The sequence below is a fragment of the Miscanthus floridulus genome, unplaced genomic scaffold (assembly GCF_019320115.1).
Source record: "Miscanthus floridulus cultivar M001 unplaced genomic scaffold, ASM1932011v1 fs_516_2_3, whole genome shotgun sequence".
Taxonomy (NCBI): Eukaryota; Viridiplantae; Streptophyta; class Magnoliopsida; order Poales; family Poaceae; genus Miscanthus; species Miscanthus floridulus.
This window is the reverse complement of record NW_027096864.1, coordinates 1-120,000: the sequence shown is the minus strand read 5'-3', so window position 1 is coordinate 120,000 and position 120,000 is coordinate 1. Positions and strand designations below refer to the sequence as shown.

General features: G+C 46.5%; 10 protein-coding genes and 3 pseudogenes across 12 annotated transcripts; 5 read left to right on the top strand and 8 right to left on the bottom strand.

Annotated features, from left to right (window-relative positions):
* Nucleotides 1–2,462: 2,462 nt before the first annotated feature.
* LOC136532044 (uncharacterized) lies at nt 2,463–6,579 on the top strand (annotated as a pseudogene).
* Nucleotides 6,580–8,501: 1,922 nt separating this feature from the next.
* Nucleotides 8,502–10,561, bottom strand: LOC136532056 (probable aquaporin TIP3-2; annotated as a pseudogene).
* Nucleotides 10,562–17,843: 7,282 nt separating this feature from the next.
* Nucleotides 17,844–38,977, bottom strand: LOC136532043 (protein NRT1/ PTR FAMILY 4.6-like; annotated as a pseudogene).
* Nucleotides 38,978–45,815: 6,838 nt separating this feature from the next.
* LOC136532047 (uncharacterized) lies at nt 45,816–49,569 on the bottom strand. The gene is made up of 6 exons (XM_066524673.1): nt 48,948–49,569; nt 48,207–48,305; nt 47,694–47,871; nt 46,816–46,913; nt 46,461–46,522; nt 45,816–46,318 (listed from the first exon to the last, which is right to left on the bottom strand). Exons 1-6 carry the CDS (start codon nt 49,401–49,403, stop codon nt 46,204–46,206), a joined length of 1,008 nt encoding a protein of 335 aa, XP_066380770.1. The 5' UTR covers nt 49,404–49,569; the 3' UTR covers nt 45,816–46,203.
* Nucleotides 49,570–52,558: 2,989 nt separating this feature from the next.
* Nucleotides 52,559–60,900, bottom strand: LOC136532053 (mitochondrial intermembrane space import and assembly protein 40 homolog). The gene is made up of 4 exons (XM_066524682.1): nt 60,761–60,900; nt 59,980–60,014; nt 59,738–59,863; nt 52,559–53,092 (listed from the first exon to the last, which is right to left on the bottom strand). Exons 1-4 carry the CDS (start codon nt 60,882–60,884, stop codon nt 52,922–52,924), a joined length of 456 nt encoding a protein of 151 aa, XP_066380779.1. The 5' UTR covers nt 60,885–60,900; the 3' UTR covers nt 52,559–52,921.
* Nucleotides 60,901–61,136: 236 nt separating this feature from the next.
* On the top strand, nt 61,137–63,884 carry LOC136532049 (uncharacterized). Its single transcript, XM_066524676.1, has 6 exons — nt 61,137–61,410; nt 61,510–61,588; nt 62,154–62,249; nt 62,657–63,173; nt 63,279–63,414; nt 63,550–63,884. Exons 1-6 carry the CDS (start codon nt 61,141–61,143, stop codon nt 63,736–63,738), a joined length of 1,287 nt encoding a protein of 428 aa, XP_066380773.1. The 5' UTR covers nt 61,137–61,140; the 3' UTR covers nt 63,739–63,884.
* A 198-nt stretch (nt 63,885–64,082) lies between these two features.
* Nucleotides 64,083–68,491, bottom strand: LOC136532050 (uncharacterized). Of its 2 annotated transcripts, XM_066524678.1 has the most exons (12): nt 68,195–68,491; nt 67,485–67,619; nt 66,914–67,192; nt 66,702–66,773; nt 66,540–66,598; nt 66,310–66,445; nt 66,038–66,134; nt 65,877–65,943; nt 65,064–65,252; nt 64,752–64,906; nt 64,519–64,620; nt 64,083–64,424 (listed from the first exon to the last, which is right to left on the bottom strand). In XM_066524678.1, exons 3-12 carry the CDS (start codon nt 67,164–67,166, stop codon nt 64,313–64,315), a joined length of 1,242 nt encoding a protein of 413 aa, XP_066380775.1. In that variant the 5' UTR covers nt 67,167–67,192; nt 67,485–67,619; nt 68,195–68,491; the 3' UTR covers nt 64,083–64,312. The 2 variants fall into 2 exon arrangements, with proteins under 2 accessions (XP_066380775.1, XP_066380774.1); XM_066524677.1 differs by lacking the exon at nt 67,485–67,619 and having other exon boundaries at nt 68,195–68,490.
* A 12,469-nt stretch (nt 68,492–80,960) lies between these two features.
* LOC136532046 (uncharacterized) lies at nt 80,961–84,714 on the bottom strand. Its single transcript, XM_066524672.1, has 6 exons — nt 84,093–84,714; nt 83,352–83,450; nt 82,839–83,016; nt 81,961–82,058; nt 81,606–81,667; nt 80,961–81,463 (listed from the first exon to the last, which is right to left on the bottom strand). Exons 1-6 carry the CDS (start codon nt 84,546–84,548, stop codon nt 81,349–81,351), a joined length of 1,008 nt encoding a protein of 335 aa, XP_066380769.1. The 5' UTR covers nt 84,549–84,714; the 3' UTR covers nt 80,961–81,348.
* A 2,992-nt stretch (nt 84,715–87,706) lies between these two features.
* On the bottom strand, nt 87,707–96,045 carry LOC136532052 (mitochondrial intermembrane space import and assembly protein 40 homolog). Its single transcript, XM_066524681.1, has 4 exons — nt 95,906–96,045; nt 95,125–95,159; nt 94,883–95,008; nt 87,707–88,237 (listed from the first exon to the last, which is right to left on the bottom strand). Exons 1-4 carry the CDS (start codon nt 96,027–96,029, stop codon nt 88,067–88,069), a joined length of 456 nt encoding a protein of 151 aa, XP_066380778.1. The 5' UTR covers nt 96,030–96,045; the 3' UTR covers nt 87,707–88,066.
* A 240-nt stretch (nt 96,046–96,285) lies between these two features.
* Nucleotides 96,286–99,029, top strand: LOC136532048 (uncharacterized). Its single transcript, XM_066524675.1, has 6 exons — nt 96,286–96,555; nt 96,655–96,733; nt 97,299–97,394; nt 97,802–98,318; nt 98,424–98,559; nt 98,695–99,029. The coding sequence occupies exons 1-6, from the start codon at nt 96,286–96,288 to the stop codon at nt 98,881–98,883; spliced, it is 1,287 nt and encodes a 428-aa protein (XP_066380772.1). The 3' UTR covers nt 98,884–99,029.
* A 194-nt stretch (nt 99,030–99,223) lies between these two features.
* Nucleotides 99,224–103,636, bottom strand: LOC136532051 (uncharacterized). 2 transcript variants are annotated; one of them, XM_066524680.1, is made up of 12 exons: nt 103,340–103,636; nt 102,630–102,764; nt 102,059–102,337; nt 101,847–101,918; nt 101,685–101,743; nt 101,455–101,590; nt 101,183–101,279; nt 101,022–101,088; nt 100,209–100,397; nt 99,897–100,051; nt 99,664–99,765; nt 99,224–99,569 (listed from the first exon to the last, which is right to left on the bottom strand). In XM_066524680.1, the coding sequence occupies exons 3-12, from the start codon at nt 102,309–102,311 to the stop codon at nt 99,458–99,460; spliced, it is 1,242 nt and encodes a 413-aa protein (XP_066380777.1). In that variant the 5' UTR covers nt 102,312–102,337; nt 102,630–102,764; nt 103,340–103,636; the 3' UTR covers nt 99,224–99,457. The 2 variants fall into 2 exon arrangements, with proteins under 2 accessions (XP_066380777.1, XP_066380776.1); XM_066524679.1 differs by lacking the exon at nt 102,630–102,764 and having other exon boundaries at nt 103,340–103,635.
* A 7,022-nt stretch (nt 103,637–110,658) lies between these two features.
* LOC136532055 (uncharacterized) lies at nt 110,659–111,982 on the top strand. Its single transcript, XM_066524683.1, has 3 exons — nt 110,659–110,684; nt 110,834–111,736; nt 111,967–111,982. The coding sequence occupies exons 1-3, from the start codon at nt 110,659–110,661 to the stop codon at nt 111,980–111,982; spliced, it is 945 nt and encodes a 314-aa protein (XP_066380780.1).
* Nucleotides 111,983–118,170: 6,188 nt separating this feature from the next.
* LOC136532042 (uncharacterized) lies at nt 118,171–118,878 on the top strand. The gene has a single exon (XM_066524671.1). The coding sequence runs from the start codon at nt 118,323–118,325 to the stop codon at nt 118,566–118,568; it is 246 nt and encodes an 81-aa protein (XP_066380768.1). The 5' UTR covers nt 118,171–118,322; the 3' UTR covers nt 118,569–118,878.
* Nucleotides 118,879–120,000: the final 1,122 nt, after the last annotated feature.

Below are 120,000 nucleotides of genomic sequence, written 5' to 3'. Positions count from 1 at the left end.
GTCCATCTGCCAAGCCCCCCGAACGAGAGGCCGCTTCGGATGGGCGGGCTCTGGCGCCTGTCCTCCTCGACCGAGCACCTGCGGACGCAATGTGTTCCGCTGCTGGACCGTGCGCCGTCGGCTGTGGGCTGAGCCGGCACTCCTCTGCCTCTTCCCGACCGATTTTTTTTTTCTTAAAAAATGTTCACGGATTTCAAAACATATAGACCCTGGGTTCAGCGCCGTAGCAATTAACGTCCAGGTTTCATGAAGTTATTTTTTCCGAATATTGGTCAAATTAGATGAGGATAATAGTATATGATGGGATTCTTAGATTTGTGTTTGCTCGTCGTAAGACAAAGAGCTAGTAATAGATTATTTACCCGTTAGTACTTAGCCCTTTGTAGATATATGTCTAGCTCTCCTCTTTTTTATTTTTTTTTTAATTTAAAAATGCATTTCTATCTCTGCTCTCACCGCTGCATGTTTCAGTTTCTAGCCCATCAGCCGCCTGCGCCTGCGGATGCAGTGCGGATAGCAACATCTACAGTTCATGAAGCTTCCTAGTTCCTTCGCTACTTCTATTCAGGGATGAAAACGGATCGGATACGGACGGATATCACCGATATTACATTTGTTTCATATTTCTGTCCGGATTCGGATTCGAATACGGATAGTGTTAACTATGTCGGATAGGATACGATTGGATATCGACATCATAAATATGCGATTTGAGTATTTGGATACGGATACGGTATCAGATGTTGGATATCCGGACTCGGATACGCACAGATCTCAACCCCTCTAAACAGATTCGGTTTTGAATACGGTCGGAAAATATCCGTACCGTTTTCATCCCTACTTCTATTGACGCATCTCTCTATCCTCGAGTTACTTGAATCAATAGAAGATAGCAGATTAGCGTTTCTACTATATACTACATAATAGTTCAGAATACCATTTGTGGTACTCCCTCTTGTATTATATTATATTCAAGCATTTTAAAAACGCATCAAAATACAAGGTATTTTAGGGATAGAAGAATAGTTTGTACTAAATAGTTGCATAAATAGTAGATTACTTGCCATTTATCAACTAATTCTATTAGTCACGCTGATGATAGTGTTTGATCAGTAAATATAGTATCGGTACATACGTCTTTTATATTATTTATTAATAATACATTTAAAAATCTCTAGATATATTATTAAATAGGACCCAGCGAGTAACTAATAAGAATAAAATAATGACTTAGTATATTTAGTGAGGAATAAACCACGTAGATACATCAGAAAGCTAAGGGGTTGGTATATGTGCTCAAACAGTTTTAGAAAACAACTGAGAAAACCAAGCCATGGCTCTCAAAAAGAAAAGGAAACAAAAGGAAAAGCAAGCCATGCGCGGCGATCAGGCGGCGTATCCGTACAAGCACTCTCCTTGATCAGGCGGCGTATCCGTACAAGCACTCTCCTTGATCAGGCGGCGTATCAGGCCCTGTTTGGCAGGGCTTCTTCATCGGCTTCAGGAGCCGTTTTCTATTAAACGGGATAAAGTAAAATAGGTTTATTTGTGAAGCCCCTAAAAACATGCTCTCACAATAATTTGGGGTGAGATGGAGAAAAAAAAGTGACTTCTCCCGGCTCCTCCTTCAGGCCCCTAAAAACATGCTCTCACAGGGAAGCCATTTTACCAAACGATTTACCAAAACCGCTTCAGCTCCACCGGTGGAACTGTTCGCGGAGCTAAAGAAAAAAAAAAAAGCTTCACTAGTGAAGGACGCCTTACTTTCGGTTCTGTTCACGTATCACGGACACAAGACACGCAAGTCACGCGAATAACAAAGCACGTACTCATCCAGTGTCGTGGTCCTTAGCCATGTCATATTTTTTTCTTGGTTAAAAAGAAAAAAGAGAAGATCATGGCTTATAGCCTTAAGCTCTTAGCTCCAGTGGAGCGTTTGGAGCTACTGCACGTATATGTCGACAAAGACAGTGGTCACGCCTCCTCGTTGCAGAAAATGATAAAATGCAAAAACTAAATTTGGAAGAAAGAAATGCCAAAAAAAAAATCCACTTCAGCAATATCTCCAAGGCTCCAACTGACATGGCCAAAGCCACTGAAACCAATGGGTAAAGGGCATAAAGTTAGCAGGTAATTAAGATCTAGCACATCCTTGGAGTGGGCAGATATAGCACTATTCGCTTGGAAAACATTGGTGGCATTCACAAAAATGCTCCTTCGCCCCTGAAAAAAAAAAGCTGAGCCCACATCTCCGTTCGGCGCAGCTTTAGCCCCTCCACTCCCCTCTGAACTGAAGCCTGAAGCCTGCAGATGCAAAAGCTGGACCAGAGGCACTGTAGCTGGGCGATTTCGGGCACAGAGAGAGAGAGAGAGAGAGAGGGGGAGAGAGGGGCACCGGAGCTCCGGTGCGAGTGCTAGCACCCGTGAGGAAGTTAATCAGCCTGTTCGTTTGTTGGTTTTAGCCAGCCCAAACTAGTCAGCCAACAGTGTTTTTCTCTCACAATAAACCAGCACCAGTCAGCCCAAACCAGCCCAGAAACCAACCAGCGAACAGGTCGAATGTTGCTGCTGTTGACGGGGTGGCGGGGACCCACTCCAATCTGAGGACTTTTCTTGACAGTGTTACGCCGGTGGTAAAGGCGCACACGGTCCCTATGGCGTCCTACCTTCCATTGGTAAGCACATCTTGAACTAGCTTCTAAAATTTTGCTTCGGCGAATCTATCATCTTCACATCTTGTGAGATTGTGGTTTTGCTGGATTTCAGATTCCCTTTCCTCTACTTTCCGTGATTCGGTCCGGATATATTGCCTCTTTCGTTTGATCTTGGCTATGCCGTGCAAGGACTGTGGATAAAATTAGATTTTTGTGCCTATGGACTTGTAAGGGCGCAAACTATTCCCCATGGCGAGACTATGTGCTCTTATTTATGCTATATGCTAGTTTTTGTTTATGTTATCTCGTGGGCTTGCCAGTGTCGTCTCTGATTTGTATCTAAAGTTTAGGTTCAAAATGTTTTAGGCGCAAAGTATATTTACAGGGTGGTTACTATCCGTTATGCCGTTATGAGGGTATCATGTTGTGGACCATTTGCAAATGGTTAGTTGTGCAATAATTCGAATTAACGGTTATGATTAGAACCCTAGTTTTTGTAAATCCTAAGAATTTTCTTCCAGATTTAGTGTTTTTGTTTTATTTTTCTAGCTAAAATATATTTTCCCCTTCTCACAAAAAAAATTCCTCATGCCAAAACTAACCCTTAGACCATACTATAGGTAGATCCCAACACAAAGGAGCTAATACCTCACAACCTCTTTTGTTCAATAGGGGAATAAAAGTGATAGTAAGTAATAATCATAATCTCTCCTAGATTGACTATACAGTACAATTCAATTTTTCAAACCACTACTTCCCACCTACCCCTCCCCCCCCCCCCCCTCCAAAAAAAAAGAACCACCCACCTAACAAATAAAAAAATATGTTTCTTGCTTACATAATTAATAGAAACTTCTAAAATAAGGATTGGCTAGAATTGATTCACCCTCCACCCCACCCCAACAACACACACATTCTCAAATTATTATCACGGGCAAAAAAATCCATTAGCAAGGACATTTGCTTACCTTTGTGTTCACATACTCTCATGTACAACGATTCACTAGAGCTACGAAAATCCAATGATTTTCCTTTTTTATGAGGGACGGGATATGATGCATCTTTTTTTTTATCTAAACACATGATAGCTAAACAAATCGAACTCTTATTTGTAATTGCAGTCAAATGGCTATTATGAAAAGATTGCAGATGGAGTCAAAGCTTTCTACCTTGGAGATCTTTGGAATAGGTTCTATGAGTGGAGCGTCTGTGGTGTTGGTACTTCAATGTGCATCGCTCCGGGTGAGACAGTGGTCCAATACTTCGTGCCATATCTTTCGGCAATTCAATTGTACACCAACATGACAAATGTTCCTACTTCACAAAGGTGCGCGCGAGTATACATGTACTAGTATCTGCATAAAACTTTTGTACATAATTGAAAAAAGAAAATATTAAAGTACCGATGTTGCTTACATGATCATTTATGGCATAATGGTTGCATCATGTTATATGATGGAAGATTCAATCAGGATAACCAGTATGGTGCATTAAACTGGATGGACAATCATGGATATCAAGCACCATCAAACATGTCCATTAGTGGAGTTGAAAGCAAGAGGAAGTTGTTCTTCAAGTATTTTGAACCTGACTCCCCTTACAAAAGGATACCTTTCGTAGACAAGGTATACGGTCCCATTATTATCTTTGAATCTAACTTCTAACATTTATGTTTTCCAAAATTTACACACTATGATATGAACTCCACTTAAGATACCTTGTCTGGTGTCCTAAATAAGTTGAATCAGGTTCTAAATACTTGAAGGATACCCTCTTGCAGCATATGTAGCTCCAACAGCTTTATATCTAGCAACTTCTACCACATGTTTTAAACTTTTCTACATGCACAACTCCCCCTGCATATATTAGATAGGAAGAGAAATTTATTAGCATACATAATTTACTGAATTTAAGATATTTCTATTTATCTACCGCAAGATTTGTTTTCCCAAATAAGGAAGAATAAGTCTACATATCTCTAGCAATGATGTTGGTGCCTTTGATTTGGTGGTGTAAAGACAACAAAGAGTGATGGGGGGAAATGAAATTCTAAATCAAGGCGGACATCAATGAAAATTACGTCGCAAGCTTGGATCAATGTAAGTGTATAGACAATTAAGGCTAGAAAGGACTAAAATTTAGATCAAGGTTCAACACCATCGATAACAATATAGCTATCTTGGGTCCAAGAGAGCGCAGAGGAAGCAAAGGCGCTGCATAACAAAGAGTTTGGATCAAGATGGGGACACAACAAAAGGGATATGATGTTTCTAGCTTTGATCTGGTGGAGCATAGAGAAATTAAAGGATTGTAGAAAAATAAGATATTGGATCTAGATGGGCTTGGACTAGTGGTGAAGGTTCCAAGGGAGGAGCTGGCCGGTGGGGGTTCGATCCTCCGTCCTGCACCTAGCCTCCTGTGAAGGCCGCACCAAGTGGTGCTTTTCAAAAAAAGATTGTTGATTCTAGAGGTGGAAGACTCGCCATAGCAAGTGAAGAAGACAATGGTCATCGTGGGATACGGCGATGAGTGACACCATCATCTATCTCTTGGATGGCCATAGGTGTAGCAGATGGTGGTCGATAGATCAATCCTTCCTGTATTGGGGAATTTTGGGTAGATAACATGTGGGTAGGGTGGTGGCGGAAGAGTGGGTAGGGTTAAGGTAGAGACAACGGAAGGGGAGGGCCGTATATATAGAGAACAATGCAAGGATGAGCCTGTTTGATCTTGATCCTACGGTCACTAGATGCACCTTTTTTAAGAGGAAAAGTCATTAGGTTGATGGGGGTGTTTGGTATAGATGGGCTGGCCCATAACTGCAGCTGCTTGGGTTGTAAAGGGTGGGGCCACAGTTACTGCTGAGTGAATGCTATGGTAGCGGTCATAGTGATTGCTACAACAATCACAAGTGAACATGCCCGCTGTCTCTTTAGCAAAGCCACATGCGGAACTCTAAAGTATTAGGTGGAGTTAGACTTAAATGTGAATTTTTCTAGTGGTCCATGAAATTCCCTATTTTTATGATCTTCTTATTTTTATTTCTTATCTTGTGTTTAGGTGTATGATCTATACTATGGTTGTCCTTCCCTATCATCTTTGAGCAGTGCAGATCTCTCACCATCAAGTTGGATGTCGGTTTTTTGGTAACTTTGCATAATCGCTTACTTTCCATCTTGAAATAGAAATATTTTATACATATATAGAATTCACTTAAAGTAAATAATGGCCATGATTTTACTTTCTTCTATTGTCCTCTAGGTATCCAACAAGTCGTGTCCCTGTGAAGAATCAAAAAGATCTAGATACTTGCTTTTTGACCTACCATACCCTTTCAACATACAAAGGTATGCAACACTTAGAAAAGGTAGTAATAAGGAATATTTATTTCCTTTCTTTCTATGGATTTTTTATTAAAAAAATCAGTGGTTGATTATGTGTTTTTATTTTTATAATCACAAGCATTTTCCTCCTTTATTGTCAATCTATTCAGACCTAAAGTTCCTCCACCACGTGTTTTGTTTCCATTACCTTTTCTGTAAAGCAACATATATACTATCTATACATTTCCATTCCAACAATAATATGTCATATAGCAGTAAAAACTTGTTTTGCAATGTTATGTGGAAGATGAAATGTATAATATTTTTGTTTTAGTAAACATTTTTTGGACAAAGCATGACATTGTCACACATTCTTGTAGATATTGTTGCTTTAGATAGTGTGCAAGCCTTCAATCATATGGCACTTGCCCCGTTTGGCCTTGCAACATACAAGTTAGATGCCGAAGTGTGGGCTAGTCCAAACTCTGGTGACCAAGAACATATTTCCTCTCTCTTTTGATGTGGCATAGTCATGGCTGAAGGAGCACAACATCAACCACCATGACTTCAACTACTTTTCCCAAAGATACTCCTCCAAATGAATAACATGAACAAGACTGATCAACAAGTTCATAATCATTGATGACTAAGTGTGTTATGTGTTGTTTTTAACACCTCTTTGCATGCCATGAAGAATTGTAGTAGTTGTTTCCATTTTTCTTTTATTAATGCTTACTGGTGATGGTTGTACTGTGTATCATTGGAGCTTAATCATTGAGATATCATACTTGATACATTCTTATGTAACTCTTCAAAGTTCTAGATGAATTTATTGTTATCTAGTTGTACTTATGGATCTAGGCACTATGCACACAAATGCCTTACTTTCACTCAATATAATTTGCATCAAAACATAATGTCAATTTAGTTTAGACTGAGCAATGACTTAGAATATTTGTCAAGCCACACATTGCCCAGCATAATAACACTCGGGGAAACCAAAATATATTACAAAACTTGAATGAAAATTGGATCCCTACTACACTTATTTGTAAACAATGATGTCCATGTTCACATATTCTCCATTATTGATGCTTTGTTATAAAAAAATATTTTTTTTCATGTGAAACTACTCTCTTTCCTCATGTAAGCTATCATTCCTTTTCTCTTTGGCATAATAATATGGACTCCCAAATGTATGGACAACAATAAAATAAACCATGGATCTAAATACATCACTTAAACAAATACAAAATTATTCTTCACTATATTAGCAACATTCATTTCCGATAGTCTGGAACTTCACGTTGTGGTAGACCCTATGGTACACAATATGCAATACCTATTTCCATGCATAGATCAAGTTGAACACATTTTTATTTGATAGAAATGGTATAATTATTGATAAATTAGATAGCTAATTATATTAACTATTGAATTGTAATCAACACAAAGTTGGCATGACTTCATATCATTTGTTGTGACCCAACTATGGAGAATTCCTAAAGATGTGGCCAACAATCAATTAGTTGAAATGGGCATATGTTTGTATTGCTTTATTTGTGGTGCGGTTGGTAGCATTATCTTAAATATATAGTCAACAACAAATTTAGAACACCAAAATAATTTGCCTAAAAATCATGTGAAACTACCCTTTTGACTAGCGTAACAATAAATTTAGAATGCATAAATGATTTGCCCATGAATCATGCAAAACTACTCTTTTGACTAGTACGAGTTATCATTCCTCTTGATGGTAGTAATAAAAACTTCCCAAACATATGTCCAACAATGATCTGGAAAACTTTAAATGCATACCAATAAAAAGCTAAGCAATATGGGTCCTCACTAGATTAGCATTCACATCAATTCAGTGTATATTTGAAATAAGTAATAATATTTTGTGATGTTGCATTCTTTTAGATGAAAAATATTTATCATAGCCTTCCAATTATAAAGCACATTCATATTTTAGTTTTGAATGGGACCCAACACAAAGTTTTTGTGTTGTTGCAGAAAAAAAATACTGATAATATCCTCCCAATTGTTTTATTTGATTTGGATATGATCTAACTGGAATACATAAGGACACATATGGCTTGGAATGAAAACCATTTACGAGAGCCAAACAACTCTATGTGATCTAAACAACACTTAGATCACTGGTATATTTTTTTTCTATTGTAGTGTCGACTTTGTCTTTTACATGAACTAAATATATGCTATATGCTTTATTTATTGTATTACAAACGAAAAAAAAATGTCTGACAAAAAAATTAAAGTCCATAGCGTCATGTTCAGGCAAGGATCATCAAAACTACAGGTCTGGAGCTGTGCTTGGCGAAAGTCCTGTCTGGACTCTGGAGCTGTGCTTGGCTCAGTTCCATGTAAAACCTTTTTTTTTCTTTGCTGCTCGCGTACGTACTCCGAGCCTCTAAAGCAGATGCCAAGCCCGGTCCTAGACATACACATACAGATACAGTGAATATACAAACGATAGGAGTACACAGTACATCTCATCACATCAGTAGTCCTCAGAGGCCACTGGCATCCGAGGAGGTGCAGCCCTAGTTATTTGGACCGGATTGGATCAGCGGTCGGACCGGTAAAAGACCGAATCAGAGAGTACACCGACTCAGTTCACTTAAAAGACCGTTCATGCAATCAGACCGCTAAAAACCAGTTGAATCGGACGGTTTTTTAAGGAACCGGTGAACTGGTCGGTTCTGTCCGGACCATCCCGGTCTACAGCTCTGGTCTCGTAGCGCGCGCGCTGTTGTCTCCTGCTGCCCGTGTGCATATCAGCCGCTGCGCCTGCGCCTGTGAACGTTTGGAGGACGTGTGTGGGCTGTGAACGTTTGGAGAGTGACGTGTGCATGTGTACATTGCCTGCCACGCTTCATGCACTTCTTGACTTTGGACGCATTTTTAATTTCCAAAAAAATTGAGCTCTCTTAGTTAAATAAATAATATATCCATCTTGATTATTTTGATGAGCTCTTCCTAATAGTACACTCTATTTCAACATTTGAGATTATTTTGATAACCGTGAGTATTTAAATTACTATTTAAGTCTTTTTGGAACTAATTCGTAAGTTCTCTATATATTATCTTTTCATGCATATTTTTTATATATAATTGTAGCTAGATTAGCTAGAAAATGGTTAAATAATTGTGTTCTTTATTAGATTATTTGTATATATGATCAACTATATGTTGCTAATTATCAGTTATATTTCATTATATTACACCGGTTTGAAGTATTTGTAGGCGGTTCAATTCATCCGGTCCAAAAATATCGAACCAGCGGCTCAACCGGTTCTTAACGGTTGGATCAATGAACCAGTGAACCGACGGTCTCACCGATTCGATTTCCGGTCCGGTCCTAATAACTATAGGTGCAGCTGCCGGGGGCGCCTCAGGCTCCTGCTCAACCATGACAAACTCGTACAACGCGCCAGCCAGCCCGGCGCCGATCAGTGGCCCGACCCAGTAGACCCAGTGGTGGCGCCAGCTCCAGCCGACGAGCGCGGGCCCGAACGCCCGCGCCGGGTTCATCGCCGCGCCGTCGAACCGGCCGCCGGCGAGGATGTTCGCGCCCAGGACGAAGCCGATGGCGAGGGGCGCGATCGCGATCATCGTCGCGATGCCCCGGCTCCGGTGGTCCACCTTGGTGGCGTACATGAGCCCGAACGTCATGACGGCCTCGAGCAGGAGCGCGTGCCGCTCGTGGATGCCGCGGACGAGCCCGATGCCCACGGGACGCTGCAGGACAAAGGCATGGCACACATGCATGCAAAGAGTGAGACGTACGTGGCGGGCATGATGCGTACGCGGCGGCAATAGCAAACACGCAAGATGAAAAAGACAACGGATAGTGTGACCTCAATATTGACGTGCTGTTCTGGTGTTTCGGCGTTTGGCACTGTCTATCGGTAAGCCTAGCAACCGCTTAAAATATTTTATGACATATTTTTACCAAATTTGAAGGATATTTAATCAAACGTAAAACAGTAGAATTTGACATGGGCACATCACATGGCCAAAGCGAATTACCGTGCCTCCGGAGACGAGCGTGAGCAGCAACGACGCGACCATGGCGCCGAGCAGCTGCGCGAGCCAGTAGACCGCGGCACGCCCGAAGGAGATGCGTCGGCCCACGAGCAGGCCCAACGTGACCGCCGGGTTGACGTGCCCACCCGACGCGTTGCTCGCGACCGCCACCGCGGACACCAGCGCCAGCGCGTGGGCGATGGCCACCGCGAGCAGGCCGCCCGGCGTCGCCGTGTCCTTGTACAGCTTCCCTGCAAATCAGACGAAGGAAAAAAAAATCTTCAAACATCGCCGGTCAGAACAGCACCGAATACGCTGCGTGCGTGCGTGCATGTAAGTCCTAAAAGTTGCTGTTTGTTTGCATGTGTGATCAGGTTCGCGTACAGAGGCCGTAGACGGAGCCTTCAGCGGCGAACACGAACATGGCCGTGGCGACGAACTCCGCCACCGCCGCGCGGCGGTGGCGTCCGGCAGGAGCGGCCCCGTCCCGGCGGTGTCGGCACGGCGCGCCGGGTGGCGACCTGGCAGCATGGTCGACGCTCGACGATGCTGCCTGCCTTTTGCCGGAAGCTCCGAATCTGATTTCTGCAGTGACGCTCGACGATGCTGCCTGCCTTTTGCCGGAAGCTCCGAATCTGATTTCTGCAGTGTTGAGTGTTTGAGTGTCACTCTGCTTTCCGGTGCCGGAAATGTTAGCTGGGGAGCTCTTTGGAGTTCGAGACGCAGCCCCGGAGGGGACAGGTGGACAGGGGCAAGGGACACGTGGGAGGAGACATCACGTCTGGCTGTTTTGGCGATCCACGGTAGTACGGTACGGTGCTGACTGCTGACTGCTGATAATTTTTTTTTATTTGTAACACCTTTTTAAACTAATTTTAAATCTAACATTGTGTTTTTTCTAACACTTTTGACCACGTCTATTGTCATAGCGTGGCGAAACGCATGTGTCGCGCCATGCATGGTGGCGCGGCAGGAGGATGACGTTGTGACGACCGGGGTTGCTGACCGGTGACGTGGCAGGGTCTGCCGCGCCACCTATCTTGACGCGACAGTGACGCGCCACGGCCCATGGCGCGGCAGTACCTGGACGCGGACAAAAGATCAGCTGCTGTCGGTGAGGATCGGCGGAGACGTGACTATGGACCCCGGTGCTCTAGTCCGACATGAGATCGCGCAGTAAGGTCGACTACTGTACGCCTAACCAGGATGTCTTCTTCGGCGATTTCGTGGCGGCGATGACCAAGCTCGGGAGGATCGGGGTCAAGACGCCGACCACCGGCGTCGAGATACGCCGGGACTACTGGTTCCTGAACTATTTGCTACTTAATCTCGCCGGCAGTGCTACCGCGACGCATTGAAACGAATATAAAGCAAATAAATAAAGTCCGTGCGCAAGTTGACAATCTGCAACATAACATTTTCATTGGTTTGACATAAGTTCGACATAACATAACCAACTAAGCCTACAAGTTTCGGACGTCAATATTCGTTCGACCTAACAAACTAAGATCCAGGAGTGTAAGGATGCCCCGGACGTCTCTGTCTCTTCGGATTTGTTGGCAACACATTGGGAGTATAGCCAACGTCGGTGTGGCCGCGTTGTCGGTGCGTACGGCTAGTACCCTGTAAGTATATGATATGCACGATTACCAATAATCTTTACGATCGTTAGTTCATGGAGCCTATGTATTTAAATAAACTACCTTTGTTAGTACATGTGAGGCTCCTTGGGTATCAAGCGGGGCACCACCTAGCTGGGACATGCCGATCTCGTCCTATGGCCAATCGTCCCACTGGTCGTGTTGTCTGCGGAAGCCCGGGGGGTCATCGTCGTCGTCGGTTGCAGGGTCCTTCCCAGTGCTATGATGTGGTGGTGTACGAAATGCGGAAGTGGCACCAGTCACCGGCTAAGAAGAGCCGGCTGGTGTCCTCAAAGAAGCTGAAGACGTGCCACCCGACCGCGCCGGGAGTGGCGGTTCAACCCAAGGAGTGTCCATGCAGCTCAGCTTCTGAGCTAGCTTCCTGTAGCTCTTCTTCACCTTCTGCATAAATAGACGTTAAAGTTAGTGTATTTCCCAAACTCATATACATTAAAGAAACATTTTCAGAACGAACAAGTACTTACCGGTAAACCAGAATTAAGGGGCCTCCCAATGGACCATCGTTCCCAACACCAAACCTGAAGTAGGTAGGAGCAACCTCCAAGGTTCGTATACCCTGAGGTGCGACGACAGGCAACACATAGCTGTCGATACGTCCATGCCCGGACTGCGCTGCCCCAGCTGTACGCCGCTATGTTCTCCCACGGCTGGCGTAGTATGTCAAGGAAGATCTAGCTGATGGTGTTGCCCGAGGCGTCTGGGAAGAGGAAAGCACCAAGGAAGTGCCAGAGCCACACTCTAGCGAACCTGTCAATCTGAGCCTCTTCAGCATGTGGGTCCAAGTAATCAAAGCGCTCTGTGATCCAGGACGTCGAAACACTAGAACTTTTTCTAAAATTCACCAAAGAAAATGAGACCCGATGGCTACAGGAAAGCAATGCAAGTATTAAATAGGCTTGAATTGCTCACTTATTTTTCTTTGAAACCTCGCCGTCCGATGGAAGAAAGCCAGTAAACTAAGCCACCAGCTCCCTCTAGTGATCGTTGTCAACTATACCCGTCACTGGAAGTCCTCCCAACCGAAGCCTAAAGATAGCATTCATGTCCTGCATGGTCAAGGTCATCTCGCCGTAAGGTAGGTGGAACGTGTGGGTCTCAGGTCTCCACCTATTATAAGAATAGAACGACTGTTAGTTGACTTAAATTTGTTATAAGAATATTTACATACAAAGAAGGCACTCGGACCTGTCTGCATCTACAGTAAGTAGTGTTGGGTCAAGGAGCGGAAGACCGTAGTTGATAATATGGACAAGCTTGAGGAAGCCGGCACGCCGTATATATGGCGTGTAACGCTCGTCCCACTGGTGCGCCCTGGTGTGCATGTGGGGCCTCAAAGGAGGTAAGGCCACCTCTGCATCGGTGTCACTCAAGATGTGTGCTCGGTGCTAGTCGTCGTACTCCACCTCAAGAATGGGATACAACAGGTGCTGCGTGGGAGGGGCCATCATGTTACAAATTGATAAACAAAGGGTTAGAGTATTCAAATTAACAATATTCAAATTAATATTATGTAGCATTGCAAAATTTGAACTACTTGTTATGCAATACGAACACAATATGAAAGCATATGTATATATTCAAAGTAACATTAACAGACATATTAAACAACTTTACTAGGAAAATAAGCATTTGACGAGACTTCATCAAGTCATCCAAATCGACGTATCACGCACTACTAAGTACCGACACTTGAAAACTAGTATCTATACCCAAAATCCCTAGCTAAATAACTAACTATAAACTAAATAATAAATACCTAATCAATCCATAAACCCAAAATCCTAACTAACAGTAACCTAAACCCTAACTACCTAATCAAACCTTAACTATACTACAACACACAACCTCAAACCTAAAAACTACCTACCTAAACAAACAAATTCACTAACCTAACTATCCTAAATCACTAACCCTAACTATCCTAAATCACTAACTATATTAAATCACTAACTATCCTAAATCACTAACTATCCTAAATCAATAACAATCATAAAACCCTAACTATCCTAAATTACTAACCTAACTATCCTAAATCACTAACTATCCTAAATCAATAACAATCATAATAACATGAAATCGAGAGGGAGGTACCTTGATATGAGCGGGCGGCCGTGACGCGCCGGCGGCCAGCGTGGGCGCTGCGCGGCGGGAGTGGGCGGGCGACCATCCAGGCGCTGGCGGCGGGGCATTGCGCGGCGGCGGGCGGGTGGGCTAGCATGCGTGTGGGCGGGCGGACTCGCTCGCGATATTTATCTGGTCCTACCGCGCAATGCTCCATGGTGCGTCATTGCCGCGCCAAGATCGGTGGCGCGACAGATCCTGCCACGTCACTGGTCAGCAGCCCCGGTCGTCGCCACGCATCCTCCTACCGCGCCTCCATGCATGGCGCGGCACAGGCGTTTCTCCGCGCTATGGTAATAGGCGCGGCCAAAAGTGTTAGTTTTGGGGAAAAAAACAGTGTTAGATTTAAAATTAGTTTACAAAAAGTGTTAAAAATAAAAAAAAATCATTGCTGACAAGCTCCCAGATCATCGAGCGACTCGCTCTCCTAGGCCCAGAAAGAGCTACAGGCCCACATGAAATTAGGTCCAAGTCCAAACAACCCTGCTGAAAGGGGGGAAAATCATTTTTGCAGCTATCATTATATAGTTTCTCCTCGAACTATAAAATATATTAGTATAGAAAAGGCAAACCTTTGATGGAAACCAAAGCGGAGATTAGAGATTTGCCAACATATGTGTGTCAATTGCATGAGTATTACATAGCTGACGCCAAAGCGGGTGTTGGAGTTTTGAAGTTATTGTCCCCATCCGATGCGTTTTTAATAAAGAACAAGAGAAGTCCTATGTTGAATATGAGGCCTCATTTTAGCTCTCCAAGAGACGGGACCTCGATACTCAAATATTGATGGTGGACTTTGTTATTTGAACATATCTCATTCTTATGCAGGTTGAAAGCACGCGTTTGCATAGAGAAAGGCCTGCATCATATAGTCTTCTCGAACCTTCTGCAAGTAAAAGAGAAATATGCAGAGGCGATGAGAGCTATGACGTGAAAGATCTGACTGACCGATTGACCATAATCTTCACTGAATTCAAACATAATAAATTGAACATACTTCTAGCCTACAACTGTGAATATGTGTTCTCGGCCCATATTCATTATAAGTTGGACTTTGTGATTGCAGTTTCCATTTCATCCTCATAGACATTAAACTTGTAGAATCATGTATCGAGGTGTGGGGCTCAAAGAAAAAGTCACTTTTTCAGATCAAGCACTTGCTTACGGTGCTAAATAAGTAAGTGAACCCAGTAACATATTTTTTTAATCACAAAGCACATTCTAATGTCACCGTCTTTCACACTTTATAATGTCACATAATGTCAAGGAAATATGGGAGGGTTGAACACGTTCAACCTATTCAAGGTTGATCATATGTCAATGGAAACCCTAGAACAGTCGATGGCCAACAACAAATGCGGGTTGTACGTGATGTCGGTAAAGCATGTGTACCTCGGTGGGTCCACAAGTGAAGAAAGTAAAATGGTGTGTATGCTTCATATTTCATATATATCGACTAATTCAACAAAACACTACTATTGAGTCTAACACTTTGCATTTCGATATCATCTTGCTTCAATGATAGCGCACCGAAAGCTAGTAGACTTCGAGATCATAGGATTCCAAGACGAGCTAGCATCCTTCATCCTGGAGGCGGTGTTGAGTAAAAATGGACCTTTCTCCATTGCAAATGCCAAGAAGTACAATGAAGGTACAAGCTATTATAATATATACATTATCATTGTAACATATAAATTACCGTAACATTTGTAATATAAATCTTGATGGATTTGTGATGTATGTGAGTCTAGTATATATTACTGCAAACACAAGGTTGATATGTGCCCTTGTGGTTCGGATTTATGATGAGTGATTATCAACGAGCGTAGCGCTTTGGGTTAAGTTTGTGGACTAACCGTGGCGTGAGTTGTCTTGCACAACATGTCTCTTAGCTTGTGATGCGCATGTTTGGAGCTCGGAGGCGATGGTCGATGCTGAGGTGAAGGTCAAGTAGGGTTGTGCCGTGCTGATGGACTAGGAGCGGTGAAGGACAGACGTGAGGCTTGGACCGAGGGACCAGGAGGTCAGGTGACTAGCTGCGGTGGCTGACATCTAGGGACATCAACAAGCGCAAGTGTACATGGAGGAGCGACCGTATTGACCGAGTCAAGCCGATGGTCGAGCAAGTCGAGCAGAGGCTCTAGAAGACTTGGTGGCCGGGTGGTTGAGGATGGAGGTGACACGTGTCGGGTTGCAGGGGACGCGTATGGAGTACGCTACTCGTGAGCGGTTTGGTGGGTTGAGCCTCAAAACCACCGGGTGGACGGTTTTGCGAGTTTGTCCTCAAACCCCGAGCGAAGGTTTTGAGGAGGAATGAGGCGGCACATGGCAAAATCAGAGGTTGCGTTAAGGCGAAGTAAATCTATGCAGGAAGCATGGTCGTTCGATCGACAAAAATTGAGTTGGACCATAGTGCCCTCAAGCTAGGTGGTTCACTCTAAAATATCCAGGGGAAATGGGGAATGTGTAATAGGCCCATAAATAAGAGATGGTTGCCCCCAAACCATCTCACCTCTTGCCATTTCATTTCTTCTCCTTAGGTTTCCCCCTCCCCTAAGAGGTCCACAGATAAACTAGCTACTTTGTGTAATTGATCTAGTGACGTGAGTGGGAATAGAGGCCCCATCCTCCTCTTGTCCTCCGAGATTCAGATCATGAGTTGTGTTCTTTGTGTTCTTCATGTTCTTGTTTTCCTCCCTTTCATTCTTAGCTCGTGTAAGGGACCGTGACGCCTAAGAGGAGGGTGAATTAGGCAACTTAAAAATCTACTCTAAACTATGGCCTCTAATTCCACCATAGCAAAACCTATGCAAGAAAGTAATCTATCTAAATATGCAACTATGGTTTTGCTAAGTGTATTGCTATATCTACCACAAAAGAGTTATACAACCTAGGTTCCAATCCTATTGACTAGCCTATCAACTAAGCTAGGAAGGTAAAGTACACACCAAGGTAGCAATATAAACGCGAAAGGTAAAGATGAGGTAGAGATGCAAACTCCCATCAATGACTCTGGCATTTTTATTGAGGTATCGATAAGCGCTCAAGCTTCCCACTAGTCCTCATTGGAGCCCCACACAAGGAATCCCTCGCAAGGGCCAAGCTCCTGGTCGAGTAACTCCGAGGATAGCCCCAGGCCTTCCCCACACGTAAGTGGGTCTCCGGTGTGTCTTTCGACAAGCCTCTCCCGGACCGCCCCCCGCCGTCTTTACTATCAAGCTTTCGGCTGAACCACTGTGGGCCTTGTTCCCTTTGGTACATGGTGGCGGCCACACACAAAACGTGGTTGGTATGGTCTCGTAAGACTACAAGCCCCTTCGAGTACAAACACGGTGTGCGCAAACACCTTGGGCTTAGAGATGTGCAAACCTCACTAGCAACTAGACCTAAGCCTATAGCAAACGCATATGAGCATGGTCTAACTAACCTAAGCACTTCGCAAAAGCACCTATGCTAATCACCAAGTGATCTTTAAGCTCTATGCATGTGGAGAGCATAAATAAGGTGTAGCAACACCCTCCTATCTTCCCTTAGCTCTCTCACACTTCAAATGGCCAGTTGGAGTCATATATAGGCCACAACTGGAGATATAGCCGTTGGGGCTGAGCTCCATGTTTCTACGTGGGCACTGGCCATGGTAGTGCCAGGCACTAGACACAGCAGTGCCAGCCATGTCAGCTAGCTCTTAGTCACTGACAACTGACCGTTGGGGTACTGTTCACCGGGGCGGTGCACCGCCACCCTAAGGGCGGTGACCAGGGCGGTGCCCGAGTCCCCCTTCGTTGCTCTCTGGAATTTTAGGGCGGTGGCACTGCCATCCCTTGTCTGGTGCACCGCCACCCCATGGCAGTGATTAGGGCGGTACACACAGCTCTGTTCGATGCCCCCTCTTCTTCCAGCTATAGCAGCCCTCCTCTGGTGGCACCGCCACCCCTAGGGCGGTGCCCACTCAGCCACCATCCGCTTTTGTTTCTTCGTGTGGCTTAGTTTGGGCTTTGAAATCTTCATGTCTTGGACTCCTTGCTTCACTTCTAGACCATGTTCACCAGCCTCACCAGCAGCGTGCCCAGTAGCGAGGCCATCTTGGCCTAGCACCAGAAGAACGCCACGACGATGGACTTCATGCCGTCGGGCGCCTTGGCAGTGAAGAAGAAGAACTCAAGCAGCCAACGAAGGCGGTGGTGTCCTCCCCGCCGACCAGGAAGAACTGCGGCGCCAGCCAAAAGAGGGAGATGTGGCCGCTGGCCGCCACCATGTCCTTCCTCTTCCTCTCGACGATCGCCATGACGGCCGGGGCGATGGACGCGGCCAGGAAGCCCATGGCGACGCACTGTAGCTGCGTGATGCCTCACGTGTAGCCCATGCGCCATGCAGCAGTGGCACGAGGAGCTGGTCGTAGGCCACCAGCATCAGTGTCTGGAAGATGGAGGGGATGATGAAGAGCATCGCGGGGTAGACGTGCACCTTCCCCAGCTTTGTGTTCGTCGTCGCGCCCTGCTGGACGGTGAACGCGATTAGCAGAGAGCTCGATATGTGGGCCACCTGAAAGCATCTAGGCCCCTAGTTGGATTTCGATGATTAATGTCAATACAAGATTACTATGACTAACGTGTGTTTTGCAGAGACAATTAAGTTAGGTCATGGTAATGGAGATCGATTGGGCAATCGAGGTTGTCATGCCCCTACGATGGAAATCGTTTCGGTTTTCAAAGGTTGGATGACAAGGTTAAGGATAACTAGTTCTAAGTGTCAATTGGAGTTGGAGAGACACTTAGAGTAGTTTAGGACTTTGTTTTTTCCTTTGGCCGTACTATGAAGGGGGGTATGAACGGGTAGCTTGACCTAGTTAAGTCTAGTGAGTTAGGTGTGGTGCACACTTGTTAAAACTAGCTCTAGGTAGCTCCTATGAATGCCTAAGATCTTTTGGAGCAAACTTCATTCACATATGTTCGGAAGTTGGAAGTGAATGGAGGGTCAAACACTGACCGGACGCTGGCTCCGGTGCAACCGGACGCTGGCCGCAGGGTCCGGTCAGTTCATTTGACCAAGGGGATCAAGTCTGGTGTGATCGGACACTGGGAGGTCATGTGACCGGACGCTGAGGGCCAGCGTCCGGTCGACTCCAGTAAGGGTCCAGACTTGGAAAAGAGTGACCGGACGTGTCCGGTCAGTGTGACCGGACCCTGTGTATCCAGCGTCCGGTCGTTTACAGTAAGCATCCAAGAGCGACCGGACACGTCCGGTCGGTACTGACCGGACCCTGACAGCGTTCGGTCATCACTTGAAAACTGGTTCGTGGGTTGAACTGACCGGAGCGTCCGGTCATCACGACCGGAGCGTCCGGTATCCCGCAGAAGCTCATAACGGTTCGTTTTTCAGGCTGGCTTATAAATAGAAGCTCCACTCATGAGTAGAGTATCTTTTGCTCATTCCAACAGCTGAGAAACATGTTTGTGAGTGCCAAGAAGAGCAAGGTCCTAGTGAGGTGTTAGTGATTTGAGAATCCAAGAGAGTAGCCTCACTAGCAAATCAAGAGTAGCAAAGTGTGCATCCATCTTCTCATTAGGCTTCGCGTGGTCAAGTGAGAGTTCGTGCTTGTTACTCTTGGTGATCGCCATCACCTAGACGGTTTGGTGGTGATTGGGAGTTTGGTGTTCACCCGGCGGAGCTTGTGGGTGACCCAACTCAAGTTGTGAGCGGTTTTGGGTGATTCGCCGCAAGGGAGTGTCGAAGAATCAACCCGTAGAGAGCACTTGATCCTTGCGCGGATCAAGGGGGAGCTACACCCTTGCGCGGGTGCTCCAACGAGGACTAGTGGGGAGTGGCGACTCTCCGATACCTCGGCAAAACATCGCCGCGTTCCTTTCTCTCTCTATTTACTTTGAGCACTTACTTTGAGCATTTACCTTGAGCAATTCAATACTTATTTTTACTTCCATAAGAATTGCTTGCTAGAGTAAGTTTGGAACTTAGGTTGAGAGGTTGTTGTGCATTAGTTTGATATAAACACTTTTCTAGGCATAAGGGGTTAATTGGGCTATCCGTAGGATTTGATTATTGCAAGAAAATTTAGAATTAGCCCAATTCACCCCCCCCCCCCTCTTGGGCATCTTGATCCTTTCAATTGGTATCAGAGCCACATGCTCACGTTTTTAAGCTTAATCGCTTAGAGCAAGATGTCTCACGGGGATGGTCCTCCTCCTATCTTTGAGGGAGATGATTTTCCATATTGGAAAATCCGCATGGAGGCTTACTTAGAAGCTCTAGATGTTGGAATTCTTAGAGCCGCCTCTCAAGTGTTCCCGGCACCTAGGAATGCCGCACAACTTCAAGACGATGAAGTGAATTATGAAAAATGGAATGCAAAGGCTCGCAACACCATCTTTAGAGGCCTTTGCAAAGATGTGTTTAATCGTGTAAGGAACCACAAAGACACCCATGCACTATGGTCGGACGTTTGTGCACTCCATGAGGGAACCAAGAGTGAGCATGAGGAACGCTATCATCTTGTGATTAAAAAGCTAAATTCTTTTGAGATGTTTCCCAAAGAAAGTGCTAATGAGATGTATTCTCGATTAAATGTTCTTGTAGAGGAAGTCAATGGGCTTGGACTCACTCAAATGTCACCATCCGACGTTGTGAGAAAAATCTTGAGTGTCCTCCTCATTGACAAATATGGGCACATTATGACCGTGCTACATCAAGGTGATCTTTCCGCCGCTACACCGACACAAATCTTGGGAAAGATCAATGCTCATGAGATGTACATGCACATCACACCACAAGATGGCTCATCCTCTACAAAGAAGAAAGAGAAAGACTTAGCATTCAAAGCTAGTCAAGACAAGGGCAAAGCAAGACTTGAGTATGAGAGCTCAAGTGATGAAGATGATGAAGAAAGCCTTGCCCTCATGGTGAAAAAGACCACCAAGATGCTAAAAAGGCTAAACAAGAGTGGCATCAAGTTTGATGGCAAAAAGAAGAAGTTCTTCACTAGCTCAAGAAGAAAGCCAATCTCCGAGATGGATTGCTACAATTGTGGCAAACTTGGTCATCTAGCTCATCAATACACAAAGCCCAAGAAAGACAAGTTCAAGAACAAGGGCAAGAAAGATGATTCAAGTGATGAAGATGAAAAGAAGAAGAACAAGCCATACAAGAAGAGAGATGGCAAAAAGAGGGAGTTCTATAAGAAGAAGAAGAGTGGCAAGGCCTATATTGTCGGTGATTGGCTCACGGACATTGATTCATCAAGTGGATCATCCGATGATGATAGTGACGATGAAAAGGTGGCCGCCATTGCTATTGATCTTGCATCTTCACCACCACCATCGCCATCATCCTCTACACACCTATGCCTTATGGCCAAAGGTGAACGCAAGGTAACTAAGAGTGATGATAGTAGTGATGATGAACATGGTAGTGATAATAGTGATAGCGATGATGATGACTCACCTACTTATGATGATCTTGTCAAAATACTAAGAAAATATACTAAGATCATTAGAAAGAGTAGAGCTACAAATGAAAAGCTTGATGCTAAAAATGATTCACTCTTAGCTAAGTGTGATACATTAGAAAAGGCTAATGATGAGCTCAAGGAAACAAATGATTCTATATCATCCAAACTCAAGGAGCTCAAATCTTCTAAGAAAGAGCTTAAAGATAAAAATGATAAACTTGAGTGGGTACACAATGAGCTTATCACTAGTCACAATAAGCTAAAAGATGAATATGCAACTCTAAAGATCAATTATGATACCCTTATTATTGCATAAGAATTCTTACCAAATGAGCCACATGATGCTACTAACCATGTTGTTAAGATTGATATAGCTACCTCATGTGATGATTTAATTGATGAAAGCATTGAGCATGGATCTAGTAGCAAGGGCAAGCAAGTGGTTGAATGCAATGACTATAATGAGTATGTCAAGCTCAAGAGTAACAATGAGAAGCTCATGAAAGATCTTGAAGAGATGAAAAGTCACAACACCATTGTGCTAGAAACTCTTGATCATGACAAAGAGGTGATCCTTGAGAATGAGAAGTTAAAAGAAGAAATCAAGAAACTCAAGGAGGAGAAGAACAATGATATTCTCAAGGAAGAGAACAAGAAGCTCAAGATGGAGAAAGAGCATCTCAAGGTGGGATTGAGCAAGTTTGCTAGAGGCAAGCATCTCCAAAGTGAGCTACTCATGAATACCATCATAAAGATGGATAGAAGTGGCATTGGATATATGGCAAGTGTAGAGAACAAGAAGGCTCAAGCTCAACACCAACAATCAAAGCCACAGCCAAAGCCAAAGAGATGTTTTGAATGTGGACAAGAAGGCCATTTTGCTCATGAGTGTCAAACTCCACCACCACAACCCTTGCCCAAGCATGCTAGACCCTTTGCTTTCAATGCTCACTACATGCTTAGAAAAGATTCGAGTGGAAAGATGAAAGTCATGTTCTTAGGTCCCCCCAACAAGAGTAGGCCTAAGAAAATTTGGGTGGCTAAGTCACTTGTTGAGAAGGTGAAGGGCCCTCAACAAGCTTGGATCCCTAAAGCTTGAATCTCTTGTGTGTAGGTGAACTACAAGACCGGTGGAAGTCATTGGGTTATTGATAGTGGTTGCACTCAACATATGATCGGTGATCCTCGTATGTTCACCTCACTAGATGAAGAGGTAGATGGACAAGAGAAAATAACATTTGGAGATAATTCAAAGGGCAAGGTCAAAGGATTGGGCAAAGTGGCAATATCAAATGATCATTCCATCTCAAATGTGCTCTATGTTGCTTCATTGAGTTTCAACTTGCTATCCGTTGGTCAATTGTGTGATCTTGGCTTCCAATGCTTGTTCACCGAGAAGGAGGTGGTTGTATCTAAGGTAGATGACAATCAAGTGATATTCAATGGATTTAGATACAACAACTTATATCTAGTTGACTTCACCTCCGAAGATGCAAACTTGAAGACTTGCCTATTCACCAAAACAACACTTGGGTGGCTATGGCATAGAAGGCTTGCTCATGTTGGGATGAGCTCACTCAAGAAGCTTATGAAGAATGATTTGGTGAGAGGGTTGAAGGATGTGAAGTTTGAGAAGGACAAGCTTTGTAGTGCATGTCAAGCCGGCAAGCAAGTTGCAAACACTCATCCAACCAAAGCTTTCATATCAACCACAAGAGTGCTAGAGCTCCTACACATGGATTTATTCGGACCAACAACATACAAGAGTTTGGGAGGAAATCTCTATTGTCTTGTGATTGTGGATGACTATTCAAGATATACATGGGTGTTCTTCCTTCATGATAAATCCGAAGTTGCATCTTGTTTCAAGAAGTTTGCCAAGAGAGCACAAAATGAATTTGAAATGAAGCTCAAGAAGATAAGGAGTGACAATGGCAAAGAGTTTGACAACACAAACATAGAAGCTTATTGTGATGAAGTTGGAATCAAACATGAAGTCTCCGCAACCTATACTCCTCAACAAAATAGTGTAGTTGAGAGGAAGAACCGGACTTTGATCACTCTTGCAAGGACAATGCTAGATGAGTACAACACCCCCAAAGCTCTATGGGCGGAAGCAATCAACACCGCATGTTATGCATCCAACCGCCTATTTCTTCAAAAGTTCCTTGTCAAGACACCATATGAGTTGCTCAATGGGAAGAAGCCGGACGTCTCCTTCTTTAGGGTGTTTGGTTGCAAGTGCTACATCTACAAGAAGCGGCAACACTTAGGGAAGTTTCAAAGGCGTTGTGATATAGGTTTTCTTGTTGGTTACTCATCGAAGTCCAAAGCATATAGAGTATTTAATCATGCCACCGGCTTGGTTGAAGAAACATATGATGTAGAATTTGATGAATCTAACAGCTCCCAAGGAGCCCATGAGAATCTTGATGATGTAGGTGATGAACCATTGAGGGAGGCTATAAAGAATATTCTGGTGGGAGACATCAAGCCAAAAGATGAGGAAGATGATGTACAAGTCATTAACCAACCCTCTTCATCAAATGTACCACAAGATGGTGATAAAGTTGGGAGAGTAGAAAATGAAGATACTCACATCTCCCATGAGCAAATGGTGGTACAAGCACAAGATGTTGATGCTCCACAACCTCCTCCTCAAGTGGTCAATAGAAGAAATACACCTCTCCTACAAGATCATCCACAAGATCTCATCATAGGGAGTCCAACAAAGGGGGTGATGACTAGATCTCAAAAACTTACCTCATTTATTGCTCATCACTCTTTTGTCTCTTGCTATGAGCCTACCAAGGTAGAAGAAGCTCTAAAAGATCCGGATTGGATAAATGCCATGCATGAAGAGTTGAACAACTTTACTCGCAATGAAGTATGGAATCTTGAAGAGCGACCAAAAGGTGCAAGAGTGATTGGAACAAAGTGGGTGTTCCGCAACAAGCAAGATGATCAAGGTGTTGTTGTGAGGAACAAGGCAAGACTAGTGGCAAAGGGGTTCTCTCAAGTTGAAGGTTTAGATTTTGGAGAAACCTTTGCACCGGTTGCAAGATTAGAAGCCATCCGTATCCTTCTTGCATATGCATCACATCATGAAATGAAACTATATCAAATGGATGTGAAAAGTGCATTCTTAAATGGCTTTATTAATGAACTAGTCTATGTTGATCAACCTCCCGGGTTTGAAGACTCTAGATATCCTAATCATGTTTATAGGTTGTCCAAGGCACTATATGGGCTTAAGCAAGCCCCAAGATCTTGGTATGAGCGCCTTCGGGATTTCCTTATTGAGAAGGGCTTCACCATTGGGAAGGTCGACACCACACTATTCACCAAGAAGCTTGATGGGCATATCTTCATTTGTCAAGTATATGTTGATGATATTATGTTTGGATCATCAAATGAAGACTCATGCAAAGAATTTGGTGAATTGATGTCTAAGGAGTTCGAGATGTCAATGATTGGTGAGCTTACATTCTTTCTTGGTTTTCAAGTCAAGCAAATGAAAGAAGGCATCTTCATCTCTTAAGAGAAATACACAAAAGACCTTCTCAAGAGATTCAAGATGGATGAATGTAAGCCAATCAAGACCCCAATGCCTACCAATGGACATCTCGACCTAGATGAGGGAGGTAACTCGGTTGATCAAACTCTCTACCGTTCTATGATTGGTAGCTTGTTATATTTAACCGCATCTAGGCCCGACATCATGTTTAGTGTGTGTATGTGTGCTAGGTTTCAAGCTAGTCCTAAGGAAACACATTTAATTGCCGTAAAAAGAATCCTTAGGTATCTTAAGCACACTCCAAGCATTGGCCTTTGGTATCCCAAAGGAGCTTTATTTGAATTAATTGGCTATTCCGATTCGGATTACGCCGGATGCAAAGTTGATAGAAAGAGCACATCCGGAGGGTGCCATTTGCTTGGTAGATCACTTGTGTCTTGGTCCTCCAAGAAACAAAATAGTGTGGCCTTGTCCACCGCCGAAGCGGAATACATTGCCGCGGGTGCTTGTTGTGCACAAATATTATACATGAAACAAACTTTACTAGACTATGGAGTAGTTCTAGAGAAAGTACCTCTTTTGTGTGACAATGAAAGTGCGATAAAACTTGCAAATAATCTGGTTCAACACTCTCGCACCAAGCATATAGATATCCACCATCACTTTCTAAGAGATCATGTAGCTAAAAATGATATATCACTAGAAGGTTTAAGATCCGAAGATCAATTAGCGGATATCTTCACTAAACCGCTAGATGAAGCTATATTTTGTAGATTGCGGAACGAGCTCAATGTACTTGATTTTAGTAACTTCACAAAAATTTGAGCTTGTGTTGTCCCTTGCATTCTTTGTAATATACAACATGTTTAATTTGTGGAAATGCATATAGGGCTTGTCTAACATGGTTAAGATAACCGCCAAAAAGCATGTGAAGAAGCTTAACCTTGGATCAAACTTGACAAGCAACTAGATTTACTTACAACCATTACATATGCATGAATGTTGTTTTGTCATTTTGTTCCATTTGCCCTCTTGTTGCCTATTTTCTTAAAAAGAATTATAGCCTAAGGCAAAATACTTTGAAAAATATGAGGGTTTGAGAGAGGTCACTCACATCAGTCCCAATTGGTGTTTATTTGGATCTTATTTAAGTTGGGACTTGATTGGGAACAGGTAGCGCGAAGGAAGTTTGAAGATTTGCTGGAAAAGGTGCACCGGACTCTGCACCGGACGCTGCTGTTCAGCGTCCGGTCAGTTCACAGGAGGTGAACTGCTGTTGAAGGAGTGACCGGACGCTGCGTCTGTACGTCCGGTCAGAAAGGGTTTAGCGTCCGGTCGATTGGAGGAAGATCAAATTGTACTAACCGGACCCTGCCTGCGTCCGGTCATGGACCACCAGACGCGTCCGGTCCCGATTCCAGAGGATTTGGACCTCTCTGGAATCGACCGGACGCTGGGTGGTAGCGTCCGGTCGCTACCACCGGAGCGTCCGGTCAGTGGATCTCGCACGTCTTAAGGACTCTTTTCCCGTTTCCTTTTCTGTCGTGTTTTGGGGGTTATTTATCCGAATCTTCTCTTCTTCCTTGACCTAAGCTCGAGCCGCCACCGTGCCCTAGCCCAAGCCACCAAGCCGCGCCGCCGCTACCTCGCCGAGCCGCCGCACGGTTGCGCCACTGCCTCCTCGCGCCCGCACCTCCGTGCCCCTGCCCAGCCGCGCCGTAGCCTCCCCGTGCCCTGCAGCCGAGCCTCGCGCCACGGCCTAGCGCGCCACCAAGCCTCGCGGCTCGTCCCATGCGCCACCACGCCTGCTCAGCTCCTCGCCGGCCTCCTCGCGCCCAAGCTCGTCGTTCCATCGGTGCCAAGGCTGAAAATCTTCGCCAAGTGCTCTTGCCCTATCCTCCCATTGTTTGGTAAGGCGAGTTTTGCGTTTCAATCTTGATCTCCAATTGTGATCTAGATCAATTCTAAATGCACTGATTCCCCATTGCATTCAGGGCATTTGACCTAACCCTAGCCCAGTTTCGAGGATCCCCCACGTGATATCTTATCTCTTCTTGGATCGCTGTTCGTCAGGTAGAAAGCCACTCGATTCAATTTCGCATCTACATTGCTTTCTCTATTAGGATTTCGCATCTATTAGATATATGGTATTTATTTGTATATCCATCTATTCTATCGTGCAGCGAGTCGGTTCCGTTGTGTTTCAATTGGCAGTTGGCAGTCAACTCGGAGCCAAGCTTGCGAGTAAGGATCGAGGCCAAGCCTCGAAAGTGGCAGTTTGACAGTTGATCTCCATCAGCGGTAGTTCACCATCTTGTCAGCTCAGATAGCTCGCACCAAGAATGTTGGTGGTGGCCCAGGTGATGATGATCGGAGGCCCCCGCCTCGTCAGCCAGCCGGATCTAAAGGCAAGTCAACCAAGCAAGTAACATCCAAGAAGCGGAAGTACCCCGATGCAGAGACAGCTAGAGCAGCAGCTGTTGCAGAGGCCGTAGAGCGTGCCGAGAGAGGTGGCACCCGCAGCGGAGTTGTCATTGTAGATCAGCCAGTCTCACCTGCAGTCAGAGCTGCGATTGAGGAGGTTGAGCGTCGTCATGGTAGTCCAGCTGGGACTGCCACGCTTGCAGGACGACGGGTTGCCATTGAGGAGGGTCCGTTAGCACAGCAGCAGCCTCCACCAGCAGAGCCTCAGCCAGCCCAGGAGACTCAGGAGAGTCAGGAGACCGAGCCGGCACCTCAGCTACACCGCTCGAGTCGTACCAGTGCTGCAGTTCCACCGAGGCCAGCTACACAGCGCAGGGGTTCACGCCCTTCGCCCAGACCACAGGGTCCGCCTCTAGTGGTTCACCTTGACTTGAGGGCCGCTACAGCCAGGCAGGTTCAGCAGCTGCGGTTTGTTGAGTTTGAGGTTTGGTTTCCTCCGAGGAGGGATGAGAGAGCAGCTGAGGGGTTCTACACGCCACTGCAGGAGGATTTCTACAATGCATATCTAAACAGTGGGGCAGTGTTCAGATCACAGAGGGTCTGTCCGATAGAGTCCATTGTGGCAGCAGCCGGAGAGGGCATTCGGCAATACTTGTCATATTTGCCAGGACTGTCAGATCTGATTGGACGGACAGGGATATATGTACCTTCTTGGGTTCATCAGTTTTATGCCTCGCTCTACATCGATCCTCATCACAGATTCATTCACTTTGCCTTCAACGGCAAAGACTATAGAGTGACGAGTAGCATGGCCAGAGAGATACTGAGACTATAGGAGCAACCTGTAAGGATGCATGAGGTTTGCTATGGACATCAGGAGCCTCCCAGGCGTCCTCATGGAGGGTTGGTGCCCCCTACAGACTTAGTGCGCCATTGCTTCAAGGAGCCGTTTGGTGAGGGGTCGAGCAGGAACCCCAGTGACTTGACTCCTACAGCGAGGATACTAGAGGCCATCATCAGGAGGACATTGCTTCCTAGGTTGGGATACAGGGAGGGCCTGACTCGCTTACAGCTCTGGCTTCTCAATGCCATTATGTAGATGACAGTGTTTGACATCTGGGACCTCCTTCTTTCAGAGATGGAGGATACTATAGCTAAGGGATTCAAGGATCGCAGGCAGCTTCCCTATGCTCACTGGATCACGTTTCTCATCCGTAGAGTTGTGATTGATAAGCCCCCTGGCATGATGGATGAGTATACAGGTGCCACTATGGAATTCCCAGCTTACAACCTGTCATAGAGGATCAGACACGCCACTCCTCCGGCACCCAGACAGCCTAGCCGTCGTCTCGACGTGCCAGAGTCCGCAGCTCAGCAGGACGAGATCATCAGAGGGATTGCAGCCACTGAGGAGGCGGAGCTAGAGGCACAGCAGGAGGTGAGTGAGTACAGTGATAGCTCCGACGACGACTACCAGCCTATACCTCAGATGCCTCCATGTAGACACGATGCAGAGGTAGGTAGCTCCAGCTCTGCTCCACCTGCTCCACAGACAGACCCCGCTCTCATTGCTATTCTTGAGCGGATGCAGCAGGATCAGACACGACAGGCACAGGAGATAGCTACAAACTTCGCACAGTTTTAGGCTCGTCAGGACGAGTTTCAGCGGCAGCAGCAGCTCCTTCAGCACCAGCAGTTACTTATACAGCAGCAGCTCATGGGATTCATGCAGCATGTAGTGACAGCCATTGGGATCCCACTGCCATAGACTTTGCCCCAGCTTGCACAGCCTCCTACCACTTCGACGACTCCAGCAGTACAGCCCATCGGGCTTCAGAGTCAGGGACTGCCTCCAGCTCAGTTTCCGTCACCTCCTATACAGGTGTCCCAGTGGTTAGCTTCACCTAGTGTAGCCCCGTAGTTCACTCCTTATCACATGGGTTTCTCACCAGAGCAGACGTCCTCACTATTCATGCCTGAGTCGTCAGTCTCCAGGAGTCTTGGAGCGTCATTCAGTGAGTTGACCGGCATGCCTACTCCACCTCACATGCATACTGCCGGTCCATCTACAGCAGCTCCAGCTATCATGACTACTCAGAGGCTCCCCTCGTCTGTCGCCTCGTCAGATCCTACGACAGACATACTTGCAGCTTCACAGGCAGCACCAGCTCAGACCCAGACCGCTTCAGCGACACTTCCTGCTTTAGAGGGTCAGTCAGTTCAGAGCTCAGGGTCAGATGATGATGGCGCCCAGTTCCATCTTGCTCCACGTACTTCAGCGCCCGACTCGTCCGCTGCAGCCCCGCCGACCGACCCTTAGGTTTTGGTGTTTGACGCCAAAGGGGGAGAGGGTTTGAGTATGTAGACTTAGGGGGAGCGAGTTTTAGGGGGAGCTAGTTATCTCTTATTATATACATTTGGAGTTTTATTTGTGTGATACACTATTACTTATGCATTCGTGTGTTTACTTTCATGCATACTATTATATATATGTGATAGTGCTATCTATGTGATTGTGATATTTGACATGTGTGATTTCTACTTTGCATTTTCTATATGTCATATCACTTGTGGAATGCTTATTTGCTTTTGCTTCCGCGTTTATACTTCAAAGCAAATGAGCCTTGTTATTAGTACTCATGCTTAATTCATACTCTTTGAGTACATTGTGTTGGCTTGGGTCATATAAGTGTGACTAACTCTTTTGTTCTTATTGACAAAAGCTTATATGAATCAAGCCCGTCAAAAACCTCACTCCATAACATACTCGAGGTGGTATTGTCATCAATCACCAAAAAGGGAGAGATTGAAAGCATCTAGGCCCCTAGTTGGATTTCGGTGATTAATGTCAATACAAGATTACTATGACTAATGTGTGTTTTGCAGAGACAATTAAGTTAGGTCATGGTAATGGAGATCGATTGGGCAATCGAGGTTGTCATGCCCCTACGATGGAAATTGTTTCGGTTTTCAAAGGTTGGACGACAAGGTTAAGGATAACTAGTTCTAAGTGTCAATTGGAGTTGGAGAGACACTTAGAGTAGTTTAGGACTTTGTTTTTTCCTTTGGCCGTACTATGAAGGGGGGTATGAACGGGTAGCTTGACCTAGTTAAGTCTAGTGAGTTAGGTGTGGTGCACACTTGTTAAAACTAGCTCTAGGTAGCTCCTATGAATGCCTAAGATCTTTTGGAGCAAACTTCATTCACATATGTTCGGAAGTTGGAAGTGAATGAAGGGTCAAACACTGACCGGACGCTGGCTCCGGTGCGACCGAACGCTGGCCGCAGGGTCCGGTTAGTTCATTTGACCAAGGGGATCAAGTCTGGTGTGACCGGACGCTGGGAGGTCATGTGACCGGACGCTGAGGGCCAGCGTCCGGTCGACTCCAGTAAGGGTCCAGACTTGGAAAAGAGTGACCGGACGCGTCCGGTCAGTGTGACCGGACCCTGTGTATCCAGCGTCCGGTCGTTTACAGTAAGCATCCAAGAGCGACCAAACGCGTCCGGTCGGTACTGACCGGACCCTGACAACGTCCGGTCATCACTTGAAAACTGGTTCGCGGGTTGAACTGACCGGAGCGTCCGGTCATCACGACCGGAGCGTCCGGTCATCCCGCAGAAGCTCATAACGGTTCGTTTTTCAGGCTGGCTTATAAATAGAAGCTCCACTCATGAGTGGAGTATCTTTTGCTCATTCCAATAGCTGAGAAACACGTTTATGAGTGCCAAGAAGAGCAAGGTCCTAGTGAGGTGTTAGTGATTTGTGAATCCAAGAGAGTAGCCTCACTAGCAAATCAAGAGTAGCAAAGTGTGCATCCATCTTCTCATTAGGCTTCGCGTGGTCAAGTGAGAGTTCGTGCTTGTTACTCTTGGTGATCGCCATCACCTAGATGGTTTGGTGGTGATTGGGAGTTTGGTGTTCACCTGGCGGAGCTTGTGGGTGACCCAACTCAAGTTGTGAGCGGTTTTGGGTGATTCGCCGCGATGGAGTGTCGAAGAATCAACCCGTAGAGAGCACTTGATCCTTGCGCAGATCAAGGGGGAGCTACACCCTTGCGCGGGTGCTCCAACGAGGACTAGTGGGGAGTGGCGACTCTCCGATACCTCGGCAAAACATCGCCGCGTTCCTTTCTCTCTCTATTTACTTTGAGCACTTACTTTGAGCATTTACCTTGAGCAATTCAATACTTGTTTTTACTTCCATAAGAATTGCTTGCTAGAGTAAGTTTGGAACTTAGGTTGAGAGGTTGTTGTGCATTAGTTTGATATAAACACTTTTCTAGGCACAAGGGGTTAATTAGGCTATCCGTAGGATTTGATTATTGCAAGAAAATTTAGAATTAGCCCAATTCACCCCCCCTCTTGGGCATCTTGATCCTTTCACCACCGTTGAGCTGAAGACTGTTGGAACTGAGCTCCAGCGAGGAGACTCGGCGACGACACGGCACCGGTAGGTGGTGACCGCGGCGACTAGAACCCTAACCGCGAACGAGAGCGAGACGAAGCGAGAGCACACGAGAGAGATGGCGATATTCACTACAACTGGCGCAGCTTGTGTTCGATGCATTGTTAAGTCTTTAGCCGGCCCCGATCCGCTTCCCCCGCCACTACGCATAGCTACACGGTGCACCGTTATTTTCAGACACCCGTGTGACATTCACGGCGCACGCACCATGGCGGGAGCTAGGCCTAAGTCACGGTCATGGCCCAAGGTGGGCAGTCTCCACCTTAGCCGCAATTCTACGCATTACAAAACATGTTTACAATTTAATGGAAAACATCTACCAATGCAACTACATGCTGATACAATACTTGACAAGATTACAAGATGAAATCTGCAACAAATCACCCCTTAATCTTGTCAAACCCTGACGACTCCTAGCTGCCTCCTCATCTCTACAAACCTGATCCTTCCAAGTGGTTTTGTCAGTATGTCGGCCAACTGTTCATCAGTACTGACATGCTTTACTTCCACGGCACCTTCAGAGACACATTCTCTGATATAGTGGTACCGAGTGTCAATATGCTTGGTTCTTTCATGGTACACCGGATTTTTGCTTAACTCTTGAGCAGACTTGCTATCAATGAACAGCTTGAACTTCTTCACTTCTAAATGAATTAGATCAGCTAATAATCTGCTCAACCACACTCCCTGACAAGTTCTTGTTGCAGCAGCAATGTATTCGGATTCACAGGATGACAGTGACACCACCCTTTGCTTTTTGTGAACTCCAAGTGACAAGATTTCCATCAAGGAAGAACACCACACCAGTAGTGCTCTTTCTTTTCTCTAAATCTCTTGCATGATCACTGTCAGTGAAGCCAACTAGCCCTGAACATGCCCCTTTGACAAACTTGCAGCCAAGCCCAGTGGTGCCTGCAACATATCTGATAATTCGTTTGATGGCTCCCCAATGTTCTGCATTTGGTGTCTCCATAAACCTACTAACCATCCCAACAGAGAAAGCAAGGTCCGGTCTTGAATTCACCAAGTATCTGAGACTGCCAACAATGCTTCTATATTTGGTTGCATTTGCCACTAGCTTAGGCTTGCCAGGCAACAGCTTGATATGCTATTCCATAGGTGTGTCAACTGGGTTACAACCCTTCATACCAGCCATTTCAACAATTTTCTCAGCATATGCACTCTGACATATTGTAATTTCACCTGGTTTTTGTTGCACTTCCATACCAAGGTAATAACTTAGCAGGCCTAAGTCACTCATGTTGAAGCCTTTCTTCATCTGCTGCTTGAATGTAGCAATTGCATTGCTATCTAGCCCACAGATGATCAAATCATCTACATAAACACCCACAAGCAAAAGTGACCTGCCTGAACCCCTCCTGTAGACAACATTTTCTTCAACACTTCTTTTGAAGCCCAACTTATATAGTTCTTGATCAAGTCTAGCATTCTAGGCCCTTGGAGCCTGCTTGACGCCATACAAAGCTTTTCTTAGTCTGAGAACTTTGCCCTGTGATTTTGGATCAGAGAACCAAGGTGGTTGTTGCACATAAACTTCCTCATGAAGATCTCCATTCAAGAAGGCAGATTTTACATCCATGTGATGTACTTGCCACTCCCCTTAAGCTGCTAGAGCTAGTAACAGTCTCACTGTCTCCAGTCTTGCCATAGGAGCAAACACTTCATCATAATTCACCCCCTGAATTTGGGCATAGTCCTTTGCCACCAACCTTGCCTTGTGTTTCACAATGTTGCCAGCAGGATCTCTCTTGACCTTAAACACCCATTTCAGGCCTATAGCTTTATGATCTTTTGGTAGTTCTGTCATCACCCATGTTTTGTTCTGGATGATGGACTGCATTTCAGCCTCCATTGCTTCTTTCCAGCACCTTTCTTCTAGAGCTTGCTCAATATTAGTTGGTTCATCTGCTGCTAACATACACACAACACTATACTCAAAATCATGGATTATATCAGTTGAATCAAGCAGGTCTGCCATTGTTCTGAATCTAACATGTCCTTCTTCTGAATTTGCAGAATTTTGGTTTGGTGGTGTTGCCCACCCATGACCTTGAACTTGAGCTGGTTCTGGTGTGTTAGGAGAGTTTGGTGCCGCTTCAAGAGGATCCACAACACCATATTGACTAGCTGGATCATGCCCTGCTCCATCTACAGCAGGAATCTCAAGATCCCCGGCCATTCCAGCTATTGTCAGATTTTCGTCAAAAGTTTCATAGTGAACAACAAAACTATCTGACTATTGATCTATGCTGCCACCTGCATTGGTCCAATCCCATGGCTGATTCTCAACAAACACAACATCCCTACTCACTACCAATCTGTTAGTAGTAGGATCATAGAATATGTAGCCTTTGGTTCCTGACTCATAGCCAATAAAGATCATTTTCTTTGATCTGTCAGAAAGTTTGTTCAGATGTGGACCAACCAGTTTCACATTAGCAGTACAACCAAAAGTTTTCAAATGACTCACACTGGGTTTTCTTCCATGCCAAGCCTCAAATGGAGTCTTGCTGTCTAAGCTCTTTGTAGGGGCTCTATTCAGCAAATAAATAGCAGTGTTCACTGCCTCACCCCAAAATTCAGATGGGACCTGCATTGCCTTTAACAAGCACCTGGCCATTTCAACTACTATTTGGTTCCTTCTTTCAACCACCCCATTCTGTTGGGGAGAGTAAGGAGTAGTAGTATAATGTTTGATCCCACCCTCATTGTAGAAAATTGAGAACAAGTTTGACACAAATTCACCTCCTCTGTCTGTTCTCAGTGCTTTTAACTTGCCATCACACTCCATCTCAGCTCTGAGTTTGATTTTCTTAAAACACTCAAGAGCTTGATCCTTTGTCTTAAGCATCTCCACCCACATATACCTATTGTAATCATCAACCACAAGCAGGAAATAGGATGCACCCCCCTAGTGTTTTAGGAGTTATATGCCCACAAAGATCTGCATGTACAAGTTCTAGCCCCTTTTCTACCCTATAACTTGACATTTGTGGAAATGGTTTTCTATGCTGTTTACCAAGGACACATCCATCATAGATTTTCTCTACCCTTTTCACAACAGGCATTCCCTCTACTAAATTCTTTGCACTGAGATCATTCAAAGCTTTAAAGTTCAAATGCCCAAATCTAGCATGACAACGCCATGATAAATCTTCTGAATGTGCAAGAAAGCAAACTGGTGGTGCCGATCCATATTTTGCAAGGTACAATATATTTGCAGTTCTAGGTGCAGAGATTAACAGTGTGCCCACTTGATCAAACACACATAACTTTCCATCCCCCAGAGTCACTTTAAAACCCTTTTCTTCTAACTGACCAAGGCTTACTATGTTGCTTCTTAATTTTGGAATATAGTAAACATCAGTCAATACCTTGTGACCATTCATACGGTCTTTCATCACCATGGAGCTAATGCCCTCGATCTCGACGCATGAGCCATCTCCAAACCGCACCGTTCCACGTACCCCTTCGTCGAGCTGTGATAGTGCTGACCTGGTGCTGGTCATGTGATTACTGGCACCAGTGTCCAACACCCACACGCCCTCTAGAACGTCGACTAGGATCACCTTCTCGGTCATGTGCACGGTTTGGGTCGACCTATGCACTACGTCAACGTCGCACTCCGCCAGCAGGAGCGCGCCGTGTTCCGCGCCGCCGATGGCCACATTGGCCTCCGGCTGCTTGGGCTCCTTCTTTTTCTCCTTCTTTGGGCGTTTGCAGTCCTCTACCCAATGTCCATAGATGTTGCAGTTCCGGCAATGCCCCTTTCTCCTTGGGGTCCCCTCGGACGTCAATCCCATCGGCGCGGAGTTGTCCCTTTCAGAGCGTGCCGGCGCCTTAGCCTTCCAGTGGCGTGTATTGGAGCCGCCTGCCCCAAAACTTTTGCCACCAGAGTTGCCACCGCCGCTCTCCTTTGGACCGGCTTGGAAGCGGTGCTTGTGCTTCTCCAGCCACTCCTCTTCTGCCAACAGCAATTGCCCCGCCTTATCGGTGATTTGCTCGACCTTGTCTTCGAAGCGCTCCTCAGCTGCACGTAGGTGCCCGATCAGTTCTTCCACCGTGAGCTTCTTGAGATCATGGATCATCTCGATCGAAACAACCACGCTATTGAAACAAGGCGGCACCATGCGCAGGAACTTCTTGACTACCCGGGCGTCCTCCACCGTTTCCCCGTATGACTTGAGGTTGGCGACGAGGTTGGTGATGCGCATGCCGAAGTCGTCGATCATCTCCCCATCCTTGAACTGGATGTTCTCGAACTCCTTCATGAGCTTCTAGGCATTGACGTCCTTCACCCGATCCGCACCTATGCGCATCGTTCGCACCACTTCCCACGCCTCCTTCACGGTTTTGCGGCTTTCGAGGGTTTGCACATCTCCTTTGGCACTGAGCGCAAGAGCGCGCTCATCGCCTGGCGATCTTGGGAGCGCTTAGGGTTTACCCCTGGATCAATCACCTCCCAAATCTTTAGAGCCTCATAATTACACTGCATCAACATTGCCCACTCTTGATAATTCGAGCGGGTCAACATCGGCCATAGCAGCGAGCTCTCCTTGACGCATGATCCACCGCTCGTGTGGCCGTCCCCCATCTTCTTCTCCGGCGATCTTCTTGGAATCACGAATTTCTTCCGCGGCGGTTCTCTAGGTGGGCTCACGGACCCACCGTAGAACATCAACCGGCTCTGATACCAGAATGTTGGAACCAAGCTCCGGCGAGGAGACTCGACGACGGCACGGCACCGGCAGGTGGTGACCGCGGCGACTAGAACCCTAACCGCGAATGCGAGAGAGAGAGAGAGAGACGAAGCGAGAGCACACGAGAGAGATGGCGATATTCACTGCAACTGGCGCAACTTGTGTTCGATGCATTGTTAAGTCTTTAACTGGCCCTGATCCGCTTCCCCCGCCACGACGCGCAGCTACACGGTGCGCCGTTATTTTCGGACACCCGTGTGACATGCACTGCGCACGCACCATGGCGGGAGCTGGGCCTAAGTCACGGTCACGGCCCAAGGTGGGCAGTCTCCACCTTAGCCGCGATTCTACGTGTTACAAAACATGTTTACAACTGAATGAAAACATCTACCAATGCAACTACATGCCGATACAATACTTGACGAGATTACAAGATGAAATCTGCAACAAAGACGAGAGGCAGCATGCGTAGAACGATCTTGGTCTCCTCTACTTTTGCCGCGCTGCAGACCGACCAAGGCCTCGTTTAGATGCTGAAAAAATTTCAATCCGATGAATAGTACCACTTTCGTCTTATTTGACAAATATTGTCCAATCGTGGACCAACTAGGCTCAAAAGAATCATCTCGTGATTTCCAACTAAACTGTGTAATTAGTTATTTTTTTACCTACATTTAATACTCCATGCAAGCGGCTAAAAATTGATGTGATGGAGAGAGAGTGAAAAAACTTGGAATTTTGGTGGCATCTAAACAAGGCGCAAGGTCCATCTCCTCCTCCGGTGTTGGTCTTCACACGATGAGAATCAAGAGGGCGCTCAGGCCAAATCCAATGTCCCATCCTTTGGTGTCCTCGAGCCACACGACGAGGATCAGGCCGGCGACGGACCCGATGGACAGGCAGAAGGTGAACCAGTTGAAGAAGCTCGACTGCTGCCGAGCCTCCGAGGGGTTGTCGCCGTCGAACTGATCGGAGCCCAGGGCAGGTATGCAGGCGCGCATGACGCCTTCTCCGAGCGCGATGGTGTACAGGGCTATGTACAGCAGCGCGGACCTCCAGCCGTCGACCTGCCTGCAGCTGCTTGTTGCGTCCGCTGCTTCGGATGAGTTGCAGGGTGCCGGGTTGAGCCAAGGGAAGTGGGATTGCATAGTGAGCAATCCGTAGCCCTTCGTTCAGAAAATGCATGCATGGATGGAATGGATGTTTATTAGTTAACATCAGAACAGGAATAACGTCATTAATCTCGAAGACTGGAACCAATTGGCGAGAAAGGACGCCTAATCGTTGCTGCTAATAATAGACTTACACCTTAAATATACATATTGTTTCCACCAATACTGTTAAACATAGTAGTAAAAAATAAATAAAAGATGCTGGAAAATACCAAAATCACTAGTGGCACAGAGAGTAGCATAGTTCTGGCGCAGGTGATGTACACATGGCACCGATAGAGTTGGTTAATGTGGTTGAAGCATCAGATACTCCCATATGCATTACTTGACGCAGATACGTCGTCATATTCTGAAGGTTTGGCACGTGCACCAAGAAATTCACTACGATGAGAACTGTACAAAACGAAAACAAAACGCAGGCACAATCATGAATAATATGTATACATTATTTATTATTAGTAATACGCTGAGCATAATCGATCAGACACACACACAAAAACAAAAATCATACTAACTATACTGTGTTGATCGACTCCATTTAATTTGACAAAGTAACGCCGGAGTCCCAGTCAATCAAACTTACAATAAAGATCTCGGACTCCACCATGAACCTTTGTGATGGGTTTCCCCACTCCTAAATAACAGACTTTAGAACGATGTTCTAATTTAGCATTAGCATCGGCATTTTTTTTTTGTCCTCGGGACTAGAGATGCCTTTAGTCTTGGTTGGTGTCTTCAACCAGGACTAAAGGTTCCTGCCCAACGGCTACTGCGCTCGGCACAGTGGCAGAGGACCTTTAGTCCCGGTTGGAGACACCAACCGAAATTAAAGATGGACTTTTACTCCTGGTTGGAGCCACCAACCGGGACTAAAAGTCGACCTTTAGTCCCGGTTGGTAATACTAACCTAGACTAAAGGTAGACCCTTTAGTCTCGGTTGGTAACACCGACCCGGACTAAAGCCCCCTCCAGTCCACCAAGCCCTCGCACGCCATGGCGCTAGCTAGCTATACTGTATTACTGTGTACACGCCTTTTTTCTGCTACTCCGGGCTCACGCTCTATCCGGCCAAAACACCTACAGGATTTATATAGAAGATGCAAAACCAAAACAGATATGGGGCCTCACATGTGCCACGGAAACTGGGCGCATTAGAATTTGCCTACAGTACGTAGCACGGAGAACGGCAGTGGCGGAGCTCACCCCAAAATTTTAGGTGGGCAGAACATACCTGATTCGACACCGTGTTTGCCCCACTTCCTTGCTTGGCGGATGGCGGTCGCCGCAGCAAGCGCACGCACCGAGCGAGACTGGAATCCACGCCGCTGGCGCCGCTCCTGCTCTCCACCGTTTGTTCCCACCTCCTCCATAGTCGCAGCCCACAGATCCACTATATAGAGGGGGGGGGGGGGGGGGGGGGGGGGGGGGAAGAGATGCGGCTGCGAAGGTGTGTGGTGTGCGGCGGACTGAATGCTCTCACTCTCAGTGGAGGGCAGGGCAGCGGACCGGCTTGCACGCTGACTGTCAGTGTTTGGTGCTCATCCGTCGTCATCGCTCGTCTGTGTGACTGCGGAGAGAGAGTGAGGGGGCACGATGGAATTGCGACCACAGAATGAGCCCTTGTTTAGATTGCCTCAAAGTTTCAAATTTTTTCAATCTCTCTTCATTATATCAATTTTTGATGTATGTATAGAGCATTAAATACAGGTAAAAAAAGTAACTAATTGCATAGTTTGGTTGTAAATCACGAGACGAATTTTTTGAGCCTAGTTAGTCCATGATCGGACAAAGTTTGTCAAAAACAAACGAAACGTGCTACAGTGTCTAGTTTGCAAAAATTTACAATCTAAACCAGGCCTTAGTTCCCAACTTTAGCACTATGAAAAAAAAAAGATTCTCCGTCGAATCAAACTTGCGGTATATGCATGAAATATTAGACGAAATTAAAAATTAATTGCACAGTTTGGTTGTACTTTGCGAGACGAACATTTTGAGCATAATTAGTCAACGATTGGACAATTATTACCAAATACAAACGAAATGCTACAGTAGGGCATCTGGCACTATGCAAACTTTGCACATCCAAATCCCGGCCAACTAAACGCACCCTGAGATAGGGGCGAAGATGACGTATCGTCATTCCGCATTGGCCGACATGGTGGCAGTGCCGCGGGGCCACCGCCGTCGTGAATAGCTGCCGCAGGTACGCTCGAGAGATGAGAGGAGATCAGAGGTGATTTTTTTTATTTTTAACACTTTTTAAACTAATTTTAAATCTAATATTGTTTTTTTTCTCTCCAAAACTAACGCTTTTGGTTGCGCCTATTTCTCTGGCGTGGCGAAACAACTGTGCCGCGTCATGCAGGGTGGTAACGTGGCGACGACCGGGACACTGACCGGTAACATGGCAAGTTCTCCCGCGCCATCGATCTTGACGAGGCAGTGCCGCGCCATCCCTCACGGCGCGGCAGTCCCAGGTAAATATCACCCGCGAGCCGCCCTCCCTCTGTCTGCCTACCCGCCGCCGCGCCACGAACGTCGGCGAGCCACCCTCTGGCCGCCTGCCGCGCCCTCCGGCCACGCACATAGGTATTTGTAAAATTCAGCTAGCTTTTGTAAAATTCATATAGATATTTATTGGGGATATCAACAATCTCGTGTGCAATAAATTATACGTGTATGTTTCATTAAATTTCTTTTGTAAAATATATTCATCACCTTTCATTTTAGAGTTGACAAAGAAGCTTCTAGTATATATATTATTATCGTGGGGCTATAGGTTATTTTTCTATATTATCTGTATCTATTTTTATTTTAAAGTTAGCAAAGAAGCTTTTAGTATACTCAGCGGCACGAAACTATGGTTTTGTTTTCCTAAATTGTCCATAGATACGTTCACCCGTCGATAGATACATTCATCTGTTTTTCGTATAGCAGTTAGTAACGGGACCTCTAGCATACTCATTAGTGCGGTGCTGTGAATAGCTTCCCGTATTATCCATATTCGTTTTCATTCTAAAGTTCGCAAAGAAGCTTTTAGCGTACTCGCTAGCGCAAAGCCGTGGCTTTAATTTGTCTTTTTCAAGTTGGGCGTAAATGCTTAAATATGGGGAGCGAGTGGGGAAAGGTCGTCGCTTCTGGTAGATGGAAACGGGCTATCATGAGAGGAAAGAAAGAAAAGCTATATAGCAAATACAGTTATGGCATCTCCCTAATTATAGATTGTGTAAATTATATACTCTAAATCAACAGTGCAATGAAAAAGAAAGAAAAGCTATATAGCAAATACAGTTATGGCATCTTCTAGTTGTCGTATGTCTGAACAGCTATACATAGAAGTTGCTTATTTTTCTAGTGAAGTTGTTTAATATGTCTATTAATGTTACTTTGAATATATACATGTGCTTTCATATTGTGTTTATATTGTATAACAAGTAGTTCAAATTTTACAATGCTACATAATGTTAATTTGAATATTATTAATTTTAATACTCTAACCATTTGTTTACCAATTTGTAACAGAATGGCCCCTCCCACAGCAGCACCAGTTATACTCCTCTTCTTGAGGTGGAGTACGACGACCCGCACCGAGCACACTTCTTGACTGACACTGACGCAGAGGTGCCCTTACCTTCTTTGAGGCCCCGCACGCACACTAGAGCGCACCAGTGGGACGAGCGTTACGCATCAGTACATACGGTGTGCCGGCTTCCTCGAGCTTGTCCGTATTATCAACTACGGTCTTCCACCCCTTAACCCAGCACTACTTACTGCAGCGGTAGACATGTGTGACTGTCTTCATTGTACGTAAACATTCTTATAACAAATTTGAGGTAACTAACAGTCGTTCTATTCTTATAACAGGTAGAGGCCTGAGATCCACACGTTCCACCTACCTTTGCGGCGAGATGACCTTGACCATGCAGGACGTGAAGTCTATCTTTGGCCTTCGGTTGGAGGGACTTCAGTGACAGGCTATAGTTGACAACAATAACTAGAGGGAGCTGGTAGCTCAGTTCACTAGCTTTCTTCCACCGGACGATGAGGTTTCCAAGAAAAATATGTGAGCAATTCAAGCCTATTTAATACTTGCATTGATTTCCTATAGCCATCGGGTCTCATTTTTTTGGTGAATTTCAGAAAAAGTTCCGGTATTTCATCGTCGTGGATCACAGAGCTGCGTTGATTACTTGGATCCATAGGCTGATGAGGCTCAAATCGATAGGCTCGCTAGAGTGTGGCTCTGGCACTTCCTTGGTGCTTTTCTATTCCTAGACGCCTCGAGCAACACCATCAGCTAGATCTTTCTTGACATACTACGCCAGCCGTGGGATAATATAGCAGCGTACAGCTAGGACATCGTAGTCCTGGCATAGACGTATCGATGGCTACCCCTTGCCTGCCGTCACACCTTAGGGTATGCGAACCTTGGGGTTGCTCCTACCTACTCCAGATTTGGTGTTAGGCACGATGACTCTTTGGAGGCCCCTTGTTACTGGTTTCCCTGTAAGTACTTTGGTTCACTATATTCTTCAAGGCAGTTACATATGATGAAATTATTAATGGCTAATTCATTATCGTGTTCAATACAGCATTGGAACGGGTAGGATACACTCCCTACAGCTCTGTATATCTGGACGCAAGCAGAGTTAGTTAGAGGAAATACGAGGCGCAAGTACAGGGAGTACACGGACTATCTCGACATCCTGACACAGCACCAGGTTACGCTCTCTTTACTATCATACATGTGTCTTGTTCGATGTACACTATATCACAACCTAACTCAATTACAAAATATTCAGGTGCATTGGTGTTCTTGAGATGCTCCGGAGCTCTAGGACTATCTGAGTCCTGTCACTAGGGATGAGTCAGACGAGTATCGCTGCAACGTCCCTCTTATTTTCTTTCACGCGGTCGAGATTCACTTGCCCATCAGGGTTTGCAGGCAGTTTGAAAGAATGACAGACTACCCACCATCGCTTTACTCCACCAACCAAGAATTGCACGAGTGCGTTATCGATTAATAACAAAGCTACAATTCAGATGTGTGTATGGTACAACTAACAATTGTTTTGTTGCAGATATAACCGCAGGAAAGAGGTATAAGACCAAGGATTGGCGCATGACATACAACGCGTACATCTAGTTGTGGCAGACCAGGGATCGGTAGCCGGTCGATGCGGGTCCCCCACACGACCAGTACACCTTCGATGAGTACTTGCGGTGGCTTCACTAGGTCTACGAGGACACATATCAAGCCCCGTACACTTAGGAGGACGATTGATGAGGATGACGAGGGAGATGTGATCGAAGATGTGTATGACGTTGCCACTAGGGACGACACACAACTACAGAGAGCCCCACTTCAAAGATACGTGGTAAGATACTCGAATGGTATAATTTGTTATCCATTTGGTATTAAGTACGTGTACTAAAACTGTCCAACCAGTGTTTCTGTACCCAGGCGACACAATTATCAAGGCTATCCAAAGAAGCAGTGTTTCGGCTTCACGAGTCTAGAGGGCAGGGGCCAGGCGTTCTCGAGACTTTTATGGAGGTAAACATAAACTTGTACGTTCTGAAAATGTTTCTTTAGTGTATATGCGTTTGGGAAATGCACTAACTTTAACGTCTATTTATGCAGAAGGTGAAGCGGAGCTGTAGGAAGCTAGCTCAGAAGTTGAGCTGCATGGACACTCCTTGGGTGGAACCCGATTACCCGGCACGGTCGGGTGGCACGTCTTCTGGCTCTTTGAGGACATCAGCCGGCTCTTCTCAGCCGGTGACAGGTGCCGCTTCCGCTGTGCATACACCATCATATTATAGCGTTGGGAAGGACCCTACAAACTGAGGACGACGATGATGACGACGACGACAACCCCCCGGGCTTCCGCATACAGCACCACCAGTGGGACCCTTGGCAGCAGGACAAGATCGGCATATCTCAGCTAGGTGGTGCCCCGCTTGGTACCTAAGGAGCCTCACAGGTAGTAACAAAGGTAGTTTCTTTAAATACATATGCTCTATGAACTAACGATCATAAAGATTATAAGTAATCGTGCATATCATATACTTGCAGGGTACGAGCCATACGCACCGGCAACGCGACCACACCGACGTTGGCTACACTCCTAATGTATTGCCTACAAATCCAAAGAGACAGAGGCGTCCAAGGGATCCTTACACTCCTGGGACTTAGTTGGTTATGTCGAACTTATGTCGAACGAATATTGTCGTCCGAAACTTGCAGACTTAGTTGGTTATGTCGAACTTATGTCGAACCAATGAAAATGTTGTGTGGCAACTTATCAACTTGCGCACGAACTCCATTTATTTGCTTCATATTTGTTTCAATGCGTCGCGGCACTTGTAGTTGTTCAGCTCCCGTTCAATTTGTAATTGAGGCTGGTCAGGTCGGCTTTTGTCTGCGTCCAGGTCCCTGCCGCGCCAGTGGGCCTTGGCGCGTCAGTGTCGCGCCGTGGGCTATGGCGCGTTAGTGCCGCACCAAGATCGGTGGTGCGGCAGACCCTGCCACGTCACCGGTCAGCGCCCCGGTCGTCGCCACGTCATCCCTCTCGCCGCGCCACCATGCATGTCGCGGCACAGGCGTTTCGCCGTGCCAGGGAAATAGGCGCGGACAAAAGTGTTAGTTTTGGGGAAAACAGTGTTAGATTTAAAATTAGTTTATAAAAAGTGTTAAAAATAAAATAAAAATTCTCAGAGGCAGGCATGGCATGATATATCTGAGGATCCAAACCGCATCGGGTGGGAGTAGGGCTAGGGCCTGGCCCATACGGGATCTAGATGAAAATTAATAATTAATTAATTAAGTGGAGCGTGCTCTAAGATTTGTATTATTTTCTATAAGAAGCGCACGGGAGCAGTTCTGATAGATCCTTCAGACTTTCAAAACCGTTAACTCCATGCTCCGGTTAGAAGTGACTAACAAGATGATTTTGTCATTTTTAATTAAAAAATCCTAGTATACATTTAATAAGGTTGTTAGACAACAAAAGATATCTCTAAACTTATAAATGTTCAAGAAAAATCCTATAGATTGATTGGGACACGAGAACCTAAATTAAGTATATAGTAATCCTGAAGTCATATCTAGAAGCTTCTAGAAATTAGAGTTAGCTCTAGTTAAGTATCCAAGAAATTATTGGAAATTACTAAAACATTCTAATCAATATTCAAACGTGTTTTGAAAACCCCCACATAACAAAAATATGAGATAGAACCAACATGGATACAACATACATTAATGTTGAATGCATTCATTGTAGTTGTATCTCATTTGTTTTACTGTGGAAAGATTTTAAAACATAGTTAGACATTGGTTAGAATGTTTTTCAATTTTTTTTTCTAATTTTTACGAATATTTTCTTATTTTTTAGATTCTAAAACTAATTTCTTCAAGATTTTAGTTATATTTTCATGAGCTATCTATTTGATTTGGATCTATCGAGTCCCAATCTATTTCTAGATTTTTTTTTCCCCAGAATTTTAAGCATAGAGATTTTTTTGTGGTTTAAAAAACTTATCAGGCATTTTTTAAATTTTAAAAATGACAAAACAACCTTAAAACCACTTGTAGCTAAAATAAAAAAATAGTTTAAACAATTTTAAGAATCGAAGGAACCAGTTTGTCTAGTTTTAGAGTTTGAAGAGAAAATTTAGACTACGAAATGCACTCAAGTTCAGAGCATCTCAAGTGACAGCTTAATTATTATAGGAGGTAGGATACGACTTTTGAATTATAGGAGGTAGGATAGGACTTTTGGTGATGCACGGGCTTATTTGGATCACAGCCTCGCAGCTCACAGGCAACTCGGAGCATCTCCAATAGTTCCAAAAACAATTGGTATATCAATAAGTTTTTGAAGTGACTAAAAAAAAGCTAAAAGCATTTTTGTTGGTTCCTCCAACAGGTTTCAAAAACTTACTCTTACAATATAGAAGTCAATTTTACATCAGAAATCCCTATCGATTTTTATATTTTCCTACTCTTTATTCTTTCTCACCTCCTTCAAACTCTAGATTGGCCGATACAGATTGGACAATCAATACGTGCACATATAGTTCTACACAATTGGGTAGATTTTCCCAACAGGTCTGGAAACCGGACGGACTCAAACAGGCCCTATGAGCATAGTGAAACAAGAATCGTTTTAACCATAACATCAGCAAACGACAACACGGTGGCTATACATACCTTGGAATGCCACGACCCACGAGCACAAATGATGAATCTTCATCCTTTAATTAGTAGAGAATTTCACACAAACGTATTTTGTATAAGTACATCGTTAAATGAATCATGAAAAAACAGAGTAGACATAAATATTATTCCCGCATTCTATAAACTCACTGCTGCCCATGCGCTTTTCTACTATAATAATATTCTCGTTTACTCAAGTTATGGGCAGGTCTGACACTGCCAGACGTTACTGGCCTAATCGAGAGACAATTTACAAAATCTCTAGACTCCAGCTGAAGTATCCTGTGCTCATAGGTTTAACCCTACTTCAACAGCTGAAAAACTAAACGAAAAGATTGGAGAAACTCACTTCAAGCTAAAATTGCAACACTATCAGATAAGATGTTTAGCATTATTCCATCACCATAACTCAAGACGATGATGAGGGACCTTGTTCTATGTCTAGATCGTCAACCATCTTCTGTATAGATTCGATATCACCTGTTGCTGAGAGGGTGTGAATCCGCAGGCTGTCTGCATCCTCACTGCTCACAAGAAAACAGAAAACAATGACAACACGGGGCAAAAATCTTCATGATAAAATGGACAGGACAAAAAAAACAGTTGAGGTTCAAAGAAAACAAGGATTCCCGAAACGAACAGGCTGATAGTAGAATATAGACATACTCTGTAACTCCAAAGATTTCTTTGACTACAAGTGAGCTGTCCTGTGAATGGAACTCCGGAAGCTGGATAGAGATTCACAAACAATTTCCGTTAAGATCTGATTCATAATGGTAACTTTTATCCAGGCTAATCAGTAACAAACCATAGAATAAGACGACCTAACCCAATCAGAATAAGATGGTTCATCAAACCAAGCACTCATTAATGACTTCCACAGAAGTGAACCATCAAACCTTTTCTGTTTTTGGCTACAGTCCAAGCAGTTCATTTAAAAGTACAGGATCAAGATCTGGGCTTAAGGTCAACAGATCTGTAATCACAAAATCAGTAATAAAATGGAGGATAAACAGCTTACTTCTGATAAGTATAGGATTTTTCCAAAAAGTGCTTGTACAGCAAGCTTCCGCTTAAAACCTTGTTCTGTAAAACCAGATAGGTCCATAACTACTGGCCCTGCAATATTTTAAATACAAATATATCTGAAGTAAGTGCGAGATTAAATTCAAAATAATAGGAAAGAAATAAAACTACAATTTAGAGGCCACCACTTGTCTCACATCACAATTACTGTATGGTACATCCCATAACAGAGAGTGGGTCTGACGGGGACCGGTTGGCAGAGGATAGGAAATAATTACAAATTTGTATAGAAATAACATGCATCAGAGGTGTCTTATGGTCACCCCCAACAACCATGCACTTTCTATTGATTCTTTGGATACGCTTTGCAGGACTTGAAATCAGAACATTGCATCCGATAATGACAAATGTTATCAATTTTCCATCAATGCATAACGAAGAATGTTAGTTGATAATAATATGGAGAACAGCTATGCACATATTCTAACAACAAAATGAGGGTCCAATCTAAAAATTTGTTGACTAAATGGAATGGAAGATGAAAAATGGTTGGCATTACAAAGTTTCACAAAGAAGGTTCCACATGAAGGCCCACAAGCTTCAGCTGAAGGGGAGCAAGAAAAATAACATTTCACTTTCTGCCCTCGGTAGTACGTGGTTTACACTCCATGCCTTTCATCTGACTTTTCCTTCTATCTATCTGGACAGACTTTGAACAAAGGGAATAGTAGAACTTGAAATTATTTATTCAAAGGCTTGACTTTGATACAAGTAGCATAAATAGTTGATTTGCAAAAGTAAGCAGCCAGAGCCTGAGATTCTGGAAATATCTTGTGCTCACTCTAGTATTTGAATAAGCAACACTAGTTATACCTTTTTCCCGGACAATTCGTCTTGAAATTTCATTTAAAATTTCAGCAACTTCCGCATCTTCCAGCATTGATGCCTTCCTAAGATGTATGAGATCCATGACCACATCAGGATTGAACTGTTTTTCATTCAATGTGTAACGGATGTACTTCCTTACTACATCATCCATATCAAATCCTGTCTGAACACACATAAAGTATTTATGAATCTGTTATTTGCAATGGAAAGAATTTCCAGTAGCAAGACAATTCAGTGTAATGAAACACCAGTTTGCAAGGAACATTATTGTTCTGGCCTATGCAGCACGATTTTTAATAGGTTTCGGCACCACTTAGCAATATCATCAACTCGCTAACTCTACTGATAGCTAGTAAAATTTTGATTTGAGCAGAACCAACACTAGAGTAAATAAGCAAGTATATCCAACCTGCCATTAGTTCAATATCATTTCCCTAAATCAGTTTCTCGAATAAAAAAAATAAAAAAATAAAATCAATGGATGAATAGGCAACACACCTTTTGCATTAGGTCCTGAAGAGCAGGATAATCTATTGCCTCCCTGCCCTTCTGAAACAGATCATCTAGTGACTTCAACAAGAATATATTCTTACCCACCTGCAGAGGAAGACTTCTTTATTATTACAACAAAACCTAGGCACCAAATAGTTCTAGATTGCAATCCGTTTGCGAAAAAAATGGCATGCAAAGTTAATTTTTTTTGGCAAACTTAGGATAACATCAAGCTTGCAATCCATTTTTGAAAAACATCAGGCTTGCAATCAACAAAAAAACCAAGCTCAAATTTGCTTTAGCACCTCTACATGTTAAAAAAGGTATTTAGTTGATGATCTATAGAGGAGCAAATTTATAAAATGTTGTAAAACTGAAATTGCAGGCTATTTTAGTTTAATTTAAGAAAGGCTGTAAAATGGTTTATTTAGCATGATTCCAAGATGCTATACAGTAATGCAGTATACACAGATAGATAAATTTGCAAACACAAATTAGCTACTGAAGGAAGGGGTGTAATTTATCATTTATCATTTCCCATCGCCCTGACAAAGCAAACCCCTCTAAACAGCAAATCCAGTGGAGTTAGACCCTGCAAACGTATGTTCCAAAATATATCTAGTAATTCGCAGGGCTAATACAGTTACGACGGGAAACTACAATGTATTCAAATACCGCAGAACGCGAATACGCGATGAGATTCCGCTCATGGAACCACAGCAAATTTTTCATGATGCCAACATTTACCCTTCGCTTCTTCTTAGTGCGCGGGGAGGTGAACCTGCGCACGGTGCGGACGATCGCGAGAACAAAGGAGACCCCGACGTAGGCGAGCGGAACCGCGAGAAGCCACGGAACAGGGCTAGAGCCGACGCGGGGCCCCGGGATGGCCTGTGTGACGGTGCCGGTGAACTCCACGAGGTCCAGCGCCTTGTCCTGGATCCACGGCATCTCCTCCTCGACCTCCTCCACCTCTTCCTCCACGTCCCGCTTCGGGACCGCGCTGGGATTCGCGGGCTGATGCGAGGCAGCGGCAGCAGGGGCCCGGCTGCCGGCGCGCTTGGCGCGGACGACGAGAAGCGACGCCGGTCGTCGGGGCGCTGTACGGGCGGGGGTGGTTAGGCTGAACGGGCAGCGACGGAGGCGAACGCCACCGCTGGCCATCGGGGCGGCGAGCGGATGGAAGAAAGAGGTGGTCGCCATGGAGGTGGCGCTGGGATTAGGGCTTATCGTGGTACGCGGTTCAGGTGGAAGAAGTTCACCGGAACGGGAAAGGTTCAGAGGAAGAGGACGACTGAACGAGCAGGGAATATGGGCCAAGCGGCCCAGTAAGGAACAGCTGTTTTTTTTAACAGTCTGCCATGCTAGGAAAAAAATCTATGTAACCCCTGACTGTTCAGGCGAACTACTTCACCTCAAACTATAAAATCGAATTTTCTACTCCCTGAGCTTTTCAAAACCAGTCAAATAACCCCCGAACGGTTTTGAACGGTGATTTTGTCTTTTTTTTTATTATTATTTTCACTGAATCTTTGAAAAATCATAGTAAATCACAGAAAAATCATAAAATAGAAATTTTAATTTTGTTAGACTCCACATGAGTAGATCTACACAGTAAACATATAATATAATATTCTTTAGTACAGAGTTTTTGTTATAACTTCAGATTTATGCTTTTCTGTAATTAAATTGAATAATTCATAGTTGTAGCTTCTATGGTCCAATTGTGGTGAAATTTTATGGTGAACTAATTATTATATGCTTGAATTATAATAAAAGTTTCATACTTATTGGATCATGTATAACTTAACTATAGATAAAGCATAGATTTAACAGGCATAAACTTAAATAAATCTATAACTAAGTTATACATGATCCAATGAGTATGAAATTTTTACTACAGTTCAAGCATACAATAATTAGCCCACCATAAAAAAAATCACTATAATTGAACCATAGAAGCTGCAGCTATGAATTATTCTAACTAATTATAGAAAACATAGATCTAAAGATACAACAAAAATTTTGTACTAAAACATATCATATTATATGTTCACTGTGTAGATCTACTCATATAGAGTCCAACAAAATTGAATTTTCTATTTTATGATTTTTCTATAATTTACTATGATTTTTCAAATATTCAGCGGAAATAAATAAAAAAGAAAAGGACAAAACTACTGTCACTGTAGCAAAGCAACCGTCCAAAACCGCTTAGGGGGTTATTTGACCGATTTTGAAAAGTTCAGGGGGTAGAAAATTTGGTTTTATAGTTTTGGGAGATGAAGTAGTCCACCCTGAATAGTTGGGGGTTATGTAGACTTTTTCGCTGTGCTATGCCGCTATACCCTTTCCATTTGAAAGGAAAAAAAAGAAAGACATAAAAACATATCAAAGAGTCTTTTAAATTTATACTCCTAAAATGTTATTTAAATTATTATTTAAATAATTTATCTTTGTATCCTCCAACAACTTTTCTTTACTTTGCGTGCTCTAGAGAGCTATCCTCGCTCTTTATCTTTGGCTAGCAAGAAATACAAAATAGAGGATGCATATATTTGGAGTTTCAATTAAAGAGGCTGTGAAAGGATATTTTTTCATGAATTCTCTATTCCTGTAAATTAGAAAAGATATAAAGAGTCTTTTGAAAATGCTCTAACAGCTTGTAATGTCTACATATGTGATTGGTTGTTTGCATTAGACTTTATATAGTGCAATCTAAATTAGCATAAACATATGTAATGTCGTGATGTTTAATTGTTCTACACAAATAAAATGTCTCATTGTCCTGCCTAGCTAGAAAAGTTCATATGAAAAAAAATAAAATTCATGTGCATATGCATTAGAGGACAAAATTTCTATGATTTTGTCTTATAGTATATATACACATGAAATGTGTTATTTTCATATGAATTTTTAGAAAATAATTTTGTATCTCAACTTTTGATATAATGCACATCTATAGATGTGCCTCATTAAAAAAAAAACTTATAAGTATGTGGTTTAATGAGATTTTCATGATTGCACCGAATGAGGGGTTTACACCCAAAATTTATCCTTTTGTACGATTTTGTTTGGTTGCTTGTATTATGTTGAATGTAATCACCGCCATGCGCTAGCATAGATGAAGTGGGAAGGTGAGGAGTATGCTTGTATTATGTTGAATGTAATCACCGCCATGCGCTAGCATAGATGAAGTGGGAAGGTGAGGAGTACGCATCTACGTTATCTAATATGACCAAATCTAGTGTACTGGCTAATGTTATATTGCTTTGAGTACAATACAAACCTACATGCCTCTGGGGGCAACCAAACACAAATAAAACTGTGTTGTACAAGTCTGAATACATGCTAATGCAACAAATCAACCACTCCAATCAGGCCCTATATAAATCTGCATATCGACTCCTTAACGAAGAAACCATTGATACTGCAGTAAAGCACATAAATACAGCAACAGCCAGCAACTAGAAACACAATGTTCACAACTGCATTAGGGCTTGTTTGATTCCCAATTGGATTATAGTAATCTGAATTATGGATATGATTGTATGATTTGGAGTATGGACTATAAGAATCTAGACCATTAGATACCTGGATTATAGAGGTGGATTACTATTATGACCTTTTTAGTAGGTCTCTGGCTCCTTCTAAAAGGGATCCAGCTCTGGTGGAGAAGCTTTCCTGGTGAGGTTAGAGCCCTATTGAAAAATATTTGGCAAAAAATGGTTCCAGTGGCAATGCTATAATAATTTGTATTAGGTTTACGAGTAGCCAGGAGAAGCCACTGTTTTTTCTCTCTCTAGCTCCTCTATAAAAAAAAAAACTGCTCCGTCTCCTCTAGGCTCCTTGCAAGGAACTATTTTTTTAGATGCCCATTTGGCAAGGCTCCTTTTTTTAGAACATTTGACAGGGCTCCTTACGAGGAGCCGAAGCCCTACATTGAAGCACAAATGCATAATCTCCAAAAACCAAGTTTGAGATAGATTATAGGATATATTGCAATAATTTGATGATTTGAATATTATAATCCAATCCGTAATTTGAGTTACTTTATCTGATTATTACTATAATCAAGTTAGAATCCAAACACCCCCTAATACAAGCTTAACACATGACCTACCATCACGGAAATTGTTTCGTTCAGAAATCTACTATTGCATATACTACAAACCCCTTTAGATCCACTGTGATTATAATAATAAGCTAAATTAAACTAGTCATGATCTAAACAGGCTAGATTGTGAGGTGGATTATATTACAACTAATACACTATATAACAATAATCCTATTATCCCCCTTGAACCTACTTTTTGGTAATTATGTGTATTTATCACTTGAACCAAGAATAATCCACCACAATAATCTAGGAATCCAAACACTAATTATTATAATTCATAATCTAGATTATGATAATCCTATGTATATTTCATATTATTATAATAATACAGCGGTGATCAAACTTGCCCTGTATGGCTGTATCTAGGAATCCAATTACATGTTCGTCCGTTCTCGATTGATACTTGAAATGACGTGTGCATTCTCAAAAAGTGAATACCGTGAGGCATTTCTACCACACAAAATATGGGTATTTCGGCCAATCAATTTATGATGCCTCCTTGCTCTCTGGAATCAATCTACTACTGGCGAACTTATACTTGAATAAGGTGCGTCTGCAGACTGGATGAATATCACTCCGTATCAGTTAATACCAAGCAATCTCAAACCTTAGGCTTGGATTCTCTGGACCATGATGGAGCTCTGACTTTCAGGTTGGACTTTTCTGCCTCCTCATCATTCTCCTCTTCCTCTAGAATCTCCTTAGAGAATGCCTCTGGATTTGCTTTGATGCAGTCCTGCAGTGCGATGAAGGGTTTCACGCAATCTGATCCCTGGAAAGGCACAGACAGCAAAATTTGGTGCTAGTTAATTCATCTATACAAGAAAAAGACATGGATCAAAAAGTTAATTGTGGTATATGGTCCAACAATAAGTTGTGCATGATACTGAATTTTATGAAGGATCTAAAGTTTTGTGAGACAAGGTGGCAACATGCAAACAGCCAGAAATTTTGAAGGAAAAAAAAAACTAAGCTCAGTCAAGTTAGCACTTCAATATTTTAAAAGTTTTCCAGATATGAAGAACAAACATACACATGAAATTTAGTGATGTAAAAGTACATAGATATCCACAAGACAACAAGTGCTTTTGACCAATAGAATTACCTTGCAATGGCTTACATTAGCATTGCTGTCTTGTCTAAGTTAAATTGGCAATGATACCATTAGTTTTATATCTATTGAATCATAAGGAAGTCCACGTAGGACAAAGAATTTTCTTAAGCTCGATCAGGTGATCTAGCAACACCTTTCCAGTTTATGGCCATCTAGCAATACCTCGAATTTCTTAAGCTCGATTAGGTCATCTAGCAACACCTTTCCAGTTTATGGCCAACAAATTTCATATTGGAACAGCTCCAGACTCCACCTCGGATCTGGATTTCCTACACTAAAATCAAGAAAGTCGAGACTCTTTTTTACCTAGAATGCAAAGAAACCAGCTCAACCAAACAACTAATAAGGTGTAATCCACAGGCCACAGCTCCACATCCAAATATGAATTTCTCAGAACTGGAGCCGTGCCATACGGGGCCACACATGCTACGATCCTGAGTTGAGTTTGGTAAATAACATCATGCCACAATTATTAATATGCATAATGCTAGAGTTGTGATTTCATCAGACTAACCCTAGAAGGAGGGTAGCAATGTATATTGGTCATACATGGGCCTCATGGGCCTAATCCACATACTCTCATACTCCAACACCCCCCCGCAGTCTGAACTACCGGCGCAGCGGAGTTACAGACTGGTCATGAAAAGAAGCACACACGATCACACGATCCCCCCCCACAGACGCAACTAGCCACCAATGATGTTGAGGCTGGAGCGAAACTCGGTGAAGGTCGATGACGGGAGGCCCTTGGTGAAGATGTCGGCAAACTGGGAGGTGGTCGGGACGTGGAGGACCCGAACATCGCCGATAGCAACCCGATCACGGACAAAGTGTAGGTCGATCTCCACATGCTTGGTCCGTTGGTGCTGCACAGGGTTGGTGGAGAGGTACACCGCACTGACGTTGTCGCAGTAGACCAGCGTGCTCCGGGAGAGAGGGCTGTGGAGCTCGGCAAGGAGCTGTCGGAGCCAGGAGGCCTCAGCCACGCCGTTAGCGACAGCTCGGTATTCCGCCTCGGCACTGGATCGGGAGACCACCGGTTGGCGCTTGGACGACCAGGACACCAGGTTGCCGCCCAGAAAGACAGCGTAGCCTGAGGTAGAGCGCCGAGTGTCCGGACACCCGGCCCAGTCGGCGTCAGTGTAGACAACGAGCTCGGTGGAGGAAGACCGCTGAAGGAGTAAGCCGTGGTTGACAGTGCCGCGGAGGTAGCGGAGGAGGCGCTTGAGCGCAGTGAGGTGAGGCTCTCGGGGATCATGCATGTGAAGGCATATCTGCTGTACGGCATAGGTGATGTCTGGCCTGGTGAAGGTGAGGTACTGAAGGGCACCTGCAAGACTCCGGTAAGCAGTGGGGTCTGCCACGGCGGTTCCCACGGCCTCTGACAGCTTGCCCTGTGTGTCAACTGGAGTAGAGCAGGGCTTGCAGTTAGTCATCCCAGCACGCTCCAGGATATCAAGAGTGTACTGCCGCTGGTGAAGGAGAAGGCCGGTGGGGCGAGGCTCAACAGTGACCCCGAGGAAGTGGTGGAGCACACCAAGATCCTTCATAGCAAACTCCTGGTGAAGAGAGGCGATGACACGGCTGAGTAAGGACGGACTGGAGGCTGTGAGGACAATATCATCAACGTAGAGCAGCAGATAGGCAGTCTCAGCTCCATGGTGATAGATAAACAGGGACGTATCTGACTTGGCCTCCACAAACCCCAGTGTCAGCAAGAAAGCAGCAAACCGAGAATACCACGCCCGGGGGGCCTGCTTGAGCCCGTAGAGAGACTTGTTGAGCCGGCAGACCATGTCCGGACGAGAAGAGTCAACAAACCCCGCTGGCTGGCTGCAGTAGACCGTCTCGGTGAGAGTCCCGTGGAGAAAGGCATTTTTGACGTCCAGCTGATGCACGGGCCAAGAGCGACTGAGAGCCAGTGAGAGCACTGTGCGTACAGTGGCCGGCTTCACCACGGGGCTGAAAGTCTCATCATAATCGACTCCAGGGCGCTGAGTGAAACCCCGGAGAACCCAGCGAGCCTTGTACCTCTCAAGGGAACCATCAGCCCGCCGCTTGTGCGTCCAGATCCACTTCCCGGTGACAACGTTGGATCCGGGTGGACGGGGCACCAGATCCCATGTCTGGTTGGCGAGGAGAGCCGCATACTCCTCTTCCATCGCGCGGCGCCAATGAGGGTCCGACAAGGCGTCGCGAACGGAAGAGGGTACAGGAGAGATCTGCGAGGCGTCGGGCATCGTCGCGAGAGCCCGGGGCCGCAGGGTTCCAGCCGCGTGTCGCGTCACCATAGGGTGAACATGCCGCGGGTGTCGGTGAAGGAGTTGCGGGTGGTACACCGGTGACACGACACGGGCAGCCTGAGGCGGCGGCGGCGGTGTAGGGGTCGCCGGCGGAGAAGGGGCCACCGGTGGTGTAGGCGTCACCAGTGGAGAAGGGGACCCCGGTGATGCCGGAGGCAGCGGTGCCGCCGGCACACGGCGCCGGTAGACGTGCACCGGCTGGGCGAAACGCGCAGGAGGTGCGACAGGCGGCGTCTCCGTACCCGCTGCGGACGTAGGGGCAGGAGCAGCTCCGGAGGGCGACGCCTCCGGACCCGGGCAGGGCGCAGGGCCAGGGGCGTCACTGGTGGGTGGCGAGCGGGGGCACGGGCCCGGCGAGGGGCACGGGGAAGCAGTACCTGCAGGAGACAGCGGTAAAAGTGGCTGGACCACCGTGTCAGTGGGAAACAAATAGAAGGGGTCCGGATCGGGGGTGGGAGATGGGGTGGTGGTGGTGGAGAAGGGAAAGACAGACTCATCAAACACCACATGGCGAGAGATGATGACCCGACGGGAGGTGAGGTCAAAGCACCGGTACCCCTTGTGATCCGGGGAGTACCCAAGGAAGACACACAGAGCGGAACGGGGAGCCAGCTTGTGGGGAGCGGTGGCAGTGGTGTTAGGGTAACACGCACACCCGAAGACACGAAGGTGGTCATACCGAGGAGGGGTACCGAAGAGAGCGTGGTGCGGTGTGGGAGCCGGGCAGGCAGCGGAAGGAAGGCGGTTAAGGAGATAGGTGGAGGTGTGCAGACTCTCTGCCCAGAAGCGAGCAGGAAGCGACGCCTGGAGCAGAAGGGTGCGCATGGTGTCGTTCGTGGTGCGAATCATGCGCTCGGCCTTGCCGTTCTGGGAGGAGGTATACGGGCAAGACATGCGCAGCTGGACACCGTGAGAGAGGAAGAAGGCACGGGAGGTGCCGTTATCGAACTCACGGCCATTGTCACACTGGACGGCCTTGATGGTGAGGCCGAACTGAGTAGACACCCAGGCGAAAAAGTGGAGAAGAGTGGGGAAAGTATCCGACTTCGCACGCAAAGGGAAAGTCCACGAATAATGCGAGAAATCGTCAACCACCACAAGATAGTATTTATACCCAGAAATGCTGATGACAGGAGATGTCCATAGGTCGCAGTGTACAAGATCAAACACATGCGTAGCATGTGAAGAAGAAGAACAAAAGGGGAGACGAACATGACGGCCCAGCTGGCACGCATGACACAAGTGCTCATCGTGAGCCCGAGTACAACCAATGTCGGAACTGCGACTAAGCTGCGTCAGAGCATCACGTCCAGGATGGCCAAGCCGACGGTGCCAAGTGGTGGAAGGAGTGGCGGCGAAGGCAGCTGACAAAGTGGACGGCGACGAGGAGGAAGCAGACGCCGGAAACCGAAGGGTGTAAAGGGGTCCCGCGCTGTCACATCGGAGAAGAGGACGCCGGGAAGCCAAATCCTTCACAGTAAGACCAGAAGAGTCAAATTCAACAGAACAAGAATTGTCAGCTGTAAAACGACGAATAGAAAGAAGGTTGTGAACCATAGAGGGTGCAACAAGAATGTCAGGAAGACGAAAGGAACCATGAGTGCCGGCGGCACCCACGGACGTAACTGGAATACACGAACCATTCGCGACCATGATGGACGAAGGATGAGAGGAAGAAGGAGGGTGAAAAGAAGAGAGTATACCAGGGTCTGGAGTAGTGTGGTAAGTGGCACCCGAATCGGCAATCCAGTCGGTACCAGCAGGCGGTGTCAGGGCCATGGTGCTGAAGGATCTGGCCAAGGCCGCCGGGTTCCAACCGACAGGCCCGGGCAAGATGTCGGGAGGTGGCACCCACGAAGATGCGCCGGGAAGTGGAGCCCACGCAGACGGGGAGTGAAACCCTGGAGGAGCTCCAGTGAGCAAGGCTGCTGGTGGGCGAGGCTCTCCGCCTGGAGCCGGGAAGGGCCACATGTAGATGCGCCCCGACCACGGGTTGTGGAAGGAGGGCCAGGGTGCACCCCGTGGGGTCGCGGGCGTAGGGGCTCCGGAGGGCGACTGCACCGGTGTGTGGTGGCTTCCGCGGCCCCCACGTCCCCCTCCGCGGCGACGGCGGCCGCCACGCCCCCCCCCCACCCCCGCCCGGCCCGGGAGGAGGAGAACCAAGAAGCGACGACGGCGGTGGAGCGAGGGAACGCGCCGGAGGAGTAGCGGCCAGGGCAGTCGAGGAAGACGAGGACCCTGGCGTGGAGGTGGACCCTGGCTGGACGCCCTGAGTGAGCTCCTCCATGACAAGGTCGTCACGGACCTGCAGGAAGGAGGGAAAGGGCCTCTGCCGGGTGATCCACGTCCGGAGGTGGGCGTAGCGGTCACTGAGCCCGCGGAGGACATTGAGGACCAGGATGCGGTCCTCCACGGGCCAGCCAAGGTCGCCGAGGGAGTCCGCCATGCTCTTCATGCGCCGGCAGAAGTCGCCAACGGAGAGGTCACCCTGGACGAAGGTGCGGAAGCTCGCATCGAGACGTAGGGCCCGGGCTTCGGCATTGCCCAGAAACTGGCCCTCGAGCGCAAGCCAGGCCCGGCGAGCGTCAGCAGAGTTGCGGACGAGGTCGTGGAGGTCCAGGGAGATCGTCCCGATGATCCAGGAGAGGACGACACTGTCCAGGCGCAGCCACGATGAGGTCTGGACTGCGACCGAGGCGTCGACTAGGACGTGGTCGTCGAGGGCGTAGCGGCGGAGGGTGAGGAGAACCAGGTCCCTCCAGCGGGCGTAAGAGGGCGTGTGTGGTGGCTTCCGCGGCCCCCACGTCCCCCTCCGCGGCGACGGCGGCCGCCACGCCCCCCCCCACCCCCGCCCGGACCGGGACGAGGAGTCGGATGTTCTGGACACCCCCGGCCTGGTAGTGGAGCTGAGCGACGTGCGGGTCGGCCGGGTCGTGCCAGATGACCGTGGTGTGAGACGCGCGGTGACCCGTCGAGCCTGAGGAGGTGGCCGCGGTGTCGTAGGATGTAGGGAGGACGAGGAGCTGCTCCGCCTCAGCGATCTGGCGGGCCAGGCATCAGCCGCGTCACGCTCTCGCTCCAAAGCGAGGGCAGTGGCCGCCCGCAACCCGGGCCTGGCTGTCAAGCAAGCAGCCAGCCCGTTGCAGCCACGAGAGCAGCGGCGAGAGCGGAGCTGGCCCCTGCCGTCTGGAGAAGGGGCAGAGGGCGGCAGAGGAGGAGGAGCGGGGAAGAAGAAAAGGCTCCAGGTTCTCCTCCCCCCTCGCCCCCAAGCGGCAGGTGCGGGGCTGCCTGCGCCCAGCCCCTGCAGCATGCGTCGGCGCAGCGGCCAGGCTGTCCAAGCCCCGCCCTCGCGTCAGTGTGCCATCGGCCAGGCTGCTGCGTGCCCGCGGCCGCGGCGTCAGGGCCGCCTGCTCCCTCTGGTTTCCCGCAGCGCGGGCCGCCTGCTTCCCTCGCGCCGCATCGGCTGGGCCCGCCTGCGGCACCCGGCACCCGCAGCAGCGGGCCCCCGCCTGCGCCGCAGCGGCGGCGGGGCCACCCAGCGCCCGCGCCCCGCGGCCGCGCCGGCACCCGCGCCCGCGCCCGCAGCGACAGCGGCGGCGGCCGGGCCTTCCGCGTCCGCGGGAAGGAGGCCTGCGCCCGCGCGCTGGGCCCAGGACGGGTAGGGAAGGGAGGGGAAAGCCTGGGAGTAGGTTGGGGAGGGAGGGGGAGGACGGCCAGCCATGGCGGCGGCAAGAAATCGGCCGGCGGCGCCTGGCGGCTGGGTGGGAAAGGGGAGGAGGAAAGCCTAGCTCTATACCATGCTAGAGTTGTGATTTCATCAGACTAACCCTAGAAGGAGGGTAGCAATGTATATTGGTCATACATGGGCCTCATGGGCCTAATCCACATACTCTCATACTCCAACACATAAACATGTAACATAACTTGCATTAAGCACATATAAGTTGAAATCAAGTTAATTGCTTGCAGAAAAGTAAAAAGAAAAAGAAAGAAATGCAACCTTCTCTTCTTCTGTGCTCCTGAGAAAGCAGGAAAATGCATCGACGAATTGACCTCCACAAGGACCATTTTTCAAATCAGCAACACATGGACAGTCCAGAGCTTTCTGTACCTTCACATCGATTGACTGTACAAGCAAAATGTTATTTGACTGACCGTGGCAGTTGGAGTACCAAGATGTAGTGAAGCAAATAGGTGACTGAAGTATAAACATCTATCTAGAAGAAAAGGAAAGGGTTTTACCTCCTCAGTGTCATCCTCATCAAACGACATGGCCTCTGCACATTTTATAAAATGCAAAATTAGAACAGTCAAAACACACGACTAAGAAAGCGCCCAAATAAAGAAACTTATGTTACAAGCTGCATGGAGAACTTGAGATTGCAGCAAAATTTTGCGCTGACCTACTGTTTTGCCCCTGAACTATGACCCTAGGACCCTTGAGCCAATAGATTAGCCCCTGAACTAGGTTAGGTACGGTTGCTAAGTTTACTTAGAAAGCAGCATCGATTGGCTTGTCAAACCTCTTGAGCCTTGGTGAATGGTGATGGGCAAAGTATAAGCAGTAGCTTTTTAAAGACACATGTGCTCGATTGGTCGTGCTAGTCATTCTGGACAGACATTGATCTACTACCAGACTAACCTAAGGTTCACTTTCTCTCCATAAGTACGGACCATGCCCCTGCTTATTTAACATAGAACATCACTGAGACGAAATTAACAGAAAAAATTATCGCAATTTCAGCAACAGACTACCGTATCGGTAAGAGCCTAAGATATCGAGGTCAGTACAAGTTCTGCGTCATCAATGTCAGATGAGCGATCTCATCGGCCTACTTTCGCATCTGAATCTTATTTATGGTTACTAGCTACAAACAAAATCTTCAAATCCGAATATAGCCAGCTCAAGAGGTTCACCCTTCAACCAATGCCAAGCAACGGGAAGACCCAGCGCAACTGCAGCTCAACTAGTTCGGAGTAAAGTGGAGCACACCACACTTCGGGGCTTCACATGTACACATACCTGCAGCAAGCGCCTCAAGGGAGGATGGAGGCGGGGCAGGAGACGGCGGCGACGGCGACGGCTCCACGGCGGGTGGAGAAGGGTCCTCCGCCGGAGGAGTGGCCTGGCTCTCGACCTGGCCCATGGAGAGAGGCAGAGCGGGAGCGGGAGAAGGCGGCGGCCACCCTCGTCTCTTCCGGTAATGGTAGGGAGAGGCGAGAACGACAGGGCGGCGGAGTTGGCTGGAACCTGGAATTGCAGCGCTGGTCTAGTCGAGGCAGCGACCATCGGCGGAAGGAAACTTCGACCCGAGTTCGACTAGTGCCGGCGCGTCCCAGCCGTCCGATCGCGGGAAGGCCAGGATCTTCACTGGGCCACGGAACTCTGTGGGCCGGACGCCAATGCCCGCGGTGGGCAGGTTTCTGTTAATGGGCCCCCAGATTCCCCCGCGGCTTCTCTCTTACCGTCTTCCCCCAAATTCCTCGCTCGCCGTTTTTCGCCATTTTTGGGGGAGAGGGTGTGTTCCAGCCTTGCAGGCCGCCGAGATGGTGGGAGGCGGCAAGCCGCTGGGGGACAGCGTGTTCGCGGGCCACGCGGCCGCCGGTGCGGCGGCGATCAGCGCCTCTGCCGTCGCCGTGCACCCCCTCGACACGGTCAAGACACTCCTCCAGGCGAGCGCACTCACACACCTCTCCTCCCTTGTGTTGCTGTACTGTTGCTTTCTCAAGGTCTGATTTTGGGATCTGCGCGGTGTTTTCTTGCCTCTGCAGCTGGGAGCGGCGGGGCAGAAGCAGAAGATGGGGCTCCGGCAGGTGGTGGACCGGCTCATGGCCGCTTCCGGCCCAGCAGGTTTGGTTGGTTGCTCAGTTGATAGATATCTTTGATATTGGGTGTTGGGACTGAGTATTGCGGTTGGAGTATTTGTGATTCACCCTGATTTGCATTGCTACTGAGATGTGTGAACTGTTGGAGTTGGCAGAGCTGACGGTATTTAGTTGCCATGCTGTGCTAGGCCAGAATTGTCTGATAATTTAATTGTTGATTGTTGACTGTTGAGCCTACCTGAGAAACCTACCAATTCTAAATAAAGAATTTGCAAACTTAGTTATGCTGTGTGTGTGTGTTTTGAAATTACAAATCCGCAATTGTTAATACTTCTGGAATCCTGATGTTTATTAGGTCAGCGGTGTAGTTGTCCTTAAGTTTACAGTCTACAGATGTACAATTCTCCATGTTTCTTTAGGTGCCTGTTCCATTAAAAACTTTCTTGAGGGAAAGATGCAGTATTAGGAAAGCCATATGAATCCTGATTTTTGTATAACATTTTCTAGTTCATGTTTAGTGGCTTTGGATCTAGTTATGTGTTACTTCACATATGAAATTACCATATTCTAAATCATTGTATGTCTTCTAGGTTTTTACAGTGGCATCGGATGGTCCATAATGGGTAAACTTCCTGGGTTGGGAGCACGTTTTGGGACCTATGAACTTTTAACAGCCTTCTATAAAGGTAAAGACATGTTTTCCCACAATTACATAGTTTAGGACTACTTGCCCTATGCCACTTTGTTATCAGTATTTGCATTGCATGTCTAATTCTTATCTCTGAAGTTGTGTCACGATGTCTTTTATTTTTTTTACGGAGGAAAACCCTGCCTTTATAGAAAGCAAACGTTGTCTTTTATTTTGCTTCATTACTACAAAAAGCAGTTCATTTTGAATGGCATTCGTTTCCTGATAGTTCAATTTACCTTCTGATGATTTGATCTGCCTATGGTAACATAAGTTTGTTCTTGGATGGAATACAATTTCTAGTATTATTGGCGACAGTTAACCAATTTAATTTTCCTCCGTGTAACTCATGGTGAAATATATGGCAAATGACCGCTGTCTTGACTCTTGTATGTGTCTTGGAAGATGGAAGGGAGGACAACTATGTCTATTATTCTGAGGCTATGTTGGCTGGCATAGCTGCTGGTGCTGTAGAGGCTGTTTTCTGCACACCATTTGAACTTTTCAAACTTCGAAACCAAGTTAGTTCTGTGATTCCTTCAAAAGCTATGGGCCCTGCAAATGTTGCTCAAGAATCATTTCCACTGCTTTCCAAACTGTTGCCTGGTTATGTTCCTGATCTAAGGGTGTGGAACAACACAGTGAGCCTTTTATCTGATCTTTCTCCCAAGCATCCTGACATGTTGGGTGCTCTGAAACAGCACCCATGGATGCTTACTGGCTCTGGGAAACCCCCATTACCGTCTGATGTGCACCTACCTTCTAGAGTGATATTGCTTGAAGGATGGGGTGCTCTTTGGAGAGGGCTCAGATCAGGGATAGCTCGAGACTGTGTATTTGGTGGTATGTTCTTTTCTACTTGGCAATTCCTACACACAGCATTGCTCACCTGGAAGGCAGTAAATATGAGCCCTGAACCTAGGTATGGAATGATGCAAGCGAATTTGATTTGAAATAATGATAGGGACAGTGTGGTAACATTATGAAGTAACATTTTAGTTTAACCTAATCTTTTGCCACTTTTCAGGAATCTAGAAGAAGCAGGCCCTGTACCCCCTTTTGCCTCTAGTGTTGCTGCAGGCTTCGCAGGGGCGGTAGCGGCTGCTGCTTCACATACATTTGATACTGCCAAAAGTCGTTCAGAATGTACTGTGGTGCCTAAGGTTTGGCCTGTCTGTACTTTAACTAGTTTATCCTCCTTTTGCTTGCGATATATATATTTTTTGCCTTCAAACTTAAAATTCATTTTTTTTGTTGCTATATGTGATACACCTTTTTCTGTTCTTTCTTTTTGACAGTATATCGCAATGGAGAGGAAGTTTCTTAAGTGGAAAGCACCAGGAACGTGGATAGAGAGGAAGACAGGAATAGCCCCAGCTGATAGGAATGTCTTGTTCCGTGGCATTGGCCTACGAATGGCCCGTAGTGGAATTGCATCGTTTGTGTTAGTTGGGTCGTACTATCTAGCTGTGAATCACCTCTCGTAGTTGATCAAGAGAGATCATATGGAGGGGTTTTTCTGTTTTTGCATTCGAAATTCAGAACTAAAATTTTATGACTGTATATGCATGCATTGAATGGTTGGAAGGGATAACTTTTTGGCCACACTGATCCACTGATTATTTGAATATCCTATTCATCTGATATAAACTGCTCAGCTGAAACTGATTGTTCCAGGGTATGTTTTAAGGTGCCTATGTAAATGTTTTATGACTAAAAAAATTGAAGGCTGCCACTTTCGATCAGAGGCTGGTTCCAGTTCCAAATGGAATGCTGAAAACCCGTTGTTGACAAAATGCAAGCATCAGGAATCAGGATCGACAATGATGAATGAACCCTTTGACATGGCATTTCCCTTGTCAGAAGAAGAATCGGCTGTACAAAGCTCTTCAGATTATCTTCAGTCCTTGCTTAATTTTGTTGACATGTAATTTTGTTTGAAAATATTTTGTACACTTCATTCATTACCATGTTCAACTTTGACATGGCAGATCTTGGTCCTTCCTTTCTATCCAGAGCCATTTTTTTTTGCCAGAAGCAACAATTCTGCCGCATATACACTTAATGGCCTGTGTCTTCTTTGTTCCAAAGTGGATCTAGTGGAGGAAGATCATAGTCTTCAGGTGTTAGCGCCAATGCAAAATCTGGTAACGGGGGTGGAGCTCCAATGACCCTACAAGTTTCCCCAAAAATACTTGCACATCAGTTCATGAGGTTCACGATTCCAGTATGTTTGTTGTGAGCACTTTTTTTCTGAAGGTTCTTACTTTTCTTGAGTATACAGGTCCTGGTTGATTCGGACCTTGCTGGAAGCATCTCTTGGGATCTTGTCAAACAGATATTTTTCTGTTCCGAATGGATTGGGACTCCTGCAAAGTTACAGGTATGGAATTCAGTCTCCCTCACTATTGTTACAACTCACAGCAACAGATGTTCCTCAAGCAGATTATTAAGCACCAATAATATGTGGTGAATAGTTAAGTATGAGGGGAAATTTTGCCTTGATGTTGGAGGAGTTGCATGGAAGGCTTCCGAAACCCTTTTGCTTTCTTTCAGAAATTCCTCTGAAGCTTGGAGTGCAGCTACTGCCATTCCATGGGATTTCTCGGTATTTCCCTCGTCAAGAATCAAACCGTGGAAATAGTATGCTGCAGCCTGAGATAAACATGTAAAATAATAGATTTCATACAGTAGAAATGCTTCAAAGATTACACATTAGAGAAATGTATCATCTGAAGAAAATTTAGCCTGTTTGATTTAGACAAGAATTTGCAGCTTAAAAAGAATGATAGTAGTAGCATAGACTATACACCTTTGCTTCAACATATTTCCACTTTACAAATAGCCGGTGCTTTTTCCCCCATCCATCAGAGATAGGAAGCTCTGGAATGCTCTCTTGAACTTGTTGCCAATATTTGACCATCTCACAGGCCAAGCGCCGTTTTACTGCTAAAGTAGCCTTTGGACTATCAATAGCCAAACCAAGCTGCATGTCAACCCCCTACAAGAAGAAGAATACCAATGTTCAGAACAAAAGTGAAATATCTAATATCAAATGTACAACAACAACAACAACAACAACAAAGCCTTTAAGTCCCAAACAAGTTGGGGTAGGCTAGAGTTGAAACCCAGCAAAAGCAATCAAGGTTCAAGCACGTGAATAACTGTTTTCCAAGCACTCCTATCTAAGGCTAAGTCTTTGGGTATATTTCATCCTTTAAAGTCTCCTTTTATTGCCTCTACCCAAGTCAACTTCGGTCTTCCTCTGCCTCTCTTCACAAAAGCACAGGTAATAGGACTAATGTAACAGATATGACAAAGTGTTGATAGAATGCTGATAGTAGGTTTCTTATGCTTTTCAAAGCAAAATTGCGACACAAGTAGTACAAAATTGTGCTGTTCAAAATTGAAACCTACCTGTGTTGCTTCAGCAGTAATAGGTAATATATATTGTTCAAAATTATCACCCTTCTCTTTCTATGAGTTACATGCTAGCATAATATCTTCTGTGTTCTCTTAGGGAAAAAAATCATCAAATCAAATGAACTGTTGATTTAAATTATGCCACCATTTGAGAAGTTATGAAAATTAGATAATCCAACTTGCAGAGTTGAGAAGACAGTACCTGACCCAAGGCTTGCAGGCTTAGAGCTTTGAGATTTCCTTCAGCCAGGTCTACTGGAAGTTGTCTCCTGTAATTTACATGTCAAAGGGGAATGTTTCAGTATGTCTTCAATTTTGAATTGAAGCCTAGGAATGCTAGGAAGTTTCTCAGGAGTACAGAACCTTAGTTCCAGCGGCATCTTCGGAAGTACATGCCGAATTGCGCAGTCTAGGTACCCAGCTGCCTTCAAGAAGACATCAACAGTGGCCCGTCTACTCTCTGTAGCACATTGGAAATATGTCGCCTGATCAGCACATGAGCGCTATAGAGTATAGACAGAAGTACTTCAATGCACAACAAATCATTAGCATATTTCAATGCAGGAAACTTGGAACAGCAGTCTCCCAAGGCGACAACACTTTGGATTTACAGTTAGCACTAGCAGTTGCAGTACCTTCAGAAACTCTTGGGGCATAACCATCGCCATATGACCTGGGGAGAAGCAGGGTGTTGGCCTGCAGCAAGCAGACCATGGCCATCAAATGCAGCACGGACAGCACCTCGTACCAGGCATCTGAAATGGCCGTCTCCTGAGATTGAAAAAGAGAGAGCTGAATTTACATAGCTGGTTTGGAGTAACAAAACAGCGGCAAGTTCACGAAATTCAGGACTGGGCATACATACCTCGGCATTATCCTCTTGGTTACTCCAGGTGAACTGCACTTTGTGCCTCAAGACGCTACCTGCACGTTTTGCAGACTGGGCGAATCAGAATTTCAGAACAAAAAAAATCGTGAACCAAAACAAAAACAACCAAACCACCACGTTATTGCAGCTGTTCCTCACCTTCTTTTACTAGTCCTAGCAGAACTGGCAAGTAGTCTTCAAGGGCCTGTAGAAGATTGGCTGTACTGGACCCTGCACAGACAGAAGCAAACCGGCAGGCCAGGTCAGCAGTGAAGCCTTCAGCATGCAGACAAAACTAGGTACCAAACTACCAATCCAGGCGCTGTACCAGCCCCTCTCCCCTAGTAGTCTAGTCTTTCTACTCTACACACCGTGCCGTGCCCCCGTCCTCCGCCTGGGCCTGAGCGCCGCCGCCGATTCTTGCATTGCCATCTCGACGACTCGCGACCTGAGAGCCGACAGCCGGTCCACGACGCTCCTGGCCACGCAGCCGCCGAGCTCCTGGGCGAAGTCGACGGTCCTCGGCACCCGGAGCCCCGGCAGGAAGACGACCACGTCGCCGACGCTCCCCGGCCGTCTCCGGGGCGCCCCGGCGTCCTTCTGGCTCGACGCCCCGCACCCCATGCCTGTACAGCGGCCTGCTTAGTTATCTGCAAGCATGACGAATTCACTACGACATCAGAGACATAAAAAGGCTACGAAGAAGAAGAAGAAGAAGAAGAAGAAGAAAGAAATTCACTGCACACGAAGAATTCACGGCAGAACAAAAGAGGGTTTGGGAATTCTTTTCTTTTTTGTCAGCATACAATGGATTTCGAGAGAGAAATGTTCCGGCAAAAAGGACAGCACGAGAGAGAGACTGTAACTTGTAGGCAAGCACAACCAATCAGAGAGAACGCCAATCGAACAAGAACCGAAAGAAATCAATAAAAGCCCTCTCACCTTTGCGCCCGCCCGCTCCCTTTCCGGGATTCTTGAGACCACAAGCCACCGCCCGCCCCCCGGAATCGAAGGCCTCCACCACCAGCAGCAGAGACCGCCACTAACCCCACTATCCCTGCTCCCCGTCTCTGCAGTCTGCACGCGGACGCGCACGACACAGAGCACGACGAACACAACAGGTGAGCGAAACGGAGCGAGGCAACAACTGGTCTTATCCTTTAAACGTTGGCAGTGGGGGACCAATAATCAACATCGGGAACCGTAGTGCAACTTGGCGTAATGTACGGCGAAGCGGCATACTTTTCGCCCAGAAAAGGCGTTATTTTTTGGTGGATCGGGGGCAAGTTGTGCCGTCGGAAAAACTAAAGAAAATTGCCTGGTGCTAGTGCTAGTGCTAGCAGCAGCAGTAGGCGAGCAATGCATCACCGGCTGGGGATGCCTCCACCGCCGTATATTGAAATGTTCAAGGACATTGAATTGAAAAAAGCTGTTTCAAAGATGGTGGAATCGAACCGAAAAATCCGGAGGAAAACGACGAGCCACCTAATGCCTCGACGACGTCGTACGGTGAAAACGTCACGCCCGCCTGCTAGCTGCTCCTTTTCTTGCTGCCGAGCGCATGCAGATGCAGATGCAGATGCAGGTACGGTTCTAGCTAGAACGCGAGGAGATAAAGCAACGGGGGTTGGGGAGAGGAGGAGGAACTCAACTGTTCGAGTGTGTGGATGCAGACGGGCGAAGAAGGCTATGCAATTTCTTCCTCCTGGTCGGCTGGTCCTGGTGATGAGCTGGACTGCTGGAGGCGGAGGCGGCGGCCTTGAGAGGGAGAGAAGAAGAAGAAGAGGCCTACAGGGTTGAGATAACCTGTGTCTATTTAAAGGAACAAAAAGTTCAGTGGCTCAGCGCCGATGCAGCAACGTCCAGACCCAGCGCAATCTGGCGGCCCTATCAATTATGAAGCGCACAGCTGGTCAGCGGCACGGAAACCCCCGCGCGGAAAAGATCTCGTGCCGAGTCATGGGCTGCGGCTATAGCGTCCTACGCGTACTTGTGCCTGCGGCCTGCGTGCGAGACGACGGCCTTAGTTTTAAAAAGTTTTTCAAAAAAGCACTACAGTAATCATCACATCGAATCTTACGATACGTGCATATAGAGCATTAAATGTAGACGAAAAAAACGAATTGCACAGTTTGGTTGGAAATCGCGAGACGAACGTTTTGAGCCTAATTAGTCCATGATTGAATACTAATTACTAAATAAAAACAAAAATGCTACGGTAGCCAAATTCTCAAATTTCACCCAACTGAACACAGCTGAAACCTGTGATCTCCCTCCCGGCCTGCATATCACGTGAACCACCAAGGCGTTACGCCGTTATTTGTCCTTGCACTCAAATAATGTATCGAGACACCTGTATGGCTATCTGATTGTACATGTTGAAACTCGCGCCCCAAAGGGACGCAAGAAAGTCTTGACCGGAGTGTAAGGCAGGCGGACAGGACATTTCTTCTACGTCTTCTTTGGACGACCTTGGTTGGCTCTGAGAATTGCGGATCGGAGCAGCTAAATTCGCTCCAAAAATCCCCTTTGCATTGGGGACGGAGGGAGGGATTCGTTATATATATGCGTTTAATTTGTTTGGTATCGAGAAGCGATGATGACGTGCTCTAACCTGTGTGGTTTTTCAAGTTTGATTTGAACGAACATAGATAACGACTGCATAGCTAGGGAGCACTGTATGTATTTTTTTAGTACGTGTTGCAGGCCTACCCGATCGACGTCACGACACAACTAACTCCAGCGCTGGATCACGGCATGACATAAACACACACTTGTTTAACCCCTCCGGATCAGATTAAATAAGCGCGGCTAGCTGCCACCCACCTCATTTTTTTCGCGACCGGGACTTCACCCGTTTTGCCACCCACCTCATCATAGTATTAGTATAGTTAGGTCCAGATCGCTACGCCTTTGGAGCTAGCGTTTCGTGGTCTTACTAAATATCAAAGCATAATAAGGGCCCTGATGGATCGAGCTACTGATCGAGCCTCAGATTACAGTAATTAACAGCGAGTGGGCTCTTATCCCCTTCAGTCCTGAGCTGCTAATGCACGCTGCCATCAGTACATTTTTTTTAAGCTCGGACAACTTGTTAGTTGCCAGTTTTCTGTCCGGAGATTCTTGAGGCCAAACGGTATGGTTTCAGCGAATCTCTCCACACACGCGGTGCTGATGTGCTCGCGATCCCGTGCGTATCTGCGGGCAGATGCTGCTGTGCTTAGTACACACTGGTTTGTGACCAAGCAAGATGTGTGTCATAGATAGATGCTTTTTTGTTGCAATGTGGAAAGAGCATTAGGAATCTGAACGACTGAACATGGGCCTTCGATCTGCCGCTCAATTCATAATAATTGTCGTCCGCGCGCGGTTTGACATCAACATGTGTGTCATTTTCGTGCCGAAAGGGGAAAGGCGCCGGTGCCGCTTGACTTGAGTGCTCAGGCAGCCTTCCCCCGCCCCGGCCCGTTTCTGGATAAGCATCGCCTGCACGCACCCTTAGCTTCAAAACAAAGTTTAGGCTACGGGCCGGGATCTCGACGAGAGTAAGCACGTAGTACATGACCAACAAAGGGAGCAAGGCAAGGCTGTACGCACATTTCTCACAAGGTGTTGGACACGTACATTAGCTTGCTGTGCATGTCACCCTGTATTGTTGCGCAGGCATAACATACATACATACATACCAGAAATGGTTAAGGCCCGGTAAAGCTTTATCTGCTCTGTGCATTACGCTGAAGTTTTGGCTGAGATTGAGAGGCCAGTGAGCAGTGCTAGCAACATACGTAACAATGTCGCCTACAAAAGCACTACAGCATCTAGCTACGGCCAACAGATCGACCTCAATCCTCAAGTCGCTTGCCAAAAACCCACGCTAAAAGCGCCCAGAGAAAAAGAAAACAAAAGAGGACAGATCCGCGCGTGGTGCAAGAGCTCTTTTTCATGGTTTTTTCGCTGGAGATGGATGCAAGATCGACAAAAAGGCGAACAAAGATTGTGGTTGGTGCATGGTGCATCGCATCCTTTCCTCTTGCGGTTAGTCGCTTCATCAGCTCCGGAGTACTTTTTTCCGCTCGCTCTGTTCGTCGAGCGTCAGCACGGCACCATAGTCCATAGCTTCCAAAAAGCAACAGCGCGGGCCTAGAATTTCCACTGCCCAATAATTGCGACCCAACAGTGCTTCAGGTATGAACAGCTGCATTGCAATTGCCTCCGCGAGAGGCTTGCCTGCTCACGAACTGCAGTCGACAGGTGGCGTGATCCCAGCGATGGAGTTTCCGGCGGTGCCCGGTGGTGTGCGCTTTCGTGTCATGTGAGACGCCTCATAAACAATGCGGAGCAGTGCGCGGTTCTGGCCGGACAAGTGTCGCCGACGGAACGGCGGGGCCGCCGGGGCCGTATGTTGACTTGCAAGCTACACCCATGGCCCCAAGTGGCGAGCGGTGATAGGGCCACCGCACCGGCCGCGAAATATCTCGGCGCAGATGTGGATGCCAGGACGGCCACGCCAGCTGCTTGTACAGTAGGGGTAGCTGCTCGTCAAAGAGTAACGTGATCGTCGTGGTCACTGGTAGGTCGGTCTGTTTAATTCGGGGTCCTTGTCCTTCTCTGGATCAGCTCTCGTTTTCAGCAGTAAACCGAGTTTGAGAACTCCTAAACGAACTGGAGTACCTCATCGATCGATCGGTCTTCGTGGCAGCAGCTCAGCCTCCCCGGCCGGCCACCCTGGGAAACAATGAAGGTTGAAGAGACGACGACGAACCGAGACTTGCCGTGATGTTGAGCATGGCAAACGAGCATCGTGCAATCTTTCGATCTCGGCAAAACCTCACTCGATGGCCGATACCGGCAGTACATTCAATCCAACCAATGACGACGGGCGTCGTCGAGTGCCACAAGTTTGTCCAAGGACCAATGGAATTTCACTGTCGTAATGCCGCGCCCAGGTATCACTATCACGCACGGCATCTCGTGAAGATTCTAGAAATTTCAGTGAGAACAACGTGGAGGTCAAATAAGCGGTCAAAACACGTGTTTAGTTAGGTGAATTTGGAAATTTGGGTTACTGTAGCATTTTCGTTTTTATTTGGCAATTAGTGTTCAATCATGGACTAATTAGGCTCAAAACGTTCGTCTTGTAATTTCCAACCAAACTGTGCAATTAGTTTTTTTTTTCATCTACATTTAATGCTCCATACACGTATCGCAAGATTCGATGTGATGAGTACTGTAGCATTTTTTAGGAATTTGGAATAGCAACTGAACACGCGCAAAGCTTCCAAGACGGCCGCCGCCGGAGGAACCACAGCGCGCCGCGTAGCAGGGCTAGCTACCTTCCTCCCTACGCCAGCAGTGAGCAGTCAAAAACCCAAACCGAGCTTTCGGTCGGATGGAGGACCATGCTGAGGGCGGCAGAGAGTGCCAGCAGAGCTGAGAGCCCCGCCGGATCTGTAAAAATATCAGCAAAAAGCCACGGTTTGTCCGCTAGCCCAGGTTGGTCCCGACGCAGAGACGCGGTACTACGTGTGAGAGCGGCGCGGCTCGCCGTCGTTCCCTCGGCGGCAGGGCAGCGCCGTGGCTGGCCAGCGGGTCGTTACCGCCCAAAAGCAGGGCGCCCGCCCGCCCGCCGTAGCTGTCGTGGCGCCGGGTTTGCCGGCGCGCCAAGGGCCACGTAGCCGCGCGGCGGTCTGGGGGCGCCGCGACGTGGCATCGCGCATTCATTGCAAGCGCGCGTGCGGGCCGGTGCCGCCGTGGCGGGACGCCGTCCGTCCGTCCGCAAGCGCGCTCGTGCGCCCTAGGGCGGCTGCCATGCCATGGACCGCTCCGTCCTTCTCCCATCGGCAGTACATGCCGCCGACCTGTGGCCGCGACGTGCGAGAAGTGCTGGCGCGCGCGTGCCCGAGGCGTGTGTGCACTGGCCGAACAGATGGCGTGATGGAATTTGGCGCGCCGCCGTGGACCTGATGTATCGCCGTTCGCTGGGTTTATAAGTCGTACTTTTTCAGCCAACGAACATTATTTTTTTTCTCACAACAAATTAGCCAACAATATTTTTAGCCATGGTTTATCAAGCAAGTGAACTGGGCATATGTCTAGCCCAGGCTGTGCGGCGTTGGTGGAACGATTTTTTTTCCCAACAGGTAGGAGTGCATCCGTAAGACACTTCACCACCGCCGTGTGGGCGTGGCTAGGGTTTTGAGAAAGACTGGCCAGGATGCACGGCGGGTATGATAGGATGAGCGGGCTCGGGCTGTGCATCCTAACACCACGCTGGCCGCCTCGCGCTGGCCTGCTGGCCGGTGTGAAAGCTTCGACAACGAGGTGACGCCGCCCGCTGCTGGCCTCAACCTCAAGGAGATGGCAGCGTCCTTGAGGCGTCTTCGTCCTGCGCAAGGGGTGCCACGGACACATGACATGAGAGTTACGGCTTGGCTGCATGCTGTTGGAAAATTACTGACGGTCTAAAATATTTCCTGTTACAAATCGATATTTGACAGTGTGACGTAATTAAACTGTTTATATATTGCGAAAGGTGTGACGTAATTTTTATGTCATATACATGGTAGGCAAGCTAGGATTTTTTGTTTCTTGTATCCTTGATGAAAGAGTAGGCAAGCTAGGTGAGAGCCGTATATTTAAATTTGCATGCACTTGGGGCATGCTCTTCGTTCAAGGGGCTAGTTTGCAAACAATCTGTTTTCTCTATCGAAAACAAGAAGAATTTAATTAGTAACAATCTGTTAATACTTAGGTAAATACATCATTGCTTGGTTTTCTTTATATAGTTCTCTTTCATATACTATTAGAGCATCTCTTTCATATGTTGCAACTCCCAAAAAGATATTGGGAGGAAAAATAAGGTCATCTCCAAGAGTTTTTAATAATCCACTCCTAAAATATAGAATATAATTTTACATCATGAATCATATACTATTTCTAAATTATCGTAACCACTTATATATATTCACCATGTTCGCTTGTTGGTTTCAGCCAGACTTATTCAACCAGCCAACAGTGTTTTCCTCTCACAACAAACCAGCACCAGCCAGCCCAAACCAGCCTAGAAACCAAGCAGCGAACACGCCGATTATTTCTCTCTCGTACATTTGCATCAGAAACATTTTCCTACTCCTTATTCTTTCACAAAACCTTCCACCGCACCGATACGCACGGGAAAGCAAGCAGTATCCGCGCGACCTCGATTACGCGTAAAGTTACGCGCGACGGGAGAGGATTTCCCAAGTGCGTAAATTTCAGGAGTAATGATTAGGAGTTGTTGGAGAGGAGTTTTTTCCAATCTTGTTAAAAACCAAGATTGAGAAAGGAAATAGAATACTCTTGGAGATGTTCTTAGCAAACATACCTTCGGACTTGTATCATCGTGATCGCGAGTTGTTCTAGAGTCTGAGTCACATACAAGACCCAAAGGCACAAGGGCACTTTGAAAAGTTGAAAAAAACAAAGGTAAGAATCGTTTTGCCCTTTGATATTAGGTATAGATTAGGAGAAATGTGAGAATAGAGGTGGGTGGAAAGGAAAAAAATGTTTTTGACAATCTATTAGTTAATATTACTAGGTTGCAACTAATGAGATTTAGGGTTAGTTTGGTTCCTTTATTAGCTTTGCCTCACCTTGTCGGGCGAGGCTAGCCTTGTAGGGTGGGAAAGCCAAATCGGCTAGCTTCAGATAGCAAGAAAAAATCTTACCAGGACAAAAAAAATGAGAACGTTTGCCAAACATTCAAACCTAAAACCACATTTGATTTTCCTTGCCTGGCAAGGTGAGATACGATTTGGCTAGAATCCAAACGTACCGTCAGACCCTTGATCGTTAGGTGAACTTGTCACAGTCATTTTCCCCTTGGAAAAAAAGAAGATGAGACGGCGCAACTGTGTGGATGAAGAAATTTTGAAATAAATTGAGGAAACAATTACCGATTTAGATATGTTCGACTTGAAGGGCATGGATACAAAAAGTAGTTTGACAGATATTGAACTCGACCCTCCATACTGAACTATGGCGCATATGAAAAGTCGTTTCTTGGGCTCTTCCTCGTGTATTATCGTCAGTGGGCATTTGTCAGCTGTGAGCCGCCCTTTTGTTAGCCTGTCCATCGTTGTCGCTCGTGATGTAGCCCTGTTGATTCTTGGTTCTTGAGGAGGAGCAATACAGCCACCGAGAAGGACACAGGAATTAGACGGAGGCAATTCGGAAGGACGCTCTCCTTTCAGTTTCAGGGATCCAGTGTTGTGCCCCACGGATCCAACCGATAGACGCCGGGACCAAGACCCCTCTTGGGCCGTGCGAACGGGAGCCTTGCGCATCCAGGTCATTCAAAATAGTTAAGCAGGCCCAATTTGGACCAAACCTTTTGGGCTTCCAGCAAAGCTTATCTGCTATTCGCGGATCGATTCTAATGCAGCCAAGCCCACAAACTGTCAGGTTTGCAGGTGACAGGGTGTTTTTTTTCTCTCCAAAACTAACGCTTTTGGTTGCGCCTATTTCTCTGGCGTGGCGAAACAACTGTGCCGCGTCATGCAGGGTGGTAACGTGGCGACGACCGGGACACTGACCGGTAACATGGCAAGTTCTCCCGCGCCATCGATCTTGACGAGGCAGTGCCGCGCCATCCCTCACGGCGCGGCAGTCCCAGGTAAATATCACCCGCGAGCCGCCCTCCCTCTGTCTGCCTACCCGCCGCCGCGCCACGAACGTCGGCGAGCCACCCTCTGGCCGCCTGCCGCGCCCTCCGGCCACGCACATAGGTATTTGTAAAATTCAGCTAGCTTTTGTAAAATTCATATAGATATTTATTGGGGATATCAACAATCTCGTGTGCAATAAATTATACGTGTATGTTTCATTAAATTTCTTTTGTAAAATATATTCATCACCTTTCATTTTAGAGTTGACAAAGAAGCTTCTAGTATATATATTATTATCGTGGGGCTATAGGTTATTTTTCTATATTATCTGTATCTATTTTTATTTTAAAGTTAGCAAAGAAGCTTTTAGTATACTCAGCGGCACGAAACTATGGTTTTGTTTTCCTAAATTGTCCATAGATACGTTCACCCGTCGATAGATACATTCATCTGTTTTTCGTATAGCAGTTAGTAACGGGACCTCTAGCATACTCATTAGTGCGGTGCTGTGAATAGCTTCCCGTATTATCCATATTCGTTTTCATTCTAAAGTTCGCAAAGAAGCTTTTAGCGTACTCGCTAGCGCAAAGCCGTGGCTTTAATTTGTCTTTTTCAAGTTGGGCGTAAATGCTTAAATATGGGGAGCGAGTGGGGAAAGGTCGTCGCTTCTGGTAGATGGAAACGGGCTATCATGAGAGGAAAGAAAGAAAAGCTATATAGCAAATACAGTTATGGCATCTCCCTAATTATAGATTGTGTAAATTATATACTCTAAATCAACAGTGCAATGAAAAAGAAAGAAAAGCTATATAGCAAATACAGTTATGGCATCTTCTAGTTGTCGTATGTCTGAACAGCTATACATAGAAGTTGCTTATTTTTCTAGTGAAGTTGTTTAATATGTCTATTAATGTTACTTTGAATATATACATGTGCTTTCATATTGTGTTTATATTGTATAACAAGTAGTTCAAATTTTACAATGCTACATAATGTTAATTTGAATATTATTAATTTTAATACTCTAACCATTTGTTTACCAATTTGTAACAGAATGGCCCCTCCCACAGCAGCACCAGTTATACTCCTCTTCTTGAGGTGGAGTACGACGACCCGCACCGAGCACACTTCTTGACTGACACTGACGCAGAGGTGCCCTTACCTTCTTTGAGGCCCCGCACGCACACTAGAGCGCACCAGTGGGACGAGCGTTACGCATCAGTACATACGGTGTGCCGGCTTCCTCGAGCTTGTCCGTATTATCAACTACGGTCTTCCACCCCTTAACCCAGCACTACTTACTGCAGCGGTAGACATGTGTGACTGTCTTCATTGTACGTAAACATTCTTATAACAAATTTGAGGTAACTAACAGTCGTTCTATTCTTATAACAGGTAGAGGCCTGAGATCCACACGTTCCACCTACCTTTGCGGCGAGATGACCTTGACCATGCAGGACGTGAAGTCTATCTTTGGCCTTCGGTTGGAGGGACTTCAGTGACAGGCTATAGTTGACAACAATAACTAGAGGGAGCTGGTAGCTCAGTTCACTAGCTTTCTTCCACCGGACGATGAGGTTTCCAAGAAAAATATGTGAGCAATTCAAGCCTATTTAATACTTGCATTGATTTCCTATAGCCATCGGGTCTCATTTTTTTGGTGAATTTCAGAAAAAGTTCCGGTATTTCATCGTCGTGGATCACAGAGCTGCGTTGATTACTTGGATCCATAGGCTGATGAGGCTCAAATCGATAGGCTCGCTAGAGTGTGGCTCTGGCACTTCCTTGGTGCTTTTCTATTCCTAGACGCCTCGAGCAACACCATCAGCTAGATCTTTCTTGACATACTACGCCAGCCGTGGGATAATATAGCAGCGTACAGCTAGGACATCGTAGTCCTGGCATAGACGTATCGATGGCTACCCCTTGCCTGCCGTCACACCTTAGGGTATGCGAACCTTGGGGTTGCTCCTACCTACTCCAGATTTGGTGTTAGGCACGATGACTCTTTGGAGGCCCCTTGTTACTGGTTTCCCTGTAAGTACTTTGGTTCACTATATTCTTCAAGGCAGTTACATATGATGAAATTATTAATGGCTAATTCATTATCGTGTTCAATACAGCATTGGAACGGGTAGGATACACTCCCTACAGCTCTGTATATCTGGACGCAAGCAGAGTTAGTTAGAGGAAATACGAGGCGCAAGTACAGGGAGTACACGGACTATCTCGACATCCTGACACAGCACCAGGTTACGCTCTCTTTACTATCATACATGTGTCTTGTTCGATGTACACTATATCACAACCTAACTCAATTACAAAATATTCAGGTGCATTGGTGTTCTTGAGATGCTCCGGAGCTCTAGGACTATCTGAGTCCTGTCACTAGGGATGAGTCAGACGAGTATCGCTGCAACGTCCCTCTTATTTTCTTTCACGCGGTCGAGATTCACTTGCCCATCAGGGTTTGCAGGCAGTTTGAAAGAATGACAGACTACCCACCATCGCTTTACTCCACCAACCAAGAATTGCACGAGTGCGTTATCGATTAATAACAAAGCTACAATTCAGATGTGTGTATGGTACAACTAACAATTGTTTTGTTGCAGATATAACCGCAGGAAAGAGGTATAAGACCAAGGATTGGCGCATGACATACAACGCGTACATCTAGTTGTGGCAGACCAGGGATCGGTAGCCGGTCGATGCGGGTCCCCCACACGACCAGTACACCTTCGATGAGTACTTGCGGTGGCTTCACTAGGTCTACGAGGACACATATCAAGCCCCGTACACTTAGGAGGACGATTGATGAGGATGACGAGGGAGATGTGATCGAAGATGTGTATGACGTTGCCACTAGGGACGACACACAACTACAGAGAGCCCCACTTCAAAGATACGTGGTAAGATACTCGAATGGTATAATTTGTTATCCATTTGGTATTAAGTACGTGTACTAAAACTGTCCAACCAGTGTTTCTGTACCCAGGCGACACAATTATCAAGGCTATCCAAAGAAGCAGTGTTTCGGCTTCACGAGTCTAGAGGGCAGGGGCCAGGCGTTCTCGAGACTTTTATGGAGGTAAACATAAACTTGTACGTTCTGAAAATGTTTCTTTAGTGTATATGCGTTTGGGAAATGCACTAACTTTAACGTCTATTTATGCAGAAGGTGAAGCGGAGCTGTAGGAAGCTAGCTCAGAAGTTGAGCTGCATGGACACTCCTTGGGTGGAACCCGATTACCCGGCACGGTCGGGTGGCACGTCTTCTGGCTCTTTGAGGACATCAGCCGGCTCTTCTCAGCCGGTGACAGGTGCCGCTTCCGCTGTGCATACACCATCATATTATAGCGTTGGGAAGGACCCTACAAACTGAGGACGACGATGATGACGACGACGACAACCCCCCGGGCTTCCGCATACAGCACCACCAGTGGGACCCTTGGCAGCAGGACAAGATCGGCATATCTCAGCTAGGTGGTGCCCCGCTTGGTACCTAAGGAGCCTCACAGGTAGTAACAAAGGTAGTTTCTTTAAATACATATGCTCTATGAACTAACGATCATAAAGATTATAAGTAATCGTGCATATCATATACTTGCAGGGTACGAGCCATACGCACCGGCAACGCGACCACACCGACGTTGGCTACACTCCTAATGTATTGCCTACAAATCCAAAGAGACAGAGGCGTCCAAGGGATCCTTACACTCCTGGGACTTAGTTGGTTATGTCGAACTTATGTCGAACGAATATTGTCGTCCGAAACTTGCAGACTTAGTTGGTTATGTCGAACTTATGTCGAACCAATGAAAATGTTGTGTGGCAACTTATCAACTTGCGCACGAACTCCATTTATTTGCTTCATATTTGTTTCAATGCGTCGCGGCACTTGTAGTTGTTCAGCTCCCGTTCAATTTGTAATTGAGGCTGGTCAGGTCGGCTTTTGTCTGCGTCCAGGTCCCTGCCGCGCCAGTGGGCCTTGGCGCGTCAGTGTCGCGCCGTGGGCTATGGCGCGTTAGTGCCGCACCAAGATCGGTGGTGCGGCAGACCCTGCCACGTCACCGGTCAGCGCCCCGGTCGTCGCCACGTCATCCCTCTCGCCGCGCCACCATGCATGTCGCGGCACAGGCGTTTCGCCGTGCCAGGGAAATAGGCGCGGACAAAAGTGTTAGTTTTGGGGAAAACAGTGTTAGATTTAAAATTAGTTTATAAAAAGTGTTAAAAATAAAATAAAAATTCTCAGAGGCAGGCATGGCATGATATATCTGAGGATCCAAACCGCATCGGGTGGGAGTAGGGCTAGGGCCTGGCCCATACGGGATCTAGATGAAAATTAATAATTAATTAATTAAGTGGAGCGTGCTCTAAGATTTGTATTATTTTCTATAAGAAGCGCACGGGAGCAGTTCTGATAGATCCTTCAGACTTTCAAAACCGTTAACTCCATGCTCCGGTTAGAAGTGACTAACAAGATGATTTTGTCATTTTTAATTAAAAAATCCTAGTATACATTTAATAAGGTTGTTAGACAACAAAAGATATCTCTAAACTTATAAATGTTCAAGAAAAATCCTATAGATTGATTGGGACACGAGAACCTAAATTAAGTATATAGTAATCCTGAAGTCATATCTAGAAGCTTCTAGAAATTAGAGTTAGCTCTAGTTAAGTATCCAAGAAATTATTGGAAATTACTAAAACATTCTAATCAATATTCAAACGTGTTTTGAAAACCCCCACATAACAAAAATATGAGATAGAACCAACATGGATACAACATACATTAATGTTGAATGCATTCATTGTAGTTGTATCTCATTTGTTTTACTGTGGAAAGATTTTAAAACATAGTTAGACATTGGTTAGAATGTTTTTCAATTTTTTTTTCTAATTTTTACGAATATTTTCTTATTTTTTAGATTCTAAAACTAATTTCTTCAAGATTTTAGTTATATTTTCATGAGCTATCTATTTGATTTGGATCTATCGAGTCCCAATCTATTTCTAGATTTTTTTTTCCCCAGAATTTTAAGCATAGAGATTTTTTTGTGGTTTAAAAAACTTATCAGGCATTTTTTAAATTTTAAAAATGACAAAACAACCTTAAAACCACTTGTAGCTAAAATAAAAAAATAGTTTAAACAATTTTAAGAATCGAAGGAACCAGTTTGTCTAGTTTTAGAGTTTGAAGAGAAAATTTAGACTACGAAATGCACTCAAGTTCAGAGCATCTCAAGTGACAGCTTAATTATTATAGGAGGTAGGATACGACTTTTGAATTATAGGAGGTAGGATAGGACTTTTGGTGATGCACGGGCTTATTTGGATCACAGCCTCGCAGCTCACAGGCAACTCGGAGCATCTCCAATAGTTCCAAAAACAATTGGTATATCAATAAGTTTTTGAAGTGACTAAAAAAAAGCTAAAAGCATTTTTGTTGGTTCCTCCAACAGGTTTCAAAAACTTACTCTTACAATATAGAAGTCAATTTTACATCAGAAATCCCTATCGATTTTTATATTTTCCTACTCTTTATTCTTTCTCACCTCCTTCAAACTCTAGATTGGCCGATACAGATTGGACAATCAATACGTGCACATATAGTTCTACACAATTGGGTAGATTTTCCCAACAGGTCTGGAAACCGGACGGACTCAAACAGGCCCTATGAGCATAGTGAAACAAGAATCGTTTTAACCATAACATCAGCAAACGACAACACGGTGGCTATACATACCTTGGAATGCCACGACCCACGAGCACAAATGATGAATCTTCATCCTTTAATTAGTAGAGAATTTCACACAAACGTATTTTGTATAAGTACATCGTTAAATGAATCATGAAAAAACAGAGTAGACATAAATATTATTCCCGCATTCTATAAACTCACTGCTGCCCATGCGCTTTTCTACTATAATAATATTCTCGTTTACTCAAGTTATGGGCAGGTCTGACACTGCCAGACGTTACTGGCCTAATCGAGAGACAATTTACAAAATCTCTAGACTCCAGCTGAAGTATCCTGTGCTCATAGGTTTAACCCTACTTCAACAGCTGAAAAACTAAACGAAAAGATTGGAGAAACTCACTTCAAGCTAAAATTGCAACACTATCAGATAAGATGTTTAGCATTATTCCATCACCATAACTCAAGACGATGATGAGGGACCTTGTTCTATGTCTAGATCGTCAACCATCTTCTGTATAGATTCGATATCACCTGTTGCTGAGAGGGTGTGAATCCGCAGGCTGTCTGCATCCTCACTGCTCACAAGAAAACAGAAAACAATGACAACACGGGGCAAAAATCTTCATGATAAAATGGACAGGACAAAAAAAACAGTTGAGGTTCAAAGAAAACAAGGATTCCCGAAACGAACAGGCTGATAGTAGAATATAGACATACTCTGTAACTCCAAAGATTTCTTTGACTACAAGTGAGCTGTCCTGTGAATGGAACTCCGGAAGCTGGATAGAGATTCACAAACAATTTCCGTTAAGATCTGATTCATAATGGTAACTTTTATCCAGGCTAATCAGTAACAAACCATAGAATAAGACGACCTAACCCAATCAGAATAAGATGGTTCATCAAACCAAGCACTCATTAATGACTTCCACAGAAGTGAACCATCAAACCTTTTCTGTTTTTGGCTACAGTCCAAGCAGTTCATTTAAAAGTACAGGATCAAGATCTGGGCTTAAGGTCAACAGATCTGTAATCACAAAATCAGTAATAAAATGGAGGATAAACAGCTTACTTCTGATAAGTATAGGATTTTTCCAAAAAGTGCTTGTACAGCAAGCTTCCGCTTAAAACCTTGTTCTGTAAAACCAGATAGGTCCATAACTACTGGCCCTGCAATATTTTAAATACAAATATATCTGAAGTAAGTGCGAGATTAAATTCAAAATAATAGGAAAGAAATAAAACTACAATTTAGAGGCCACCACTTGTCTCACATCACAATTACTGTATGGTACATCCCATAACAGAGAGTGGGTCTGACGGGGACCGGTTGGCAGAGGATAGGAAATAATTACAAATTTGTATAGAAATAACATGCATCAGAGGTGTCTTATGGTCACCCCCAACAACCATGCACTTTCTATTGATTCTTTGGATACGCTTTGCAGGACTTGAAATCAGAACATTGCATCCGATAATGACAAATGTTATCAATTTTCCATCAATGCATAACGAAGAATGTTAGTTGATAATAATATGGAGAACAGCTATGCACATATTCTAACAACAAAATGAGGGTCCAATCTAAAAATTTGTTGACTAAATGGAATGGAAGATGAAAAATGGTTGGCATTACAAAGTTTCACAAAGAAGGTTCCACATGAAGGCCCACAAGCTTCAGCTGAAGGGGAGCAAGAAAAATAACATTTCACTTTCTGCCCTCGGTAGTACGTGGTTTACACTCCATGCCTTTCATCTGACTTTTCCTTCTATCTATCTGGACAGACTTTGAACAAAGGGAATAGTAGAACTTGAAATTATTTATTCAAAGGCTTGACTTTGATACAAGTAGCATAAATAGTTGATTTGCAAAAGTAAGCAGCCAGAGCCTGAGATTCTGGAAATATCTTGTGCTCACTCTAGTATTTGAATAAGCAACACTAGTTATACCTTTTTCCCGGACAATTCGTCTTGAAATTTCATTTAAAATTTCAGCAACTTCCGCATCTTCCAGCATTGATGCCTTCCTAAGATGTATGAGATCCATGACCACATCAGGATTGAACTGTTTTTCATTCAATGTGTAACGGATGTACTTCCTTACTACATCATCCATATCAAATCCTGTCTGAACACACATAAAGTATTTATGAATCTGTTATTTGCAATGGAAAGAATTTCCAGTAGCAAGACAATTCAGTGTAATGAAACACCAGTTTGCAAGGAACATTATTGTTCTGGCCTATGCAGCACGATTTTTAATAGGTTTCGGCACCACTTAGCAATATCATCAACTCGCTAACTCTACTGATAGCTAGTAAAATTTTGATTTGAGCAGAACCAACACTAGAGTAAATAAGCAAGTATATCCAACCTGCCATTAGTTCAATATCATTTCCCTAAATCAGTTTCTCGAATAAAAAAAATAAAAAAATAAAATCAATGGATGAATAGGCAACACACCTTTTGCATTAGGTCCTGAAGAGCAGGATAATCTATTGCCTCCCTGCCCTTCTGAAACAGATCATCTAGTGACTTCAACAAGAATATATTCTTACCCACCTGCAGAGGAAGACTTCTTTATTATTACAACAAAACCTAGGCACCAAATAGTTCTAGATTGCAATCCGTTTGCGAAAAAAATGGCATGCAAAGTTAATTTTTTTTGGCAAACTTAGGATAACATCAAGCTTGCAATCCATTTTTGAAAAACATCAGGCTTGCAATCAACAAAAAAACCAAGCTCAAATTTGCTTTAGCACCTCTACATGTTAAAAAAGGTATTTAGTTGATGATCTATAGAGGAGCAAATTTATAAAATGTTGTAAAACTGAAATTGCAGGCTATTTTAGTTTAATTTAAGAAAGGCTGTAAAATGGTTTATTTAGCATGATTCCAAGATGCTATACAGTAATGCAGTATACACAGATAGATAAATTTGCAAACACAAATTAGCTACTGAAGGAAGGGGTGTAATTTATCATTTATCATTTCCCATCGCCCTGACAAAGCAAACCCCTCTAAACAGCAAATCCAGTGGAGTTAGACCCTGCAAACGTATGTTCCAAAATATATCTAGTAATTCGCAGGGCTAATACAGTTACGACGGGAAACTACAATGTATTCAAATACCGCAGAACGCGAATACGCGATGAGATTCCGCTCATGGAACCACAGCAAATTTTTCATGATGCCAACATTTACCCTTCGCTTCTTCTTAGTGCGCGGGGAGGTGAACCTGCGCACGGTGCGGACGATCGCGAGAACAAAGGAGACCCCGACGTAGGCGAGCGGAACCGCGAGAAGCCACGGAACAGGGCTAGAGCCGACGCGGGGCCCCGGGATGGCCTGTGTGACGGTGCCGGTGAACTCCACGAGGTCCAGCGCCTTGTCCTGGATCCACGGCATCTCCTCCTCGACCTCCTCCACCTCTTCCTCCACGTCCCGCTTCGGGACCGCGCTGGGATTCGCGGGCTGATGCGAGGCAGCGGCAGCAGGGGCCCGGCTGCCGGCGCGCTTGGCGCGGACGACGAGAAGCGACGCCGGTCGTCGGGGCGCTGTACGGGCGGGGGTGGTTAGGCTGAACGGGCAGCGACGGAGGCGAACGCCACCGCTGGCCATCGGGGCGGCGAGCGGATGGAAGAAAGAGGTGGTCGCCATGGAGGTGGCGCTGGGATTAGGGCTTATCGTGGTACGCGGTTCAGGTGGAAGAAGTTCACCGGAACGGGAAAGGTTCAGAGGAAGAGGACGACTGAACGAGCAGGGAATATGGGCCAAGCGGCCCAGTAAGGAACAGCTGTTTTTTTTAACAGTCTGCCATGCTAGGAAAAAAATCTATGTAACCCCTGACTGTTCAGGCGAACTACTTCACCTCAAACTATAAAATCGAATTTTCTACTCCCTGAGCTTTTCAAAACCAGTCAAATAACCCCCGAACGGTTTTGAACGGTGATTTTGTCTTTTTTTTTATTATTATTTTCACTGAATCTTTGAAAAATCATAGTAAATCACAGAAAAATCATAAAATAGAAATTTTAATTTTGTTAGACTCCACATGAGTAGATCTACACAGTAAACATATAATATAATATTCTTTAGTACAGAGTTTTTGTTATAACTTCAGATTTATGCTTTTCTGTAATTAAATTGAATAATTCATAGTTGTAGCTTCTATGGTCCAATTGTGGTGAAATTTTATGGTGAACTAATTATTATATGCTTGAATTATAATAAAAGTTTCATACTTATTGGATCATGTATAACTTAACTATAGATAAAGCATAGATTTAACAGGCATAAACTTAAATAAATCTATAACTAAGTTATACATGATCCAATGAGTATGAAATTTTTACTACAGTTCAAGCATACAATAATTAGCCCACCATAAAAAAAATCACTATAATTGAACCATAGAAGCTGCAGCTATGAATTATTCTAACTAATTATAGAAAACATAGATCTAAAGATACAACAAAAATTTTGTACTAAAACATATCATATTATATGTTCACTGTGTAGATCTACTCATATAGAGTCCAACAAAATTGAATTTTCTATTTTATGATTTTTCTATAATTTACTATGATTTTTCAAATATTCAGCGGAAATAAATAAAAAAGAAAAGGACAAAACTACTGTCACTGTAGCAAAGCAACCGTCCAAAACCGCTTAGGGGGTTATTTGACCGATTTTGAAAAGTTCAGGGGGTAGAAAATTTGGTTTTATAGTTTTGGGAGATGAAGTAGTCCACCCTGAATAGTTGGGGGTTATGTAGACTTTTTCGCTGTGCTATGCCGCTATACCCTTTCCATTTGAAAGGAAAAAAAAGAAAGACATAAAAACATATCAAAGAGTCTTTTAAATTTATACTCCTAAAATGTTATTTAAATTATTATTTAAATAATTTATCTTTGTATCCTCCAACAACTTTTCTTTACTTTGCGTGCTCTAGAGAGCTATCCTCGCTCTTTATCTTTGGCTAGCAAGAAATACAAAATAGAGGATGCATATATTTGGAGTTTCAATTAAAGAGGCTGTGAAAGGATATTTTTTCATGAATTCTCTATTCCTGTAAATTAGAAAAGATATAAAGAGTCTTTTGAAAATGCTCTAACAGCTTGTAATGTCTACATATGTGATTGGTTGTTTGCATTAGACTTTATATAGTGCAATCTAAATTAGCATAAACATATGTAATGTCGTGATGTTTAATTGTTCTACACAAATAAAATGTCTCATTGTCCTGCCTAGCTAGAAAAGTTCATATGAAAAAAAATAAAATTCATGTGCATATGCATTAGAGGACAAAATTTCTATGATTTTGTCTTATAGTATATATACACATGAAATGTGTTATTTTCATATGAATTTTTAGAAAATAATTTTGTATCTCAACTTTTGATATAATGCACATCTATAGATGTGCCTCATTAAAAAAAAAACTTATAAGTATGTGGTTTAATGAGATTTTCATGATTGCACCGAATGAGGGGTTTACACCCAAAATTTATCCTTTTGTACGATTTTGTTTGGTTGCTTGTATTATGTTGAATGTAATCACCGCCATGCGCTAGCATAGATGAAGTGGGAAGGTGAGGAGTATGCTTGTATTATGTTGAATGTAATCACCGCCATGCGCTAGCATAGATGAAGTGGGAAGGTGAGGAGTACGCATCTACGTTATCTAATATGACCAAATCTAGTGTACTGGCTAATGTTATATTGCTTTGAGTACAATACAAACCTACATGCCTCTGGGGGCAACCAAACACAAATAAAACTGTGTTGTACAAGTCTGAATACATGCTAATGCAACAAATCAACCACTCCAATCAGGCCCTATATAAATCTGCATATCGACTCCTTAACGAAGAAACCATTGATACTGCAGTAAAGCACATAAATACAGCAACAGCCAGCAACTAGAAACACAATGTTCACAACTGCATTAGGGCTTGTTTGATTCCCAATTGGATTATAGTAATCTGAATTATGGATATGATTGTATGATTTGGAGTATGGACTATAAGAATCTAGACCATTAGATACCTGGATTATAGAGGTGGATTACTATTATGACCTTTTTAGTAGGTCTCTGGCTCCTTCTAAAAGGGATCCAGCTCTGGTGGAGAAGCTTTCCTGGTGAGGTTAGAGCCCTATTGAAAAATATTTGGCAAAAAATGGTTCCAGTGGCAATGCTATAATAATTTGTATTAGGTTTACGAGTAGCCAGGAGAAGCCACTGTTTTTTCTCTCTCTAGCTCCTCTATAAAAAAAAAAACTGCTCCGTCTCCTCTAGGCTCCTTGCAAGGAACTATTTTTTTAGATGCCCATTTGGCAAGGCTCCTTTTTTTAGAACATTTGACAGGGCTCCTTACGAGGAGCCGAAGCCCTACATTGAAGCACAAATGCATAATCTCCAAAAACCAAGTTTGAGATAGATTATAGGATATATTGCAATAATTTGATGATTTGAATATTATAATCCAATCCGTAATTTGAGTTACTTTATCTGATTATTACTATAATCAAGTTAGAATCCAAACACCCCCTAATACAAGCTTAACACATGACCTACCATCACGGAAATTGTTTCGTTCAGAAATCTACTATTGCATATACTACAAACCCCTTTAGATCCACTGTGATTATAATAATAAGCTAAATTAAACTAGTCATGATCTAAACAGGCTAGATTGTGAGGTGGATTATATTACAACTAATACACTATATAACAATAATCCTATTATCCCCCTTGAACCTACTTTTTGGTAATTATGTGTATTTATCACTTGAACCAAGAATAATCCACCACAATAATCTAGGAATCCAAACACTAATTATTATAATTCATAATCTAGATTATGATAATCCTATGTATATTTCATATTATTATAATAATACAGCGGTGATCAAACTTGCCCTGTATGGCTGTATCTAGGAATCCAATTACATGTTCGTCCGTTCTCGATTGATACTTGAAATGACGTGTGCATTCTCAAAAAGTGAATACCGTGAGGCATTTCTACCACACAAAATATGGGTATTTCGGCCAATCAATTTATGATGCCTCCTTGCTCTCTGGAATCAATCTACTACTGGCGAACTTATACTTGAATAAGGTGCGTCTGCAGACTGGATGAATATCACTCCGTATCAGTTAATACCAAGCAATCTCAAACCTTAGGCTTGGATTCTCTGGACCATGATGGAGCTCTGACTTTCAGGTTGGACTTTTCTGCCTCCTCATCATTCTCCTCTTCCTCTAGAATCTCCTTAGAGAATGCCTCTGGATTTGCTTTGATGCAGTCCTGCAGTGCGATGAAGGGTTTCACGCAATCTGATCCCTGGAAAGGCACAGACAGCAAAATTTGGTGCTAGTTAATTCATCTATACAAGAAAAAGACATGGATCAAAAAGTTAATTGTGGTATATGGTCCAACAATAAGTTGTGCATGATACTGAATTTTATGAAGGATCTAAAGTTTTGTGAGACAAGGTGGCAACATGCAAACAGCCAGAAATTTTGAAGGAAAAAAAAAACTAAGCTCAGTCAAGTTAGCACTTCAATATTTTAAAAGTTTTCCAGATATGAAGAACAAACATACACATGAAATTTAGTGATGTAAAAGTACATAGATATCCACAAGACAACAAGTGCTTTTGACCAATAGAATTACCTTGCAATGGCTTACATTAGCATTGCTGTCTTGTCTAAGTTAAATTGGCAATGATACCATTAGTTTTATATCTATTGAATCATAAGGAAGTCCACGTAGGACAAAGAATTTTCTTAAGCTCGATCAGGTGATCTAGCAACACCTTTCCAGTTTATGGCCATCTAGCAATACCTCGAATTTCTTAAGCTCGATTAGGTCATCTAGCAACACCTTTCCAGTTTATGGCCAACAAATTTCATATTGGAACAGCTCCAGACTCCACCTCGGATCTGGATTTCCTACACTAAAATCAAGAAAGTCGAGACTCTTTTTTACCTAGAATGCAAAGAAACCAGCTCAACCAAACAACTAATAAGGTGTAATCCACAGGCCACAGCTCCACATCCAAATATGAATTTCTCAGAACTGGAGCCGTGCCATACGGGGCCACACATGCTACGATCCTGAGTTGAGTTTGGTAAATAACATCATGCCACAATTATTAATATGCATAATGCTAGAGTTGTGATTTCATCAGACTAACCCTAGAAGGAGGGTAGCAATGTATATTGGTCATACATGGGCCTCATGGGCCTAATCCACATACTCTCATACTCCAACACCCCCCCGCAGTCTGAACTACCGGCGCAGCGGAGTTACAGACTGGTCATGAAAAGAAGCACACACGATCACACGATCCCCCCCCACAGACGCAACTAGCCACCAATGATGTTGAGGCTGGAGCGAAACTCGGTGAAGGTCGATGACGGGAGGCCCTTGGTGAAGATGTCGGCAAACTGGGAGGTGGTCGGGACGTGGAGGACCCGAACATCGCCGATAGCAACCCGATCACGGACAAAGTGTAGGTCGATCTCCACATGCTTGGTCCGTTGGTGCTGCACAGGGTTGGTGGAGAGGTACACCGCACTGACGTTGTCGCAGTAGACCAGCGTGCTCCGGGAGAGAGGGCTGTGGAGCTCGGCAAGGAGCTGTCGGAGCCAGGAGGCCTCAGCCACGCCGTTAGCGACAGCTCGGTATTCCGCCTCGGCACTGGATCGGGAGACCACCGGTTGGCGCTTGGACGACCAGGACACCAGGTTGCCGCCCAGAAAGACAGCGTAGCCTGAGGTAGAGCGCCGAGTGTCCGGACACCCGGCCCAGTCGGCGTCAGTGTAGACAACGAGCTCGGTGGAGGAAGACCGCTGAAGGAGTAAGCCGTGGTTGACAGTGCCGCGGAGGTAGCGGAGGAGGCGCTTGAGCGCAGTGAGGTGAGGCTCTCGGGGATCATGCATGTGAAGGCATATCTGCTGTACGGCATAGGTGATGTCTGGCCTGGTGAAGGTGAGGTACTGAAGGGCACCTGCAAGACTCCGGTAAGCAGTGGGGTCTGCCACGGCGGTTCCCACGGCCTCTGACAGCTTGCCCTGTGTGTCAACTGGAGTAGAGCAGGGCTTGCAGTTAGTCATCCCAGCACGCTCCAGGATATCAAGAGTGTACTGCCGCTGGTGAAGGAGAAGGCCGGTGGGGCGAGGCTCAACAGTGACCCCGAGGAAGTGGTGGAGCACACCAAGATCCTTCATAGCAAACTCCTGGTGAAGAGAGGCGATGACACGGCTGAGTAAGGACGGACTGGAGGCTGTGAGGACAATATCATCAACGTAGAGCAGCAGATAGGCAGTCTCAGCTCCATGGTGATAGATAAACAGGGACGTATCTGACTTGGCCTCCACAAACCCCAGTGTCAGCAAGAAAGCAGCAAACCGAGAATACCACGCCCGGGGGGCCTGCTTGAGCCCGTAGAGAGACTTGTTGAGCCGGCAGACCATGTCCGGACGAGAAGAGTCAACAAACCCCGCTGGCTGGCTGCAGTAGACCGTCTCGGTGAGAGTCCCGTGGAGAAAGGCATTTTTGACGTCCAGCTGATGCACGGGCCAAGAGCGACTGAGAGCCAGTGAGAGCACTGTGCGTACAGTGGCCGGCTTCACCACGGGGCTGAAAGTCTCATCATAATCGACTCCAGGGCGCTGAGTGAAACCCCGGAGAACCCAGCGAGCCTTGTACCTCTCAAGGGAACCATCAGCCCGCCGCTTGTGCGTCCAGATCCACTTCCCGGTGACAACGTTGGATCCGGGTGGACGGGGCACCAGATCCCATGTCTGGTTGGCGAGGAGAGCCGCATACTCCTCTTCCATCGCGCGGCGCCAATGAGGGTCCGACAAGGCGTCGCGAACGGAAGAGGGTACAGGAGAGATCTGCGAGGCGTCGGGCATCGTCGCGAGAGCCCGGGGCCGCAGGGTTCCAGCCGCGTGTCGCGTCACCATAGGGTGAACATGCCGCGGGTGTCGGTGAAGGAGTTGCGGGTGGTACACCGGTGACACGACACGGGCAGCCTGAGGCGGCGGCGGCGGTGTAGGGGTCGCCGGCGGAGAAGGGGCCACCGGTGGTGTAGGCGTCACCAGTGGAGAAGGGGACCCCGGTGATGCCGGAGGCAGCGGTGCCGCCGGCACACGGCGCCGGTAGACGTGCACCGGCTGGGCGAAACGCGCAGGAGGTGCGACAGGCGGCGTCTCCGTACCCGCTGCGGACGTAGGGGCAGGAGCAGCTCCGGAGGGCGACGCCTCCGGACCCGGGCAGGGCGCAGGGCCAGGGGCGTCACTGGTGGGTGGCGAGCGGGGGCACGGGCCCGGCGAGGGGCACGGGGAAGCAGTACCTGCAGGAGACAGCGGTAAAAGTGGCTGGACCACCGTGTCAGTGGGAAACAAATAGAAGGGGTCCGGATCGGGGGTGGGAGATGGGGTGGTGGTGGTGGAGAAGGGAAAGACAGACTCATCAAACACCACATGGCGAGAGATGATGACCCGACGGGAGGTGAGGTCAAAGCACCGGTACCCCTTGTGATCCGGGGAGTACCCAAGGAAGACACACAGAGCGGAACGGGGAGCCAGCTTGTGGGGAGCGGTGGCAGTGGTGTTAGGGTAACACGCACACCCGAAGACACGAAGGTGGTCATACCGAGGAGGGGTACCGAAGAGAGCGTGGTGCGGTGTGGGAGCCGGGCAGGCAGCGGAAGGAAGGCGGTTAAGGAGATAGGTGGAGGTGTGCAGACTCTCTGCCCAGAAGCGAGCAGGAAGCGACGCCTGGAGCAGAAGGGTGCGCATGGTGTCGTTCGTGGTGCGAATCATGCGCTCGGCCTTGCCGTTCTGGGAGGAGGTATACGGGCAAGACATGCGCAGCTGGACACCGTGAGAGAGGAAGAAGGCACGGGAGGTGCCGTTATCGAACTCACGGCCATTGTCACACTGGACGGCCTTGATGGTGAGGCCGAACTGAGTAGACACCCAGGCGAAAAAGTGGAGAAGAGTGGGGAAAGTATCCGACTTCGCACGCAAAGGGAAAGTCCACGAATAATGCGAGAAATCGTCAACCACCACAAGATAGTATTTATACCCAGAAATGCTGATGACAGGAGATGTCCATAGGTCGCAGTGTACAAGATCAAACACATGCGTAGCATGTGAAGAAGAAGAACAAAAGGGGAGACGAACATGACGGCCCAGCTGGCACGCATGACACAAGTGCTCATCGTGAGCCCGAGTACAACCAATGTCGGAACTGCGACTAAGCTGCGTCAGAGCATCACGTCCAGGATGGCCAAGCCGACGGTGCCAAGTGGTGGAAGGAGTGGCGGCGAAGGCAGCTGACAAAGTGGACGGCGACGAGGAGGAAGCAGACGCCGGAAACCGAAGGGTGTAAAGGGGTCCCGCGCTGTCACATCGGAGAAGAGGACGCCGGGAAGCCAAATCCTTCACAGTAAGACCAGAAGAGTCAAATTCAACAGAACAAGAATTGTCAGCTGTAAAACGACGAATAGAAAGAAGGTTGTGAACCATAGAGGGTGCAACAAGAATGTCAGGAAGACGAAAGGAACCATGAGTGCCGGCGGCACCCACGGACGTAACTGGAATACACGAACCATTCGCGACCATGATGGACGAAGGATGAGAGGAAGAAGGAGGGTGAAAAGAAGAGAGTATACCAGGGTCTGGAGTAGTGTGGTAAGTGGCACCCGAATCGGCAATCCAGTCGGTACCAGCAGGCGGTGTCAGGGCCATGGTGCTGAAGGATCTGGCCAAGGCCGCCGGGTTCCAACCGACAGGCCCGGGCAAGATGTCGGGAGGTGGCACCCACGAAGATGCGCCGGGAAGTGGAGCCCACGCAGACGGGGAGTGAAACCCTGGAGGAGCTCCAGTGAGCAAGGCTGCTGGTGGGCGAGGCTCTCCGCCTGGAGCCGGGAAGGGCCACATGTAGATGCGCCCCGACCACGGGTTGTGGAAGGAGGGCCAGGGTGCACCCCGTGGGGTCGCGGGCGTAGGGGCTCCGGAGGGCGACTGCACCGGTGTGTGGTGGCTTCCGCGGCCCCCACGTCCCCCTCCGCGGCGACGGCGGCCGCCACGCCCCCCCCCCACCCCCGCCCGGCCCGGGAGGAGGAGAACCAAGAAGCGACGACGGCGGTGGAGCGAGGGAACGCGCCGGAGGAGTAGCGGCCAGGGCAGTCGAGGAAGACGAGGACCCTGGCGTGGAGGTGGACCCTGGCTGGACGCCCTGAGTGAGCTCCTCCATGACAAGGTCGTCACGGACCTGCAGGAAGGAGGGAAAGGGCCTCTGCCGGGTGATCCACGTCCGGAGGTGGGCGTAGCGGTCACTGAGCCCGCGGAGGACATTGAGGACCAGGATGCGGTCCTCCACGGGCCAGCCAAGGTCGCCGAGGGAGTCCGCCATGCTCTTCATGCGCCGGCAGAAGTCGCCAACGGAGAGGTCACCCTGGACGAAGGTGCGGAAGCTCGCATCGAGACGTAGGGCCCGGGCTTCGGCATTGCCCAGAAACTGGCCCTCGAGCGCAAGCCAGGCCCGGCGAGCGTCAGCAGAGTTGCGGACGAGGTCGTGGAGGTCCAGGGAGATCGTCCCGATGATCCAGGAGAGGACGACACTGTCCAGGCGCAGCCACGATGAGGTCTGGACTGCGACCGAGGCGTCGACTAGGACGTGGTCGTCGAGGGCGTAGCGGCGGAGGGTGAGGAGAACCAGGTCCCTCCAGCGGGCGTAAGAGGGCGTGTGTGGTGGCTTCCGCGGCCCCCACGTCCCCCTCCGCGGCGACGGCGGCCGCCACGCCCCCCCCCACCCCCGCCCGGACCGGGACGAGGAGTCGGATGTTCTGGACACCCCCGGCCTGGTAGTGGAGCTGAGCGACGTGCGGGTCGGCCGGGTCGTGCCAGATGACCGTGGTGTGAGACGCGCGGTGACCCGTCGAGCCTGAGGAGGTGGCCGCGGTGTCGTAGGATGTAGGGAGGACGAGGAGCTGCTCCGCCTCAGCGATCTGGCGGGCCAGGCATCAGCCGCGTCACGCTCTCGCTCCAAAGCGAGGGCAGTGGCCGCCCGCAACCCGGGCCTGGCTGTCAAGCAAGCAGCCAGCCCGTTGCAGCCACGAGAGCAGCGGCGAGAGCGGAGCTGGCCCCTGCCGTCTGGAGAAGGGGCAGAGGGCGGCAGAGGAGGAGGAGCGGGGAAGAAGAAAAGGCTCCAGGTTCTCCTCCCCCCTCGCCCCCAAGCGGCAGGTGCGGGGCTGCCTGCGCCCAGCCCCTGCAGCATGCGTCGGCGCAGCGGCCAGGCTGTCCAAGCCCCGCCCTCGCGTCAGTGTGCCATCGGCCAGGCTGCTGCGTGCCCGCGGCCGCGGCGTCAGGGCCGCCTGCTCCCTCTGGTTTCCCGCAGCGCGGGCCGCCTGCTTCCCTCGCGCCGCATCGGCTGGGCCCGCCTGCGGCACCCGGCACCCGCAGCAGCGGGCCCCCGCCTGCGCCGCAGCGGCGGCGGGGCCACCCAGCGCCCGCGCCCCGCGGCCGCGCCGGCACCCGCGCCCGCGCCCGCAGCGACAGCGGCGGCGGCCGGGCCTTCCGCGTCCGCGGGAAGGAGGCCTGCGCCCGCGCGCTGGGCCCAGGACGGGTAGGGAAGGGAGGGGAAAGCCTGGGAGTAGGTTGGGGAGGGAGGGGGAGGACGGCCAGCCATGGCGGCGGCAAGAAATCGGCCGGCGGCGCCTGGCGGCTGGGTGGGAAAGGGGAGGAGGAAAGCCTAGCTCTATACCATGCTAGAGTTGTGATTTCATCAGACTAACCCTAGAAGGAGGGTAGCAATGTATATTGGTCATACATGGGCCTCATGGGCCTAATCCACATACTCTCATACTCCAACACATAAACATGTAACATAACTTGCATTAAGCACATATAAGTTGAAATCAAGTTAATTGCTTGCAGAAAAGTAAAAAGAAAAAGAAAGAAATGCAACCTTCTCTTCTTCTGTGCTCCTGAGAAAGCAGGAAAATGCATCGACGAATTGACCTCCACAAGGACCATTTTTCAAATCAGCAACACATGGACAGTCCAGAGCTTTCTGTACCTTCACATCGATTGACTGTACAAGCAAAATGTTATTTGACTGACCGTGGCAGTTGGAGTACCAAGATGTAGTGAAGCAAATAGGTGACTGAAGTATAAACATCTATCTAGAAGAAAAGGAAAGGGTTTTACCTCCTCAGTGTCATCCTCATCAAACGACATGGCCTCTGCACATTTTATAAAATGCAAAATTAGAACAGTCAAAACACACGACTAAGAAAGCGCCCAAATAAAGAAACTTATGTTACAAGCTGCATGGAGAACTTGAGATTGCAGCAAAATTTTGCGCTGACCTACTGTTTTGCCCCTGAACTATGACCCTAGGACCCTTGAGCCAATAGATTAGCCCCTGAACTAGGTTAGGTACGGTTGCTAAGTTTACTTAGAAAGCAGCATCGATTGGCTTGTCAAACCTCTTGAGCCTTGGTGAATGGTGATGGGCAAAGTATAAGCAGTAGCTTTTTAAAGACACATGTGCTCGATTGGTCGTGCTAGTCATTCTGGACAGACATTGATCTACTACCAGACTAACCTAAGGTTCACTTTCTCTCCATAAGTACGGACCATGCCCCTGCTTATTTAACATAGAACATCACTGAGACGAAATTAACAGAAAAAATTATCGCAATTTCAGCAACAGACTACCGTATCGGTAAGAGCCTAAGATATCGAGGTCAGTACAAGTTCTGCGTCATCAATGTCAGATGAGCGATCTCATCGGCCTACTTTCGCATCTGAATCTTATTTATGGTTACTAGCTACAAACAAAATCTTCAAATCCGAATATAGCCAGCTCAAGAGGTTCACCCTTCAACCAATGCCAAGCAACGGGAAGACCCAGCGCAACTGCAGCTCAACTAGTTCGGAGTAAAGTGGAGCACACCACACTTCGGGGCTTCACATGTACACATACCTGCAGCAAGCGCCTCAAGGGAGGATGGAGGCGGGGCAGGAGACGGCGGCGACGGCGACGGCTCCACGGCGGGTGGAGAAGGGTCCTCCGCCGGAGGAGTGGCCTGGCTCTCGACCTGGCCCATGGAGAGAGGCAGAGCGGGAGCGGGAGAAGGCGGCGGCCACCCTCGTCTCTTCCGGTAATGGTAGGGAGAGGCGAGAACGACAGGGCGGCGGAGTTGGCTGGAACCTGGAATTGCAGCGCTGGTCTAGTCGAGGCAGCGACCATCGGCGGAAGGAAACTTCGACCCGAGTTCGACTAGTGCCGGCGCGTCCCAGCCGTCCGATCGCGGGAAGGCCAGGATCTTCACTGGGCCACGGAACTCTGTGGGCCGGACGCCAATGCCCGCGGTGGGCAGGTTTCTGTTAATGGGCCCCCAGATTCCCCCGCGGCTTCTCTCTTACCGTCTTCCCCCAAATTCCTCGCTCGCCGTTTTTCGCCATTTTTGGGGGAGAGGGTGTGTTCCAGCCTTGCAGGCCGCCGAGATGGTGGGAGGCGGCAAGCCGCTGGGGGACAGCGTGTTCGCGGGCCACGCGGCCGCCGGTGCGGCGGCGATCAGCGCCTCTGCCGTCGCCGTGCACCCCCTCGACACGGTCAAGACACTCCTCCAGGCGAGCGCACTCACACACCTCTCCTCCCTTGTGTTGCTGTACTGTTGCTTTCTCAAGGTCTGATTTTGGGATCTGCGCGGTGTTTTCTTGCCTCTGCAGCTGGGAGCGGCGGGGCAGAAGCAGAAGATGGGGCTCCGGCAGGTGGTGGACCGGCTCATGGCCGCTTCCGGCCCAGCAGGTTTGGTTGGTTGCTCAGTTGATAGATATCTTTGATATTGGGTGTTGGGACTGAGTATTGCGGTTGGAGTATTTGTGATTCACCCTGATTTGCATTGCTACTGAGATGTGTGAACTGTTGGAGTTGGCAGAGCTGACGGTATTTAGTTGCCATGCTGTGCTAGGCCAGAATTGTCTGATAATTTAATTGTTGATTGTTGACTGTTGAGCCTACCTGAGAAACCTACCAATTCTAAATAAAGAATTTGCAAACTTAGTTATGCTGTGTGTGTGTGTTTTGAAATTACAAATCCGCAATTGTTAATACTTCTGGAATCCTGATGTTTATTAGGTCAGCGGTGTAGTTGTCCTTAAGTTTACAGTCTACAGATGTACAATTCTCCATGTTTCTTTAGGTGCCTGTTCCATTAAAAACTTTCTTGAGGGAAAGATGCAGTATTAGGAAAGCCATATGAATCCTGATTTTTGTATAACATTTTCTAGTTCATGTTTAGTGGCTTTGGATCTAGTTATGTGTTACTTCACATATGAAATTACCATATTCTAAATCATTGTATGTCTTCTAGGTTTTTACAGTGGCATCGGATGGTCCATAATGGGTAAACTTCCTGGGTTGGGAGCACGTTTTGGGACCTATGAACTTTTAACAGCCTTCTATAAAGGTAAAGACATGTTTTCCCACAATTACATAGTTTAGGACTACTTGCCCTATGCCACTTTGTTATCAGTATTTGCATTGCATGTCTAATTCTTATCTCTGAAGTTGTGTCACGATGTCTTTTATTTTTTTTACGGAGGAAAACCCTGCCTTTATAGAAAGCAAACGTTGTCTTTTATTTTGCTTCATTACTACAAAAAGCAGTTCATTTTGAATGGCATTCGTTTCCTGATAGTTCAATTTACCTTCTGATGATTTGATCTGCCTATGGTAACATAAGTTTGTTCTTGGATGGAATACAATTTCTAGTATTATTGGCGACAGTTAACCAATTTAATTTTCCTCCGTGTAACTCATGGTGAAATATATGGCAAATGACCGCTGTCTTGACTCTTGTATGTGTCTTGGAAGATGGAAGGGAGGACAACTATGTCTATTATTCTGAGGCTATGTTGGCTGGCATAGCTGCTGGTGCTGTAGAGGCTGTTTTCTGCACACCATTTGAACTTTTCAAACTTCGAAACCAAGTTAGTTCTGTGATTCCTTCAAAAGCTATGGGCCCTGCAAATGTTGCTCAAGAATCATTTCCACTGCTTTCCAAACTGTTGCCTGGTTATGTTCCTGATCTAAGGGTGTGGAACAACACAGTGAGCCTTTTATCTGATCTTTCTCCCAAGCATCCTGACATGTTGGGTGCTCTGAAACAGCACCCATGGATGCTTACTGGCTCTGGGAAACCCCCATTACCGTCTGATGTGCACCTACCTTCTAGAGTGATATTGCTTGAAGGATGGGGTGCTCTTTGGAGAGGGCTCAGATCAGGGATAGCTCGAGACTGTGTATTTGGTGGTATGTTCTTTTCTACTTGGCAATTCCTACACACAGCATTGCTCACCTGGAAGGCAGTAAATATGAGCCCTGAACCTAGGTATGGAATGATGCAAGCGAATTTGATTTGAAATAATGATAGGGACAGTGTGGTAACATTATGAAGTAACATTTTAGTTTAACCTAATCTTTTGCCACTTTTCAGGAATCTAGAAGAAGCAGGCCCTGTACCCCCTTTTGCCTCTAGTGTTGCTGCAGGCTTCGCAGGGGCGGTAGCGGCTGCTGCTTCACATACATTTGATACTGCCAAAAGTCGTTCAGAATGTACTGTGGTGCCTAAGGTTTGGCCTGTCTGTACTTTAACTAGTTTATCCTCCTTTTGCTTGCGATATATATATTTTTTGCCTTCAAACTTAAAATTCATTTTTTTTGTTGCTATATGTGATACACCTTTTTCTGTTCTTTCTTTTTGACAGTATATCGCAATGGAGAGGAAGTTTCTTAAGTGGAAAGCACCAGGAACGTGGATAGAGAGGAAGACAGGAATAGCCCCAGCTGATAGGAATGTCTTGTTCCGTGGCATTGGCCTACGAATGGCCCGTAGTGGAATTGCATCGTTTGTGTTAGTTGGGTCGTACTATCTAGCTGTGAATCACCTCTCGTAGTTGATCAAGAGAGATCATATGGAGGGGTTTTTCTGTTTTTGCATTCGAAATTCAGAACTAAAATTTTATGACTGTATATGCATGCATTGAATGGTTGGAAGGGATAACTTTTTGGCCACACTGATCCACTGATTATTTGAATATCCTATTCATCTGATATAAACTGCTCAGCTGAAACTGATTGTTCCAGGGTATGTTTTAAGGTGCCTATGTAAATGTTTTATGACTAAAAAAATTGAAGGCTGCCACTTTCGATCAGAGGCTGGTTCCAGTTCCAAATGGAATGCTGAAAACCCGTTGTTGACAAAATGCAAGCATCAGGAATCAGGATCGACAATGATGAATGAACCCTTTGACATGGCATTTCCCTTGTCAGAAGAAGAATCGGCTGTACAAAGCTCTTCAGATTATCTTCAGTCCTTGCTTAATTTTGTTGACATGTAATTTTGTTTGAAAATATTTTGTACACTTCATTCATTACCATGTTCAACTTTGACATGGCAGATCTTGGTCCTTCCTTTCTATCCAGAGCCATTTTTTTTTGCCAGAAGCAACAATTCTGCCGCATATACACTTAATGGCCTGTGTCTTCTTTGTTCCAAAGTGGATCTAGTGGAGGAAGATCATAGTCTTCAGGTGTTAGCGCCAATGCAAAATCTGGTAACGGGGGTGGAGCTCCAATGACCCTACAAGTTTCCCCAAAAATACTTGCACATCAGTTCATGAGGTTCACGATTCCAGTATGTTTGTTGTGAGCACTTTTTTTCTGAAGGTTCTTACTTTTCTTGAGTATACAGGTCCTGGTTGATTCGGACCTTGCTGGAAGCATCTCTTGGGATCTTGTCAAACAGATATTTTTCTGTTCCGAATGGATTGGGACTCCTGCAAAGTTACAGGTATGGAATTCAGTCTCCCTCACTATTGTTACAACTCACAGCAACAGATGTTCCTCAAGCAGATTATTAAGCACCAATAATATGTGGTGAATAGTTAAGTATGAGGGGAAATTTTGCCTTGATGTTGGAGGAGTTGCATGGAAGGCTTCCGAAACCCTTTTGCTTTCTTTCAGAAATTCCTCTGAAGCTTGGAGTGCAGCTACTGCCATTCCATGGGATTTCTCGGTATTTCCCTCGTCAAGAATCAAACCGTGGAAATAGTATGCTGCAGCCTGAGATAAACATGTAAAATAATAGATTTCATACAGTAGAAATGCTTCAAAGATTACACATTAGAGAAATGTATCATCTGAAGAAAATTTAGCCTGTTTGATTTAGACAAGAATTTGCAGCTTAAAAAGAATGATAGTAGTAGCATAGACTATACACCTTTGCTTCAACATATTTCCACTTTACAAATAGCCGGTGCTTTTTCCCCCATCCATCAGAGATAGGAAGCTCTGGAATGCTCTCTTGAACTTGTTGCCAATATTTGACCATCTCACAGGCCAAGCGCCGTTTTACTGCTAAAGTAGCCTTTGGACTATCAATAGCCAAACCAAGCTGCATGTCAACCCCCTACAAGAAGAAGAATACCAATGTTCAGAACAAAAGTGAAATATCTAATATCAAATGTACAACAACAACAACAACAACAACAAAGCCTTTAAGTCCCAAACAAGTTGGGGTAGGCTAGAGTTGAAACCCAGCAAAAGCAATCAAGGTTCAAGCACGTGAATAACTGTTTTCCAAGCACTCCTATCTAAGGCTAAGTCTTTGGGTATATTTCATCCTTTAAAGTCTCCTTTTATTGCCTCTACCCAAGTCAACTTCGGTCTTCCTCTGCCTCTCTTCACAAAAGCACAGGTAATAGGACTAATGTAACAGATATGACAAAGTGTTGATAGAATGCTGATAGTAGGTTTCTTATGCTTTTCAAAGCAAAATTGCGACACAAGTAGTACAAAATTGTGCTGTTCAAAATTGAAACCTACCTGTGTTGCTTCAGCAGTAATAGGTAATATATATTGTTCAAAATTATCACCCTTCTCTTTCTATGAGTTACATGCTAGCATAATATCTTCTGTGTTCTCTTAGGGAAAAAAATCATCAAATCAAATGAACTGTTGATTTAAATTATGCCACCATTTGAGAAGTTATGAAAATTAGATAATCCAACTTGCAGAGTTGAGAAGACAGTACCTGACCCAAGGCTTGCAGGCTTAGAGCTTTGAGATTTCCTTCAGCCAGGTCTACTGGAAGTTGTCTCCTGTAATTTACATGTCAAAGGGGAATGTTTCAGTATGTCTTCAATTTTGAATTGAAGCCTAGGAATGCTAGGAAGTTTCTCAGGAGTACAGAACCTTAGTTCCAGCGGCATCTTCGGAAGTACATGCCGAATTGCGCAGTCTAGGTACCCAGCTGCCTTCAAGAAGACATCAACAGTGGCCCGTCTACTCTCTGTAGCACATTGGAAATATGTCGCCTGATCAGCACATGAGCGCTATAGAGTATAGACAGAAGTACTTCAATGCACAACAAATCATTAGCATATTTCAATGCAGGAAACTTGGAACAGCAGTCTCCCAAGGCGACAACACTTTGGATTTACAGTTAGCACTAGCAGTTGCAGTACCTTCAGAAACTCTTGGGGCATAACCATCGCCATATGACCTGGGGAGAAGCAGGGTGTTGGCCTGCAGCAAGCAGACCATGGCCATCAAATGCAGCACGGACAGCACCTCGTACCAGGCATCTGAAATGGCCGTCTCCTGAGATTGAAAAAGAGAGAGCTGAATTTACATAGCTGGTTTGGAGTAACAAAACAGCGGCAAGTTCACGAAATTCAGGACTGGGCATACATACCTCGGCATTATCCTCTTGGTTACTCCAGGTGAACTGCACTTTGTGCCTCAAGACGCTACCTGCACGTTTTGCAGACTGGGCGAATCAGAATTTCAGAACAAAAAAAATCGTGAACCAAAACAAAAACAACCAAACCACCACGTTATTGCAGCTGTTCCTCACCTTCTTTTACTAGTCCTAGCAGAACTGGCAAGTAGTCTTCAAGGGCCTGTAGAAGATTGGCTGTACTGGACCCTGCACAGACAGAAGCAAACCGGCAGGCCAGGTCAGCAGTGAAGCCTTCAGCATGCAGACAAAACTAGGTACCAAACTACCAATCCAGGCGCTGTACCAGCCCCTCTCCCCTAGTAGTCTAGTCTTTCTACTCTACACACCGTGCCGTGCCCCCGTCCTCCGCCTGGGCCTGAGCGCCGCCGCCGATTCTTGCATTGCCATCTCGACGACTCGCGACCTGAGAGCCGACAGCCGGTCCACGACGCTCCTGGCCACGCAGCCGCCGAGCTCCTGGGCGAAGTCGACGGTCCTCGGCACCCGGAGCCCCGGCAGGAAGACGACCACGTCGCCGACGCTCCCCGGCCGTCTCCGGGGCGCCCCGGCGTCCTTCTGGCTCGACGCCCCGCACCCCATGCCTGTACAGCGGCCTGCTTAGTTATCTGCAAGCATGACGAATTCACTACGACATCAGAGACATAAAAAGGCTACGAAGAAGAAGAAGAAGAAGAAGAAGAAGAAAGAAATTCACTGCACACGAAGAATTCACGGCAGAACAAAAGAGGGTTTGGGAATTCTTTTCTTTTTTGTCAGCATACAATGGATTTCGAGAGAGAAATGTTCCGGCAAAAAGGACAGCACGAGAGAGAGACTGTAACTTGTAGGCAAGCACAACCAATCAGAGAGAACGCCAATCGAACAAGAACCGAAAGAAATCAATAAAAGCCCTCTCACCTTTGCGCCCGCCCGCTCCCTTTCCGGGATTCTTGAGACCACAAGCCACCGCCCGCCCCCCGGAATCGAAGGCCTCCACCACCAGCAGCAGAGACCGCCACTAACCCCACTATCCCTGCTCCCCGTCTCTGCAGTCTGCACGCGGACGCGCACGACACAGAGCACGACGAACACAACAGGTGAGCGAAACGGAGCGAGGCAACAACTGGTCTTATCCTTTAAACGTTGGCAGTGGGGGACCAATAATCAACATCGGGAACCGTAGTGCAACTTGGCGTAATGTACGGCGAAGCGGCATACTTTTCGCCCAGAAAAGGCGTTATTTTTTGGTGGATCGGGGGCAAGTTGTGCCGTCGGAAAAACTAAAGAAAATTGCCTGGTGCTAGTGCTAGTGCTAGCAGCAGCAGTAGGCGAGCAATGCATCACCGGCTGGGGATGCCTCCACCGCCGTATATTGAAATGTTCAAGGACATTGAATTGAAAAAAGCTGTTTCAAAGATGGTGGAATCGAACCGAAAAATCCGGAGGAAAACGACGAGCCACCTAATGCCTCGACGACGTCGTACGGTGAAAACGTCACGCCCGCCTGCTAGCTGCTCCTTTTCTTGCTGCCGAGCGCATGCAGATGCAGATGCAGATGCAGGTACGGTTCTAGCTAGAACGCGAGGAGATAAAGCAACGGGGGTTGGGGAGAGGAGGAGGAACTCAACTGTTCGAGTGTGTGGATGCAGACGGGCGAAGAAGGCTATGCAATTTCTTCCTCCTGGTCGGCTGGTCCTGGTGATGAGCTGGACTGCTGGAGGCGGAGGCGGCGGCCTTGAGAGGGAGAGAAGAAGAAGAAGAGGCCTACAGGGTTGAGATAACCTGTGTCTATTTAAAGGAACAAAAAGTTCAGTGGCTCAGCGCCGATGCAGCAACGTCCAGACCCAGCGCAATCTGGCGGCCCTATCAATTATGAAGCGCACAGCTGGTCAGCGGCACGGAAACCCCCGCGCGGAAAAGATCTCGTGCCGAGTCATGGGCTGCGGCTATAGCGTCCTACGCGTACTTGTGCCTGCGGCCTGCGTGCGAGACGACGGCCTTAGTTTTAAAAAGTTTTTCAAAAAAGCACTACAGTAATCATCACATCGAATCTTACGATACGTGCATATAGAGCATTAAATGTAGACGAAAAAAACGAATTGCACAGTTTGGTTGGAAATCGCGAGACGAACGTTTTGAGCCTAATTAGTCCATGATTGAATACTAATTACTAAATAAAAACAAAAATGCTACGGTAGCCAAATTCTCAAATTTCACCCAACTGAACACAGCTGAAACCTGTGATCTCCCTCCCGGCCTGCATATCACGTGAACCACCAAGGCGTTACGCCGTTATTTGTCCTTGCACTCAAATAATGTATCGAGACACCTGTATGGCTATCTGATTGTACATGTTGAAACTCGCGCCCCAAAGGGACGCAAGAAAGTCTTGACCGGAGTGTAAGGCAGGCGGACAGGACATTTCTTCTACGTCTTCTTTGGACGACCTTGGTTGGCTCTGAGAATTGCGGATCGGAGCAGCTAAATTCGCTCCAAAAATCCCCTTTGCATTGGGGACGGAGGGAGGGATTCGTTATATATATGCGTTTAATTTGTTTGGTATCGAGAAGCGATGATGACGTGCTCTAACCTGTGTGGTTTTTCAAGTTTGATTTGAACGAACATAGATAACGACTGCATAGCTAGGGAGCACTGTATGTATTTTTTTAGTACGTGTTGCAGGCCTACCCGATCGACGTCACGACACAACTAACTCCAGCGCTGGATCACGGCATGACATAAACACACACTTGTTTAACCCCTCCGGATCAGATTAAATAAGCGCGGCTAGCTGCCACCCACCTCATTTTTTTCGCGACCGGGACTTCACCCGTTTTGCCACCCACCTCATCATAGTATTAGTATAGTTAGGTCCAGATCGCTACGCCTTTGGAGCTAGCGTTTCGTGGTCTTACTAAATATCAAAGCATAATAAGGGCCCTGATGGATCGAGCTACTGATCGAGCCTCAGATTACAGTAATTAACAGCGAGTGGGCTCTTATCCCCTTCAGTCCTGAGCTGCTAATGCACGCTGCCATCAGTACATTTTTTTTAAGCTCGGACAACTTGTTAGTTGCCAGTTTTCTGTCCGGAGATTCTTGAGGCCAAACGGTATGGTTTCAGCGAATCTCTCCACACACGCGGTGCTGATGTGCTCGCGATCCCGTGCGTATCTGCGGGCAGATGCTGCTGTGCTTAGTACACACTGGTTTGTGACCAAGCAAGATGTGTGTCATAGATAGATGCTTTTTTGTTGCAATGTGGAAAGAGCATTAGGAATCTGAACGACTGAACATGGGCCTTCGATCTGCCGCTCAATTCATAATAATTGTCGTCCGCGCGCGGTTTGACATCAACATGTGTGTCATTTTCGTGCCGAAAGGGGAAAGGCGCCGGTGCCGCTTGACTTGAGTGCTCAGGCAGCCTTCCCCCGCCCCGGCCCGTTTCTGGATAAGCATCGCCTGCACGCACCCTTAGCTTCAAAACAAAGTTTAGGCTACGGGCCGGGATCTCGACGAGAGTAAGCACGTAGTACATGACCAACAAAGGGAGCAAGGCAAGGCTGTACGCACATTTCTCACAAGGTGTTGGACACGTACATTAGCTTGCTGTGCATGTCACCCTGTATTGTTGCGCAGGCATAACATACATACATACATACCAGAAATGGTTAAGGCCCGGTAAAGCTTTATCTGCTCTGTGCATTACGCTGAAGTTTTGGCTGAGATTGAGAGGCCAGTGAGCAGTGCTAGCAACATACGTAACAATGTCGCCTACAAAAGCACTACAGCATCTAGCTACGGCCAACAGATCGACCTCAATCCTCAAGTCGCTTGCCAAAAACCCACGCTAAAAGCGCCCAGAGAAAAAGAAAACAAAAGAGGACAGATCCGCGCGTGGTGCAAGAGCTCTTTTTCATGGTTTTTTCGCTGGAGATGGATGCAAGATCGACAAAAAGGCGAACAAAGATTGTGGTTGGTGCATGGTGCATCGCATCCTTTCCTCTTGCGGTTAGTCGCTTCATCAGCTCCGGAGTACTTTTTTCCGCTCGCTCTGTTCGTCGAGCGTCAGCACGGCACCATAGTCCATAGCTTCCAAAAAGCAACAGCGCGGGCCTAGAATTTCCACTGCCCAATAATTGCGACCCAACAGTGCTTCAGGTATGAACAGCTGCATTGCAATTGCCTCCGCGAGAGGCTTGCCTGCTCACGAACTGCAGTCGACAGGTGGCGTGATCCCAGCGATGGAGTTTCCGGCGGTGCCCGGTGGTGTGCGCTTTCGTGTCATGTGAGACGCCTCATAAACAATGCGGAGCAGTGCGCGGTTCTGGCCGGACAAGTGTCGCCGACGGAACGGCGGGGCCGCCGGGGCCGTATGTTGACTTGCAAGCTACACCCATGGCCCCAAGTGGCGAGCGGTGATAGGGCCACCGCACCGGCCGCGAAATATCTCGGCGCAGATGTGGATGCCAGGACGGCCACGCCAGCTGCTTGTACAGTAGGGGTAGCTGCTCGTCAAAGAGTAACGTGATCGTCGTGGTCACTGGTAGGTCGGTCTGTTTAATTCGGGGTCCTTGTCCTTCTCTGGATCAGCTCTCGTTTTCAGCAGTAAACCGAGTTTGAGAACTCCTAAACGAACTGGAGTACCTCATCGATCGATCGGTCTTCGTGGCAGCAGCTCAGCCTCCCCGGCCGGCCACCCTGGGAAACAATGAAGGTTGAAGAGACGACGACGAACCGAGACTTGCCGTGATGTTGAGCATGGCAAACGAGCATCGTGCAATCTTTCGATCTCGGCAAAACCTCACTCGATGGCCGATACCGGCAGTACATTCAATCCAACCAATGACGACGGGCGTCGTCGAGTGCCACAAGTTTGTCCAAGGACCAATGGAATTTCACTGTCGTAATGCCGCGCCCAGGTATCACTATCACGCACGGCATCTCGTGAAGATTCTAGAAATTTCAGTGAGAACAACGTGGAGGTCAAATAAGCGGTCAAAACACGTGTTTAGTTAGGTGAATTTGGAAATTTGGGTTACTGTAGCATTTTCGTTTTTATTTGGCAATTAGTGTTCAATCATGGACTAATTAGGCTCAAAACGTTCGTCTTGTAATTTCCAACCAAACTGTGCAATTAGTTTTTTTTTTCATCTACATTTAATGCTCCATACACGTATCGCAAGATTCGATGTGATGAGTACTGTAGCATTTTTTAGGAATTTGGAATAGCAACTGAACACGCGCAAAGCTTCCAAGACGGCCGCCGCCGGAGGAACCACAGCGCGCCGCGTAGCAGGGCTAGCTACCTTCCTCCCTACGCCAGCAGTGAGCAGTCAAAAACCCAAACCGAGCTTTCGGTCGGATGGAGGACCATGCTGAGGGCGGCAGAGAGTGCCAGCAGAGCTGAGAGCCCCGCCGGATCTGTAAAAATATCAGCAAAAAGCCACGGTTTGTCCGCTAGCCCAGGTTGGTCCCGACGCAGAGACGCGGTACTACGTGTGAGAGCGGCGCGGCTCGCCGTCGTTCCCTCGGCGGCAGGGCAGCGCCGTGGCTGGCCAGCGGGTCGTTACCGCCCAAAAGCAGGGCGCCCGCCCGCCCGCCGTAGCTGTCGTGGCGCCGGGTTTGCCGGCGCGCCAAGGGCCACGTAGCCGCGCGGCGGTCTGGGGGCGCCGCGACGTGGCATCGCGCATTCATTGCAAGCGCGCGTGCGGGCCGGTGCCGCCGTGGCGGGACGCCGTCCGTCCGTCCGCAAGCGCGCTCGTGCGCCCTAGGGCGGCTGCCATGCCATGGACCGCTCCGTCCTTCTCCCATCGGCAGTACATGCCGCCGACCTGTGGCCGCGACGTGCGAGAAGTGCTGGCGCGCGCGTGCCCGAGGCGTGTGTGCACTGGCCGAACAGATGGCGTGATGGAATTTGGCGCGCCGCCGTGGACCTGATGTATCGCCGTTCGCTGGGTTTATAAGTCGTACTTTTTCAGCCAACGAACATTATTTTTTTTCTCACAACAAATTAGCCAACAATATTTTTAGCCATGGTTTATCAAGCAAGTGAACTGGGCATATGTCTAGCCCAGGCTGTGCGGCGTTGGTGGAACGATTTTTTTTCCCAACAGGTAGGAGTGCATCCGTAAGACACTTCACCACCGCCGTGTGGGCGTGGCTAGGGTTTTGAGAAAGACTGGCCAGGATGCACGGCGGGTATGATAGGATGAGCGGGCTCGGGCTGTGCATCCTAACACCACGCTGGCCGCCTCGCGCTGGCCTGCTGGCCGGTGTGAAAGCTTCGACAACGAGGTGACGCCGCCCGCTGCTGGCCTCAACCTCAAGGAGATGGCAGCGTCCTTGAGGCGTCTTCGTCCTGCGCAAGGGGTGCCACGGACACATGACATGAGAGTTACGGCTTGGCTGCATGCTGTTGGAAAATTACTGACGGTCTAAAATATTTCCTGTTACAAATCGATATTTGACAGTGTGACGTAATTAAACTGTTTATATATTGCGAAAGGTGTGACGTAATTTTTATGTCATATACATGGTAGGCAAGCTAGGATTTTTTGTTTCTTGTATCCTTGATGAAAGAGTAGGCAAGCTAGGTGAGAGCCGTATATTTAAATTTGCATGCACTTGGGGCATGCTCTTCGTTCAAGGGGCTAGTTTGCAAACAATCTGTTTTCTCTATCGAAAACAAGAAGAATTTAATTAGTAACAATCTGTTAATACTTAGGTAAATACATCATTGCTTGGTTTTCTTTATATAGTTCTCTTTCATATACTATTAGAGCATCTCTTTCATATGTTGCAACTCCCAAAAAGATATTGGGAGGAAAAATAAGGTCATCTCCAAGAGTTTTTAATAATCCACTCCTAAAATATAGAATATAATTTTACATCATGAATCATATACTATTTCTAAATTATCGTAACCACTTATATATATTCACCATGTTCGCTTGTTGGTTTCAGCCAGACTTATTCAACCAGCCAACAGTGTTTTCCTCTCACAACAAACCAGCACCAGCCAGCCCAAACCAGCCTAGAAACCAAGCAGCGAACACGCCGATTATTTCTCTCTCGTACATTTGCATCAGAAACATTTTCCTACTCCTTATTCTTTCACAAAACCTTCCACCGCACCGATACGCACGGGAAAGCAAGCAGTATCCGCGCGACCTCGATTACGCGTAAAGTTACGCGCGACGGGAGAGGATTTCCCAAGTGCGTAAATTTCAGGAGTAATGATTAGGAGTTGTTGGAGAGGAGTTTTTTCCAATCTTGTTAAAAACCAAGATTGAGAAAGGAAATAGAATACTCTTGGAGATGTTCTTAGCAAACATACCTTCGGACTTGTATCATCGTGATCGCGAGTTGTTCTAGAGTCTGAGTCACATACAAGACCCAAAGGCACAAGGGCACTTTGAAAAGTTGAAAAAAACAAAGGTAAGAATCGTTTTGCCCTTTGATATTAGGTATAGATTAGGAGAAATGTGAGAATAGAGGTGGGTGGAAAGGAAAAAAATGTTTTTGACAATCTATTAGTTAATATTACTAGGTTGCAACTAATGAGATTTAGGGTTAGTTTGGTTCCTTTATTAGCTTTGCCTCACCTTGTCGGGCGAGGCTAGCCTTGTAGGGTGGGAAAGCCAAATCGGCTAGCTTCAGATAGCAAGAAAAAATCTTACCAGGACAAAAAAAATGAGAACGTTTGCCAAACATTCAAACCTAAAACCACATTTGATTTTCCTTGCCTGGCAAGGTGAGATACGATTTGGCTAGAATCCAAACGTACCGTCAGACCCTTGATCGTTAGGTGAACTTGTCACAGTCATTTTCCCCTTGGAAAAAAAGAAGATGAGACGGCGCAACTGTGTGGATGAAGAAATTTTGAAATAAATTGAGGAAACAATTACCGATTTAGATATGTTCGACTTGAAGGGCATGGATACAAAAAGTAGTTTGACAGATATTGAACTCGACCCTCCATACTGAACTATGGCGCATATGAAAAGTCGTTTCTTGGGCTCTTCCTCGTGTATTATCGTCAGTGGGCATTTGTCAGCTGTGAGCCGCCCTTTTGTTAGCCTGTCCATCGTTGTCGCTCGTGATGTAGCCCTGTTGATTCTTGGTTCTTGAGGAGGAGCAATACAGCCACCGAGAAGGACACAGGAATTAGACGGAGGCAATTCGGAAGGACGCTCTCCTTTCAGTTTCAGGGATCCAGTGTTGTGCCCCACGGATCCAACCGATAGACGCCGGGACCAAGACCCCTCTTGGGCCGTGCGAACGGGAGCCTTGCGCATCCAGGTCATTCAAAATAGTTAAGCAGGCCCAATTTGGACCAAACCTTTTGGGCTTCCAGCAAAGCTTATCTGCTATTCGCGGATCGATTCTAATGCAGCCAAGCCCACAAACTGTCAGGTTTGCAGGTGACAGGGTGTGCATGATGCATACGACGGGAACGTGATGGCTGGGGTTTGGGTACCGAGCCACCTATATTTTTTCCTTTAAAATTAATATATTATTATTTATTATACTCAGAGTAAAATGCATTCAGAGTCCTCCAACTTTTAGCTCCCTTCCATCTACATCCTCGAACTAAAAAAACAACTATGTAGGTCCTCGAACTATTTCCGTGGTGCACCGACGGTCCAAAAGCAGCCACGCGAGCCACATAAGTCCGACGTGGCGGTGCCACAGTGGAAGACGGAAGCTCCTGGCATCGCAATTTATATATATAAAAAAACCTTGCGAATGTTGTCTTCCTCACTTCCAACTCAAGCCGCTCTCTTCTCCAATCTTTCTCAGCCAGTATAGGAGACGAGGGCCGGCCGGGGCGGCGGCGAACTCGCGGAAAGGGAGTAGTGAAGCCGAAGGCGCGAGTCCGTCTGTGGCAGCGAGCTCCGCAGTGGGTGCCGCCCGGTCGCACAGATTGCGGCGTGGCGGCACCATGTCAGGTCATCGACAGCTTAAAGGGTAAGCGGCACCGATCTATGGTAAGTGTCCTGGAGCTGTATCCCTATACTCAATGCTATCTATGGCTATCAATTTGGGGCGGTAATAGTAGGTCTGGTAGGTAGCATCCTGTTTTGGTGGCTATGCTCCGGTTCTGTGTCTAATTTTAGGGTTCATTTTCGTTCTTTAGGGCCTGACGATGAAGAGTTTTCAGTGGAAGTGCATCATGGTGACTTTTTCTATGGGTCTGGTGTAGATCGGGTGTACGTCAATGGCAAGGTTGATGATTGGTACGATAATGTCAAAGTGAAGTACTGGTCTTTTCCTGGAGTAGATGAGATACCAGTGGTGCTAGGTTATGATCTGGGTGTCCCCATGTATTGGTTGTTGCCTGAGATGGACATGTCAACCGGTTTACGTTTGATTGAATCAGATAAAGAAGCACGAACAATGAAGCAAGTTGCATTTAAGGTCAAGAACTATGTGCTTTTTATGGACCATTACAATTCAATTGATGGCAACAACTGGGAGGACATTGTGTTCAATCCAATTGCATCCTTACCCAAAGTGATCAGTTCTATAAAGGTGCCTGTCCCTCCTAGGACATATTCTGCTAATTGTGATGATAGTGAAGACAGTTCAGAAGTGGATTTTGTTGACAGTTACTATGACGTTGTTGATGATGATGATGACCTGTTTTGTGACAATGTTGATGAAGGGGTGGTTGATGAGGGTGCAGCAAAGGGGATAATAGTCAGAGCAGGGAGGAACAGAAATGCCCCAACTGGCATAGACAAGGACTCAGCAAGCAAAGAATGGGATGATTTGAACTCTGATGAAGAAGAATTGGAGTTACCAGAATCTGATGAAGAGGGTCAGGTTGGGCAGAATATGAGAAGTTTCAGACCAGAAGATTTACAGAACCCCATTTTCAAAGTTGGCATGAAGTTTGATTCAGTAGAGGTGCTCAGAAAGGATATTACCGAATATAGTATCAAGAATAGAGTGGAGATAAAGATGCCCAAAAATGATAGGATCAGAATCAAAGCTCATTGTGATGATGGTTGTCCATGGTACTTGTATGCTTCATTTGATAGGGGTGAACTGTTTTGTGATCAAGACTTTTGTGTCACGGCTATTTGATGAGGCAACACCTTGTTTCCTACACCTTCTTCTATAAAATACTATTAAAATTCTATATAAATTGCTGCTGAAATAATATATAAATTGCTACTGACAGTGTCTACCTTCTTCCATTGTTTTCTCCCTATTTAAGACTACTAATTGGGTCCCCTTTTTCCAGGCTGCCCAAGGTGTGAGGCAAACTCCAATGAGTCAACCTATGTCAGATTCTGTCTACATCATCTCTAACCTACCACCAGCAAGGCATATACCCCTGACAATAGCATTAAAGATTATGAGGGCCAGCATGGTAAACGTAGCCAAAAAGAAGCAGAATGTGTCACCAACCAAGAAGACCAAGAATGTCAAGTCCAAGAACCAACCAACTGCATCAAAGTGAAGACAATGTAGTGTCATCCTTTTGTACATGAGAAATAGTTGCCTTTTATGTAGCAGCTAAGGTTTTCTTTTGTCTAGCAGCATTGGCTGCCTTTTGTCAAGCAGCTAAGGTTGCCTTTGTGCAGTGATAATGTACCGTCTAGTTGTAGTTTTATGGCCATAGAAGGAATGACCTAAATTATTGTATGTAATTGCAGTGACTGAATTGACAATGATGGTAATGGTATGTCAGCTTATCAACTTTCAGTGCATCTTATCAACTTCTGTCAATTGGTGGAAGAGAATTGCATAAAACAAACTAAAACAAATATTGCATTGATACAAACAGAAATTCCATTCACTGAATATGACTGTTAACTAAAACGAGATATAGGTTTTCCATAACACTTGAACACATGATTAACAGGATTACTAAGCTGCCACTTTTACTTGAAAACATGATTATTACACCTAGACAACAAACATAGCAACAACTACAAGGCACACTGCTACAATTTTTTCTAGTTCTATCAACTTTTGTAGCTTTTCAGCTACTCTATCACTTCCATTCTTTAGAGATAGTACATCATCAAGCAAAGGTGTCAATTCGGTCTTATTGTCTTCCAGTACTCCCTCAATATGTCCAATCGCAATCTTGATCTGCTCAACTTCAGCCAAGGGCTCAGGCCTAGTGCCGGTGTCAGCAGCCCCTCTGTTCTCAATCATCCCCTCTTAATCCGCAGTTTCTCATACTTGTCGGCAAACAGATACCAAGGGCAAGTTTGAGGGTCCTGCAATTTACACAACAAGGGTTCAACAAAAGCAAAGCAAAAGGAGCAGACAGCTATAGGGTGGTTCAACGTTAGGGCTTAAATCTCTCTCATGAAGCCGGCACTTGAAGAAGATGGCCCCCGGGACCTTAGATCCTGGACCCAAAGTGAGCTCTAAGATCTCCTCGCCACATGTGGGGCACGACACAAGGGGCAGCCCAATGCGCTTCCCGAATTTGGGGGCCTCAACCCTCTGCGCGGACGATGAGCTACCGAGCATCATCGCATCTTCAACCAGTAGGCGGCAGCGGGAGGCTGCGTGCGATGGACCGGAGAATGCAGGCCGCGAGCAACAAGCGGCGAGAGGCACGCGGCGGCAGACGAGCCAAGAACGCTGACAAAGATTGGGGAAGAGAAGGCTAGAGTACCCACTAATGAAATAAAACGTTCGCAGGGGGCTTTTGTGCTAAATTGCCACGACCTCAGCTTCCATATGCCACTCTGGCACGACCACGTCGGATTATGTGGCTGGCGTGGCTGCTTCTGGACCGTGAGTGCGTCACGGCAATAGATCATGGACCTAGATAGTTACTTTAATAGTTCGAGGATGCAGATGGGAAGGCACCAAAAGTTTGAGGACCCACAGTGCAATTTACTCTAAATAGATTACTGGAGTTATCTTAAGTCAAACTTTTTAAACTTTGACCGAATTTCAAGAAAAAGCTCGTCAAGATTTATAACATCAAATTGGCATCATTGGATATACCATATATTTTCATAATTGCTGATTGTATGTCATAGATGTTGTTACTCGTTCTCATAAAGTCAGTCAAAACTTAAGATAGTTTGATTTGCACGAATTTTAGGATTTGATTTTTTTGGACAGAAGTAGTAGTTTCTTTTATGTTGTTTAAGACTTGCATTCAAAACTTCACACCGAGATTAACGAGTCGAGGCTAACTCAGCTAACGAGCCGAGTCAAAGTTGAACACTCATAAAAATCAAGTAAGTTTAGTTTTGAAACAAAACAGCATAGCAAGAGTAATTTTAAAACAAAAAAACCGAACCAAATTAGCATTCTTTTTCTCCACCCACTGATAAGTTCCACCAAATAAAACAAAGCATTGGAGACGTACTATTTCATTGTGCATTACATCCGGTGCCTAACCAGAGAAAAGGCAACCACCTTATCCGCTATGTGTCATCTACGAAGTTAACGCTACATGAAAACCAGACGTGTGTAGTGTGCCCCCTCGATTGGAGGGAGATTTAGTACTAACACTGTTCAAGTAAGTCACGCCGTGCTTTTCCTATGCACATCTCGATAACCCAACAAAGCTCCAAGAGCTCGCAAAGGCTTACAAAGCCATTATAGAACTCTAGGATCAATTTTGCACCGTAATAGCAGTAGCAGGTGAGGCCTCCACAACATTCGTGCGCGCACTAAGAGGCCGTTCGGCAAGGCTTCCCGAGCTGCTCCGGCTCCGGCTCCTGCCGAAGCCCTGCCAAACGAGCGACAGGAGGGACGGCTCAGCCGTCGAAGCCCGAATGAGTCGGAGCTCTTTGTGTATTGCGCAGACAGGAGACATGAAAACAAGTTCCTCCCAACTCCTCTTTCGTCAGGTCGTGAAAGGACGCAGTGGCCCTCCTGCTTCGAGCGCATCGCAGCCAGGTCAGCCACTCCATCTGCAACATTGTGTCATACTACTAGAATAAGGAGGGGTTGGAGCACATGCACCCTTAGAAGAGGAAGGTTCACGCGGGGCGCCATAGAGGATCTCTCGAGAAGTCCATATTGTTGTTTGATATTAGACGCACACTTGGTTGACTTGGTATATTAGCCAGAGGATAAACCCAATGCATCTAAGTGTAACCAATATAACAAACGGAATGGATAGAGGAGTACTGAAGAAGAAGAATCATATCCTCGATCAATAGCCCTTCGGTGGACAGATCAGATATCAGTCTAATTTTGGAGTAGGCGAAAGGTTTTTTATAGAGATTGTAATTAAGTAGTTTTTTTTAGCTTTGTTAGCTAGTCGCTGGAAGCATTTTGCGGCATGGTTGGGACAAGCACGTGCGTGTTGTTGGAACTTCCTCAATGCCGATTGTAAGTCTCCTGTGTCTAGCTAATAGAGGCCTCTCTTTGCTCGAAAAAAAGAAAAAGAAGAACAGAGACAGAATTCGGAGTTCAGGAGAGATTGGGTAGTTTCAGTTCTATTCATTCAGACCTGAACCCGAACCAGCCAGGCAGTATTTATACGCACACATCATTACACGGCCACCGGCCCAATCTTGGCACAAGGCCCAATACGCTACACAGCTCACAACGGCCCAAAGCGAATATCCATTCCAGCCCATCAGCCACTCGTAACGTCTCCACTCATCTTCACTGTTGCAGGATTGACAACAGCCTACTCCCCTTCTTCTGCTTGTACCTGACATAGTGTGTTTTTCGCGACCGTACCTGACATAGTGTTGTGAAAATGTGATGGGCAAGAAAATGTTAACCTAAATGTGTTGGAAAGAGAGGACTTCCATAGCGCTGCATAGCAAAAGAAAAAAGAGGTTTAGTAAAAAAAAAAAGAAAAAGGAGACGATATAACTTGGTTAGATAAGTTACTTAAGGTAAAGAGCAAGCCAACTAAAACTCCCGTGCTAGCAAAAAAGACAGGAAATGTACCTTCCTATTACAATATGAACATTTCTATGTGGTGTTTGTCATTGCAATCCGGAGCAAAGTAATTAGTGAACATTTTCTATATGTTGCTGCTCATCCTCAAGTAGATGTGGGACATGATGGCAGCAGCAAAGGAGATGTATATGTATTTTTTTTTTATAAAAGCGCACGCACACACACGTTTGTGTTAATATCAGAGTAGCATTACAAATAACACCTTCCAAGAAGGTGGAAGTACCGGTCACAACCTAGGCGACACACACGGAATGACAATGCTTTGCATTTGCCTGTGATGAACTACTGAAATCCTAGCTATCTTTTGAAATTTATCAAAATACTGTCCAAATACTTAACCTGAAAATAGGGATAAAAACATTTTTTAATAAAACAGTAGGGACAAATCCGCATGATAGTTTGTCTTTTTATAGTTGAATGAACACTATTAGATGCCTTTATCGGGAAGGGTAAGCTTATTGTTGACGTCGAATCGGATCACACACCAGTAAGGGCCAGCACGCATGAGGTTGCACACGTCGCGCAACGAGTACACCTCAAGATCAGCAAGACCGATTGGCAGGTCGGTAGAGCCGATTTGAGACCCATTCTTCGCCTGAAGAGCTCGAGAACACCTCCCAGGAAGACCTGTCAGGGAGATGCACGTGAAGGTTGTCATAGGATCAGCAAGGCCATCTAGAACGTCGCCGAATCTCGTTGAGAAATGCGCCAAACAACAGTGGATTGGAAAAGTTAGGATAAAAAGGTAGTAGATGTGTTTTGGATCGATTGGATGTTGGAATTCACAATCGCCTATGATCCTCCAATATATATAGAGATAGTTGTTTTTTCTTAGTAGGAAACATACTCAAGACACAATTTGTAAGTTTTCCACATCAAAACGCGAGCCGGAACCGAGTACAACTCAAAGCGCACTCGGACCAGGAACCGGATCCTGCCTCAGATCTGTCCACTTTGTTGGGGGTAACGCAGAGAAACTCATTTTTGGAAATGAGTCAGGTTGGCTTTGTTGCAGCGTACATTGAAACTTCTGACTGAAAGGAGCCTCGGAACATCGATACTTCTGACACACATCAAAACTTTTGATGTAGGGCCAAGTTGGCATGCTAGCTGTACGATGAGCAGAGAAACCGACCTAGCCGGTTTAGGAATCCGGCTAGGCCAATTTTGGCAGATTAAGCCCAAAACCCTCTTTCTTTGCTCAGACTCCAAACACGATGACCCAAACGTCGTTCTAGATTTTCTTGATGCCAGGAATCTCATTGTGGAGTCCATTGCACATGTTGATACATTTTTTTTGCTGTTAACACTTATTCTTCAGTTTAAAAACACAAGAATGAAAATCACAGAGCAGAAAAGATAAGGGTAAAATCACCATCGAATTTGAAAGTAGGTGTATCAGGTACGAACAAAAAAGTCCCTTTTTATATTTGATTATTAAAGCTGAGGTGATTGGTTAGTCGAACAGTGTGATTTATAGTACAATTGTTTTACAGAAGTAGTACACTATCTTTTGAGTCCTGAAGTACAGTGTTAGAGAAGGACCGTACCGTACGTGTTGTGAAGTTCAGAGCCGACGTCGCGCTAGTGTTCACTGTGTGTTTTTCCCGTACTGCCCGTGCCATGTAACGATAACGACGGCAGCGACCGTCCTGCACATATGACCGTGCACCGCGTGCTCGTACTGGACAGGAGGCTAGGCGACGGGGGCGATCTATGTGAATGTGATGCGACTTGGCATCGCAGAGGCAGAGCTGGGTGTCGAACAATCACAAAAGCTGAGATACCCGAATCAACAGGGCTATACAACGTGAGCTGACATGTGCCACGATGGAGAACACTGGAGCACACAAGGACTAGTACTTTCTGCTGACACACACGCATGTGATCGAGCTCCCAGCACTTGCAGATGTCGTCGTTCCCAGCTGCCTTGAAATCACGCTGATGAGTCGATCAAACATTTTTTTTGTGTGTGTGTGCAGGAAGGAAGCGATCTCCATTCTACGACCTCGTGCAATCTTCCCCACTAGTAGCCACGGAAAATGCAACAGCGCACACTACAGTAGCGAACCAAATGAGCAGAACGCAATGCACGTTGGCCGCTCGTCCAAGAACCGCAAGCCGGCTCACGGCTTCCCACGGTCTGGTCCCCCGAAGGGCGGTCCGCTGTAGCAGAGGCACGAGTTCCATGCCGTCTTCGTAACCGGCATTCAGCACCCCGAACCCGAAGCAGAGCTGCCAAATTCCCAGCCGCCCATATGACACCCCAACCCCATGTGACCGTGCTGCGACCCATGTCTGTCTCGGTCCGCAAAGGCCCAGCCACCTCCCTTCGTTGATCGGGCGATCCCTTCGCCGCTGCGCCACTCTGCGGTAAAGCACTGCGGCGGAGTGCCCGAGTGGGAGCTCGTGAGCGCGTGCAACGCAGTTAAAACCTGCCCTGGGCGTAGCCGGACGGGGAAAAGGTCCGTCCGACACGAGCTATATATTCCAGTCCCACCGCCCTCTCTCTCTCTCTCTGCACAAACCAACGCTGCTGCGGGTCTTTGCACCACCAAGCCAAAAGAGTGTCCAGGGGCAGGCAGGGCGCGCAGAGCTAGCTAGCTAGCTTCTCTTGGCTCCGGCCGCGCACCGTTTGTTCTCGGCATCGTCTTGTGCCCTCAAGCTAGTGTCTCGTCGGGTTCAGGAACCCGGATGGCTGCGGTGGTGGTGGCCGTCGAGGCCGCCGCGGTGCCGAGCGGCGCCTGCAGGAGCAAGTCGTCGTCGTACCTGGCGAGGAGCCTCTACTGGAGGCTGCGCGCGGGCCTCCGGAGGCTGCAGTCGGAGCGGCCGGGCAGGTGGCGCAGGGGCACCGCCGGTAGGTTCAGTTTCCACTACGACGCCCTCAGCTACGCGCTCAGCTTCGACGACGGCCGCGCCTCCGCCGACTTCCTACGGTGACCGATCTACCGGCGGTCGCTTCAGTTGTAGGAGTACTACTACTACTAGCGATGGAGGAGTATGGGGCGGTAGTGTGTCGATGTGTGTCGAGGCGGCAATGTTTCATGATGCTTGCACCTGTTGTGTTCTTGTTGCTTCTGCTGCGCCGTGCTGTAAACTATGCGGTTATGCCTCGTCTCGTCTGGTCTTGTTTGTCATTGGACTGTTTCATGACAAGAGAACCAGCTAGACAAACACGTTGAGCTCCATATTGTGATTTACCCATTTTTCCGGTTGCCGATTGTACCAGGCAGGACCTGTGGTGAGAAAAATCGGATCAAATGGAGAGGATTTTAGTACATACTCCAATTGTTAATCGAGAGCAGCCAGTACTACTACATCGGCGGTCTTGACTCGTGAACAGTGGAAGTAGGACTGTAGGAGTATGTACACAACGCAGCCCCGATCCATCGCTTTCTATATTTTGCCTGGGAAATGTTTCATCAGAGTGCAGATAGCAGCAGCCAGCAGCCAGAACGGCGTAGCGAGTTCGCCCATCTTCGGATGAGCTCATGCGTTCGCACCGGAAGTCAAAGGTGACGACCGCGACGCGAATCGTGATCTCTTCGGGGCGCGGGCAAAGCTCAGCAGAGGTGGTGAATCTCACAAAAAGGAGTAATAAATAAAAAGTGAAAGGCCATCCTCTCACTGTCCATGTCCCCCATTCCTCGGTTCGCCGGAAAGTGAAAGAGAGAAGAACAAAAAGCTCTGCTTAACCAACTTTCACTTCTGTTACTGCTCGATGAACGCAATGGAGGTATGAAAACGGCGTCATTTTCTTCCTAGTCACGCTCGCGTCTGAAAAGTCTGTAGGGCATGCAGACAACTAGACAAGGTGACATGATGCACGATACTAGTGTGTTTCTTTAATAACCTTCCGATTTTCAGTGAACCGTCCTGTTCAATCACTGGCGTCGGTATTTGCTTGCTGGCTGCTGCATGCACAAAAGAGGAACATATTACTTACGGATGCGCTGGAACTGTATCATGGATATGTTGTATGGTTGATATTTTTGATGAACCTGATATGTATTAATCATGTATGGTTGCATAATAGTGGATGTGACCTTCTAGAATTAATATAGCATAAACATTATAAACATGTGTGTCCTATTTTTTTTAGTAGCTCGCGAACTAAATAAGCCAAGCTAAGCTGTCCCTCTGTAATATTAACGAGCTGAGCCGGGCTGGTTAGCCAGCCAACTTAAGCTGCACCGAGCCGAACTTAAGGCGGCTCGATTTGCAGCCCTATTTACGTACTGTGGCACCTGTGTCGTTAACTCCAATGGGCCAGCAAGTCGCTGCTGCGCTAGCCCGTACGATAACTCGGATGGCATATCGTCCTTAGGCCCAGTAGAGAGTATTGTCAGTAGACTCACACATGGGCTGGACG

Coding starts and splice junctions, on each gene's coding strand:
- LOC136532047 (XM_066524673.1), bottom strand. CDS start 49,403: ATGGCGACCACCTCTTTCTTCCATCCGCTCGCCGCCCCGATGGCCAGC. Junction 48,306..48,947: donor GCACTAAGAAGAAGCGAAGG/GTAAATGTTGGC, acceptor CTTCCTCTGCAG/GTGGGTAAGAATATATTCTT. Junction 46,319..46,460: donor GAAATCTTTGGAGTTACAGA/GTATGTCTATAT, acceptor TCTTGTGAGCAG/TGAGGATGCAGACAGCCTGC.
- LOC136532053 (XM_066524682.1), bottom strand. CDS start 60,884: ATGGGCCAGGTCGAGAGCCAGGCCACTCCTCCGGCGGAGGACCCTTCT. Junction 59,864..59,979: donor ATGAGGATGACACTGAGGAG/GTAAAACCCTTT, acceptor TTGCTTGTACAG/TCAATCGATGTGAAGGTACA. Junction 53,093..59,737: donor GGAGCACAGAAGAAGAGAAG/GTTGCATTTCTT, acceptor GTGCCTTTCCAG/GGATCAGATTGCGTGAAACC.
- LOC136532049 (XM_066524676.1), top strand. CDS start 61,141: ATGCCCGCGGTGGGCAGGTTTCTGTTAATGGGCCCCCAGATTCCCCCG. Junction 61,411..61,509: donor CGGTCAAGACACTCCTCCAG/GCGAGCGCACTC, acceptor TTGCCTCTGCAG/CTGGGAGCGGCGGGGCAGAA. Junction 63,174..63,278: donor AATATGAGCCCTGAACCTAG/GTATGGAATGAT, acceptor GCCACTTTTCAG/GAATCTAGAAGAAGCAGGCC.
- LOC136532050 (XM_066524678.1), bottom strand. CDS start 67,166: ATGGGGTGCGGGGCGTCGAGCCAGAAGGACGCCGGGGCGCCCCGGAGA. Junction 66,599..66,701: donor GCTAGGACTAGTAAAAGAAG/GTGAGGAACAGC, acceptor CAAAACGTGCAG/GTAGCGTCTTGAGGCACAAA. Junction 64,621..64,751: donor GCAACTCCTCCAACATCAAG/GCAAAATTTCCC, acceptor GTAACTTTGCAG/GAGTCCCAATCCATTCGGAA.
- LOC136532046 (XM_066524672.1), bottom strand. CDS start 84,548: ATGGCGACCACCTCTTTCTTCCATCCGCTCGCCGCCCCGATGGCCAGC. Junction 83,451..84,092: donor GCACTAAGAAGAAGCGAAGG/GTAAATGTTGGC, acceptor CTTCCTCTGCAG/GTGGGTAAGAATATATTCTT. Junction 81,464..81,605: donor GAAATCTTTGGAGTTACAGA/GTATGTCTATAT, acceptor TCTTGTGAGCAG/TGAGGATGCAGACAGCCTGC.
- LOC136532052 (XM_066524681.1), bottom strand. CDS start 96,029: ATGGGCCAGGTCGAGAGCCAGGCCACTCCTCCGGCGGAGGACCCTTCT. Junction 95,009..95,124: donor ATGAGGATGACACTGAGGAG/GTAAAACCCTTT, acceptor TTGCTTGTACAG/TCAATCGATGTGAAGGTACA. Junction 88,238..94,882: donor GGAGCACAGAAGAAGAGAAG/GTTGCATTTCTT, acceptor GTGCCTTTCCAG/GGATCAGATTGCGTGAAACC.
- LOC136532048 (XM_066524675.1), top strand. CDS start 96,286: ATGCCCGCGGTGGGCAGGTTTCTGTTAATGGGCCCCCAGATTCCCCCG. Junction 96,556..96,654: donor CGGTCAAGACACTCCTCCAG/GCGAGCGCACTC, acceptor TTGCCTCTGCAG/CTGGGAGCGGCGGGGCAGAA. Junction 98,560..98,694: donor AATGTACTGTGGTGCCTAAG/GTTTGGCCTGTC, acceptor TCTTTTTGACAG/TATATCGCAATGGAGAGGAA.
- LOC136532051 (XM_066524680.1), bottom strand. CDS start 102,311: ATGGGGTGCGGGGCGTCGAGCCAGAAGGACGCCGGGGCGCCCCGGAGA. Junction 101,591..101,684: donor ACCAAGAGGATAATGCCGAG/GTATGTATGCCC, acceptor TTTCAATCTCAG/GAGACGGCCATTTCAGATGC. Junction 99,766..99,896: donor GCAACTCCTCCAACATCAAG/GCAAAATTTCCC, acceptor GTAACTTTGCAG/GAGTCCCAATCCATTCGGAA.
- LOC136532055 (XM_066524683.1), top strand. CDS start 110,659: ATGTCAGGTCATCGACAGCTTAAAGG. Junction 110,685..110,833: donor GGTCATCGACAGCTTAAAGG/GTAAGCGGCACC, acceptor GTCTAATTTTAG/GGTTCATTTTCGTTCTTTAG.
- LOC136532042 (XM_066524671.1), top strand. CDS start 118,323: ATGGCTGCGGTGGTGGTGGCCGTCGAGGCCGCCGCGGTGCCGAGCGGC.